This window comes from Delphinus delphis, chromosome 17 (genome assembly GCF_949987515.2).
Source record: "Delphinus delphis chromosome 17, mDelDel1.2, whole genome shotgun sequence".
NCBI classification, from domain to species: domain Eukaryota; kingdom Metazoa; phylum Chordata; class Mammalia; order Artiodactyla; family Delphinidae; genus Delphinus; species Delphinus delphis.
The window spans coordinates 40,911,847-41,056,025 of NC_082699.1; the positions used below are offsets into that span (position 1 = coordinate 40,911,847).

Sequence of the window (144,179 nt, forward strand, 5' to 3'; positions counted from 1 at the left end):
CATTTATTGGGTAATAAGTGTTCTAGATACAAACATACACGAGACATCTTGCTGTCTCCACGGAGTCTATGTTTGGGTGGAGGATGTCATCCAGGCACATAAACTCAACGCGTCCAATATATTATTACCATCCTCTATCCCCAAATCGATTCCTTCTTTTCCAGCTAAAGACACCGCCATCCCACCACCTGCTAAAACTTACAACTCCAAAGTCATACCTGTTTTCCATCTCTCTCCATATTCCTCACAGTTCCCTGGGGGGCAACAGCATAGCAATAAAATCGCAATAAACAAAATAAAGAATTTTATTACAGCCCCTTAACCTCCATCTCCAAACTTACCACCCTAATATTTTATTAAGTTATCACTCTTAGGGTCCCTTTTTAACGTAGATTATTGTCTACAGAGAGCTGTACTTTGTGCTCCATGAATATTTGCCTTATATCTTTGAAATGTCTTTTAATCAAGGTTCTCATTATTTTTAAGGTGAAATTTCTAAAACTTCAGAAAGTCTGAAAACTCTGTTGTCTAAAAGACCAAAACAAGCCAACAGATAGGCTCTGGTTTTTTTAAGGCCAGATCTGAAGTAGGGAAAGAAACATCTTTTGCTGCTTAGAAAGATGCTGATAGTGTTATTCAGAAAGGGACCCTAAGGACTCCAGCTTTAAACAAACTCTAATAACAAAACACTGTCAGCCAAAAGGGAAAGCTGATCTCCTGACATAAAAGGTGCCAGTAATACCACCTTCCTCCCCTCGGTGAGGCTGCTGACGCCAGATGACGCATCTCCCACCCGCTTTGTGGGAGAGCCAATCAGTTCCCTTTGAATGAAATCTTTATTCAACGGTTTAAACACTCCTGGGGGAAGGGAGGGAGAGGACAAGAGAAGGATTTCAGGAACAAATGGAGCCCCAATCGCCAAGTTTCTGTTCTCGTTACTGTTCAGGTTTTGGCCTGTGAAGATGGTCTCAATTCCATGTTTTTCGTTAAGCTGGCTTGTTTGGCAAAATCCAATGATAAATACAAAACTCTGAGGTCAGTCTCACCTTACTCGGAAAGCTGGAGCTGGGAAGGTCAGCTTTTTGTGGTTGGGGAAACTTTGGAAGCCACTGATCTGCTGTTGACAACGGCAGGCAAAGATATGGGCCAGATAATTTTTTCTTTACAAATGTGCGAATCTAGGACTTTTCTTTCCTTAAAAACCCAACATACAAGCAATCCTTTGTTGATAGTTTGGTACCAGCGGCTAGGCGGGGGAGGGGAAGGCAGGATGGATGTGCAGGTAGAAGGAATACGTAGAACCCATAGATAGGTCAAGATCTGTTCTTTAGTTAATAAACACCCAAACTGACCCCTGCCTCTTCTCCCTGTTTTTTTCATCCTCAGCTACTCACAGGCAGTCACACCCATAGAAGGGCAAGAACGTAAGGGTACATGGGAGCGGGCAGGGGCCTAGATATCCACAGACCAGCTGGCCAATCTGGGAGACTTGGTATCAACTTCTTGGGACCCAGATCTCCTTTCCTGGCATTGCTCCCCGGTCATGGGCCCCTGCAGCTGCTTTACTCCAGGTCAGTAAAATAAGCCCTTTTTCTCTTCCCACTATTGTCACCTCCCCTCACATAAAAACAAAAGAGTCTAAACGTGGAGAAGAATCTGTTTCCGCGCTGGAAACGGAAAGGCCAAGGTAAGTAGTTTTGTGTCAACACCTGTGAAATCATAATAGGCAGCATGTATTAAGTGCTTACTAAGTGCCAAGCACTGTCCTTCACGTTTACCTACTTCTCATACAATCTTATGAGATGAGTAATATTATCATCATCCCACTTTTTATAGATGGGGAGACAGAGGCACAGAGAGCCTTAGCAACTGCTCTCGGGTCACAAAGCTGGAACTTGAACGCAGGCAGTCTAACATCAGAGCCCATGCTCTTTCAGCACCCCACACAGGCCTGGCCTGTCTCCTGAGTAAAGGTACGTGACCAGTGGCCAAGTGTCCTGGACAACACTCCCCCAAGCACTCCCACACACACTCACTTATTCCCATGAATAAAGGGCAGCAAATCAGGTTGCCAAGTGTCCTGGACAACACTCCCCCAAGCACTCCCATACACACTCACTTATTCCCATGAATAAAGGGCAGCAAATCAGGGTTGCCTGGAAGGGCAAAGAGAAGCACACAAGGAGAGGACAGCGGCAGCCCTGATTCCTCGGACCGGACAAGAACACAGGCATCACCGTGGTGAGCCAGGTGCAGGGCCCCTGCATGCCAGGACGTCAACCAAGCACTCAGAGAGGGCTGAGAGGTGCCTCGCCACTGCACTGTTGCTGACGGATGCTCACCCTGGTGGGAGAGAAGGCAAAGCCAGCAAAGTTTGTATGTCAACCAGCGACCCACCAAAGATATGTGAACTAGAAAATAAACAGCCTGCTGCTCATAATACAACCTAAAGGTCTCTTGGCTGTGGTCTTAGTCAGCTCGGGCTGCTATAATAGTATACACAGACATAGAGAGGCTTGGACCATAAACACTTATTTCTCACAGACAGGATGTCCAAGACCAAGGTACCAGAAGGACAGCGTCTGGTGAGAAATCACTTCTTGGTTTGTACATGGCTATTTTCTTGTATCGTCACATGGCAGAGAGCTGAAAAAGAGGAAGTAAGCTCTCTAGTATCTTTTCGTATCAAGGAACTAATCCCATCAAGATGGCTCCACCCTCATGACTTAATTACCTTCCAAAGGCTTCATCTCCAGATACCATCCATATACTCATCTCCATATACCATCACATATGGAATTCGTGGGGGAATTAGTGTTTCAACGTACGGATTTTGGGGGGACACAAACCTTTGGTCCATAGCAGATGCCATCCTATAAGTCTTCATCAGCACCATTAAAAATTACACACACACACACACACACACACACACACAGAGAAAATGCACAGGCCTGAACCGAGCTCAGAGAGAGCTCGGCCTCACAGATGAGCACATGTACCCAACCCTCATGCAGCCAGAAAGTTTAATTAATTGACCCATTGTAGTCACTGTGCCACTATACTGTCTCCCCAATATTCCACTACCTAGAATCTAGAAGTAATCAGCTAGAATTGTTGAATTCAGTTACTCAGATTTTCCCAGATTGCTCCATGTAATCAAGGTCCACCTGTACCTTCTTCCCGAAACTTCCAGTGTGTCCAAACCTCACACGGTGTCTCTAGATTCTGACTCACAGCAGAGGTGGCTACAATTTGTAGTTATCGCCAGTATTTTCATTACCGAAAGGAAGTAAAGCTTCCAGAGTAAAGATAATACTGTGTCAAGATGAATTTAAAGATGTTCCAAACTATCAGAGAGAAACCTAAAAATACTATATCTCTATTTTTGTTTAACTCAGTCACAACCCCTACATTTAAAAAACAAATTTGTTTGTCTAGTGAAAGACTCTCTTCAAATATTTAAACGGTTGCCTTCATCGATCTCCCTACTCTCAAACCCCTATCTGAAATCTCTGGACCCAAGTCCATAGACCCTTTTCTCCTAGGAATGATGAAGCTATGGAATTAAGGTTATAAATTCAGTCAAGCCCCAGGACCAAGTTCCAAGTTGAAGTGTTAAGGTCTAATGTTGATATTTTGTTTTTAAAGTCAACCAAGTCATAATTTGAAACAGTTGTTCATCGGCAAATCGATTTTCTTACTTTTTCCTGATCTTCAGATAACAGTCTCAACAATTAAAAGATTAAAATGTGGGTCAGTGAGCTAAGCTATGTTTTAAGGTCTTGATACCCGAGTTAGTTAACCAACAAAATCTTATATCAAAATTTCAATGCAGGTTGGAACGAAAAGCAACTGGGGGACAAGAAAGATGAACCATTGCCCAAAAATGTCTGTTCCTTCTTTTGGCTCACCCATTTGTGCTGTAAATATATGAGTAAAATAAAGACATAAAGGGACTCTCTCTAACCCCGGAGAAAAGTTCCAGCCAATGGGTCAGCATGTTCTTCATCTTCTCAATCAATTTCCAGTAGAAAGCTCTCCCTCTGAGAAAAGGCATCTGATTGTGTCGCTTTTATGCCAAGTTCTGCTCACCAAGTTAAGTAACTGAGTCTTGCAATTTTCCAGTTAAGGGTATTAAAATTTGACCCTTGCTTTGGAGGGCAATTAGGACTTAGTCTTTCCGCTGTCGGCAAATTTCCAAGGAAGGACTACAAAACAACTTTTTCCTAGTTGGGTACTGAACATCACTGAAATGGTGGCAAAGGAGCAATGGCTTATATACTGAGAGCTCTGCCAGCAAGTACGATCCAAAATACTTTATAGATGATAACAGTGACACAAGACATATTAAAGGGTAAGAGAGTTCCAAGAGTTAAGTTAGAATAGTGCTTTCTGGTGAGATGCATGCTATTAAGAAGTAAAAGAGAGGTGAAGAAATGAAGCTAAGTACCTGAGAATCATCAAATATCTTAATTATGAAGAAATGAAGACAGAGAGGCATTACTGCTGAGGGAGGTTTGAAGTTTGCTTTTTCATATAGGAAATACATACATATTTAAAATTGATGACCCTTAAGCAGGGGTGCCCCGATGATTCTGAGGATTTTTTTTTTTCATACTGAATCAGAATCTCTGGGGTGGGGGGTAGGTGTATATTGTGGAAAAAGCACCCCAGGTGGTTCTAACACACACATCCCTGGTTAAGAAAATTTGTGCTGCATACACATTTTTCTTCCTTATTTTCTCCTAAACCACAGCTTAATTTTTCCAATGCCATTAAGTTAAAAAGAAAATGTTCAGATTATAAAAACAATTCACTGAAAATTTGAAACACTTGAAAAAGTGCACATAAAAAGACTAAAATTTTCTCTAAACCCATTAGCCAGCGATATCCCTTTTAGTCCAGGGTATCTAAATCTAGAACCCTAGGATGGATTTCAGAGGGTCCATGGCCTAAATCTCTGAAAATTTATGGACAATTACTGTGCCTCTTTTCCCCCTAAGCATATACATGGCTTTTAAAATGTTGGTAGCATATTATATATTTTGTTTTGAAATTGCCTTCTTTTAGTTAACAAGACATATTCTTAATACGCCATAGCCTTAAGAATCCTTTGAGACTATCACTTGTAAAGAAAGAATAAAATTCCAACAGCCATCCCCCACATTGTTGGACAGTGATATTACCCATACTTGCTACAATAAACAATGCTGGAATTAACAGTCATATACATAAATCTCTACATTTTTGTCTATTTCCTTTCCCCCTCAATCTGAGATGTATCTGAGATGACCCAGAATCACTGGGCCAAATGGTATGTCCTTCGAAAGACTCTTGGCATCTCTTCATTTTGGGAAAGATTTTGTCAATTTTGGGAAAGATTTTGTCAATCTCCTGGTATTTGTTAATACCAGGAGTGTATTAAAGTGTAAGTGACTCTAGTTTTTTTACTGGTATGCTTTTAGAACAGACTGTGCGTCTTTGATTTCTTTTCAAGTCTTTTATTAGTAAAGTTCTTTTGGAAAATGGCAGCCTGGGGCTTGCCGGGTGGCGCAGTGGTGAAGAATCCACCTGCCAATGCAGGGGACATGGTTTCAATCCCTGGTCTGGGAGGATCCCCTATGTCACAGAGCAACTAAGTCCCTGCACTACAACTACTGAGCCTGCATGCCACAACTACTGAAGCCCACGCGCCTAGAGCCCGTGCTCCGCAATGAGAGAAGCCACCACAGTGAGAAGCCCGCACACCTCAAGGAAGAGTAGCCCCTGCTCGTAGCAACTAGAGAAAGCCTGCGTGCAGCCCCGAAGACCAAAAATGCAGCCAAAAATAAATAAATAAAAATTTAAAAAATGGCAGCCTGATAAAGGGCCCAAGTGTCCTTAAGTGAGCTACCTGAAGAAGAAGGACAGAAGAACTCACCTGAGTTACGCTTACAACTTCCTCAGGCCTCCAGCCCAGGCCTCTCTTCCTCCAGGATGACGCCCCCAGCAGTGTTTCAGACATTACATGAAATTTCTAAAAATCTTATATGTTCTGGTATAATGTTATAAGTCATAATTCTAGTTATTACTTTAAAATGTATATCTCAGAAATAACTAAAAAAAAAAAAGGAATCTTGAGATGGGCAGATTATCCTGGATTATCTGTGGGCCCAATGTAATCACTGGGGTTCTTACAAGAGGAGGCGGGGGTCAATGATAGGAGAAGGCTGTGAGCTGGTAGCAGCAGAGATTGGACTGATGTGGCCATGAACCAGGCAATGCTGGCAGCCTTGAAAAGCTACAAGATTAAAGGAACAGATTCTCCCCCAGAACCTCCAGAAGGAACCAGCCCTGATGACACCTTGATTTTAGCTCTCTGAGACTTATGGGCTTCTGACCTCTAGAATGATAAGATGATAAATTTGGGCTGTTTTAAGCTAGGTTTGCCATGATTTGTTACAGCAGCAATAGGAAACTCATACACCTTCCATTGATTTCATGATAGTCTCCCAATACAAATGTCTGCTTAATTTAGCCACAATCCTTTCCAGTTGCTTATCACCCCCCTCCAGCCCTCAGCATGGTGTTTGGTCCACCTTCTGTGCTCCCACATCATCCCCTGCTTTCCCTGAAGAAGCCCGGCTCACCCTGAGTTGTGACTCTCTACCTGCTGGGCTACCTCCCCCTCTAGACTGCAAACTCAACAAGCACGAGGGTTGAGTGTGCTCTATCTTTGGAGCCCAGCAGCGAGCACAACCTATGAATAAACGTTAGTGAAATGAACAGATCAGAACTTTTTTGTACACAAATGTGTCAGAAAGGTGAAAACGCCTTGAGAAGTTAAAAAAAAAAAAAGAAAAGATTTGAATTGATGGAGAAACATTTTGTATTATGCTCCTTTTGTATAGACAATGGAAATTATAAAAAATGGTATACTTATCTGAAAGGGAAATTCTGTTCTGATTTATGACAGGAGTTTTAAAAACTGACTTTCATGTGAACATGAAATACTAAACATACAATATTTTAGCTAAATCACTTGGATAGGACTGAAAGCAGAGCGAATGTAATCAATTTATGATATTATTAAAACCTAAGGGAAAATGAAATGTCCGTTTCAGTAACGCTGGGCGTGTCCATGTTTCTTACACTTCAGTATCATTGTAGGACACTTCAGTGGCTGTTTGCAAAATCTTGATGGTCTGCTAAACCTGGCTTTAACCAGGCTGGTGTGGAACACACATTTGAGACACTTGGGCTTAAGAGATCTCTCTCCCTTGCATGATACGGAGTTTTAAAGGATTTTTTCCCCTCCCCACCACAGTGTTCCCTGTCTAAATTTTTTAAGCCTTTGGACTCTATCCTACAAAAATGCAAGAGCACAAGTGCACGAGGATTTTCACTGCAGCTCTATTTGTAATAGCATTCCATTGGAAGCAACCCAAATGTCAATCAACTGGAAAGTGGTTGAATAAATTATGGGATATACATAATCTGGAGGGCTATGCTTTCCTTAAAAAGAATGAGGTAGTTTTATACATAGTACTTGCTTCAAAATCATAGTTCACTGCTCTGCTCAAAACCCTTCAGGCCTTCCAGTTTCATTTACATAAAATTCAAACTTATTCCCCAGGATAAAATGCCCTCCATGGGGGGCTGTGCCTGCCTTTCTGATCTTGGAGTTTGCATTCTCCCTCCTCCATTCGGATTCAGCAGGATGGCCTTCTCCATCAGTGTCCCCTCGCTGCTCCCCACTCACGCTCACTGCCACCACAAATCCTTTGCACTTGATGTTTTCTCAGCTGGGAATGTTCTTCCCTTGACCAATGTTTTTCAGCCTTAGTCACACAGTAAAACCATCTGCATTCCAGGCCGCATCCCAAGCCAATCAATTCAGAATCTCCAGAGTGGTACCCAGGCATCAATTCAGAATCTCCAGAGTGGTACCCAGGCACCAAAGTGGTTTCGGTTTGGGTTGTTTGTTTTTAAGCTTCCCAGGTGATTCCCTGAACAGCCCAGCTTGAGAACCAGGGTGGCTTCACCTGGTGGCTCCTCTCCAACATTCAGGGTATAGTTCAAATGTCACCTCCTCAGAGAAAGGATGATTACACTACTTTTCAAACCAAAGATAGATAACTGGTAGAGTTGAAAAAGAAAAATATAAGCAAAAGATGAGTACAAAATGAAATTGAATTTGTAAACATAAAGATGGTAAGTATGAGATGGCATATGCTGAAAAGACAACAGAGCAATATAAAGGCAGATGGAATTTAAATTTCAGTTTGCTCACTTGCTAACTGTGATCTTGTAGCAGTTACCCACTCTCTCTGAGCCTATATGAAAAGCGGATAATCATACCCACCTTGAAGAGGTTTTCTTTTTTTTTTTTTTTTGTGGTACTTGGGCCTCTCACCATTGGGGCCTCTCCCATTGCGGAGCACAGGCTCCGGACGTGCAGGCTCAGCGGCCATGGCTCACGGGCCCAGCCGCTCCGTGGTATGTGGGATCCTCCCGGACCGGGGCACGAACCCGTGTCCCCTGCATCGGCAGGCGGACTCTCAACCACTGCACCACCAGGGAAGCCCTGAAGAGTTTTTTAAGGAATAACAAGACCACACATGGCACATAATGAACACTAGGTAAATAGTATTAGCTATTGTTAAGTAACAGAATGATTTTTTGAAGCAGTAATGCTTCAGAATTCCAAGAAAATAGAAAATGGCAAGTGTCTGGGGATCAGAGAGGGCTTCTCCAAGTAAGTAGAATTTAATTTTTGCCTTAAAGTAAAGCTAGAATACGGGCAAGAGGAGAGAATGGTGAGGGTTGCGAGTGGCATCCCAGGAGACAGGGAACAGGAGAGACAAAGATCAGACGTAGACTTTTGCAGAGTGCGTTTGGAGAAGAGGGAGTTAAACAAGAGGAAAGAGCTTGCCCAGAATGACAGTGCAGCAGTATGTCAGGATGGGCGAACCTTCTGTTTTCTGTCATACAGCATCTTTTCAGCACTGGCATTTCCCTGAATTAAATTGTGTCGGAGAGCAAGTCTCTGATTGGAAGCAGATCCATCAGGCGTAGAGGCAGAGAAGTGGGGGTGGTGGGAGACACTGCCTTCGACAGTTGGAGGCTGACTCTGGGCCGTGAATTAGCCAGCCTCAAAGAAGCAAGCTTGTAAGGTTTCCCAGGGACAAACCACAAACCAGTTCCGCAGCCCTTGGTGCTCCCATGGGAAACCCCCAACTACCTAGGGTTGAGGGGTGGAGCCCAGCTCTGTGTGTGTGAGTCAAGGTCCTGGGTTGCCTTCAGGTTCCTGCAACCAAGGAACATTCAACGAAAGAACTACTAACAAAGGGCAGGCAGGGTTATGGGTGTGGGAGGGAGAACGCTGCAGGAGTCCTGAGAGGGACTGCCAACCTGTAGCTGGGGTGGGCTGGGGGAATACATACCCTAGTCTCTCTGCTTGCCTGCCCTCTTCTGCAGGTGAATTCCCATTGGCCAAGCCCAAGCCGGAAGCCAGAGGGCAAGGGTGTCCGTTGATGCAATCCATACAGGTCAGCCCCTGGGGCTCAGAGTGGGATGGAGGTGTGCAGAGAGTGGATCTGGAATGCCCAGCACAGCGAACAATCTGACAGAACGACAAGCCCACAGAAGGGGCTGATCACCAGCCTGCATCCTCAAGGGAACCCCCTTAGTGGGTCCCCTCCTCACCTTCCTCTCTACTTCCCACCTCCACGCCCTACACGCCCTCAACCAGCCTTGCCAACTGGACCTCCTAGTATCTCTCAAAAATAGACTTTGCTCACGCCATATACCTAATTCCACAAGGATTAAAGATTTATGGTTTTACTTCTTAGAGCTAAAAGTACTGGATGAAAACCTCGCTGGATATTTATATAACCACGGAGTAAAGGGAGGACTTCTCAAACATGACCTCAAAGGCAAAATCACAGAGGAGAAGACTGATTGTAATACATAAAAATTGGAAACTTCCATTTGACAAAAACCACCATGAACAAAGTTGAAAAGGCGTCAAAAAATAACCAAAACAAAATTCAAACAACGAAATAAGAAAATATCATTTCAGCAAGTTTAAGTAAAAGGAGTACTGTCTAAATATATAAAGGTCTTATACAAATAGATAAGAACTGACCCAAATTGGGGGGAGAGGGAGGAACTAAGAAGAAAACTAAACAAATAAGGAAAATGCTGTGAAAATAAAAATAGACACATAGGCAAAGGACATGAACAAGATTGATTAAGGAGGAAAAACAACCTGATAACAGCATATGGAAAAATGTTTAACTACTCAGTCCAAGAAATGCAAATTTAAACAAGAAACCCTTTCTCCAACCAAACTCACAAAGATTCTTAATGAGAATACTCAGTGCAGGCAGGGGTGCATTGAAAAGAGCCCTCGTGAATTGCCTAGAGGAGTATAAATTATTAGTCTTGAAAAGCAAATTGGCAGCTCAGTATTGAGAAACTTTAAAATGAATCTCCCTTAACCCAACTTGAAAATTCTGGGAATTTTTACTTGCTAGAATCTATTCAAACACTTTCCTGCTCACAGCATCTCAATGTGGCATATACCTTCCAAGTTTCACTTCCCCACCTCCCAGCTGACATCTGCCACTCCATCAATGTGAAACGACCCATTCTTCCCCAGGCATATGCCTGCGCTTCCCTGCCTCTGAGCACTTCCTGTTGATTTCCCTCGGCTTGGCTTGGCAGGCTTTGCTTACTTTTGGAATTAGCTAAGTAGTCAGAGGGTCTTCTCTGATCACCTGCCAAGTTGAGTTAGTTTTCCCTTCTCCATGTTTCCATAACACCCGGTGTATATAGGCTTACAGATAATTTACACATTTGTTTACATATATTTACATGTTTATATACCTATTTACATATCACTCTCCACCATCTTGGTTTCTCACTCTGTATCCCCTGTACTGGTGGTTTTCAACTGGAGGCAATTCTGTCCCCCAGGGGGGACATTTAGCCAAAAATGTCTGGAGACATTTTTGACAGTCGTAACTGGGGGAAAACCAGGATGCTGCTAAACACCCTACAATGTATAGGAAAGCCGCCAAAACAAAGAACTATCCAGCCCAAATGTCAATAGCGCCAATGTTCAGAAACCCTATCCTTCACCTAGCTTCTGCCTAGCATGAAACATAAAAAGCACACACCAAAAAATATACATATAATGAACAAGCCCAGTTTCTTATTCCGTACAATGCGTGTAATTATATCTATTCCAGAAGGTTGCAGGGAGGATTAAAAGGGACCACATATGGGGCTTCCCTGGTGGCACAGTTGTTGAGAGTCCACCTGCCGATGCAGGGGACACGGGTTCGTGCCCCGGTCCGGGAAGATCCCACATGCCGCGGAGCGGCTGGGCCCGTGAGCCATGACCGCGGAGCCTGTGCTCCGCAATGGGAGAGGCCACAACAGTGAGAGGCCCGCGTACCTCAAAAAAAAAAAAAAAGGGACCACATATGAACAGTGCCTGTTACAAAGTTGATACTCCATCCTAACAATAACTGCATAAATTAAAAATACAGACCCAGGATGTTTTGGTCCTGAAATAACGACTCATTTCATAAACCACTTCATTTTATAGCTGAGGAGCCCAAGCCTTTAAAGGATGACTTGCCTAAAGTGTTGGCATCAGATCTGAGTTTCTAGTTTAGTGGCAAACCATACTTTAAATGCATGCATAAGAAAGGAATTAAAAGCTGACTCTTGTAAAACAAATAATTATCTTTTTTTTGGTTTGACTTATAAATACAATTTCATATATATGTATAAAATTTTCTTTAAAATAGTTAGAATACTAATACAACGATGATTCAATTGAATAATGTTACCAGAAGTTTCACAGGGATTTATTTTGAAATTACATTTTTGGCATTTTATGCAAAAATAGGCAAATGTATTAAAATACAAAGTTAAACAAATAATACATTCTTTCAACTGTAGGAGAGATATAGTCAGAACCCAGAATAACATTTAAAATAGTTTGCCATAATACATAAGCCACTCAAATATTAACAAGCTTTCTGGAATCTATGCTAAAAATTAACCACCTTGTAATGATTCAGTTCTTCTTCCCTGCTCAATTGTTAATACATACAATGAAATTTCTTAGCAAAATATAATTCAGAGGCACCATCCGACCTGAGATCTCAGATTCTAACATGTTATGGCTTTTAATATGAATACCAATATAACCAGAATTTAAACAAATTATGGCAAATAAGTTAAAACATATATATTTTAACATCTATAGGCTTTATTAGGTGTTCCTTATACAGTCATCTGGTATGTTTAAAGAGTGAGCAATCATATAAAAGGAAATACGGTCAAAACCGATTGAAGTAATAAAATCCTGAAACTAAATAACATCTCATAATTCATTGCACAGCATATATTAGATTTCATTACATCAGTATATAGCTTAGTAGTAAATCCTCCTGATGGCCATAAACCTCTAAGGTGTTGTCAACTTGAAAAATGAAAGGGAAGGAGTTGGTGGGGGCAGAGAATGGACAAATCTACAGAAGTGCTGGTGCAGTGCACCTCTAAGTAGGAAAGTTGTAGTGTATCACCACCTAGTGGCTGAATTTAGTACCTCATTCTAATAAAGGGACCTTTTCCTGTTGTATCGTCTCATTCACCCTTTAACTGTATTCATCTCTGTGACTGTGGTTCCTAATATTCACGTCGCTCAAATGGGTAAACCCATTTGCATTTCACCCACCAGGCTGTCAAGGATTTGGTTAAGGTTTTATGCTTACCTAACCTTTGAATTCTATTTTGGTTATTTTCAAAGTCACGCAGTGGGGATGCCTATATTAACAAGATACCATCATTTGTGAATAGAGAATTATTATGGCTATAGGAATTTGGGGCTTTGGCCCAGTTTTTATTCTTATTACTGAATCTTTTAGTAAGTCAGAATAGTGCTTACCGTGTGCCAAGAACTGTTCTAAGAGCTTGACATACAATGAAGTCAGTTAATTTTCACAACAACCCTTAAAGTAGGTTATCATTAGCCCTATTTTAGGGCTGAGGAAACTGAGCCACAGAGAGGTTAAACCATATTCCTAAAATTACCCGGTAAGTGAATGGATTCAGATCTGGGCCGTCTAACCCAGAGTTGGCTCTGACTAATTCTACTATTCTGTCTACAGGATGATGAGCCACCAGCAATGTATGGGATTCATTTGAATTTATTTGAAAAGATCTGAGAAAAGAAATTGGAGCACTGAAACACTGGGAGGTCCTTGGTTGTCTGAGAATGTATCTTAGTTACCTAGTTAGGTCTAATAGGGAAGCATCACGACAGAAGTCAATCAACAGACCCTTAACCGAACAGGCCCTTAACATGAGCATCTACCTACATCTTCCTGTTTCTCTGTGATTTGCAACACTGCTCCAAAAGTGTAATTCAGATTACAAAGTAAAATCACAAATCTTACAAAAATACTGAACATGTTAACGAACTGCTCTTATCATGATCAAAATCATGATCAAATGAGGATCTAGGCAACTTGGACAGACCCCGAAAAACTGACAAGAATGACCTCAGGACAGATGTTTCGAGTATCAAAGAGAAGATAGGTCTTAGGGAATTTAATGAGGCTTCCTAATATTTTAGCAAACTTTTAAAGACACTATGTACACGTTGAAAGTCACACGTGTTTGTCAAAATCTTATCACACTCCGTGGAAAAAATACATGCCAAATGTACACACCCGCTTTTGATTCTGTTTTAGGAATTTTAACTACAGGCATACCTCCTTTTATTGGGCTTCACAGATATCGTGTTTTTTACAAATTGAAGGTTTACGGCAGCCCTGTATCCAGCAAGTCTATTGGCGCCATTTTCCCAACAGCATTTGGAACTTCATGTCTCTCTCACATTTTGGCAGTTCTCGAAATATTTCAAACTTTATTATTATTATTGTGCTTGTTATGGTGATCAGTGATTTTTGATGTTATTACAACTTGCTGAAGGTATACATTGGTTTTTTAGACACAATGCTACTGTACACTTAATCGCACAGTTATAAACGTAACTTTTATATGCAATGGGAAACAAAAAACTTCAAGTGGCTCACTTTATTTTGGTATTTCCTTTATTGGGGTGGTCTAGAACTGAACCTGCAGTATCTCTCTATAACACAAAACTTGTTTTTCACATTCTGTTGCTTTGTTCTTCGAGGTAAGACCCCAATCAGACGTCCGCACCACACACAGCAGTGGCTTGTGGGACACCATATGGACTGCAGGTTCCACACAGCTCCTCCCCCACTCGCTGTGGTTCCATGTTCTCGCTTCCACCAAAAAAACCTTTTCAGAATTTAGGGGTGGGAATGATGACGTTATTGAATGGTTCTAATTTATATTAAAAAATTAGACTATAGCCTTAAAGCTTTTAAATATTACTATCCAACGCTTATTATAGACTTTAATAATCATTTCCAAAGTGGAAAGTCACTGGGATCTGGGAAGAAAGTATGATCTGTCTTTATATTTTTGACTATTTTTCTAATGTCTGTTTTTTATTTTCTAATACACATATTAGCACAGGAGCACATATATATAACTTATACAGACTCATATTGGGGCTGTATACATAATATTTTTTTAAAAGATAGGATGCAAAAGCAATTATATTTGGACAACAGTGGTTGAAAAAAGGCTGTTTCCCAATCATAGCAAACTAAGGGGTGAATCCTCTCTCCTTTCATTCAGTAACTTTTGAAGTCTGAGAGCCAATCTGCTTGTGCTGTTTGCTTCAGGTAAAATAAACTCACTGGTGCTTGTTTCTTGCTCTATTCCATCCTTGCAAGGGAGGCCCTGTTGGGGCTTCTAAGTATCTTGCTAACAATCCAGATGTGACCATTCTACTTAAACTGATTCAAGTGGCTTCTCTGGGCCCCAGGAGGCAGTTAACCACTAAATGAAAAAATATCTCACAAGTTTGGAAAAAACTGTAACAGATAAGTAAATACAGTAGTTATTCAGAATAAGGTTTAGAATTCCAAAACTCCAACAATTATAATAGAGATTTATTTAAAGTAATACATTTACAGCCCAGATAGTTCTACATTGGACATTTCAGGTTTAACCAACTTCATAAAAATACTTCAGGATAGCTGCATCCAGATTTAGACTACATGATTATTTCTTTGCCCATTCTTCTCTCTCTTTTCTTTCCCGAATAACCTCTTTCAGATATGGTTCAAGGTAGAATTTATCCTAAAGAATGAATAAAAGAAAAATATTATATGCTACCATTACATACTGATATACCCCCAATACTCAATAGGTCTTAAACAACAAAAGAAATCTATCAAAATTAATTTCCAACTTAAGAAAATATATTCTCAAGCAGACCAAAAATTGCCTGCTTTTCTAAAATGTAAAAACCCATAAAGATACTGTAATAAGCTACTCTGATAGGTTATTAGAGAGAAGACTGTCAGAAAAGAAAAAGGAATGAGTCTACAATGCAGTTCAGGGGTGAGGGTTTGCTTCACAGCGTCCTTCCCAGGAGCCAGAAGGCCACTCAATGGGCCGATCACATGAACACCACCATTTTTTCATCCGAGCAGAAAGCAGAGTGTAGAGGGAGAACAATGGCCTGGGAGGCAGAAGACCTGGATTCTAGTCCTGGATCTCTATGTCAGCGGCCTGCTTAATGATTCTGGAAGTCACTTCATCTCTAAGTCTCAATGTGTTTACCTCTAAAATGGAACTAACACTTGCTCTACTAACCTCACCAGACTGTCATAAGGATTTTGATTTGACACAACTTTAAGAACTCTAAAGCACTATACAAAGGAATGTGTTCTCTGTTTCTAATACTCAATCCTTCATGGCCAACATTATCAGATACAAAAGAGCTGTTCTACCTCCTCATATTTTGTCCACTGCTCTTTAGGCAAGATCTGCTGGGTCATGGTCAGGTCCAGTGCTCTCTTAATGCGAAACACCCTCTCATTATAAACGTTCTCAGGAAGCCTTTTTATGGCTTCTTTTACATCGTCATTCTCATATATTGTATCATCTCGCATTAAGCCTATGATAAAAAACAAGAGAGTAAGATTGAATATGCATCTCAAAAATAAGGAATTTCTAAAAAATGAGTAAAATTATGACTTATAACCTAAGTCATTAACTTAACTTGGGTGGTAATATGAAGAGTTAGGTATCATGGAAACTCAATTCATTTCACACACAATAATGGGTTATTTAATGGATTATTTCTTAAATGGTACTATGGAAACAATATGAGTCTTTTAAAATCTACTGCCACAAAATTCACGTTTTATCTATAGCAATTTTAAAATCATTTAAAATGTCTACTTTGTTTTTAAACACATATCAATAGACTATATCTCTACTTTCTTATACTTTAATTCTGAGATCAAGGTATTAAAGAAGCTAAAAATGATAGTGTACTAAGGAACCAGTAACATTTAATGATGCTTCCCTCACGCTTCAATTACAAAAGATGAAGTTCATGGCAAAGTATGAAGTTCTAAAAAATAGTTCAGGCATCAAATAATTGTAAAGATGTCAGACAATTTTAACATTTGAAAAATCTCTACTTTCAAAGTTCATACAACTTAAATTTTAAAATGATAAGCGGAGGAGTTGAGAGAGGGAACATATAATAAGGAAAATGTTCTGCTACCATATTTCAAGAACATAAATCATTTCCAGCTCATACATTTGAGACAATTCCATCCCTCTCTTCTCATAATAATAAAAAGGAAATGGATTTAACAATAAAATGTGACCTAATTTTAAGATTTCTAGTGCACACAGGTGCAATTAGTTAACGTATTTTTGGGATCCATAACTCTTGCAAAAGCACAACTCTCAAAAAAAAAAAAAAAAAGCACTACTCTCAGAAAAAGAAAAAAAAAAACAGAAGAAAGCACAAATACTCACCCAGTTTATTGAACCCGGCAGCATTGTAATACCATTTTCGAATACCCTCCAGCCATTTGCTTGATGCTGCAACTGATATTGTCACACTGTTAACTGCTAACAGTTCACTTATATAGTACATAAGCAACCAGGTAAAAAATGCCAACACAGGAAGGAATTTCTTTTCAAAGCATATACCCTATGTATTGTAGATAAAAATAGCGTATTTTATCTATGAGCAAAAGTATTGCAGGTAAAAAAATTGGGCAATTAAGTCATGGGGAAAAAAGGATAAACTCAAACACTTAACGTACTAAAGATCTGTAGGTACAATAAGTCCCTCGATATCCTCAGGGGATTGATTCCAGGACCCCCCCTCAGATATCAAAATCCGAGAGGCTCAAGTTCCCTATATAAAATGGTGTAGTGTTTGCATATAACCTAAGCACATCTTCCTGTATACTTTAAATAATCTCTGGATTACTTATAATACTTAATACAATGTAAATGCTATGTGAATAGTTGTAAATCCGAAATAAATGCTATGTAAATAGTTGCCTGAGAGCAACAAATTCAAGTTTTGCTTTTTTAAACTTTGTGGAACTTTTCCCCCAAATATCTTCCATCAGGAGGTTGGCTGGATCCTCGAATGTGGAACCTGTGGATACGGAGGGCCACTCCAGCTTCTCAAAGTCAAGCATCCCATTCCTTTTTGTCCCCCTGCTACCATCAGAATTGAGGGGTGGGGGATGAAAAAGAAACTGGGAACTTCTCCATCATTTGTAGTTTCAGAAATAGGTTATAGGAAATAACTGTAAACTTTTCAAGGGAGTTGGAGTTGTATGAAAAGATGAGATTTCAGCATACACCGGCAAATCTAAATGACCCCCATCCTCCAAAATTTTTATTCTACATTACCTTTATTTCACTTGGCTACTCTCTTTAAAAATATATGTATTTCTGGGAGGGTTTCGATACCATTAGTCAGTCATTTAATATTAATATGGACTAGTAAAAGAAGCACATTCTCCTACTCTCAAGCAGCTAACTTTCCACTGAGGGAATGGATATTTGAAAATGGATGAGGAAAAATAGGTAACGTTAAAACTCTCTGGGGAACAGGACTGAGCAGGATGGGTTACCCAGTAGGACCTAAGGGCAACATGATAGTGCCTGATGTTTACAGGAGACATGTGGTACAGAAGGGGAGGTATGGCAAGTTTAAATTTTCTTTTAAAGTTTTGTCTTAGGGTTAGCCCCTTACCAAAGAAGGAAACCAAACCCTCCTTTCACTTCAACCCCTCCTTAGTACATCACAGCTTTGGTAAATCTCCTTGGAAATGAAGCACCATGTATAACGTTACTTCTGGAAAGACAACTACCAAAGAGTCAACAATATACAAACATACTTATAGGAGATAAATTATTTGTAAACATAAAATTATCTGTAAACATATTTACCAGTGATGGTAATAATGATTACTATTCATTGAACACTCACTGTGTGCTAGGCACTATTCTATTTGCTTTACCACCATTAGCTAGAGCTATTTACAACACGCCTATCCTTGCAGAAGAGGAATAAGGCTTACATAAATTATCCCATCCAAGATCAAAGGCAGCTAATAATAGGGCTGAGGGCAGGTCTATCTAGTTTCCAAACACAGGGCAGAAGCAGAACGCCTACAGTATTTGTCAAGTTAATGAAATAATGAATTCTTAAATTTCTCCCCGACTCCCCAAAAGCTCAATGTCATTTAGGTTAACGAATTTTTCTGGCAATCTGATGTTTCCTAATAGCTTCACAATTGCTGGGGGCAGGGAAGAAGGAACCAACATTTTTTTAGAGCTATTCCAATTTATACCGCCAGAGGGCAGGGATTGGCAAAAAAAACCACACACACAGGGAAAACTGCACTTTTTTCACGTTCTGTTTTAAGTATTCCGGTAATTTTTGCATCCTATTCCATAATAAATACATTTGTTCCAGTGCCTGGAATAAATACAAATTTCTCCAAATCCACAGATCAAGTTGACGTTCCAGATAAGCCAAGGTTAAACTGAAGTTTAGCTGTAACCCTTGCTCAGCTGCCTCTAATTCCCAGTTTGAGAAGCGCGAGAAGTGGAACGAGATTGAGATTTCCAATCCTACTTCCTCCGGTCACTTCGCCTCAGTTATCTTACCAGCCGAAAAGGGAAACTAGCACCATCTTCCTCGCACTAGCAGGAGAGTTTATCAAGCTAATAACGCACATGACAGCGCCTGGCTCACAGTAAGCACTCAGTTCACTTGGGTTGAAAGTCAGCCACTAATTATCTCCCCTGAACTCTTCTAAGGCCGAGGGGAAGGGCTGCTGAGCTCTAGCAGGCCGGAACGCCAGGGCTGTGGGAGACACCGCGGGCACCTTCACCAACAGCGGGTCCCATCACCAAACGAGCCGGGCCTGGAGACAGCAGGGGGGTGAGGCCAAGGCCTCCTTCAGGCGGCCGGGAGCCGCCGCCTTCCCTTTTGCCGCAAACCTGGCCATTTAGAGAGAGCAGAGGAAGAAGAGCAAGTTGCTGCGAGAATAAAAGTTTGAGCACGGCGATGCCCGCCAAGCAGGACACCGCTCACTTACCGGCAGGCCTACTCGCCATTTTAACCCGAGACAGAAGCGTTGCCTGCTGGGTAAGTCCTAGAGGTCGCGCAAGGTCCAGTGCGCAGGCGTGTTACGTCAACGTCGCGAGGAGGGGCGGGGGTGGGAGAGCGAGTGGGTGCAGGCGCAGGCGCAGTTCTGGCGGCCTGGCGGCCGGCGTTGGCACCTGTCCCGCGCCCCTCTCCGCAAGAATTACAGCAATCCCATAGGCTTGGACCCGCCCCTGGTTCCAAGAGGCATTCCATATGACAAGATGGAAAAAGCACTAGGCGAGGAATTAGGACACCCGGTCTTCAGCCTGGTTCTGTTGCTGACGAGCTCTAAGAGCTTGGGCAGCATAAATTGAGCCCTTTGTGACAAGCAACACGCTAAGCGTTTTATGGCCATATTTTCATTTAATTCTAAACCTATATGATAAATACTATGATTGTACCCATTGTAGAGAAGAGGAAACTGAGGCTTAGAAAGGTTGCATAAATTGTCCAAGGGCACACAAGCTAGGAAGAATCCGGATTCATCTTCTAGAATCTGAGAATACAGATAAAACTTCGGCACTCCTTAATTCTAGGGCTACATGCTACACCACTAATCCAGGAAACACTAACCCTCTCTCACCTTGTTTCTCCAGGTGAAGTTCTACCTCAAGCCATTATAGTGGAAGGTCAGTTGAAAAAAATTTTTAATATTAAATCTGAGATGTATAGCAGAATTCAAATGCAATTTTAAGGTAAAAGTACATTTTTAAGGTCTCAGTCCCAACATGTTAAGTCTAAGCTATAAAAACCTAGGGACAGCAATATCACAAATGGTTGAGGGAGGAGAATTTTACTAAAGGATGCAGAACAAAATTATTGGTTAGTGTGTGAGGCAGGGAGAGGGGACAAGTCAGACTCCCTGTTTACACCTTTCATCAAAATAAACTCCAGGTGTATTAAAGAGATTTAAAAGTTGGGGAAAAAAACACTCTAGGGACAGAAAACAATCCAAGTTAGGATGACTGATGCTTATGCAGTTACTGATGAACTTCTGCAACCACTACTGTCTGGGTCAGCTCAGCCTATGGTAACAAAATACTGTAGACTGAATAGCTTAAAAAATTTATTTTCTCACAGTTCTGGAGGTTAGAAGCATAAGATCAAGATGCCAGCATGGTCAGTTTTAGTTGAGAACTCTTTCCCTGTGGCTTGTAGAGGTCTGCCTTCTTACTGTGTCCTCCCGTGGTAGAGAGAGAGCAAGCTCTTTTGTGTCCCTTACAAGGACACTAATACCGTCATGAAAGCCCCACCTTTATGACTTTATCTAAACCTGTATTATCTCTCAAAGGCCCCATCCAAATGCCATTACATTGAGGGTTAGAGCTTCATTACATGAATTTGGGGGTGGGGGGGTCACAATTCAGTCCAGAGCAACTACCCACCAATATCTACTTCTGTTTTCTTCCATCCTAAGCTGAGACCTGGGACAGTATAGAATGGCTAATTGTAAATCCAAAAGGTTTAATGGTCTTAGTCACATTCCAATTCTAAAATTCTGTTGCCTTCTGCCTTTTTCTTTTTCTCTGTGCCACCACAAATTCTCAATATTACTCAGCGCTATATGCAGTACTATAAAGTGGTGAATGGCTGCTCCCAGAACTACGCTAGCCAAAGTGAAGTTGGAAGATATGAAGAAGTGCAGTACATTTGTAAGTTGGCACATCACCTTACAAGAAGTACTCAGTAGGGACTTCCCTGGTGGCACAGTGGTGAAGAATCCGCCTGCCAGTGCAGGGGACATGGGTTCGAGCCCTGGTCCGGGGACATCCCACATGCCGCAGAGCAGCTAAGCCCGTGCACCACAACTACTGAGCCTGCACTCTAAAGCCTGTGAGCCACAACTTCTGAGCTCGAGTGCCACAACTACTGAAGCTCACGCGTCTAGAGCCCGTGCTCTACAACAAGCCACCACAATGAGAAGCCTGTGCAGTGCAACAAAGAGTAGCCCCCGCTCGCCGCAACTAGAGAAAGCCCGCGCGCAGCAACGAAGACCCAACGCAGCCAAAATAAATTTTTAAGAAATTATTAAATTAAATAAAAAAGAAGTACTCAGTAAACTCTTCTCTCTCCCTCCTTACCCTTCAAGTTTCAGTTTTCTGGTTACAGGGTGAAGGTGGCAAGAAAAGGAAGACCTTGTCAAGGGATTATACCCAGGACTGTCAAAATCCAGCTCCTACAGGCATTAAGCCTAGAGAGCCTGGATGTTTGCTGGTAGCCATTAGTGTTGATTCAAAAATTATTTTTGGTTTTCCTTCTGGCATATGGCAGGATTGCACTTCTCTGCCCCCTTAAAGCTAGGCATGGCCATGTGATGCTTTGGCCAAGAAAAATGTGAGACCCTTTTTTTTTTTTTTTTTTTTTTGCGGTACTCGGGCCTCTCCCGTTGCGGAGCACAGGCTCCGGATGCGCAGGCTCAGCGGCCATGGCTCACGGGCCCAGCCGCTCCGCGGCATGTGGGATCTTCCCGGACCGGGGCACGAACCCGCGTCCCCTGCATTGACAGGCGGACTCTCAACCACTGCACCACCAGGGAAGCCCCTGTGAGACGTTTTTAAGAGCAGTTTTTCACATTCCTTTCCCCTTCCATAGACTGGCTACATTTCGGACATGGTGGAAGCTCCATCAACCTCTGCCACTCGGATGACGTGGAGCAGAAATTTTTTGGCCCCAAGTTGGACATGTATGAAATAAAAACTTCTGGGGTTTTAGGGCTGTTCATTACAGCAGCACAGCTAGCCTGTTCTGAGGTTCTGAGCCATAGGAAGACTAGGCAGGATGGTTCCATGCTTCGCCTCCTGATTGAACCTTCTTCCTTGTTCCCTGTGTATTGATCTCATCCATTAGAGAACTCCGTGAAGGCACATATCCATGCCACACTCAGCACTGTATTCTAGGAACTCAAATGTCTGTTGGGCGCATGAATAAAATACACCAACAGGAAGGCCCTGACAAATTATGAATCTAGTTTCTCACAAGGTTTCAGGATATCCAGCACACAAAACCCCAATGCACACAAACTTCCCCCAAAGTTAGTGTTTAAAACACTTTGTTTCTCCAAGTTGTGAATTCGGCCGGGTAGCTCTGCTCCGTGTGGTATCTGCTGAGGCTGGAATATCCAAGACGGCCTCTTCACTCCCTTACCTGGTGCCCAGGTGGCAGAGCCGGAATAGCTGAGGTTTGGTCAGGAGTCTTGTTCCACCTCATTTCTCCAAGAGTCACCAGACCTCTTTCCATCCTGGCTCAGGGTTCCAAGAGGACAAGCACAGATGCACAAGTGTCCCATGAAGCAGAGCGCACGGGCTGAGTCAGCGTGGGAGGGGGCTACAGTGCGAGCGCAGATACCAGGTGTGGCTCCTTGGGGGCCCCCAGTGTTAACAGTCTACTCAATCTCGTGATCCTCAGGTAAGTGAAGCCAGGATGCCTCACCTTACAAATAAAGAATCAGACGCACGGGTTAAATCATTTGCCAGGATTACATGTCTAAATGGTAAATGGAAAATACAAAAAAAGTATTCATGCTTCAAATCTTTACACACTGGCAAAAAGTCAAAGGTTTGTTATGGCCTTTTACTATGTCTCATTGCTCACCTTCAAACAACTTTCCTCCCTATCCCTTTTCCTTTCCTGATTCTCAGTAGCCAGCTGTGGGCAACTTTGACTATCTTTGCTCAGAAACACAACAGTGTAGATAATCCCAAATCGAATGTGTTCTGTAGCGTAATCTAAGTGAGTAGTAGATATTAGATGGATAATATAGCCTGCCCCCGAAACTCCTAACACTTCAAAGAAAATAGAGCTGTCTTGTGATGAAACCACTATAAAAGACTTTGAAAATAAAAAGGAAAATCTTCTACTGTTCTCATCTTCACCAGAAGGACAACACACCAGCCTAGTAAACTGACTCTCTTTCTCTAAGCTTGCTATATTTTAATTCTCTCCTTCCCAAGAAGGAATTGATTGAGTCAAAGACGAATTAACTTACCAGGAACTTGTAAGAAACATCTACCAGAAGTGTTCCCAAATTTATAATGTTAAGAAATTGTTTCCGATATCAGTTGAGGTTTGAGGTATTTATTTTAAAATATATTTATTCATATGTACATTCACTTTACATTATTACATTTTAACATCTATCAAAAACTAAAGAGTTTTTAAGAATTTTTCAAAGTCCTGTACTGAGGCCTTGGCCATCTCTTCACAAAATATTTCATCAGGCACAGATACCAATTTGTCCAAAGAGATGTAGTTAGGTTTTCCTGGATCATACTGTGCTCTTCCTAAATAGGCAAGAAACAAATGTCTTTCTTTGACTTTAAACAACCTTGAATTAAATACCTAGAAAAGAAAAAAAAAGTTTTTAAAAAACACTGTGCACTGAAAGATGAACTATAAAAATGTTTATCTAAGAATTTTAATAGGCTAACAAATATAAAGAATTGAGGGGGCGGAGTCAAGATGGCGCACGAGGAGGATGTGGAATTCGCATCTCCTCACAACGAGGTCACCTAGCAGGCACCGGTGGGGGACCACGGACACCTAAGGGGACGGGAGGAAAACCCAGCGACCAGGTAGGACGTGGGGCGTGTGAAGGGGTAGGAGAAGTGGAGGCAGGACGGGACTGGTGCCCCTGAGGGGCGGCTGGGGGAGGGGAAGGGATCCCACGACGGAAGGGGGAAATTGGGGAACCACTGGGAGGGTAGAGGATCAAAAGGGAGCGTGGCCAGGTTTCCCGCGCCCACTTGGGCCCCCAGGAACCTGCTGAGATCCCGGGCCTGATCCTCTGCCCACCAAGGAGGTCCAGCCGCGCGGGTCCTGAGGGAGTGGGAGGGAGGGAAGGGGGAGCAAAAGTAAAGGCTGGACCTCCGGGACCGGCACCCCTGAGGGGTGGCTGGGGGAGGGGAGGAGTTCCTATACCCAGCGGGACCCACCCACGGTTAGGGGTCCAGCGGCGACGGGGGAGACCCTGGGGTAGATGATGGGGGAGGGGCGTGAAGGAACGTAAGGGAAGAGGCCAGTGCCTTCCTTGTCCACTTAGGCACCGGGAAGCCTGTTGGGCTCCCAGGACTAATCCTCTGCCCTCAGAGCCTCCCTCTTAAAGCGCAGAGTCCAAGGCCTGCCCCTACACCCCACACAGGGCCCCACCTCTACACTGGGAGACCCCCTCCAATGACTTGGGCCTAAACCAAACCCACACACCCTCACCCAGGGCCCTTCCTCCTAACTCCAGAAGCCCACACTCCACAGCCCTCCTTCCCACGTGCTGCCTCCCCCTTCTGCGCAGGTCCTAAGCAGAGGCCCCGTCCCACACTCAAATGTCACACTCCCACGCGCCTGGGTCCTGCCCCCCAAACCCCACCCGTGCCTAAGTTCCACTCCCCACCTAAACTCCACCCCCATAACCAAGGTTTTCTTTTTTTTTTTTTCCTTTTTTCTTTTATTTTTTCCTCTTTTAGACTGGGATTCTATTTTAACTTGTTGATTCATTGTTGTTGATTCTTTTATATTTTTATTTTCCTAATAAATCTTTTATTTTTCTAATTTCATTTTATTCTTTATGGTTTGTTAGTGATCTCTCCTTTTGGCTTGCTGCCCTCCCCCCCGCCTTTTTTTTCTTTTTCCTGCTGTGGTTTTATTTTACCTTGTTGCAGTAGTTTCAATTATAGTTTTACTTTTCCTAATATATTTTTTATCTTTCTAATTTTAGTTTGTTTTTTTGTTTTTTTGCGGTACGAGGGCCTCTCACTGCTGTGCCCTCTCCCGTTGCGGAGCACAGGCTCCGGACACGCAGGCTCAGTGGCCATGGCTCACGGGCCCAGCCGCTCCACAGCATGTGGGATCTTCCCAGACCCGGGCACAAACCCGTGTCCCATGCATTGGCAGGTGGACTCTCAACCACTGCGCCACCAGGGAAGCCCTTTATTTTGTTTTTTATTCTTTGATATTGTACTGCTCCTTTTTTTCTTTCGTTCTTCCTTTTTTTTTTCTGCACCACGAAGCTTGCGGGATCTTGGTTTCCAGGCTGGAGGTAGGGCCGGAGCTCCTGTGGTGGGAGCTCCAAGTCCAAACCGCTGGACTACCAGAGAACCTCAGACCCCAGGGAATATCCATTGGAGTGAGGTGTCCCAGAGGTCCTCATCTCAGCACCAAGACCCAGCTCTATCCAACTGCCTGCAAACGACAGTGCTGGACATCTCAAGCCAAACAACCAGAAAGAAAGGAATACAGCACCACCCATCAAAAAAATAAAAGAACAAAAAAAATATGTTACAGATGAAGGAGCAAGGTAAAAACCTACAAGACCAAATAGATGAAGAAGAAATAGGCAACCTACCTGAAAAAGAATTCAGAGTAATGATAGTAAAGATGATCCCAAACCTTGGCAACAGAAAGGAGAAAATACAAGAAACATTTAACAAGGATCTAGAAGAACTACAGATCAAACAAAGGCAGAAGAACGGATAAATGAGCAGAAAGATAAAACGGTGGAAATAACTGCCAGGGAGCAGAATAAAGAAAAAAGAATGAAAAGAATTGAGGAAAGTCTCAGAGACTCTGGGACAACATTAAACGCACCAACATTGGAATTATAGGGGTCCCAGAAGAAGAAGAGAAAAAAAAACGGTCTGAGAAAATATGTGAACACATTATAGTCAAAAACTTCTCTAACGTGGGAAAGGAAATAGTCAAGTCCAGGAAGCCCAGAGAGTACCATACCAGATAAACCCAAAGAGAAACATGCTGAAACACATAATAATCAAACTATCAAAAATTAAATAAAAGAAAAAGTATTAAAAGCAGCAAGGGAAAAACAACAAATTTCATACAAGGGAATCACCATAAAGGTAACAGCTGATTTTTCAGCAGAAACTCTGCAGGCCAGAAGGGAGTGACAGGACATATTTAAAGTGATGAAAGGGAAAAACCTACAACCAAGATTACTCTAACCAGCAAGGATCTCATGCATATTTGACAGAGAAATTAAAACCTTTACAGATAAGCAAAAGTTAAGAGAATTCAGCACCACCAAACCAATTTTACAACAAATGCTAAAGGAACTTCTCTAGGCAGGAAACACAAGAGAAGGAAAAGACCTACAAAAACAAACCCAAGACAATTAAGAAAATGGTAATAGGAACATACATACTGATAACTACCTTAAATGTAAATGGATTAAATGCTCCAACCAAAAGACACAGACTGGCTAAATGGATACAAAAACAAGACCCGTACATCTGCTGTCTAGAAGAGACCCACGTCAGACCTAGGGACACATACAGACTGAAAGTGGGGGGATGGAAAAAGATATTCCATGCAAATGGAAATCAAAAGAAAGCTGGAGGAGCAATTCTCATATCACACAAAATAGACTTTAAAATAAACACTATTACAAGAGACAAAGAAGGACACTACATAACGATCAAGGGATCAATCCAAGAAGAAGATATAACAATTGTAAATATTTATGCACCAACACAGGAGCACCTCAATACATAAGGCAAATGCTAACAGCCATAAAAGGGGAAATTGACAGTAACACAAAAATAGTAGGGGACTTTTAACACGCCACTTTCACCAATGGACAGATCATCCAAAATGAAAATAAATAAGGAAACACAAGTTTTAATGACACATTAAACAAGATGGACTTAATTGATATTTATAGGACATTCCATCCAAAAATGACAGAATACACTTTCTTCTCAAGTGCTCATGGAACATTCTCCAGGATAGATCATATCTTGGGTCACAAATCAAGCCTTGGTAAATTTAAGAAAATTGAAATTGTATCAAGTATCTTTTCCTACCACAACGCTATGAGACTAGCTATCAATTACAGGAAAAAAATCTGTAAAAAATACAAACACATGGAGGCTAAACAATACACTACTAAAAAACCAAGAGATCACTGAAGAAATCAAAGAGGAAATCAAAAAATACCTAGAAACAAATGACAATGAAAACACGATGACCCAAAACCTATGGGATGCAGCAAAAGCAGTTCTAAGAGGGCAGTTTATAGCAATACAATCCTCCCTCAAGAAACAAGAAAAATCTCAAATAAACAACCTAACCTTACACCTAAAGCAAAGAGACAAAGAAGAGCCTAAAAACCCCCAAAGTTAGCAGAAGGAAAGAAATCATAAAGATCAGATCAGAAATAAATGCAAAAGAAATGAAGGAAACGACAGCAAAGATCAATAAAACTAAAAGCTGGTTCTTTGAGAAGATAAACGAAATTGATAAACCCTTAGCCAGACTCAACCATAAAAAACAGAAGAAGACTAAAGTCAATAGAATTAGAAATGAAAAAGGAGAAGTAACAACTGACACTGCAGAAATACAAAAGATCATGAGGGATTACTACAAACAACAATATGCCAATAACATGGACAACCTGGAAGAAATGGACAAATTCTTAGAAAACCACAACCTTCCAAGACTGAACCAGGAAGTTGAAGACTACTTACTTTACAATGTTTCTATAAGCCAAATTTTCACAACTGCAGGCTTCTAACTTTTTATAATGAATACACATGCATTTGATGAAATAGAAAAATGCTCTATTAAGGGCCCATTCAGAGTGAAGTATGATACGTACATAAACACTACTATTTGTGAGGGAACTGCACCAAATGCAGTCTAGTTCTGACAGTTATATTAAAGTCATAGTTCTTTGCCCACCTTTACATCAAGAACACATTTGGCAAGTGGAGTAGAGGAATCACTTTAATGAAATTCAATCTTTCATTTATCCAATGAATACTCACTGAGTGTCTATTCACATGCCAAATAGGAAAGAAGGATGACTTTTATGAGATTCAATCAATCATGTGTTCAACAAATATCTATCCAGTGCCTACTAATTGGCCCATTATAGTTCCAGGCTCTGGGAATTCAGCAGTGTATAAATCAGACAAGATCTGCTTTCAAAAAGTTAACATTCTTGTGAACAAGCAGATATGTCATTCACCAAGTAAAGAACAGGAAAAAGTCTAATTAGCTTAGAAAATATAATTATGGCTTTGGCATGATAGCTAACTGGAAGTGTTTTATGCTTTGGTAGGAGATCATTATAACATGGCTTGTTAACTAATGGATTTAGATAGACTAAGTGGAAAAGTACATTTAGAATTGAAAGGACCTTTAAGGGAAGTGATCTATTTCAAATTTAAAGGGAGAAAAACACAAGAGAGTACGTTAGATTCCAAAGGCAGAACGAGGACTAGGTTACAAAGTACAGGGAAATAGATTCATCACTCATTTCTCCTCTGGAGATGTACATGAATGCCCTAGAAGATGTAAACTTTTCACAAGTGATCCATCTACTGCATTTGCTAGATGTGGTCTTGCTAAAAAGATGCGCAAAAAGAAACGTGACCTTAATACCACTCTCAGAACTCTACTGCATTTGGTCTGATTCCTTCACAAACAGCAAGGGGTTTTCACAAGCGGACTGTGCACATGGAGAGCAGCTCCAGATGAAGGGCGATGACAGCTCTTACAGAGCAGCGAGCTATGCGCTCCTCACCTGCGGGAACTTGACAATGATGTGGTGTGGAATGCACATCACATTGTGCACGTAGTCGAAAGTCTCGGTAATTTTCCTTTTACTTGCAGTTAACATCTTTGGGATTTTGGTGATCATATGTTGAATTTCATTATGTTTAAAACCTAGTTCAAGCCGGTAAACCTAAGAGAAAGATAGAAATAGTTATTTTGGTAATATGCCAGGGGACACATTGATTCTTTCAAAATTTAAAATAAGGACATTAAAATCTGGAGATGGGGCTTCCCTGGTGGCGCAGTGGTTGAGAGTCTGCCTGCCAATGCAGGGGACAGGGGTTCGTGCCCCGGTCCAGGAAGATCCCACATGCCGCAGAGCAGCTGGGCCCATAAGCCATGGCCACTGAGCCTGCGCGTCCGGAGCCTGTGCTCCGCAGCGGGAGAGGCCGCAACAGTGAGAGACTGCGTACCGCAAAAAAAAAAAAAAAAAAAAAAAAAAAAAAAAAAAATCTGGATGAGCTAATCACAGCCTGATGACCACAATGAAGATCACCAAAAGGAGCTAGGATAATTACGAAATAAGAGTAACGGTGCTCACAGGAGGCCTGCGCAGGTTATCTGTATGGGCCCCACACCACACAGACCAACAGTAAGACCCTCAAAGTGCTTTCTGAGCCTCTGCTCCCAAGCACACTCCTATGCATGTCATCTGGAAAAAACTACATGTCAAAATTCTAAACAGAGATGATTAAAAAAAAAAAAAACACTCCAATGTAGGTTAGGTCCTCTGTGTGCATTCACAGTATCCCATGCTCCCTGACCAATCCGTTCCTCTCATCGCTCCGCGGGAGATTCCCCCCACTGGACCATAAGCTCCACAACGGCAGGGACTATCTCCCCAGCACAGCGCATGGGCAGGCGCTCAATAAAAATGTCTTCAACGGCCGAGTATGAAACACTTTAGGCACCTCAGAAAATAGGCTTAATATAATAATTTCAAATACTCCGACAGCTTTGTATACTAACAAGTCAGCTGCCCCTGGTTCTATCCTATTCCCTTGGAGGGAGGACAGTAAGGAGTGTCTGGTATGTTCTCTGATAGATCTAGAGCTGGCAGTTGGCACAGGTTCTAGGAGAGCAATATGCTGGCTACTGCTCTCTTCAAAGAAGCCTTCTGGCTCCAGCCTCCACAGCTCGTCTCCCGCCTAGGTGACGAAGACACAGACCCTCACCCTGGGCAAAGGAAGCAGCTTCCAGGTCCCATCCAGATACCTAACCTGCTCCGCTAGGATTACGGGTATCAATGTCTGCAAGGAGACTAACTCATGTAACACCTGGTTGACATGTGAAAAAATTATAAACTAAGATAAACTGCTTGCTAGATATTTATTATATCATTTCCTCTGTCTATCTTTTTAGAAATAACTTCTTTTACAATCTAGTTTTCTTTAAGATGATGGGAGCAAATCTATCCTCTTCAGAGGACTTAACCACTTAAAGAAGCTGATTTCTCAAAAACTAACAGTCATCCTACCTTCATGTTTTCCTTCACAGGCTCCAGACTTCCAGTTAGTAGCCTTGGGAGACGAATTACCAGATCTCTAGTCTACAGTTATAAAACAATCTATTATTAATATGTATGCATATTCAACTAGGTTGGAAAAAACAAGGCATTACTAGGAATACAAAACTAAAATTTAAAATATGACCCAGTAAAAAAATGCTAAGGAACCCAAAAATACATAAACTTAATATTGTTTGAGGGAAAAAACCAGTGCTCAGAATAAAACTTGAGAAACCAACTTGATGGAATTATTACAAAATGATATAGCTATATGATTAACCTAGCGAGGTAATTCATTCTTGTACAGAAAATATCAGGCATTTATAGAATTCATACAGGCCAAGTATCTGTTAGAAACATGAGATTTAACAGTTACTAAATGTAGCTGACATGGAAACATACAAATTCTCTCCTTCTCTTTACCTTCTTCACACTAAGTTCAAGTTCTTTCTGAAAAAATCCCAATCTGTTATCCAGTCTTTCCACTGAAAAACTCAGCAAAAATGGTGCATTTCTGACCATCTGTGCAATATCCACTTTACTGAAATTTTTTGACAGTAGATAAGCCGCCCTAGAGAAACAAACAAAATACATGCACATACGACAAATATTTACTAGTGTCATATTCCCACACCAAAAAAAAGTTTAAGTAAAAACATTCTATAATAATGGCCCCAAATATGGTTAAAACAAAACGAGCATCCATCCAACTCTAGAATGGTTTCCATTTATAACCGGAAACCCGCTAACAGACAGATTCCCTTTTCAGTTAATCTGACTTACTAGTTGGTAGAAAAAAATGAAATAGCTTCTATTTAAGTTTTTTGTTTTTTTTGCTACGAATAGAAAACACACAAATTAAGAAAAGATGGGATTCAGAACTCTTTTTACAAAGAAAGACCATCAAGCAGGGCTAAGACTGAAAAGAGGAAATTTTTTTTTTGGCTGCACTGTGCGGCTTGCATGATCTTAGTTCCCAGAGCAGGGATCAAACCCAGGCCCCCAGCAGTGGAAGTGTGGAGTCCTAACCACTGGACTGCCAGGGAATTCCTGGAATTTTTTATTTTAGTACATTTACTGAGAATGTATTTTCTTTTTTTTCCCCCTTTTTTTTTTGCAGTACGCGGGCCTCTCACTTCTGTGGCCTCTCCCGTTGCGGAGCACAGGCTCCGGATGCGCAGGCTCAGCGGCCATGGCTCACGGGCCCAGCCGCTCCGCGGCATGTGGGATCCTCCGGGACCGGGGCACGAACCCGCGTCCCCTGCATCGGCAGGCAGACTCTCAACCACTATGCCACCAGGGAAGCCCCGAGAATGTATTTTCATAAATAATTTTTACTGCAGTCCTTCAATATGTATTTTGTTAACAACTGAGAAGTTTCCTGCTAAATTTCTGGGAAACAAAGTAAGGTAGCAAAATACAGGAAGTTTGACTATAAAATAACATTATTGATTTTTTAAAATCTATAAACATAGTAAAAGGCAGTTTAATTAAGTGCCTGAAATATCCCTGGACATTATCTTGTTTAATTCTCATCAGAAAAACAAAAACAAAAAAACAAAACAACCCCCTGTGGGCCAGGTAAATTTCCCACATTGCATTTGAAAAAACACACTCAGAGGAGTTAAATAACTTGTCTTAGACCACCAGCTAATTAATAACAGAGCTGAAACTTGAACTCAGGTATGCCTACTTCTAATGACTACGATACTTTTATACCATATATTGGAACTTATTATATTTTATACTCAGTGACTATTACCCCTTTAAACCAGTCCCTTAGAGGCAATGAGAGAAAAAAACTGATAAATTTAACTACATACAAAATTTAAATGCAAGGCAAAAAAGAAATCATCAACCAAGTCAGACAAGTGACAGTCTGGGAAAATATTTACAACATGTCACAGAGAAGGAACTAATTTTGTTAATATATAAAAAAACGCTTACCAAAAAAAGAAAAAGGCCCAATTAAGAATAGCAAAGGACACTTCTAATTTATAGAAAAGGAAATGTAAACAGAAGTTCAACATAGGAAAAGATCCTCAAAAAAAAGAAAAGATCCTCCAAACATCTGATGCTCCAAACATCATTTCCAAAACAATGAGGCAATGTTTTCATCTATGAAATGAACTGAAATCCTAAAGTTTGATGACACTGTATTAGTGTGGAAAACAGGGAAACTGGCACTTCTGTACACTGTGGGTGGGAGTGTAAGCTGGAAAACCTGTATGAAGGACAATTTGTCAATATCTATTAAAATTATAAACGCACATATCCTTTGACCTAGAACTTCTACGTCTAGAAATGTATCCTACAGATATACACCAATATGTGACATGATGTATACATAAGAGGAGTCACTGCAGCTTCTTTGTGATAGTAAAGCCAGAAACCACCACCATGTTTACCAAAAGGGGACTAGACACATCCACAGTATAAACTATAGAAGGGTTAAAATAGGCAGAGCCAATAAACACTATCCCCAACATAGAGTTAAGGTAAGAATGTGAGGTGCAGAATGGTATGCATAAATGCTACATACTGTATGTACATGTGTTCTTGTGTATGTGTATACATAGATACACATGCATGCTTGTATATGATAAAACATTCTTAGCTAGTTGAACAAAAAACTTGATAATAGTAGCTGCCGCCACAGATGGGTCTTGCAAGGCTGATGAGGGACAGGAATATGTAGGTTGGGAAGGAGAATTACCATTTTTTTCCTTTGTTTTGGACACGGGAAAGATCAATATCTGATAAAAATATTATTGAAACTGTTATCTACTGTGATAACTTTTCCAATAAAAAATTAAGATATAAGGCCCAGCCGAAAGAAAATTTCTAATAACTTAAATGCAGATTATTCATTAGAAAATTCTTAAAAAGAATCAACCAACTTTTTAATACATTTCAAATTCTCTTCATTGAAAAGAAAACAAGTATATGCGATCAGTGCTATTATAGAAATTCTAGAAATTAAGACTGCTGTACATACCAGAGCCAGAAGGTAAGTTCAAAAAAGATTATCATACCTTTGCCTCTTCCAGGAGAAGCTTACTTTTCACTGTATACCCTTTTGAGTACATGTGGTAAATTACCTATTAAAAACTTCCAAGTAACTTTTTAAAATGCTCCAGTTTACTTTGGCAGTCAGCCAGGTTTAGGAAACATTAGACTATACTATTACATGAGAGTATTCTTTAATTGTTAGGAGCATGTGTGATCTTGAGCAAATTAACTTAAGCTGCTTTTAAGCTTATGTTTCCTCCGTAGATTTAAACGTAGGGAGACAGTACAGTGTAGTAGCCAGGACTCTGGAGTTAGACTAAGTGGATTTGAATCCCACTGCCACTTACACTAGCTGGGTAATCTTGGGCAAATTATTTAACCTCTCTGTGCCTCTCCTGTAAAATGGGGATATTAATAATAATGGTGCAGTAGGCAGCCTCTGAAACAGTTCCCAATGATCTCCACCTCCTGGTATGTATTCTTTCTTGAACTAAATCTTGAGCAAAAGGGCAAGTTAGTTTTTAAATGGGGAGAGAATGAGCGTTCCAGACAGTCGGGAGGAGCAGAGCTAGACATGTCAGACTGAGTCTCCTAGAATATTCTTTCCCTCCCCTGTATTGTAATAGCCTGTCTATATTACACCAGACTGTAAGTCACATGAAGGGAGAGAGTGTGTCTATCTAAGTGCCTTGCATATATAATAAGGGTTCAAACTATTCAATATAAGAAATGTAGTTTTTTTTGTTCTGTTTTTTCCTAGTTCAGAGACTAGACTCTGATAGTTCAAGGAGCTGCAAAGCTCTCTGAAACCGGTGTGAGAACAGTCTAGGGGGAGAAGATTAGAGGCAGATTAGTTAGGAGACAGTTGCAGTATTCTTCACGTGAAATGATGGGGACGTGAGGTAAAGTATTCAAAGTGAAGATTAAGAGAAATGCATTGACTGATTTGAGAGCAATAAAAATAGAACCAACAGGCCTTGGTAGTTTATTAGATGTGGATGATAAAAGAAGAGCAGCCAAAGTTAACACCAGTATTTCTGATCTGGGCAGCGGGGTGAACAGTGTTCTCATTCAGGCAATCTGGGAAGACCTAATTTACGTGAGAGGTGGGGGTGATGATAAATCCAAGATGTGAACTTATGAGACACAGACTCTGTCTCACTCTCTGGTGTGCCCAATGCCCAGCAGGATTCTTACCTCACAGATCAATACTATCGCACTGTATCAATTCTCACAGATGCAATAAATTCTTTGAATGTTGAATGAAGTACAAAGATGTTTATAAAAGTGCTATTTAAAGAAGAAAAAAAGGAAAAACCAAAATAGACAGAGATGATTAAGCAAATTATACAATATTTGCCAAAACAAGGTCAAATGTCTACCATCAAAAATTGTCCAGAAAGAACAACAGAAAAGATCAGCCTTTCATAATTTTAAGTGTACTATCAGATAATTTAGCCATGGTTAATGGATTTTTAAAAAAACTTATCCCAGTTTCCAAAGGATTGGCTTAGCATTAAGTTGAAATCATAAAAGTAATGATGGGTAGTTGAACAAAAGAAATGATTTAGATACTTAATTTTGATCAAAGAAGGTCCATAACAAAAAAATAACATTCACATTCATTAATTACCTCAGTAGATCCTTGTGCTGCTGAGACTTAAAAAAATAACTTACACATATATTTCTTCGTAGCCACTTCTAGGATTATGTGAAAATCATTCTAAAAGCCCTACCTGGTCTTAAGATTTTCAAGGTCTTCAGAGAAAATAGCATAGTTTTTCGTCAGGAATGTTCCCAGTTGGTTATCCTCTATGCCCAAATCTTTAAGAAACAGGAGTATTTGCTTAATGTCTTTTTCAAAATCCAGTCGCAGAAGGAGGTTGGCTGCATCTGGATGTTTTTCTATCTTGGATAAATCCACTCCTGTAATAAATTACGAACACGATTTGAAGAGAACTGCTTGGCTGAGCCATTAAACTTTATGTACAGAAACACAAGAACTCACTGATGGAGATCAACAACCCATCCCAAGGAGACCTGAGACAGGCCAATAGAAACTTCTAAATATTTTTAAACTAATTTGGTTGCAGAAATAAAAATAAAATTTTAAAAAATGTAGTACTTATTTCAAAGCCATGTATAAAGGAAAACAGTGCATTTGGGGCTAAATTTCCACCCAAAACAAATTCACTACGTCATATTGACCTAGGATCATCATTTTTACCGATGGTTTCTTGAATATTGTTTGCAGGATGCTTATGTGCCCCTAATGATCTCCACAGTAACTGATTAACTGGTAATTTCTGCAGGGTAACAAACCCTATGAATTGTTACTTTCTTTGAAGTTTATCATTTCTTTAATTATAAGCATTATTTTAAAAATTTGTTTCCGATCCCCTCCACAGAAGGAATAAAAGTTACCCTGTGTCTTACTCATTGTATTTTCTTTATGCTTTATTAGCATAAAGACAAGTACCTTGAAGGAGCTCAAGAAATGTCTGCATGAAGCAGGTGAACATATACAGCCCTCAAGCACAAAACGAAGCAGAAAGTATACCACCTTCAACCTTCACATATCCTTAGAATCTTAGGTAATCTAAGTAAATGAGACAAGGGACAGGAGAGATTAAGAAGGGGGAGAAAGCAAGTTGTTATTTTACTTTGGTTATGGATATAATTCGATGTTCACGTTAATTAGGCAGGGAATCAAAGTAACCCTTGATTCAAAATTCTCATTAAAACTAAGCATTTTATTCTCTCGCTTTTTTCCTTTTACCTGATTTTTAAAAATTAAACATGAATAGGAAAGGCCTATTCCTTATCTTTAAAATAAACATTTGAAAATAATGTAAAACTTTAGTTTAGACTTAAATTTTATATTGCTAAAAATATTTCTTCAGGTTAAAATGTAACTCTCAAACCGATTTCTAGATGCAACTTTACAGCCTTAAAATATAAAAACAATGAAATAAAAGCACTGTTTTTTAATGGTGTCTACAACCAGAAAAATAAATTATAATTCCATGTATTATTAGATCCAAATATAATTCCAAACCCAAATTTCTTGATATTAAAACAGGTATTGATATAAGATGATCATGAACAGAAAAACAGATTACACACACACACACATACACACAGAATGAAGACACAGAACGAAGACCAAAAACAGACCCAGGATGAACTACAAATCTAGTATACAATAAGGATATTTCAAATCAATGAGGGAAAAGATGGACTATTCATTAAAATATAATGGGATCTCTAGCTATATATTTGAAAAATAATAATTCCTTCTATGTCTGATACAAAAATTAATTTCAGATAGAAATTACTACCACTCTAAAGCTACTAGAAGAAAACACAGAATTTTAAAAATAATATTAAGTATGACTACACAAGCCATTGTATGGCTTTCTGTAATACATGTATTTGCATAGAAAAAGGTGGGGTAATGTATGTATTTGGGTAGAAAATTTGTACTCAACAAATTGGTGACAGTGGTTACCTTTGGAAAGTGGAACTAGAAATGTAGAGATGGTAAGAGTTCTTTCTCCTGTAACAGTCTGCACTTTTAACAACTAGATGTAATTATTTTATAATTTAAAAATAATACTAATAGAAAAATAAATTAAATTATTCGATGGATGGATAAATAAGATAGAAACTAGTTCCAAAAATCTGTGATAAATGTGGGAAGGGATGCTTTGAAAATAACATAAAGGGTTCGGACTCCAAACTTAACTCAATATTACAGATGACATGTGCTGAAGTGCCTCACTCAGCATGAGCCGTCACACCCTGACTGTGCTGAAATCGAATTCCTGAAAAGCTGCTTCTTAACAGCAACAGGAGAGCAGAATCTCACCAGGAGAGCACACTGCTGTCAGCACAAATACTTGGGCTTACTCACGATTTCATTAACTTGAAAAAATAGTCACTGAATGCCTCTCATGGGACCAGGCACTTATGCGGATATAAAAAATGAATAATACATGATTCTAACTTCTAGGTGACCACAGCCTAAGTTGGCTTTACCCCATCAGTTCAGTAACTATAATTACCACTGTATTCAGTTATGGTTACACATACTTAGTGCATCAATCAGGGTCTGGCAGGCAACAGTAGTTGTCCTAGAAAGTTCAAATGAAAAACACTTTAATGAAGGGACTCTGTACAGTGGTGTGAGCAGAGTCAAGGGAACAAACAAGGGCATCCCTAGCGCTAAAGGGACAGGGAGGAAAGAGTGTTATGAGAACCCAGAGGGAGCCGGAAGCTATAAAGAAAGGGCTGCTCAGTAGGAGCTGTTGCCATGGAACAAGGCAGTTCCATGACCCAAGGCTGGGAGGGAAAAGGGAAAACAACTCCCACCTGCCCTCCCTCTTCTCCTACAAGTGCCCCCCACTGCTGAAGCTGCCCAGAAGCCAGCTGGCAAAGGAGGCCGAGTGCAGAGGTTAGCCTCCTGGGATAAAGAACAAGCAGAGAAAGGGAGAAAACAGATCTGAGAAGCAGAGAAGAACCAGGACACTTGAGTCCTCAAAAATACTGCTTAACAATGCAATCATGGTTCCTCTAGGGTACTGTTATTTAAGTTACTGCCAAGACGTGCTGTTGAAGTATCAGCATACAGATGAAGGAGTGGCTGAAACATATTTCAAAGCTCTAGGTATACTGTGACTTATTTAAATGTAGGGACCACAGGGGTCTCACGTTTATCTGGCATTACCTGTGGCACCTCTCACAGGGCTGGGAAAGCCCTGAGCTTTCATGCCTGCAGCAGATGTCATCTTTCTCTCTCCTTTGAACCCACAGAACACTTTATGTGTATCTCTGTGTGGAATTTATCACTTCACCTTGCATTTTTGGATTTGTTATTCTTTTTTTTTTTGTGGTACGCGGGCCTCTCACTGCCATGGCCTCTCCCGTTGCGGAGCACAGGCTCCGGACGCGCAGGCTCAGAGGCCATGGCTCACGGGCCCAGAGGCTCCGCGGCATGTGGGATCTTCCCGGACCAGGGCACGAACCCGTGTCCCCTGCATCGGCAGGCGGACTCTCAACCACTGCACCACCAGGGAAGCCCCTGTTATTCTTATGTATGTGTATTTAGATGCTCCTGAAGACCTGAAGCTTCTTGAGAACAAAGGCCATTCCCTATACATTTGAGTAACTTGCACAGGGACAGATGAGTAAACAATTATAATAGTGTTATTATTGCTAGGACTGAGGTAAGCAGGGGGTGATGCAAAGAGCCCAGAGGAGGGTCACTCTATCTGGAGGGTCAGAGAAGACATTTGGGAAGTTACTTGAACCTGAGTTAAGTTCTCCAGTTGTCAGACCTGGCCAACAAAAAGGAGGGAAGTGGCAAGCAAGTGAAGCTGAAAGGCTAAGCAAGGGCCAGACCAGGAAGAGCTTAGAAGGATTTCACGGAGGTCACTGACATAGGCAGATTCGCATTTTAGAAAGAGCACTAATGTTAGAGAGATTACCAGGGCAGCACTGCTGAAAGGAAGACTATCAAGCCAGGAAGCTCCTAACTTTTCACTGAAAACTAAGGCAGTGACTAAGCAATGAGAGAAGCAGTGGATCTGAGATAATCCCTTGCCCATCCTGTTCCTCTCAATCCCCCAAAGGAGGTTTCTTATCTGGGAAAATCAAATAAGAGAAGTTCCAGGTCCAGAGATAATGGGAAAAGCAGAAAGTAGCAATAAGGTGCTAGACTGAAAATATTGATAAGAGGACGAACCTAAGTTTGCAGGCAGATCTCTTGGCTGCCTTCAACCATCCAGATCTAGGAGCATCCTCCCAGTCAACAAGCTAAGATAGTTATGGAGCAGGCCTAGAGAGAAACCATCCACATCAGGATAGCGGGCTCCAGAAGGAAGGTCAGGGTAGTAGGGAAATGGAAGTAATATATCATCTGATAGGGTTGACTGTAGGAAAAACTGTCCTGAGAGGCCATTGAAAGTTGTAGGAAAATTGAAAGAAAACGAATCAAATGAAAAACAAAGCAATTGTTAACTCCAAGAAAATGAAAGGTTGAAAAGGAAGGAAAACAATCATAGCACACTTCCTAGACAGCAGTCGAGCAATATTTAGAATTATAATGAAATCAGTGACTAATGATTAACCTCAACATTGTTAATATAGCCTATTGGGAGAATTGAAGAGAATGAAAGGGAAAAGTATGTGTACATGTAAGAGATTAACTGATGTCTAAAACTGATGAACCAAGCAACAGCACCATAAGCAATTACATGTACATTTAGAGGTTAAATACAAACAGAAAGAGCTAGGAAAGTAGATACTCTAGGGAACGGGGTGCGAAGTCAGGAAGGATGAAGCTGGGAGTGCGGTTTATCACTAGAAGCCTTTTCACACTATTTGACTTCTATGCATGTGTATGTACTTTGATAAAGATTAAAAATGCTAATTTTAAAAGTAAGGCAATAGGGCTTCCCTGGTAGCGCAGTGGTTGAGAGTCTGCCTGCCGATGCAGGGGACACAGGTTCGTGCCCCGGTCAGGGAAGATCCCACATGCCGCGGAGCAGCTGGGCCCGTGAGCCATGGCCACTGAGCCTGCACGTCCAGAGCCTGTGCTCCGCAACGGGAGAGGCCACAACAGTGAGAGGCCCGCGTACTGCAAAAAAAAAAAAAAAAAAAAAAGTAAGGCAATAAAATAAGTGTAGGTTACTCAGACTTACCTAGAAGCACTAACTTCTTCAGAGTCTCAGAATGATCCACATAGTCTCGAAGTGTGAATGAAGAAGGGGGCAGTGTAGGGTCCGCAATAATCTGAACGGCCTCCTCCTCGGAAATTGGCTGCAATGGAGACAATGGAGGCAAATCGTCCAGTCCTTTGCAGCCAGGATATGGAAAAGGAGAAGTGAGTTAGCTCTCCAATCTGTACACTTGAAGCTCTTTCTGTAAAGACAGCCTCTTGCCTAGTTTTCTTCTTTTTGAATCTTGGCATCATTTCTGAATTAGACATCTCAAAATTCCATATATTTTCTACCTTCTAAGAGGTAAGGTTAAGACTCTTTAGAGATATCAACTACTATTCCTCCAAGATAAGAAATCTGTTGGTGAAATCCTGTACAAAATTTCTTTCCTTCACTTGTAATCAACAGGTATGAATGCTAAAGACCAACTGACCTTCAAGTACATTTTGAGAAAGAGATCGAGTTTACCACAGCTTGTTAAGTTGGCCAAAAGTACAACATACCAGCCTGAATTGTATGGGTTCAAGTCATCACATCCTGAAGTGTCTTCACTTTGATCCAACCCCTTCTCCTCCAAGTTATTCTCAAATATGTCTATAAGAGGACTTCTATGATTCTGTTTCTATCACCTACAATCCTTTGCCAAGGACCTGACCTCTCTAGTATAGCCTTGAGTCTGAGGTTTGGTTTGTCTTAAGTCAAACCCTTAAGTATAGAAGATGCTGGTAACTGTAACCTACCTTAGGCTAAGGAATCAGGGCCGTGACTTTTTATTCTATTTTTGGTCTCTAATCACTACCCTTTCTCATTTCTCATAGCCAGCCACCCCTCCCTGCCCTTACCCCCCAGCTTGCTTGCTGTTGTCTTCTACTTAACCTAATATTATCTCATTTACGGTGAAATATTCCTTGCATAGGAATGTGCCTAGAACGAGAAGCACAGGAGGGAGAAGACTGACTAAAAAAAACTACATGAGGGCGCTTTTTGGGATGTGCTATTTGTTGTTCTTTTTGTTCTATATGTTGTTTGTGGTGGCTGTTACACAACTAAAAGCATTATGTCAAAATTCATAAGACCGTATACCCAAAAAGGAGGACTGTTACTTGGGTAAAATTATACCCTAACTAGGTATATAGAAAAGGGTAAATTAAATCCTAATAAACCTAATTACCACCAGAAAAATTTTTTTTTAAAGAATCTAAATAACAAACTTAGAAAGTGTTATTCATATAGCTATAAAACATTCTTACACATATTAATCTCTAAACTTTTTCTTAGTTAGTAAAATAGAGGCATAATAGAAGCAAATGAATAGAAGCGGCATTGTTCTTTTTCTCTCCTGGCACAAAGTATGACTTGAAACGGGCAAACAAAATGTAAACAGGTAGTCGTTCAATCTACCGAAGTGGGGCAAAGGGGAATTTTCTGAAACTTGAAAATTACCTTCTAGAGACAGTTCAGAATCAAAGCTGGGTATCTTTTGTGACGGCTCATTCACAGAAGGAAGCAGAGTGTTTGGGGCGCACTTAATCTCTTGACTACTTGAGTTGGTAGACTGGGAACTATTCCACACAGAGGAAGTCCGATAAGTCTTAAACCCCGACCGGAGAAAGCAATCGTCAGAGGACAGCTGAGGCTGAGCAAAAAAGCCAGGCAACAATGTTTTTCCTGCTCTGGGAAAACATTTTCTGAGTTGCATAGCGGTAAGGAAGCTACTCAACTTAATTGAGTTGAGCCATCTGGGTATCTGTTGGGCTAGCAGGGCCATTTTTCTTAAAGTAGCCTACAAAAGAAATATATAACTATCAAAAAAGAGAAACGTATTTTACTTAAATGTTTAAAACAGTATTCAAACAACAAAAAGATAAACTGCAAATTATTTTTTTCTAATTAAAAGGAGTTTAATAAATTTAGATCCCTAAAGCAGTCAGATGTTTTTAAGCTCAGGAAAAGCCCAAAACAAGGCAGTTTCAGTTACAAACCAAAAGACAGGAACTTCTGAACTGGAAAAATAAAGATATACTTTGCAATTTAAAAACAAAAAGCAAAATCAGTGGCGTAAGAAAAACAATTAAAACAAAAATCTGTAAATGTTCAAATTACAGCTGAACCTGTTAATATTTAAAGAAAACGGGTGATGCAATTAAGTGCTCTTGAAATTTGGTTTGAAGGACATTTAAGAAGATTGCTGATCAAAATAACACTGAGGGCTTCCCTGGTGGCGCAGTGGTTGAGAGTCTGCCTGCTGATGCAGGGGACACGGGTTCTTGTACCGGTCTGGGAAGATCCCACGTGCCGCGGAGTGGCTGGGCCCGTGAGCCATGGCCGCTGAGCCTGAGCGTCCGGAGCCTGTGCTCCGCAACGGGAGAGGCCCCAACAGTGAGAGGCCCAAGTACCGCAAAAAAATAAAAATAAAACAAAATAACGCTGAATTATTCAGATGCATTTTATGTATGTACATTAATCACAAAATAAAAACAGGAAGAATTCTACTTAGTCTTAAATGAATCATAAAATATTATCATTGCTATCTAGAAGGTTGTTTCTTGCTTCATTCTCAGGGTTGAGCCCTATTATTACACAGATAAAGCTGTTCCTCAAAAGACAGTTGAACAAAACCAGTTTTGCCAAATTCTGTTTGTAGGAAAAAAGAAAAAGCCTTTTAAAAAAAAGGGGTCAAAACTAATAAGCAAAATGAACAGACAGAAATAATAAGCAACCAGCAGTGACTATACGTATATTTTGACCGAAAAAGCAGTTGTTTTTAAAAGAGACTTTTATCAGGAAAGGACTTTTATATTTAGCCAGCTTAATTAAAGGGTAAATTTGGTGCATATTATTTTATATTAAGTAAGACAATCCATATAAAATACAGCATAGAGTCCAGCATATGCAAAATGCCCAACAAATGTTAGCCATCATCAATATTATTATTGATTACACAACCAAACATAAATGAATTCTGAATTAACTGTTGCATACAACTTTTTGATTTCTCTCTATACTGAAATTCAGCTTGTTTTATGCTCTGAATTAGACCAGATAAATGCTTGAGGGTCTAACCTCCTCTTAGAGATTTGTGGTTTAGGGAAGTCTCCTGAAAGGAATTTATAAAAGTGAAATGTCTCACTGTCATTCTGAAATGATCTTAGAAAGGAAAAAAGTATTTACAATAAATAGCCTTGTGGGATAGGTGACTTTTGTTAAACTTTGGTGGGAAATGAGTCTCTAAATCTGCCGTGTTTCCCTTCAATCCTACAATATTCATTCTCTGCACAGCGATGTCATAAGGGCATTGAGCTGGAAGCCAGAAGACCTGTTATGCTGCATTAAGACTAAGTTTCTCACCGTGATCCAGCACAATGACTGGCCCATGATGGGGGGGTTCAATAACCATTCTTTAAATGACAACTTTTAAAAAGGTTACGGGTACAATAAGGTGATTCTTAAGCTCTAAAGTGTTCTGACTTCTCAGTTTGTCTAAGCAATGTCCTACTTTAAAGCAAACTCCTGAAATCCCAAACCCACTCTGAAGCCTCTAGAGTAAGGCTCAAATTAAAACTCCTCTCACATTAGAACGATTTGCTTTTGAATTCTATCCATATTCATTAAAAGATCTTTATGCAAACAACTAATGTTTATCCTTCTGCTTTTATTTACAAGTGCACTATCTTCACTACATCATCATTTCATTGTTGTGTATACCTCTTAACAGTTGATTAATTGTTCCTTCACGAGAGCAGGGCTGGGTCTCATCTCTGGATCCACCCTCCCAGTGACTATTCCCTCTAGCCCAGAGCCTTGCACTGCTCCAATGTTTTATGGATGGAAATGAATCAGTTGCAACTACGGTTAGCTCATCTGCTTACACAGTATTTAAACCCGGTAAAGCATCTGCGCATGTGTATAAAAGCCCTACCCCGTGATCAGCTCTCTAACACGACCCTTTTCATCAGGAAGGTTAAAGTTAAAGAAAAAAAACCTGTAATAATTCTGAAGTCCATTAAAATATGTCATATACTAGTTCTCAACTGCGTGCCTTAGTATTTCGTTAGGAATTGGCACTTAAATATTCTTTGGCGAGGGTTCAAGATTTCGACCTGTGTAAGGCTAATAAATGAAATCAGGAGATGAAAGGTGGGTGGGAGGATGGCTGCGTAATAAGGGGCCTCTCATCTACTGATTGACGCCCTCCCTAGGCCATTTTAGTTCCCCAACCGAACTTCCGGAGGAAGGCCGTTGACATGCTGGCCCTCCTTCCGCATCCTCCGCAAAACGCGCGAATAAACAACATGATTGCGTTTTCATTTCATCTGCCAAGAAAACAAAACGAAATTATTCACCCTTAATTGAAGACCTAAAGGCCAAGAGGTCCCCGGGCGCGGCCTACAGCAGTATAGGGCCGGACCCGAACCCCAGCAGGGCGCACGCCCCTCGCGCTCCGGCGGCTTCCGCTTTACCTGTGGCGAGGCCTATGCCTCGTGGTCTTTCTCGCAGGGACCACCAGACTGGCCGGGCCGCGCGAACAGCCCCGCAGCACAGATACCCCACTTGTCTGCCCGCTCGCCGGTTGCTCCTAGCTCCCTAGCCCACGTGGGCTGAGGCCGGAGTGGGCCAGACCATCCGCGAGGCTGCGCGGGGGAAGAGCGGGCGGCGTGCAGGGGACAGAGCCGGCCAAGGGCCACAGTTTCCCTTCTCCTGCGCGTTGCCTCCCTCCAGACTCTTCCACTTAGAATCTAAAGCCACCGCGAGTCCCTAGAGATGCCCGTCCCCCAACGCCAGCCGGGGCCGGGCGAGCGGCGTCCCCCGCCCGAGGCTGCGTTGGCGGCGCCGCGACCCCGCCCTCCCGCGCCTGTCCTTCCCTCTGCTCAGTTCCTTTGCTTCTCGCCAGACCCGGCCCCGGCGTCCAGCAGCCTTCTCGCTGCGGCTCGTCACCTCCGGGGTCCCAGCCTCCACAGGCCGGGGCCGCCGCCGCCGCCGCAGGACGGGGAGGCGGGCCATGGCGTCCTGCGTGGGGAGCCGGACCCTGAGCAAAGATGATGTGAACTACAAGATGCATTTCCGGATGATCAACGAGCAGCAAGTGGAGGACATCACCATCGACTTCTTCTACCGGCCGCACACCATCACTCTGCTCAGCTTCACCATCGTCAGCCTCATGTACTTTGCCTTCACCAGGTGAGGCGGGCCGGGCTGCGCTGGGGCGCGCCTTTGGGCGAAGGGAAGGGGCGGATGGAGGCCGTGGCGGGGAGCATGGCCGGGTGAGGAAGTGGGCTGATTGCTCCACGCACACGCTTTTCCACCGGCGGGTATGTCACCTAGCGCACCCAGCTTCCTTCCCGACAGCTCCTCTGGACTGGCGTTCGTCCCTACCCTCCAACCCAGCCCCATCCCCACTCCCATCGCCACCGCCACCCCTCTCCATACCACCTTTCCCCATACAGCGCCTCGGGCCACATCAGGAACACTCGTGGGTCACCTAGCGCGATCTCCTCCCCCGCCCTTCTCCCGCGGCTCTCAGCGTCGCTCCCCACACACATCACGACACGGGCCCCCTCCTCTCCGGCCTCCGTCCCTGCCTAGCACACCGCATGAATCATCTGGTATGCACCACTTTCAGCCCATACCTCTTCACACTGAAAACACCCCTGCCTTCCACGCACCATACACAGGCCCAGGACACAACTCAGACCCCTTCCCGCGGAACTCCTCCAGTGTTCGGCACTACCCGCGTGCACAAAATGCACACGTGCGGTGCACTCCAGTCTGTATGCATGGCACGCAAATCATCTCGCGTAACCCTTCCCCCAGCCTCAAACACCACTGTCTATACCACAACAAAAACTGCGGCGTGGACACACACATCACAGCGGACATTCCAGCACTGCCACACAGACACGAACCCACCACACATCACACAGCGCACGCTCTGTTCTGTTCATCATCTAACATACATGCTGAAATGAGACATTGTCAGGCCATTGTAGCAGTGCCTGGTGCATCATAAATGCTATGGAAAGTATTAAATAAAACGCACAAACCTCACACACTGTAGCAGAACTCTCATATCCCCCTGAAAACACACACACACACACACACACACACACACACACACACACACACTCAAAGCACTTCTAATATATACCTGTGCATAGGAGTTAACCCTGCCCAACTTTTGTCAGCCCAGAGCTTATAACTCTACCTCACTGAACATGTGGCCCTTCAACCCCAAGCCAGGGAACTGATTCATGCCTAAATGACAGGCACACCTTGGGTCCTACTTATCAGGATTTATGTTTTCTGAATGAACCTCTTTAAAGAAAGAAAAGGTGTGCCTCTACCACGCTTAAAAGACCAACCCAGAGAACTGGAGTTTGGGAGCCACACTGTTGGTCTCAAGACTATTCGCGTGACCTTGGTTAAGTTATTTAACCTTTCTCTGAGACTCAGGATCCACTTCTAAAATGGGGATAAAATATGTACTTACTGCATATGGAGTTATAAGGATTAAATGACTATGTGTGAATGCACTTAGCGGAGTACTTGGCACATGTTGAATAATTAATGTCAGTTACTTCTCTCCTAGTATATTTATCCAACAATCAATGCTTCTCAGCCCAGATCCGCAGAAACTGCTCAGGGTTATATTCAGTGGCCACAAGCATTGAGGGAACTTCTGGTATTTAGTGGGTGGGGGTTATAAATGTTTATAACGCAAGGGACAGCATCGTACGACAAAGAGTTGTCCCTTACAGGCACACATAGGCACATACACACAAGTGCCAATGGTGTCTCCCTTGAGAATCAATGCACTTTTTCAGATTTTCATAAAACTAATAATGTCCTCCTACATCACACTTGTTCCTTATCTCCACAACGCATTTGACTCTTAATTCTTATTTTGTCAGTGTTGATCTATTTGCATGACTCTATCTAAAGCCATAAAGCATATAAACAATTACTCTTAATAATTGAGGGAAACAGCTACTATTATTGTAAAATATTCTGCTAACGCTCTGTAGCGGGGTAAGACCAGATCTTTCCACAGTATCCAACCAAGAACATATTTCTAGCTTTGGAGAGAAATCAGTCTTGTCCCTATTTATGGTTGCCCTCAAATACTTATCATGTCATCTGATTTTACCAGCTAGTGGCTGTGAGGCCGCTTAGTTTTGCTAAGCCTCAGTTTCCTTATCTGTGTGTAAAGTGAAAATATCTAGTAATACCCGATCGGATTTTGTTATAAGGGCTCAATTCATTTTTTTAGATAATCTGTATTTAGCTCAATGCATGACAAATAGTAGGTGCTCAGTAAACCTTAGCTATTGTTATTATTACATCATTTCATTGTATGCTAATGCCTTCTAAATTATGTTTGTCATTGAGTGAGAGTGTGGTGTGCTCTATAATTAAGAAAAAGGATAAAGACTTTGGGAAAATGGACAGTGCTTTGCGTGGATAACATGCATCCCTGTTTCATATTAACTTCAGTTTCACTTCATCTCCTGTGGGTTGGCAAGAGATGGAATTAGTGCAGGAGTTTCTTTGGAACTTAGAAAAGTAACTATGGTATTTTATTTTAAATAACGAGAGGCAAGAATGAGCAGTTTGTTTCAAACTTTTATCTTTAATATTATTCTAGGCCCTTTCAGAACAGATCTCTCTTCCTCTTTTCTAATACAGAAAGTCACATTCTTCTGGAATTTCCCTTTTACAGCATATTCTGCCAAAGCATTCAATAAATTACAGCAGTGAAACTATAAGAAATGAATATGAATTTTAACAGCTTGTCAAACATAATAGAAAAGGCATAATCTGAACCTCAGGCTATGGCCTTTTCCAAAAATGATAATAATTTTACTTCTTCCACTAATTTCAGAGACAGAAGTCACATATTAAAGAACTACTTAATAACAAGTTTCATGTTATAGAAAATCATAAGCACCATTAGTACAATTAGTACTTACTGTGCCTTACTCATTTTTTGTCATGATTTGTGACCCTTTAAACTGAGACATTACAGTGATAGCTCTGTCTTCTTCCATAAAGACTGAAAGTAATTACTTCTTAAAGTTTGTTTTTCAAAGACTAGTAGTTGAAGAGAGTCAGCGATAGAGTACTTTTGGGGTGTCAGGTTGCCCGTATGTGTGAAACAGTACCTGGGTCATGTCACATGCTGCAGAGACACAGCAAGCATTTAGGATTGGCAAGGATTAGTTGCCTCTCACAGAAGTCTGAGACAAGTTTGGACTTATCAAGCAGTTCTTTTGTTAAATAACAACTAGGCCAACTCACTGTTAAATCATAGCGTTTAAACCGACAGTCCCCATCACTAACAATAAAGCCAGATGTTATCGAATCATTCCCCCTAAGATTGGAAAAGCTCACTTTGCCACATTTTCAGGTAAGTATTTTTAGAAGTTAAATGCTTCGGCCTATGCCTTATAAGTTTGCTCAGCCGAAGTAGGGCAAGGAGAGCCTTTCTCTTACGCTCAGAGTGCCTCCTATTTACGCTGCTTTCGTAGGTTGGTAAGCTTGGAAATGTTGAATGGCCTTACTTTCAAACACTCAGGCTTTAGATTTGAAAACACCAAAATTTACGAGATCACATTCGTTGCAGCTCACTGTCTCCTTCAGAGGCACCTGGCAGTAAAACAGTGGCGTCAGTCTCTCCAGTGACACTTGTCCAGCAAAAGTCATCACCTACCCAGAAGAGATTGCCTTCCTGCAGCTTCCGGCACCTAAGGGATCATCTGCTTACCTATGGTTTCTCCTTGATATGGGACTGAGGAAGCGGATGAGGGCAGGGAAATGGACAGACTTTGGATTGATTGATTTTTATTTGTTTGTGCTACTGCTTTTTTACTTCATTTCCTTCAGTGGCTTTGGAGCTCCAGCTCTTCATCTTATCACGGAGCCATAGTTCCACCTTCTGTGTGTCTTCCCTCCTGGATGGCTGCCAGCCTTCCTGTTCTTTCCCTCTAGACCATATCAATTCCCATTAGAAAATAACTCCTGACCCTGCTGATTCAGCTGTCTTGAGCCTGTTTCCTTTATGTACATCATGTTCTTTCTCTCCCAATAACAGAAGGCCTGGCTGTCCTTGTTCCAGGACACCAGCAATGTTAAGTGATTCTCCATTTCGGCTGTGTACTGGGGCTACACCAGCCTTTAGTGGTGAAGCAGCGCTCTGTGTTAGGTGTTGCCATCTAAAGAGGTTCCAGTTAGCAGCCATCATAACATTTGTCTTCCTCACTTCCTGTTTGAATCATATTTTTTATTGGATTTAAATAAGCGCCTTTTAGGGACTTCCCAGGCAGTCCAGTGGTTAAGACTCCACGCTTCCACCGCAGGGGGCGCGGGTTCGATCCCTGGCCGGAGAATTAAGATCCCGCATGCCCCGTGGTGCGGCCATAAATAAATAAGCCCCTTTTAATTATCCTCTCTTATCCTTATTTCTGGTGTTTTATGTCCTTAATAAGATTATACGTTTATTGAAGGAGAAAATGTGTCATATTTCTTTGGGGTCTTCTGTAGTAAATAAGCATCTGAGTGACTCAAACATTTATTTGGTTTAGATGATGCTTACCTCAGAGAATTTACATGCCTAGTATTGCTGCCCAGTGTTTAGCATTTTAGGTATAATTCTATTACCAAGTGTAATATAGTTTATCTTGTGATATAATCCCTCTAGCCCCAGATTTCTATAGGGGAGTTATCAGCGTTTTAGTCTCAATAAATCTGGAAGCCAGGGACTCGTCCAGGCAGCTAGGACTGCTTTCCTGAGGCCTAGGTCCTGGCATCACATTTAATTTAGTTCAACAGTCCGCACTCCACCCAGCCCAGGTCTCCGCCATTCTGGAGTTCATCTAGTTTATCTTCACCAGGTCCAGTTGGGCCTTAGTAGCTTTCAGAGCTGTCCTCCTCTGCCCATGCCCAGGCTTTGGCTCAGCAAACCCTCTGCTCTCTGGGATGGACACTCCCAGGCCTTGACTCCATTTGCCTCCAGTCCATCCTCCACACCGCTTTCCTCATGACCTTCTGAAATCGAGATTGTGATCTCATCCGTCCCTTGCTTACACTCTTTCCCTGGATCCCCATCACCTATAGCACGTTGCTGGACCCTAATGCCAGGATGGTACCTCTCTCTGACTGGAGAGCACCTCCTGCCTACCCGTGAGCCCATGGCATTCCTGGCAACGCACCTGGATGGTCCCCCTCCAGACACCTTTCTGGATTGTTCCAGGAAGCTCAGAGGCAGAAATGTTTATATACTTCTAAACATTTTTTTTTATTATTGTATCTCTCCTGTTTTAGTATTTGTTTCTGTATCAATTTCTTGAGGCCAGATATCTCAATCATCACAGAATACACACCCAGTAAATGCTAAATGAATCAAATATTAAAAAATCATTTATACAATATGAACTTTCAAAAACTATCACTCTTCTCTTTTAGTTGATATGTCAGCTATAATTCTTAAAAAGAATCCTAACTTTTTATAAAATGAAACGAATGTAGTCTTCAAAGATAACACCAAAGCTAGTTAACATCCATCCGCCTTGTAACCCGGGACTGAGTTTTCCATTGGGAGAGAGGATCCTTCACAGTGACTAGCCTCATAAACACGAGCCTACCGGTTGTGTCTCAGTTTCAAGGATTGCTATTAAAGAGATGGAAAGGAGAAGATAGGAGGGGGAGAGGGGACAATCACCTTTGCAGCCTTAGGAGTCAGGATAGCGTTCTTACCTTCCTGGCCCCAGGGAGACAGCCTTGTCTAAAAATTGTCTGTGAGTGAATGGAGTTTGTTTTCCCGGTCTCCTTGCCCACTGCCTGTAGCCTGTTGTTCAAGTTTAAGAATCTGAGTCCCAAACTCTTTGAGTTCAAACCTTGGTTAAAAAAACTCAGGGCTTTCCTTATACTTGTCCTGCTGTTAGGGTTCTCTCCTGGGTAGTTACCTATACTCAAACAGGGGTGACAGAAGGAGTTGAGATGTTTGAGTACCTGATTGGTCAGCACTGGGGCAGGAAGGTGCAGTGGAGCCTGTGGACCCAGGCCGTGACTCCCCCCACGTTACCTGGGTCTCGGGCCCGCTCAGCCCCGGCCTTTTGCTCTTTCTGGCACCCACCACGTTGAGAAGGTCTGCTCTGTGCCAAGCGTTGTGCTGGGCACTGGAGGTACAGTGGGTGAATGAGATGGGGCCTGAAATTACAATTTTATTCTAATCCATTCAGTATTTTCACTGAGTATGGTCAGGGCTACCCCAGCGTGCTTCTGGAGCTCCTCGTAAATTTAGCAGAACTTCGGGGAAAAGGACTCTGCCTCCCTAAGCTTGTCGTTATCATACCGGTAAGGGTAGCAGTCTTGACCTAGAGCCAGCATTCCAGAAGCCCTGGCACCTGCTTCACTCTGCCTCTATTTGTTGTAACTGTGGGCAAGACAAAGCAAGAGCTTTATTTTCTTCATCCTTCAAGTGGAGATAATACTCCCCCACAGAACTGTGGAGCAGTTCAATCAAATACCAGCTGGGAAAGGCCTTTGGAAAGTTCAGAGCCCCAGAGACCGAGGCGCTTGTTATTAGAGCCTCAGAGGACCTAGGAAAGAGGTCAGGGCACTGCCACGGCATCACAGTTGAAGTCCTTTTCTTTTTTGTTGCTGTAAAGTAAAATGTCTTATTTGAGCAAGAATCCTGAGGCCAGGAAAAGTCAAGATGGGGGACTGGCAGCCCTGACTGCAGGTTCTGAGCTCCCCTGGGAAGTGAGAACTACATTGTCCCCTCAGAGCCTGAGGAGATGGTAACAGCCCCACGAACAGGGGCCAGTCTTGTGTGAACGATCGAGGTGGTTTTCTGGGTTTGGGGGTGTCTTATCAGGTTGATCAGAGACAGTGCCAGCGAACTGAAAACTTTTCTCTCAGGCCAAAGCTATACTAAGATAATAATTTGATTTTTATGTCTTATTGTGCTTTTCATCATGATTCTCTCAAGAATCAGGACCAAGTTTGTTCATCTTTGTCCCCAACGATAGGTGTCAGCTAGCTGAGGGAATGGGTGGACAGACATTGTAAACTAATAACTGACAGGCCCTCTGTGCCAGGCACTGTTCTAAGTCCATCGCACGTGTTGAATTATTTTATCCTCACAACAACCCTGTGAGGTAGAACTGTTATTACCCTTTGATATACTGAGGAGGAAACCAAGGCACAGAGAGGTTGAGTAATCTGCCCAAGGTCACACAGGCTGTGTGAAGTCAGAATTCTGGTCCACGCCGTCTGGCCACAAGCCTGTCTTCCTTGTCACTGCACCAAACAGCCTCCTAAAGGGGGAAAAACTTAGACTTTGGAGTCAGTAAAATGCAGATTATGATCATTTCCCCCCTTTGAGGATGTTAGGAAGATTAAGAGAGCTAACATGCAAAGCAGCTAACTAGCTTTCTGAGTGCGGCACAGATCTAGTGGATGTCCAGAGATAAACCCTTCTTGTCCTCTAATTGAGGGTCTCTGGAGTCAGTAGTGTGGTCTTTGGGGCCTTTGCAGCCAAGTTGCTTTTCATGGTTAACTACGGAAAATGTCTGTGTCCCTCGGCATATGGTTAAGTCTCCGGATTACTGGGAGCTGAGAGAGAAGAGGCCACACCAGAGCTTACGGAACGGCCCTGTGTGGTCAGCTTGTCAGGAGGCCGGTGGCGTGGGCAGCCTCCTCAGTCATGCATTCCGTTCTTTCTGCGCGCCCACCTCTTGCAGGGACTGTGCTGGATGCCGAGGGTACAGCCTCTCTACTCTCAGGAAAGCCAGAGGGTGTATGTGGGGCTGCTAGTCTGATAGGACTCAAGATTTCTTCTTTAGCTCACCTGCCTAGCCTTCAATCTTTGATCACAGGAGTTTGATCTTCCTATACTGTATATTTTCAGTTTTGCCAAAGATCTTGCCATCCATCTTTGATACTTTTTGTTTTTCTAATTAGGCAAATATAAAACGGCCAACTTTTCAGACTCGCTGCTGTTTTATTCAGGTTTAATTGGCCTTTTTTTTTACTTCTGAAACTAGGCCATTCTTTTGATCCTGTCTTTCTAATAAAATGGCTCAAAATTTACAAAATTGCAGTTTCATTGTTTTATCACTGATCTCAAGTTCTTACAAATTTAATGTTGATGTATAATTGACTTATTTGAAATGTAACATACCTACATTGCTTAAAATCCAAGGTACCCCAAAGGGTATGTAGTGAAAAGTCTCGCCCCACTCTTCTTTTATCCTCTTTGGAGAAAACCAGTGTCACCATACCTTGGATGGATTTCCAGAGACATGCTATGCAGCCATGAGCAGAAGTTACAAGTTATATATACATATACACGCTCTCTTTTTTGCATAGAAAGTTGCTTACTATAGTCACTGTTCTGCAAATTGCTTTGTTTACTTCATGATCTCTTAATTTATTCTGTATCAGCTAATTAATTAAAAGCTTCATCCTTTTTACAGCTGCCTAGTATTCCATTTTGAGACGGAACCATAATTTACTTAATCAGTCCCTTTTCAGTAGACATTTAGTTGTTTCCAAGTTTTGCTAATACATATAATGCCACAGTGAACAACCTTGTACATATGTCGTTTTTGCATAAATGAAGGTATATCTGTGAGATACATTGTCATACATGGAATTGCTGGGTCACAGGGTGTATGCATTTGTAAATTAATAATGTTGCCAAATGGCGCTCCATAAAGGTGGTATGTGAGAATGCCTGTTTATCTATTTCTGCATAGCCTCACCAGCTCAGTCATTAAATTTTTACCTTTGTCCATAAGGTAGATAAAAATGGTCTCTTTGTGTTGTTTCCATTTCCCCATCTCTTACCATGAACAAGGTTGAGCATCTTTTTTTTTTCACTTGCCTGAGAGCCAGTGGATTTTTCTGCTCTGTGAACTGTCCCTTCATATCTTTTGTCCATTTTTCTATTTGCTTTTCTTTGTCCATTTGTTCTTTCTGTTAATTGATTTGGGGGGAGAGCTTTGTAATTAGGGGAATTAACCCTTTGCCTTCATATGAGTTGCAGATATTTTTTCCAAGTTTATGATTTTGTTACGGATTTCTTTGCCTTGCAGATTTGTCAGCCTTCTCCTTTATGACTTCGGAGGTTTGTATCGTACTTTCGAAAGGCCTTCCCCACTCTGAGATTGTTGTGTTTCGTTTGGGGGTTTTGGGTTTTTTTTTTTAATCCTCCCATCATTTCTTCTAGAATTTTGTTTTGGTTTTACTTTTAGTTTCTTGAATCATCCAGAACATATTTTGGTATAAGTTGTGAGTTATGGACTCCATCTTCTTTTCCTAGGCCACGTTTATTCATTTTAGCCTTGCTTTTATTTTGTAACTTACAAATTGCACGCCCTGTGAAACTCTCTTACGCCATCCCTGGGCATCTACCATGAGTCAGGTTGATTTAGGATGACAGATAAGTTTTCATGAGGCAGTTTGGCAAAGAGGAAAGATCATCATCTTCAGAGTCTAGCAGGCCTGGTTTTGAACGCTGGCTCTGTAACTTCTTACCTCCACAATCTTGGGCAAGTTACTAAACCTATCTGAGCCTTTGTTACCTCAGATGGTTGATAATAGCCCAGTGGGTTGTGACAATTAGAGATAATGTCTAGAAACTGCCTGTTCAGTGCCTGGCACACAGTAGACACTTGATAAACAGGAGCTATTATCGTTGCTGTCATTATTAGCAATATCAGGAGTGTGATTTGGTCTGAATGAGGACATTGTGTCCCTACCCTCACTGTGTGCAGCCATCCTTCAGTAAAAGTTGGTGTTCCTGGAAGTTGGATATGGGGCTTCTCTGCATAAGCCAGAGAGCATGGCAAGTGCCCTGGTAATGGTCGGGCTGGCATTTTTAGGTTGCGTTCATGACCTCTGGGCAGGTGTTTAATTATTAGTATGTCCATTAAAATAAGATTGTACTTTTTAAGGCACTTCCTCCCTGCAGAAGGAAGTCTGTCTGATTCTGTAGTTTGGTTTTGTAATCAGATCTCTGAAGTTAACAGCCAAGCATTCTTTGTCCAGCATTGTCCAGTTTAGGGTTACTTGGCCATAGGATGATCTAGGAAACGTTTAAGATCTGTATGATCTCTTATTTCAGAACCTTACGTTCAATCCTGTCATAAGTCTGGAAATCATTTCATTGGGTGCAGAAACTGAGCAGCCTAAACAGAAGTTGGCATCTAAGTTAACTTCTGCTTTTAAACCAACACCCCAGGACCCAGTCCTTAACTAGGTAATTCATTATTGTTTCATTCCATACCTTTTCATGTATGTATTCTGACGCTCTAGAACTTCTTTCTACGTGAAATCGGTTTTCTTCTAAGATTTTTTTTTGACCTGTCTCTTTTCCTTTAGTAATATTTAATCTTAATTTAATATTTGTCTTTTGAAAACTCTTTCACTACAGTCCTTCTCTAGATAAACCCAGCTTCTTTTATAATTTTAAGATTTATTGCTACCAGTCTCATCATCTCTAAACTATCTCCTTCCATTCTGTTTCATCTCATATCTTCTGTCTACTCATCCTGCGTCTTTCGAAACTGAAACACTGAACTTCCCTCTCCCAAGCTTCTCAATAGTTATCAGTACTTCAGAAAATTTTACTGTCATGTATTTCTGTTTTCCCACTTTTGTTTGCTTCTCTGAGCCCCAGATATGTTACTAGAATCTTCTTTTTTGTTGCAAACTGTCAAAACCTAAATTCTTCACCATCAATGTTAAGAAAATTTCCATTTGGGAAATTTTACTTCATTTTAAAACAGTAAATTTTCTTCCATAATCAATAATCAGTCCAGAAATATATTGAGGGCCTATTAATGAATAATTCCCTGCCATTAGGAGTTTACTTTCTACAGAGGAGATAGACAACATATAAACCAACAAATGTAATCATTTCAGTTGCTGGGGTTATACAGGAGTTAAACACAGTAATACATTAGAAATGACCAGGCAGGAGAGCGGGGAAGCTTATCTCCTATTTACAGTTCTTTTGCTTCTGCTCTGAGTTTAAATCTTGTATTTTGTTTTCTCTTAATTTTTCTTTCTTTTTTTAATTAATTTTTATTGGAGTATAGTTGCTTTACAATGTTGTGTTAGTTTCTTGCCGTACAGCAAAGTGAACCAGTCATATTCATACTCTCTTAATTTTTCTTTTAACATTTTTTACTGGTGCTTTCTGATTACGTTACGCTGCCCCATTTTTATTCATCCCTTAGATAGCCAACTGCCCATATTTGACAAGTGACTGCATAATCTCATTGCATTATACCCTTATTCCTTATAATCTTATGCTTCCTTTCTGATTCCTGAACAATTTTTCTGCCACAGTCTCTGTAGTAAAGGTCATCTTTAGTTAGTCTTAAAACCAAAAGGTATTTCTCCAAAATAAACCTCACCTTTTGACATCCTGGGTATTTTTAATTTTTTTTTTAAAGAACTGTGATTCTCAAATGCTTGTCTGAGCAGAATGTGTGTTGGGGTGTGAGGTTGCCAATTGCCTTCCTCACCAGAACTGGACTTGACTATGACACTGTGTTATTTTAGGAAATGATAGTGAATAGTAGATAGTGTGTGTAATGACTTAGCTCAGCAAAATAAAGTTAGCAATCCCCCAGTTTTTAGAACATGGAACTCTTACTCCTTCTAGGCTGGCTATTTAGATCCAAAAATGAATACTCAATGTTCCTTTTCTATTTTCAGGGATGACTCTGTCCCAGAAGACAACATCTGGAGGGGTATCCTCTCCGTAATTTTCTTCTTTCTTATCATCAGTGTACTAGCTTTCCCCAATGGTAAGTGATGTAACGCTTTATCGCATTTCTCCTGTGCATTGTGCCCTTGTTGGTATTTTTGAGATGCATGTCATCTGGAAGATGAAACTGGAGGGTAGAATAAAAAAAGACTCTTGAGTGTTGTATGGTGGTTAAGGGCACAGGCTCTGGAGACAGACTGCCCTTTCTGCCACTTCCTAGCTCTGTCCCTCTTTAAGCCATTTCTCTCTGAAATGGAGAGAAGTACAGTTGTAAGGGTTAACTGAATTAAAACAAGTAAAATACTCTGAACAGTGACTGACAAATTGTAAGCTCTCAATGAATGTCAACTATTGTTCTTGTTGCTGTGTTTGTTATTATCAGCTGAGTCATAAAATACTTAATTACTGTTCAGTTACTCCTTTTTTGCTAAGGACAGAGTCAGTGCTCTAAAGAGTATTACTTAAATAATTGTTGTCTTAACTGTAAACTTTGTTGGGATAAGAATTTTCATTATCAGGTTAAAAACAATTATTACTGTGAAATTTTCCCCCATCATGATTATAGAGTGAGGCAAAAGCCTTGGTTTAAAAACTAATTTGGTATCTTGCCATACTTGAGATTCATACCTTTCCTCTGAATTGTCCCTTACGAGTTGCTTTATTTTTTCTTATTCCCCTTTAGTACTTTCTCCCTGGAATAGTCTCTATTTATTCTCTGTGAGTGATTTCTAAACGCTCACTTTTTATATCCTGTTTCTTTTATTTTTTTAAGTTTTTTTTGTTGTTGTTGTTTGTTTTTTTGATGTAGACCATTTTATAAAGTCTTTATTGAATTTTTTACAATATCGCTTCTTTCTGTCTTATGTTTTGGTTTTTTGGCTGTGAGGCATGCTCCCCAACCAGGGATCGAACCCACACTCCCTGCATTGGAAGGCGAAGTCTTAACCACTGGACCACCAGGGAAGTCCCTCCTGTTTCTTTTACACTTAGGATATTTTGTAACTGTTTCAGTCTTTTTTTATGAGTTATGCTCCTTGGGCCCTGCTCAGGTTTTAAATATGATGATTTAAGATGTGCTTCTTCTCCATCCTCCCATCATAGAATATAATGTGTAATATTAGGAGCTCATTGTGAACGTTACTGATTGTTGTCTGAAGCTGTACTGTGGTGATAGGATTCTAATAACAATTCCGGTGTGTGTGGCGGTGGGTTGGTGTCCCTGCACCAACAAGCAAGTTGAACACCAATTTGGTGTCCTACAGTGCTACTCTATTCTGACACTGTCTACCTGGAGATAGCATCAGATTCCACAGGTTAAGTCCCACAAGGCTGCTGCTGCCCCCGCTGCAGATGCCAATCACAAGTGCAGGGTGTCACCTGTGCTTCTGACCGACCGGCTATAAATCCTCCTTGGGTTTGATTAATTTGTTAGAACAGCTCACAGGACTCAGGAAACCAGTTTGCTCACTAGATGACTGAGAATATTAATCAAAAGCCAGATGAAGAGATGCGTAGGGTAAAGTCTGTGGGAAGGGGCGAGCAGCGTCCATGCCCTCTCCGGGCGCGTCACTCTCCCCAAATCTCCACGCCCTCACCAACCCAGAAGCTTTCTAAACCCTATCCTTTTAGTTTCCTATGGAAGTTTCATTACGTTGGTATGATTGATTAAATCTTTGGCCATTGATTCAACCGCCAGCCCCCCCCCCCCACCCCGCTCCCCAGAGATCAGGGGGTGTGGGACTGAGGCTTCCTACCCTCTAATCCCATTGTTGGCTTCATTGACCCCCATCCTGAGCGGCTTCCCAAAAGTCACCTCATTAACATAACAAAAGACGCTTCTCACTGTCATCCCTTAGGAACTTCCAAGGAGTTTAGGATTCTGTTCCAGAAAGGGAACAAAGACCAAATACTTACTTCTTATAAATCACAGTATCACACACGGCAAGTCCTTTAGGCCTTCCAAAATGTTGGCAGTGGAATTTCGTTCTGTATTTTTGTGGGTTCTGCTGGTAGCATAATAATCCAACCAGTAAAACCATGATTCTGAACCCTTCAGGGAATGGATTGTTCTAGATAGCCAGGTTATTTGGCCGCTGAATTTAGCTCTCTAACCACCCAAGCTTTTAGATTAAATTTGACCTTTATTTTTGTTATTGTTATTTTTTTTTTTTTTTAGTGAAAACGTTTCAAGATATGAAAACCTCTGTCTTAGCATAGGCCTCTATAATAGAATACCGTAGACGGAGCGGCTTAAAACAGCAGAAGATTCATCCTGTGGCAGAATTCTTCCCCAGCTGTGAACCTGTGAAATCAAGCAAGTTCTGTGCTTACAGAATACAGTAGTGGGCCAGGCACAGAGTAGTCATTCCCATTCCCAAAGGAAGACACAGGAAAGGAGGAAGGGGTGACAAGCCCCAGGCAAGTCCAAAACGTAGGAAGGCAAACCCTAGGATATCTCTCAAGGCTGGAGAATAATCCTCTTCGGCTTGATGCTCTGCCTTCCAGACCCACTGGAGCAGTAGTCTGCCTCCACAGCTTTCCCAGTGGGGGTCGAATCCCCAGCGCTCCGGTCCCCTGGCCCAACAGAGCCGGGTGTTGGTCCTGCCCTTTGAAACCAAGGTGGAGGCAGTCCCCCTCCCCTCCCCCCATGTGGAATGACAGCTGTGGTGGAAATGACAGCCCAGATGACCTCGGAGCCACCTTGGAGTCCTTCTTCCTATGTCTTAAAGGATAGCAAATGTTCACAGGTAGCTCTATGGTTTGGCCCTGTAGGGTCCAGGAGGTCCAACAGTCTTCAGCTTCAGGGTTAGAATTTCAACATATGAATTTGGGGTGGGATGCAGACAGACCTTCAGTGCCCAGCACCTGCATACCTTATGCAGGTATGACCAACACAGTTTGGCCTTTCCGCAATGATGAAAGTTCTGATAATGCAGAGTGATTGGAGTATGAAGATAAAATATTCAAAATATAGACAGGTCATGGAATGAAGGGGGATTGGTCGCTATGGCATTCTCTTTCTAGGAAAAGTCCCCAGTGTTGAAAAGCTTTTCTAGCTATTTGCCAACTTTCTTTTTCCTACCACTTCCTTCACATAAACTCTCAGGATTTTAGGTTTAGGGAGAGCTTAGACCTTATGAAGCCCATCCTTTCTTTCAAGGGTGCTGTGCTATAGTGCAACTGAAGTGGCCACTTGGGGCATCAAGCCTCTTACACACACTGAAAATACCAGAGGCTGTGGGTGGTCCCCCTGAGCTCTAGAACCTGGCCTTACAAAGATGGAGTAAGAATACAGCCCAGAAAAAGGAGATGGTGAGCTGCATCTCAGATTTGATACCGACACAAGGTCTATGGCCCCCAGAGTCCCCAGGGAAGGTGAGTAGGTGACAGTTCAGGTAGTGGTCACCATCACCCCCCTCAGCCTTCTACCTTCCGTATCCTGTGAAGTTCTGCTGCTTACTTCCCGGCCATCCCTTGATGCCATGAACATTATTGTTCTGTGCCCTCTATTCCTACTTCTCATCTTGTCTGTGCCCTACCATCCTTTTATAAATTTTTAGTTTTAAATCAGTCAATCACAACATAGTACGTGTGCAGGAAGCTGAACAATGCAAAGGTATGTGTGTTCTTCAAGCCTCCAGCTTTCCTTGACTGTGTGTTAACTGCTTCCCAGTTCTTCACAGCTTCAAAGGTTTCTTTTCTGCTTTTTGAAAAATTTAAACTTGCTATTTCTGAGAGCCGTTTTGGAAGTTTGAGGATTCTCAGAGATCAGTGTCTCCATAGCCGTGATTTTTTACAGATGATCCCTTCTGCGGAGCTTTGGCAGGAGCTGGGCTTTGGGGCTTCATTCGCAGCTGTTTTCCTTAAGGTTCCAAAAGCCCTGAAGGTTGGGGGATTAAATCTGTTGGACGTGGCATTTTGCGTGATTTCTGCTGATTTGTCCTCTTCTTCCTTCGTGAAGACATCTAATCTTCAATATCCACTTACCTGGCTGAGTCTCTCATGATGGGACTGGGCTTTTGTTTTCCTCGTGGAAAGATAAAAGTTGTTTGTTTCATGCTTCTCTTATCCTGGCTGCCCGGACTTTGTGATACACACAAAGCGGGGAGGACCCACAGGGCTCATGTAGTTCAGTCTGCTCCGTTTACGGCTCGGGAAGCTGAACCCAAGGCCGTCAGTCACCGCTGAGCTGCCACCCGGCCTCTGATGCCGGCCTGATGTTACGGCTCCGGCTCCCACACATTCCTGTACTCGGCGAAGTCCTGGCCTTTTCTCATGTGAGGCCCATCGTGAGGTGTTTCGCCTCTGTCTTCTACATGTTTCTATCTCCCTGTGCTGCTTCTTCTCTCTGTCAGTCTCTGGCTTCTCTTTTTCCCAGGAGCGCAGTCTTAGGGCCTGAGTTGGCCCGTGCCTAGTGTGCTTCGGACCTCACGCCCAGCGGCAGTGGTTGTGCCTTTGCTCCTCTGGAGCCCAAATGTCAGCCCGCGGATTGAGCTGAACCTTCCGCCACCAAAACCAAGGGCTCAGATTTAGAAAAGGACAAAGTCCATTCAGCATTCTGTGCAGGAAGGATAAGGACGTTAGGGAAGCAGCGCTTGGAGGGACTGTCTTGCAGCCACGTGTACAAAGCAAACAGTGTCAGCCTTGTTCTCCAAAGAGCCATTTGCTCACACTTTACATCAGATTAGTAAAACTGTAAGTTTTCCACATTAAAGAATGCTGTTATTGAATATTTTTTAAATTAGGGGTGGCCTTGGAGGGCGCCATAGATTTGATGGGGGAGCTGGCAGGCACTGGGAAAGGGTACTCCTGGGCATGTGGCTGCCCCCCGCAACTGGCATTCAGACTACAGCCTTTTCAGGAGCCATGATGCTTCACCGAGTGGAACGGACACGACTCTTCTTGTTCCAGTCTCATCACCTTCTCTTCCTCTCTCCCCACCCTTGGCACAGATTCTCAAATTAAGTAATGGAATGAATGGGAGCAATGGAGCCCAGCATTTGCCTTGTCCTTGAAAGGCAGTTTTGGGGAAGTGCCCGCAGTGGATGGCATTCCCAGAATGGCTCTGTTTTGGCAACTTCAAACGCATTTATCCTTGACCTAGTAAAGGCTGCCCTGAATGTTTAAGTATAGGCCTAAGTTTGGTTGTGTCCATATGTCTCGTATGTCTGTGAGTTTACGTATGCTCTCTGTGTACTAGAATTGATCAATTCCTACAGGAGGGGCCCTCTGGTTCTTTTTGTACAGAGTCTAGATAGCAAAGAAGGCCCTTGACTTTCTCTATGAGGTTTATAACAGGATGCTTTTGGCCACAAGTAATAGGAAACCCCTTTCAAAATGGCTTAAAGTATAAATAAAATGTTTGCTTTCTTACATTACAAGAAGTTCTGAGATAGAGTGGTTCAGGGTTGACTACTTCAGCAGCTCAGTGACACGTGAAGACCCAGGTTCTTTACCTGTTTCTGCTCCACCATCTTCAGCAAGATGCCTGTGCTTTGCTGCCCTCGTGGTCTTGGGACAGCTGCTGCACTGCTGAAATGTAGTCACAGACAGTGTCCAACAGAAGAGGAGGTCACGTCTTCCCATGCATCTTTTTAAGAGTGAAGAGGCCTTTTCTAGAAACCCCCCAGCACACTTGCCCTCACTCCTCTTTGATTAGGCTTAGGCCACATGCCTCTGCTCCAAGCAGACCTGAGGACAGGCGTTTACAGTGGCTGGAGGACATCAGAGGCACATTATAGATCTCTAGTAGATCTTCACTGACTGAAAGAATAAAAGAGAAACAGGATAACCTCCATTGGCTTAGAATTTACCCCTGAGTTACATGGGGGAGGAGTGGAGACTCAGAATTCCATTTGACAGTCAACAGAGTGAGTGGCGGGGTGAGGTCTAGAGTTCCTTCCTTCAGTCCTACAAACAGACATGGAGAGAGACCCTGAGGGGAGACCTTGGAGGGAGAGGGTCAGTTACCTACGCCCACTTCTTTCCTGCTGTCTTCTCTCCCATTCTCTCTCTTTTGGTTCCCTTGAAAAAAATATTTTAAGTGCCACGTCCACCTCCTTATAGCAACTGACACTCAAGTGTAAGTGTAATTTTAACTATGCCACTGTGTCATTGGAGTGTAATTACAATTGCATCACTCTGTCACTGGAGTGAAATTTAGAAACCTGTTGCGTCTCCAGCTGGCTGTGAGATTTCTTTCAACAGGTGACTTCTGTGTGCTTTTCCAGCTCCTGAGGGCCTCCATGGACTCTTCCTGCCCTTCCCCCCACACACACCCCGACCCACACCACCACAGCCTTACCCTGTACCCCCAGTGCCCGGCCCAGAGTGGCCTCTCAATCAATATATGTTGAATTAAGAATGAATCTGCCAGGAAGAAAGTTCACAGATTAGCCCTCTCTTTTCCTTTCCTCATCTGCAAGAGTAGCACCATTCAGCACTTCTTCAAGGTATTTTGAAGAGAGTGAGATAACTAATATTTCTTGATTTTCCTGCGTTTATCCTTCCCTTTCTCCTTCGGCCTCTTCTGATTTCTCTGAGCTGAGATAGCGCAAATCACATCTCCTTGACACATGAAGGTGATAAAAATGAGGGGAAAAAAAGGTACTATGTCCCCCCATTCTCTGTCTCCCACTCCACTACTTTTTCTTGTAGAAAAATTCTTTCTTAGGTTTGAAATTTGCTTAGAGATAATTTTATTCACCTTTTCTAGGTTTTTCCTAGAGGAATTTAAACTTTCAAATCATACAAATCAAATATCTCCTGATTTTATTTGTCAATTATACCACATAAAGCTGAAAAAGAGATAATAAAGAGAAGAGGCAGACTGAGAGGACCCAAAGGCACAGACGTGCAGCTGCGAAGATGCAGCTTTTGACTTTGGTTAAAAGGATCCTGCCTCCCTAGGGTTGATCCCTGGAACTCCTTATTCGTGGATATGACAATAGGTTGCTGGCTAGTCAAGCTGTGATCTTATGTTTTGACTTCAGAGGAAGTGTTTTAAATGCTTGCTTTCTCAAGGCAAAGTCATTTGGTTTCTATTTTCTTTTGAAATAAAACTTGCTCTTAATATCTGATTGAAAATGATGTATTCTAGACATAGGGACTGATGAGAAAGTAAAACATGTAATTTTTCAATGTGCCTTGTAAGAAAACCACCTTTATAAATAAAACCAGCACTTGCTTCTCCATCACCACCCTGAGACACCTTCCCCATCTCTCCTGCATAACTGAACTGAAGACCCAGACTCTTTCAGGCAGCTTTTACCAAATAAGAAATAAAGTATAGCCAAGAAGCCCACCGTCAGATGGGTCACTCCTACTGATGTCCTGGCCATAACACTGGCCAGAGGAAGACCACCGAGAAAATAGTTTGCTGGGGAATAAGACCTGTGGGAAGGTACTGGGATGAGGTAAATGTTCCGGGAAGGCTATACTCACCTGGGCAGGTGGTTGCTGTAGGAGGCTATCAGGGTGACTTGACCAGAGTAATCAAGTGTGGGTGACCTGGTGAGCATAAGTATCAAGGCTTCTCATACAGGAAAACGCCAGCCTCATCCTTGATATTTTAAAAAGCAAGATAGTAGTTTCAGCAATATTGTTGTCTTTGATGGTGAAGAGGCTACTCTTTGTGAGTAAAGCTACAGGCATGTACTTCTGGAAATACTACATGAAAGCATTCAGAATTTCTTCTCAGAAAGAAGAGGACAGATTGGATGACTGAAGTAAGGCCTGGATTGGGTTTTAAAGTTAGCAACTGAAAGGTCACCTAACATTCCAGGGCCTTATCTTGCCTTTTGTAGGCAAAAGGGCCCAGTGATCTGTTCTCACCCCCTGGTTCAGGACAGAGCTCCTTGGTGCTCTGCTGTCTGTCCTGAAACCCACCGCATCAGATTTCTGAAGCCTTCCTCAGATCAAATGCAAGACAGAAAGGACTTTTTTTTAAATTGTATTTTATGCGAAACATTTATGAAGTAAACACTGATGATGTATAAATGGGATAGTAGAGAAGAGAGGAAACAATTCAGTAGCAGCAAGTCAAGATGAGCCTTTAAAAAACCAACCTGCAGTGCAGTAAGATGAAAATTCTCTTTCCAGGCCCTGGAACGTGTGTCTGTCTCTGGAATCACAGCCGGACAAAGAGGAATACCTTGGGCTGAAGTAGTTACCTGTTAGGTTAAGGAGAGCTTAAGGCCCCATAAACCCCAAATTCCCGAACCACTCTATCCTCTTATTTACTCTGGAGCACACTGCTTAGGGTTAGACATAAGAAAGGGCCGAGGGCTTCCCTGGTGGCGCAGTGGTTGAGAGTCCGCCTGCCGATGCAGGGGACACGGGTTCGTGCCCCGGTCCGGGAAGATGCCGCATGCCGCGGAGCGGCTGGGCCCGTGAGCCATGGCCGCTGAGCCTGCGCGTCCACAACGGGAGAGGCCACAGCAGTGAGAGACCCGTGTACCGCAAAAAAAAAAAAAAAAAAAAAAAAAAGGGCCAAGTTCTGTTTTCCAAAGGCCCGGAGACAAAGTGCACACGGGCTCTCAGACCTGGAGTCCTGTGAGCCGTGTGGCCCTGGGTGAGTTCCTTATGCCCCAGTGTCTTTAGCTATAGAATGGGAATGATGGTCCTCTCACCACCCCACTGCCAAGTACCGATTGGGCATGGAATTCTGTTGCAAGCCAAATAATCATAAAATTTCAGAGTTTTACCTTGTAAGAAGAAGTCATAGAGAAAGCTGGTGTCCCATGTTATGTCTGAGGGGTTAATTCAATAGTTTGGATGGTCATACAGAGTGAAGTAAGTCAGAAAGAGAAAAACAAATACCGTATGCTAACACATATATATGGAATCTAAAAAAAAAAAAAGGTTCTGAAGAACCTAGGGGCAGGACGGGAATAAAGATGCAGATGTAGAGAATGGACTTGAGGACACGGGGAGGGGGAAGGGTAAGCTGGGACGAAGTGAGAGAGTGACATGGACATAAATACACTACCAAACGTAAAATAGATAGCTAGTGGGAAGCAGCATAGCACAGGGAGATCAGCTTAGTGCTTTGTGACCACCTAGAGGGGTGGGATAGGGAGGGTGGGAGGGAGATGCAAGAGGGAGGAGATATGGGGATGTATGTATATGTATAGCTGATTCACTTTGTTATAAAGTAGAAACTATCACACCATTGCAAAGCAATTATACTCCAATAAAGATGTTTAAAAAAAGTAGTTTGGATGAAGTAATGCTTGCAAACCAAACTGCTACCATAAGACAAGTCATTCCTGGTGACAAGTCAAGCTATTAAAATTACTTAAAAGAAGACAAATGTAGCCATCAATTTTCCAATAACTTGTGAAGAAATTTAACCAGGTTATGTTACCTGGGAGGGGATTCTGGTTTCTATGCTTTACTGTGCCTTTTTTGAGAAAACAGTTGATTAAAAAGAATACAGGTGTCCCGTGCTGTCTGAGCCTTTGCTGTCAGAACTCAGAAATCGAACAGACACAGATAAACTTTCAGACAAATCCCTCACTTATCTGAGCTCTCTCAACTTGCCATCCAAAACTCAGACACCATATTATTTTGGATAATGTAGAGTCCCTCAAACTTAACTCATCTTCTGATCTCTCCTCATTTAAACTCAGAAACTGAATCGATTTGGAGGGTGGAGGTACTTGTAACTGATATTACTAAAATGAACTTGATTCAATCCAAAGAAAGCAGTTAGAATGTTTCAGTGTGGTCTTTGTTTTTTTTTTTTTTTTTTTTGCGGTACGCGGGCCTCTCACTGTTGTGGCCTCTCCCGTCGCGGAGCACAGGCTCCGGACGCGCAGGCTCAGCGGCCATGGCTCACAGACCCAGCCGCTCCACGGCATGTGGGATCTTCCCGGACCGGGGCACGAACCCGTGTCCCCTGCATCGGCAGGCGGACTCTCAACCACTGCGCCACCAGGGAAGCCCTCAGTGTGGTCTTTTTAAGAAGAGATGGGCCCTTTAGAATGAGTCCCAGAATAAAATTTACAATGTAACGTTTGCTGCAGAGAGGATTCCTGGTCATAAGCAACAGAAGCTGTGATGGACGGACTGGCTGGAGGAATCCTAGGAGGACTAGGAAACCAGGCCCCAGGCTAAGCTTCTAGGAGCTGGCGGCACATCACCCAGGCCTGGTCTAATGAGTGAGCCTTGGCTACAGTCTGTCCCACCATCACGTGTACAGAGAACTCTAAATTGAACTGCCTCTGCCCCAGTCGCCAGTGCCACCTTCATCAGTGTGAGGAGTGCCACCTCCCACTAGTGTCCCTGCTGGCCTGGGCCAAAGGGGGGGGAGAGCTCTGCACACTTACCTCCACTGTCACCCGCTCCTGATGCTGCCTGGCGTGGGTGCGACGAAAGGACCAGGACCCGCTTATAAGGAAGCTGGGCAGCCAGCTCTGACATCTCTTCTGGAGATATGGGATCACAATGCTAGAAATCCTCCAAGTGCAGGAAGGCATGGGCAGCCCCAAATAGGTCAGGTGCCCTCTAGGACAATGGTCAATATTTGCGAGCTGTAACCCTTCAGTTGGTGGTAAATCAGTTTAACAGATCAAGGCCCAGCTTACTTGCGTTCGTCTTCTATTATTTTTTTTTAATGAAATAAGATAGAAGACAGAGTATTGTATCACTTGTAGTAAGAGTAAATTTCATCCCGTGAAACTTTGGTTTCCCTCCCGTGGAATCTGCATCTGTGTATCTGAGCTAGTCAAAGGTATTTTGTTACCACAGGACATGATCAAAAGCTCCTGCATCAGCGTGTTCCACTGCTCCAAGAGTTTGCTTTCAGTGTCACTTCCCATTGCACTTGTTTTCCAGGCACGGTATTTCTCTCTTTTACTGTCACAGCCCCTCAGTGTCCGCTCTCTCTCTCTCTCTCTCTCTCTCTCTCTCTCTCTCTCTCTCTCTCTCTCTCTCTCTCTCTCACACACACACACACACACACACACACACACACACACACACACACACACACACACACACACACACACACACACACACGATCCAGTAGCTCCTGGGGGACTGTGAGGTTTCTTGTTAATGTCCAGTAAGTATTACATACAGTTAAAGGCTGGCCTGGTGACCTACTCGTTGTTATAACATTGTGTCCACGGGAAATTATGATCTGAGTTAAGCTTAAAAAAAAGCCTCTGTTGAGATTGATGCCTGTTACAATTGTGGGGAATGACTGTTACAATGTGGATAAAACATTTCACCTTAGACTTTGACCCCAGAGTATTTATGTAGAAAAAAAAATTTAACAGTGGAGAGCTTTTTTTAACCCTTTATCTCTGTGGAGATCAGCATCACTGTCTTTGTTTTAGTCTTGGTTTGAAAGCAGTCTGTCTGACCTTGTAATGTTATCTCTGCAGGTCCGTTTACTCGACCTCATCCGGCCTTGTGGCGAATGGTTTTCGGTGAGTTACCCATTAGTCGGTTTAAAAATCCATTCTACTTGAAGCAAATATTTTTCTGTATATTATAGCAGTTTTCCTCACCACTCTACTGTAAAGCTTAATAACTTTTTACTTTTTGGTGTTCCTGATATCAATTTTGTATTAAAATGCTCTGCCACAAAAAAGTGCTGGTGACAGCTGAAATTCTCATACACGTGAACTGTTTCAAGCCCCCACCCCTACCCCTGTCACCACCCCGCCCCCATGCTGTTGTCTGTTAATGCACAGGATTTGACACGAGGGAATGTGGCTTGTTCTTCCTGACGTTGCTATTCGCTGGTGCAAGCTCACGTGCATCGTATGAGCACGTTTGTCTCATCAGCATCCAGGAGGGACTGAAACCCCAGCAAACTCCCCAGTGTTGTGAATGGGAAAGAGCTTAGAAAAAGAGAAGTCTTAGCAAAGAGCCCTGATTTGAACTAAGGTTTAGTGATAAGCATCTCATATAAATGTTGGATCTCTTATGGTTACTTGATTTCTAGTCCAAAAAGTAAAACCACCTGAGTGGATTTAAAGCATATCTTCAGAACTTCAGATATTGGCTTCATCTTACCTAAATAATCGTCAAATAAGTTATACAAGGTTCAGAAAATTTAATCTTATGCAAAAGGACCGAAAAATGTACATTTGGCTCAAGTTTGTTTATTTTTCACCCTTCAGAGATTATAGGCAAATCTCTTTGAATTTAGTAATGAATCTTGGTCGTTCGCTCAGCAGGTGTTCACCAAGTCCTTCTGCGTGGGCGGCTGCTCTGGCCCGGAGGCTGCAGGTGGAGGGGCCCCCGGCAGGGAGGGCAGCTATAGCAAACACACTGTGAAACAAATCAATAATCAGAAAATAGCTGATGTCACGGAGCGCTAGGAAGTTTATTAAAACCACAAGAGGCAATAGTGACTAAGTAGCCGCTTTCACTTTCAGGTGAGGGGTGGCTTGAAGGAAGTGTGCTTAAGCAGAAACCCGCCTGTAAAGAAGGATCCAGGCAAAGATGCGGGGAGGAAGGCCAGGCTAAGGCAAGACTGTCAAAGTGGTCCCAGCTAGAAGTGTGTGTCCCCAGTCAGTGTGGCCGGAGGGTAGCAGGCCTGGGAGTAGTTAGAGAGGCAGAGTTGGGCACAGATGGGACCCCACACAGCTTGGGAAGGGCAGGAGGAAGTCATGGGAGGATTTCTTTTTTTTTTTTTTTTTTTGCAGAGAAGTGCATGATTCATTTACATTTCTTAAAAGATAGTCCTGGGTGCGTTATACTTATAGCTCATGAACTTAATATTGCTGCTTGAAGTTATGTCCTTTTTAGCTAGTTGGCTACACCTGAGTTTTTCAGATTTCAAATGGTCCATCATGAGTAATGAGCAGTTTTATTTCTTCCCTGGGATCATGGAACACTTGGATAACCTGATGAGAACTATAGACCCTTTCGCAGTACACACATGCTCTCTCTCTCTCACACACACACACACACACACACAGAGTTCTGTGTATTATATCCGGGGCTTCAGCGATGTTGAAGACCAACTGTGAACTCTAGGTTAAGAGCCTTCTGCTCCACAAACACCTTCTTTCTGTCTTAAAATAATTATTTCAAAAGGGTGTAGTGGGGGGTGTTTGAAGTGAAAATCTGTAAAAGTAGCTGGTACCTAATATATAAGAAGGTAATCATATAAGCTTGCCTAAAAACACGTGACCCCTGGGCCCCGGGATGCATGACTGAGTCAGCCGTGCTACTCTCAGGCCCCCCGAACTCCCCGAGGACCGGGAGAGGCCCGTTCTGAAGGCCTGTGCTATAGCCGCTATGGGGAGTTTCAGCCACGGACATTCTCTCCTCTGGAGCAGCTCCCTGGGAATGGTGCCAGCCCACTTTGGATGGGGTACTGTGGTCCAAGGTCATTTGTATCACAGCGTCTAGATGTCCTACATACGCATTTTCATTCTAGCAGGAAAAGAAGTGACAAAACCACTGGTGGCTGGTTCTCAAGTCTTTCTAAAATGTCTTTACAGGCTTTTGCCTTCTTTTTTTTTTTTTTTTGGCTTTTGCCTTCTTAAAGTAGATTATTAACTGTCTTTTCTAAATGATATGGGGTGATTATTAGGATACCAGTTACGACATGATGTGACAGTGATGTGATGCCCCCAGGGACTGAGCTGGGGTGTAAGATGGGGATGAGTGACCCTGGGCCACCTCTTGCCTCCACACCTGTCTGTCCCTACCCCAAACTGGCCTGTCTGCCTGGCTTCGCCCATCTCCGGTCTACTCGCCACCCAGTGACCAGAGTCCACTTCCTGAAATGTTACCTACATCATCTTATTTCCCCATTTGAAACCCGTCAGGTGCTCCTTCTTTCCTTTTTTTTTTGGCGGTACGCGGGCCTCTCACTGTTGTGGCCTCTCCCATTGAGGAACACAGGCTCCGGACGCACAGGCTCAGCAGCCATGGCTCACGGGCCCAGCCGCTCCGCAGCATGTGGGATCTTCCCGGACTGGGGCACGAACCCGTGTCCCCTGCATCGGCAGGCGGACTCTCACCCACTGCGCCACCAGGGAAGCCCAGGTGCTCCTTCTTTGACTTAAGATCAAGCCTGCAGTCTTCGCCGTGGCCCCGAGCCCTGACCGTCGCTTCATAGCCGCCTTGCTCTGTGGGCCCCTCTTTGCCAGCACCCAGCCACGTGCTGGCTCCTAGACCTCATTGCAGGGACCTGCCTGCTCGCCTCTGCCTGCCTGAAGGCCACGCCTACTCCTCCACGCTCTCGCCCATGGTCTGCCACTCCTGATGCTGATGAGAGCGTCGGCATCCTCTTCTCAGAGAGGGTTACTCACTCCTCTCGGTCTGAACTAGGACCATATGTCAGACTCTCATCAAAGGAAAGACCAGGGCTTCCCTGGTGGCGCAGTGGTTGAGAGTCCGCCTGCAGGGGACGCGGGTTCGTGCCCCGGTCCGGGAAGATCCCACATGCCACGGAGCGGCTGGGTCCGTGAGCCATGGCCGCTGAGCCTGCGCGTCGGGAGCCTGTGCTCTGCAACGGGAGAGGCCACAGCGGTGAGAGGCCCGCGTACCGCAAAAAAAAAAAGGAAAGACCAGCAGCTTGTTACAGGGGTCTCCACAGCCCATGTTACAGCACCAGTGTGCGCTTTGGGCCATGAGCAGCTTGAGCGCGGTGTGTGTTGTGCGTCTGACACCGGCTCTCTCCCCGACTTGAGGATGTTTCTGTTTCCCTCAGGGCTCAGCGTGCTCTACTTCCTGTTCCTGGTGTTCCTGCTCTTCCTGAACTTTGAGCAGGTTAAATCCCTGATGTACTGGCTAGATCCGAACCTTCGATACGCCACAAGGGAAGCAGATATCATGGTACGTACTTGTCTGCTGTGTCTTAGAGAAACTGGTTGACTCTTGGGTGTAGCAGGTAATTGACTTCACATTTTAAATTGGTTCTTCTCCATATTTCCTACGTAGGTATCTAAACACCAGGTCTCTGGGCAGGTTGGTGCCGTGCGTGGTTCCATGAATGGTACAGTCCAGGGAAATGAATCCTCTCTTGGCCCAAAGGGGGTGGTAGGAAGATGTGAATATTATCATCCGGCAGCCGTGGGTGGGAATTGAGCCTCTGACACTTGTAAGCTGTAGGACCTTGGGCTACGAACTTATAGCCTATTCCCTCTTTTGTAAAGTGAAATAATACTTATCTTGGAAGTTTATTGTGAGCTAAACAAAGGCCTAACGCGATGCCTCGCACACACCAGGTCCTCTGACGGCAGCTGCACCTGCTGTGTCAGTGTCACCCTTGACCCCTCTGCTCCCTGACCCCGGCCCTGATGCTGTGATTCTTCCCACCTGCTTGCCATGAAGGTGCCATTCGTAATGATGGAGGCCATTTCATTCTTTATTTTTATTAAATGACAATAAATACTTTTTTTCTTGGCTAAAACTACTCTGTACTTTGACTTCTAGTGAAGAGACTATTTTATAAAATTCCTTTCCTTTTTTATAGGAAACTATAAAAGTTTATAGTTTAAAGTTATAAACTTTTTTATAGGAAACTTTATAAAGTTCCTTTCCTTTTTTACTTTTTAAAGTGCCTAACATTTAGTACAGATTGAAGAAACACCTAGTGATGATCAGAAAAGGAGAACAGGCATTTGGACCGTAGATGGGTCCTTGTTTAACAAACAAAAAAGCAATACAGAGGGACTTAATAAACAGTCCAAGAAGTGATCATTCCAGCATAGTTGAGGTTGGTCAGACCCTTCTTGGAATGGTGTTTCCAGATTTTATCTTTATCTTTTATAAAGGACAAGCTAAAGACAAAAATAGGAATGCCAAAAATTATTTAAAAGTGTCAAGGAGAAAAGTCTGTCTTGGAGTTTCTTCCTCTGAGAAAGAGAACGGTACAGGGTGATGTACAGCTTCTAATGATGCTGAGGCTGACAGCAGTTGCTGATTGTGGACTGTCTGCTCTGCCAGGTAGTGTGCTGGGTGCTTTATATTACAGTCTATATGTTAATGCCTCCATTTTACCAAGGAGGAAATAGAAGCTTAATATAAGATCCCTCTGGGTCCCAAACCTACATTTCCCCTCAGGCCGGTGCCTCAAGCATATAGTTATTACAATAACAAGTGTTTGACACTCACAGGCATCTTACAATATGGCGATTGGGAGAAGGATATCCCAGATTATATTTCTCCCCGCAAGTTTCCTGGGTTTTTAAGCAAAATTGGACATATTATGAAGTAAACTAACTTCAGGTGGATTTGCTGTTGTGTCTCTCAGTCTTGTTCTCGCAGTCAGTGGGGGGAGGTTGAATCTAATAATACTTTGACATCTACCTTCCTTAGGAATTTGACATCACAGGGACATCCGATTGTCACAATCACAGCCCCCAAAGAGCTGAAACCGGCATTTAAAACTAGTTTTCAGGGATTGGCTAATTCTTTCTTGCCAAACAAAACCCGAAGCTGTTTTCAACTTCTGCAGTTCCAGGTGGTGGTAGACCAGCCTCAGTCTTCATCTCCAATCCCTTATCACTTTTTACTTCCTTAAAGGAATCTTTTACAGTTCTAGGATCTGTTCATTGATGGCTCTAGAGAAACGCATTCCCTTGTTAGAACCTGTGGTAAGGAGAGCGCCTTTATGCAAGACAGAAGCCTTTAGTTGCCTGGCTGCAGGAGCCCTCTGCCTTCCCCATTCCTTCAGCTGCCACCTATTTCTAATCCTGATACCAGGCTCTAGTCCGTGCCTGGTATCGCACATTGAAATTCAGACTCCCTTTTCCCTTAAAATTAACATTATAACTTGGAGTTGGGGAGGGCAGTCATTGAAATCCTGTTAGAGGCAGTCTTTTCTATAATTGGAAACTTTGCTATGTTCCTAAATATTTATTCTATTCAAAAATATGGGCTTCCCTGGTGGCACAGTGGTTGAGAGTCCACCTGCCGATGCAGGGGACGCGGGTTCATGCCCCGGTCCGGGAAGATCCCACATGCTGCGGAGCGGCTGGGCCTGTGAGCCATGGCCGCTGAGCCTGCGCGTCTGGAGCCTGTGCTCCGCAGCAGGAGAGGCCACGACGGTGAGAGGCCCACGTACCGCAAAAAAAAAAAAAAAAAGTGTGTTCTAAGCTTCAGACAAGCTTTGTGAGCACATCTGAATTGGAGATTGGGTGGTCTGGAGCAGCAGTCTTCCGTTTAGTAAATAATGACTGAACTTTTTCTACATGCTAGACACTGTGCTGGTGGTAGTGGGGAACAGGGTAGGCCCAATCGCTCCCTCTCCCCTTGGAGCTTAGCCTCTACAAGAAGGCAAATTAAACAAATTATCATTGGCTCTTTTTCTAAGAGAGTTGTCTAAGACAACTCCAATAATTTTTAAAAATTTTATCAACACAGGCCCAATCTTCTTTCATTCCACCCTCCCCCTGCCGCCAACACACACATATCTTGCATTGTTATCAGACATTATATCCATATCTATGGATTTTTTTAAACATAACCACAATGCTGTTTTCAGTCGCTTCAAGGTAACAGTATGCAGCGTTCACATTTCCCCAGTCACCTCGTAAAGTTTTTTTACAGTTGATTTGTACAAATTAGGATCCAGACAAGGTCCCCATATTGCCTTTGTTGCAGCTCTTAATCTGCAGTCCCTCCATACCGTTTTTCAACGTCGAGGTTTGTTTGTCAAAGAAGCCACATTGTTTACTTTATGGAGCTTCTCGAGTCTGGATTTTGTAGCTTGCATTTCCAGGGTGTCATTAACGTATCTCTCTGTCCCCCTGTATTTTCTATAAACGGAAGTTAGATGTAGAGGCTGGATGGGGTCCAGATTCCAGTCCAGTTTCCGTGGCAGGGCTGCTCATATATGGTGCTGTGTATCACACTAAGAGCCACACGGTGTCTAGGTGTCTCTCTTTTATAACGTTAAGCTTGATCGTAGGGTCAGGAGGTCAGCATCAATTGTAAGATGCACCATCAATTACAAGTATGACTTTGGGAAGGGAAAAGGGAAACCTTATATTATATGTGCACCAAACATTGTAATATGTTGAAATATCCACCCAATTCTCAAAATGCTAAATGTGAAAAAGATGTGTCCTAGAATCAAGAAAGCACAATGTGGGGGAGGGGAGGGGTTCCCACGCTCGGAAGGGCCCACTCACGGCGAGGGAATCAGCGCGGACAGGGAGAGACCTTCGGGGGGTTGGGGGATCAGAGGGGAACGCAGCCAGCGGCTCCCCCGCCTGCTTGGCCCCGGGCCTGAAACTCTGCCCTCCAGGGTCGCCTCTGGCCACAGAGGTCCTGAGCCTAAGCCCTGCCCCCCAGAGCCTCTTCTGGCCTTTTTTTTTTTTTTTCTGTTGTGGTCCTGTTTTGTTCTTGTTTCATTCTTATTTTTTCTAATATATGTTTTATCTTTGTAACTTTATTTTATTTTTTTTTCTTTGTTATTGTTCTGCTCCTTTTTGTTTGTTGCCCATTTCTTGTTTTTTTTTGTGGCACTGTGTGGCTTGCGGGGGGTCGGGCCTGAGCTCCTGTGAGAGAAGCACTGAGTCCAAACCCCTGGACTAACAGAGAACTTCAGGCCCAGAGAATATTACTCGGTGTGAGCTCTCCTGGAGGTCCTCATCGTGGCACCAAAACCCGGCTCCACCCAACTGCCTGCAAACTCCAGTGCTGGATGCCTCAGGCCAAACAACCAGCAAGACAGGATGCAGCCCCACCCATCCAAAAAAATGAGACAACAAAAATATATGTTACAGAAGAAGGAGCAAGGTAAAAACCTACAAGACCAAATAAATGAAGAGGAAATAGGCAATCTACCTGAAAAAGAATTCAGAGTAATGATAGTAAAGATGATCCCAAATCTCGGAAATAGAATGGAGGCACAGATCAAGAAAATACAAGAAATGTTTAACAAGGACCTAGAAGAACTAAAGAACAAACAAAAAATGATGAACATAACTGAAATGAAAAATACACTAGAAGGAATCAATAGCAGAATAACTAAGGCAGAAAATATAGCAAATCTGGAGCAAATAAGTGAGCCTGAAGATGGAATGGTGGAAATAACTGTGGAGGAGCAGAAGAAAGAAAAAAGAATGAAAAGAAATGAGGACAATCTCAGAGACATCTGGAACAATGTTAAACGCACCAACATTTGAATTACAGGGACCCCAGAAGAAGAAAAGAAAGAGAAGGGATTTGAGAAAATATTTGAAGAGATTATAATCGAAAACTTCCCTGACATGGGGAAGGAAATAGCCACCCAAGTCCAGGAAGCACAGAGAGTCCCATATAGGATAAACCCAAGGAGAAACATAGCTGAGACACATATTAATCAAACTAACAAAATTTAAATTCAAAGAAAAAATATTAAAAACAGCAAGGGAAATGAACACATAACATCAAGGAAATCCCCAGAAGGTTATCAGCTGACTTTTCAGCAGAAATTCTGCAGGCCAGAGGGAGTGGCAGGATATACTTAAAGTGATGAAAGGGAAAAACCTATAAGCAAGATTACTCTACCCAGCAAGGATCTCATTCAGATTCAACAGAGAAATCAAAAGCTTTACAGACAAGCAAAAGCTAAGAGAATTCAGCACCACCAAACCAGCTCTACAGCAAATGCTAAAGGAACTTCTCTAAGTGGGAAACACAAGAGAAGAAAAGGACCTACAAAAACAAACCCAAAACAATTAAGAAGATGGTCATAGGAACGTACATATCGATAATTACCTTAAACGTGAATGGATTAAATGCTGCAACCAAAAGACACAGCCTTGCTGAATGGATAGAAAAACAAGACCCATATATATGCTGTCTACAAGAGACCCACTTCAGACCTAGGGACACAAACAGACTGAAAGTGAGGGGATGGAAAAAGATATTCCATGCAAATGGAAATCAAAAGAAAGTTGGAACAGCAATACTCAGATAAAATAGACTTTAAAATAAAGAATGTTACAAGAGACAAGGAAGGACACTACATAATGATCAAAGGATCAATCCAAGAAGAAGATATAACAATTGTAAATATTTATGCACCCAACATAGGAGCACCTCAATACATAAGGCAAATGCTAACAGCCATAAAAGGGGAAATCGACAGTAACACAATAATAGTGGGGGACTTTAACACCTCACTTACACCAATGGACAGATTATCCAGACAGAAAATAAACAAGGGAATACAAGCTTTAAATTATGCAATAGACCAGATAGACTTAGTTGATATTTACAGGGCATTCCACCTGAAAGCAGCAGAATACACTTTCTTCTCAAGTGCACATGGAACATTCTCCAGGATATATCACATCTTGGATTACAAATCAAGCCTTGGTAAGTTTAAGAAAATTGAAATTGTATCAAGCATCTTTTCCAACCATGATGCTGTGAGACTAGATATCAATTACAGCAAAAAAACTGTAAAAAACGCAAACACATGGAGGCTAAACAATATGCTACTAAATAACCAAGAGATCACTGAAGAAATCAAAGAGGAAATTAAAAAAAACACCTAGAAACAAATGGCAGTGAAAACATGATGACTCAAAACCTATGGGACGCAGCAAAAGCAGTTCTAAGAGGGAAGTTTATAGCAATTTAGTCTCACCTCAAGAAACAAGAAAAACCTCAAACAATCTAACCTTACACCTGAAGCAACTAGAGAAAAAGAACAACAACAAAAAACACCCAAAGTTAGTAGAAGGAAAGAAATCATAAATATCAGATCAGAAATAAATGAAGTAGAAAACAATAGCAAAGATCAATAAAACTAAAAGTTGGTTCTTTGAGAAGATAAACAAAATTGATAAAACTTTAGCCAAACTCATCAAGAAAAGAAGAGACAGGACTTAAATCAGTAAAATTAGAAATGAAAAAGAAGAAATTACAACTGACACCACAGAAATACAAAAGATCATAAGAGACTACTACCAGCAACTATATGCCAATCAAATGGACAACCTGGAAGAAATGGACAAATTCTTAGAAAGGTACAACCTTCCAAAACTGAACCAGGAAAAAATAGAAAATACAAACAGACCAATCCCAAGGAATGAAATTGAAACTATATTTAAAAATCTTCCAACAAACAAAAGTCCAGGACCAGATGGCTTCACAGGCAAATTCTGTCAAACATTTAGAGAAGAGCTAACACCCATCCTTCTCAAACTCTTCCAAAAATTTGCAGAGGGAGAAACACTCCCAAACTCATTCTACGAGGCCACCATCACCCTGATACCAAAACCAGACAAAGATATCACAAAAAAAGAAAACTACAGGCCAATATCACTGATGAACATCGATGCAAAAATCCTCAACAAAATACTAGCAAACAGAATCCAACAACACATTAAAAGGATCATACACCAGGATCAAGTGGGGTTTATCCCAGGGATGCAAGTGATGCAGCCACTGTGGAGAACAGTATGGAGGCTCCTTAAAAAACTACAAATAGATCTACCATATGGTCCTGCGATCCCACTACTGGGCATATACCCTGAGAAAACCACAATTCAAAAGGACACATGCACCCCAGTGTTTATTGCAGCACTATCTACAATAGCCAGGACATGGAAGCAACCTAAATGTCCAATGGCAGGGGAATGGATAAAGAAGATGTGGTACCTATATATGGAATATTACTCAGCCATAGAAAGGAATGAAATTGGGTCATTTTTAGAGATCTGATTTTTAGAGTCTGTCATACAGAGTGAAGAAAGTCAGAAGGAAAAAAATAAATATCATATATTAACGCATATATGTGGAATCTAGAAAAATGGTACAGATGACCCTATTTGCAGGGCAGGAATAGAGATGCAGATGTAGAAAATAGATGTGTGGACACAGGGGGCCTGAGGCAGTAGGTGGTGGGACGAATTGGGAGATTAGGATTGACACATACACACTACCATTTGGAAAATTGATAGCTAGCGGGAACCTGCTGTGTAGCACAGGGAGCTCAGCTCGGTGCTCTGTGACCACCTGGATGGGTGGGATCGGGTTGGGAGAGTGAGGTCAAGAAGGAGGGGAGGGCTTCCCTGGTGGCGCAGTGGTTGAGAGTCCGCCTGCTGATGCAGGGGACACGGGTTCGTGCCCCGGTCCGGGAAGATCCCACATGCCACGGAGCGGCTGGGCCCGTGAGCCATGGCCGCTGGGCCTGCGCGTCCGGAGCCTGTGCTCCGCAACGGGAGAGGCCACAACAGTGAGAGGCCCGCATACCGCAAAAAAAAAAAAAAAGAAAGAAAGAGGGGATATATGTATACATATGGCTGATTTACTTCACTGTGCAGCAGAAACTAACAACATTGTAAAGCAACTACTCTCCAGTAAAAAAAATAAAACAGCTAAAAAAAATAAGAATGAAAGCATAATGATTTCAGTATACAGTGCAGTGCGATAAAGAAAAAGATATGGGTGCTATTAGAACTTATAAAAGAACCCCAATCTAGTCTGGGAGGTCAGGGAATGCCTCTGTAAGAGCTGATGTCTAAATTGACAACTAAAACATGAGTGGGAATTAGCCAAGCAAAGTGCGAGTAGGGGGCCAAGGCCATTATTCAGGAAGAAGAAACAGCCTGCATGGAAGCCCCAACTTGGGAGCTGGGATCAGTCAAGAGTGAAGGAGAGGAGGAATTAGAGGCAGAGGAGGGCAGTTCCTGAGGCTGGGGAGACATTGGTGAGGAGTTAGGATTACACTGTGAATGTGATAAAAGACCCTGAAGGTTTATAAGCAGAGGAGGTACACGATCTCCATTGGTGCTTTAACGGGTCAGTAAACATTACGCCCATCTCCAGTCCAGTGTTGAAACTGGGGAAGAAAGGTGCACAGGATCAGCTGATTTCTTCCTGGTTGAAGCTCAGTGAAGCAGATGGCTTTAGACCTGGGCCACGAGGTTGTGCTAATCCCCCGCCCCAAATTAGGCCTCTGCTCCCCTGTCCCATTGGACAACCACGGGCTTCGGACAGAGCCTGACTCAAAAATTCCTCCAAGGTTGAAAGAGCAGATGGGAACCTGTGCTGTCTGTGGGCAAATAATTTCCAAAGAGAGGACCCTAAAGAGGGTGGAGTACATGTGTTCTCAAGGTCACCACCTTCCCCAGGGAGGAAGGAGCGAGAGAGCAGGGCAGGAGGCCCAGAGATCCTTCCACACTGGGAAGGCTGTTTTCCCAGACACTCCCCCACCCCAAACACACACACACCCAAAATGGTCTGATTTGTGATCTGCAAAATCATTTTGTATGTAGAGAGTCGAGTTAAAATCTGCAGTCTTCAGCTGGAGCTGGGCAGTCAGGTGCTTATCAGAGCATCATGTGTACGTTTCATAGTTTTAGGAAGCTACTGCAGGCATCTAAGCAAGAAATAACAGTGGTGGTGAGATAGACGGAGGAAAAAACACTTGGGGAGGTAAAATGAATAGGACTTGGTGTTTGGTTAAGTGTCGGGCAAGCAAGGGAGAGGGTGGAGCCACCCAGGTGAGCGATCCACCAGTTGGGAGGTGGGCAGAATCTGTCCTTACCTACTGCTTACTTCCACCTCCCCAGACTTGGCTTCCCCACCTCTGTGTCCTCATTTCATGCCTTGTCCTCCCGCTTCCAGGGGTTCGTGCCTGCGTGTGCTGCTCCCCGTCTGCATTAGACCACGGTGCCCTGCGTCCCTCCCAGCACCAGGATCTCGGGATCTTCCAGATGTGATTATTGGCAGATTTGTTCATAATAATTATATGCCAGTAGACACACCTGGCTCTTTATGGGTTTCAAAGTGCCTTTACATTTGTTGAACACATAAATATTCTCTTAGAGGGCAGTAGAAAGGCCTCCAAAGTGGTCTTCAACCCATGATTCCCTTAAGAACAGATTTCTGAAGACAGAACTTAGCCCTTTCTTATCTAACCCTAAGCAGCCCACTCTGGAGTAAATAAGAGGATAGGGTGGGTGAGGAATTTGGGGTTGACTGAGCCTTAAGCTCTCCTTAACCTTTAAGCTGTCCTTAACCTAACATGTTACTGCTTTAGCGCAAGGGTGTTTCTCTCTGTCCGTCTGTGATTCGTGGGACAGGCACGTGCTCCAGAGCCTGGAAGGAGAACTTTCATCTCATTGCAGTGCAGTTTGGTCTTTTTAAGGCTTATCTTGACTCACCCCTATTGATTTTTTTCCTCTTTTCTCTAGATTTCCCACTTACACATCATAATACCACATCAGAATGTTTCTCAAAAAAATACAATTTTTAAAAATGTCCTTTGAGCTCTGCAAATTAAAATGGATTAGGTCTGAGAAAGGCTTCAGAAGTCTGATGCGGCAGGTTTCAGAAGAGACAGAGGAGCACCATGGTGCTCTTTTGGCTCCCTCAGAAAGTATTGCTTCTAAAATTTGAAAATATTATACTTTATAGGTATTCCGTCAGCTGGCTGAAATCTTAACTCCTTCCTATCAGATTAATTTGGGGAAAAAAGAATGTGAAATGTAGAGCTTCCTGAGAAATGTTGTCATGTGATAATTACTTCATAATAAACACAGGAGTATAAGGAAGTTGATTTAAAATTACTTTAAAATATATTAAAAATGAAAAGGTTAGAAGTGGAACCTAAATTCTTCAAAGCTTTATAATGTTTTAATATTTAAATTATGTAATATTTGCTACAGTTTTGGGTGGAAGAGTAATTCTGTTTTCTTCTAATTTCTGAAGTTGGATGTTTCAGCTTTCCTTCTTTCCTAATAAAAACATTTACGGCTTTGTATTTTCCTCTAACTTCTGCTTAACTGCATCTCATCATTTTGATGTGTAATGTTTTCATTGTCATTTAATACTGAATATATTTTAAATTCCTATTATGATTTCTTTTTTACTCCATATTTAGAGATGCGTTTTAAAATTTCTGAACCTATTGGGTTTCTAGTTATTCTTTATTTTTTGGGACTCTATTTATGTTTTTGTTCATGGCTTTAACACAGTTGCCCTATGAGCAAGTGACATGGGCTATATGATACCACTACTTTTTTAAAAATAAATTTATTTATTTATTTATCTTTTTTTTTTAAATTTTTGGCTGCGTTGGGTCTTCGTTGCTGCATACGGGCTTTCTCTAGTTGCGGCAAGTGGGGGCTACTCTTCGTTGCAGTGGCTTCTCTTGTTGCGGAGCACGGGCTCGAGGCACACGGGCTCAGTAGTTGTGGCATGCAGGCTCAGTAGTTGTGGCTCGCAGACTCAGTAGTTATGGTGCATAGGCTTAGTTGCTCCGCGGCATGTAGGATCTTCCCAGACCAGGGCTCGAACCCGTGTCCTGTGCATTGGCAGGTGGATTCTTAACCACTAAGCCACCAGGGAAGTCCCGATACCACTTCTTTAAGATGGGTTAAGCCTTTGTAAAATGGTTTTGCTTCCCACTTTAACCAAGCTTTTGCAATTCAGAGCAAAGCAATTCTGGTGTATAAACTCTAATACTTGTCCATTTTTCCTCAAGCATCTTCAGTTACCAAAACTTTTTATTGGGCAGGACATATATTAATTATCAAGATCATATCAGTTCTTTTCATTTTATTGTCCAAATCCTGGAAGCAAGTTGATTTCTAGAGTATTACTAATTCTTTCCTTATTATTTTAAACAGGAGTATGCTGTGAACTGCCATGTTATCACCTGGGAGAGGATTATCAGCCATTTTGATATATTTGCCTTTGGACATTTCTGGGGCTGGGCTATGAAGGCCTTGCTGATCCGTAGTTATGGCCTCTGCTGGACAATCAGTATTACCTGGGAGCTGACTGAGGTAAGAAGGGGGTGTGGGCTGCTATCTAGATGCTACAGTGTGGACAGTTTATATGCAGGAAGAAGATAGTCCATCAGCTAAGAGTCAAGTAATCCATTCTGCAGCTCCTGTGGTACAAAACTGTTTAAATCCCCAAGGGATATTTTATACCTTTGTCAAACAAACAGAGAAACTCCTTGTCAACTTAAGGTCTGCTCTGTCTCACAAGTCTTAAAGAGAAACAAATGGAATCAAGCTAGAGAATGAAGTTAAAATCCTAAGCAAGATAATTGAGTGGCAATGAGGACATCTGCTAAGAAGCTAATAGGTAGTTTACCCACTAACTAGTTTCCAGTTAAATAGAATTGTGGTGTTTGGGAATTATGAGGCCATCCAGGACATTGTGTCACTTAAAAATGGATTCCCAGTGTAGCTCAAATATCACGGTCATCAAAAGTTTGTCTCATTCAATGAATGAAAGAGATATATTCTTGAAAAACTATTACCGAAATGATATTTTGGGAACTAGTTCATTTATTGTTCAGTTATTATGTTATTCTTAAGCATTCCCGGGGACAGAATTTGGCCGTGTGCACAGTTATTTCTTCATGCCTGTCGTTGTCCTCACCCTAACCTTTAGCAAAGCATACCAGTTAGATATTCGCTTCTATTAGTGTTCCTCTCATGGCCCCGAGGCTAGAAGCCCGAGTTCAGGGTGTGGGCAGGGTTGGTTCCTTGAGAACCTGTCCCAAGCCTCTCTTAGGCCTCTGCTCATGGTTTGCTGGTCATCTTTGGTGTTCCTTGGCTTGTAGATCACCACAGTCTCCGCCTCCATCTTCACGTGGCCTTCTCCCTGCATGCGTTCACATGGCATTCTTTTCATAAGGACACCAGTCATGTTGGATTAGGGGCCAACCTCCTCCAGTACGACCCCTTCTCAACTATTACCTCTGCAGTGACTGCATTTGCAAATAAGCTCACATTATAAGGTCCTAGAGCTTAGGACTTCCAACGTATGGATTTTTGAGGGGGAACGATTCAACCCATAACAGTGCCCAGCACTGCCCGTACATCATCCTGAATCTTCACCATGACCCAGAAGGGCAGTATGTATTCCCAGTGTACCGATGGGAACCAGAGCTCAGAGCCAGGAGTGGATCCAGGGTAGCTTGACGGGGAACGCGGCCCGTGCTCCTGCCCTCGTACCAGGGGCTCCCTCTAACTTGCAGGCATCTTCAGGACCTCACCGCCATGAGACCTGTGCAGGGCACTTGGCCTTCCTCAGCCTCCCTTTCTTCCTCCCCTGCCCTCCCACCCCCGCCCACTGGGCCTCTTGCGCCTCCCTTTTCCTGGTGGCTCTTTTCTCAACACCTCTCCAGTTCATCCCTCTGCTGCGCTCTCCCCTCTCATCTGAATTTCCCATCTCCTCCCTGCACACTATCTTTTGCCAAAGTGAACCTTTCACCCCTCAGCCCGATCACCTCCTTCTATTGAAAACTCTTCCCTGTTGGTCCGTTGCTCTTAAGACAAAATCCAGGTGGCTTCTGAACCAGCCTCTGAGGCCTGGTGTTCGCTGGCCCAGCCCACCTCCCCAGCCTCCTTGAACCCTCTCACCTGCCCTCTGCTCCAGCCAGCTTTGCATTCTTCACTTCAAAGATGCTGTGTCCTTTCCTCCCACGGAGCCTGCCTCTGAGTTCCTCCCTCTCTGCCCTGCTCCCTGCACTGGCTGGGCTCATGTTTGTACACCTGGAAATAGAGCACCTGGCTCCTCTCCTCTGAAACACTCAGCATAGGTTAAATACTTGATAGATGTTTTCTTTTCTGCTAAACGTTATGCCTCAAGAGGACAGGGCCCGTGTCTGCCCAGTCCCAGGCCCCAGCACTCTGCCTCACACATACAGGCACACGCTCCCGAATCTCCAGGGAGTGAACAAATGTGGCTCCTTCCAGGTCTCCGACTCCGCTCTGCCTGGGCTGTCTCACCCCCGAATCCGGTACTTTCCAGAAAGGCTCCTCGGGCGGACGTACGTCCTCCACATCCCCTAACCAGTATTATTTCAGCACGTCTGTCGTTGGCTTCTGCAGAAGTTTCTCTCTGCCCCGTGTGAGTTAATGCTCCATGTCACGGCTTGGACCTGGGAATGCAGTCCCGGGTGGTACGTGGACCGCTGGGGGCCAGCACACAGCCCCTCGCTGTCACATGCGGCAGCTGTTCAGTATCTCCTCGGAAGCAGGCACATCAGGAAGGCAAACTCCTCGTACAATATTTGTATCCTTTTACAATCTATGTGACGCTTTCATGAATAGTTTTAACTTGTAGCATTTATTATATTACTTCAGAGGTTTATAATCATGGGGTTGCCCCTTTCCAGAGAACTGTCAGGCGTTGTCTTTGTAATTTCAGACCTCCTTAAAGCGGGCCTTCCCACAGCACCCCATGCTGCTTGATACAGCCGACGGGTCCTTTGTTTTGGACAAAACTATTTCCGTAAAAGACTTCTGTTCCACCCTTGATCTCACTGCGCCCTTTTTCTGGAATGTCCTCACCTTCATCTCCATCTCTTGAAATCACTCATTCCTGTCCTTAATGATCCCACTCCACCCTGTCTTCCTTCCAGAAGTCTACCGCCATTGCCGTCTATCCAAATGAATCTCTCAGTGTCCCAATTTATGTCACCATGGTAACACTTGCCACAGCGTACCTGATTTTGTGTTCTGAATAAGCGTCTGGCCTCTGCCCTTAAGATCAAGAACCTTGATCCATTTTATCTCACCACCTTGTACATCGTAGGCACTTAATAAAAGATTATCGCTGCAAATCAATTAGTGTGGGATTTCCTATTAAGCTAATTTACCACTTACTGTTTTTCCGAGATATCTATAGACCGTTTCTAAAATACACAGCTTAAATTCTCAAGCTGCTAATTTTGAGGATTCTGCCAGTGCTCTGTAGACAGTTAGGAACACTTTGCTCTCTTCCCTCTTCTGGGTCCGTGTCATGTTGTCATTAGCCAAGGTAATTTACTGGTAGTATTGTTCAAGATGGGTTATCATTTCTTTAAAGCCCTGTGTCCAAAAAAAGAGGAGCTGTTTGGATTAGCAGTATTTGCGAACCATCCACAAAATAAACAAGAATCTGATTACAGACCTTGGTTGTTTTTTTTTTTTAATACATCAGGAAAACCTAAAACGTCAACAAGTTTTGCTAAGAGAATGTACTATTAAAAGGAAAGTTACCTTTCTGCGTGGTACCCCAGGTTTGTTTTTTTCACGTTTGTTTTTTCATCATCGCTTGTGTTTCTCAGCTTTTCTTCATGCATCTTCTGCCCAATTTTGCCGAGTGCTGGTGGGACCAAGTCATCCTGGACATCCTGCTGTGCAACGGTGGTGGAATCTGGCTGGGCATGGTCGTCTGCAGGTTTTTAGAGATGAGGACTTACCACTGGGCAAGCTTCAAGTGAGTCATCTTCCTCCGGGCCCTGAGTCACGGTTTCTCACAATGTAGATATAACTGCCTCAGTAGCACGCACCATGAGTACGTTCTCTGATGATAAGGACTAAATTATGCATTAGTAACTGGAACTCAAAAATGATTATAAGCCCAGTTTCAGGCATTGATCCAGAAAATGCTAAATCATTTTCGAGTTTCTCAAATCCATCCCCTCCTTTTTATCCATATGCCTCAGCCTGAATTCACACTCCCATGGCTGGATTGATTAGTCCCTTGTCCCCAGGTTAACCCCTCTAAGCCTTCTGCCACCATTGCTTGAATGATCTTAGGAACATCACATCCATCATGTCATTTCCCTGTGGTGGCTTCTCATGGGCCTTAGGACAAAGTCCATAGGCTTGGCAATTATAAGTCACTTATTTATTCTGTCTCAAATTTATTTTGTTATGTGGTGTAAGGGGGAGATTTCACAGCGTTATTGTGTTTGATGAACCGGTTTTCCCCGTCCCTTTCATGAATAATCCTTTCTTTGGCCACTGACTTGAAAGGACACTTTTTAATATATTTCATACAGTATATACTGTAACAAAATCTGTCGCAGTGCTGGGTGTTGCTCCAAGCAAACTTCATACGCAGTATCTCATTTGAGCCTTACATCAATGCTAGGGATAGACGCTGCCATTCTCTTCACTTTAGGGTTGAAGGTACTGAGGCTTCAGTGTAGTAATTTGCCTGAGGATACCCAGCAAGCAAGCAGTAGAGTCTGAAATTACATCAGGCCGTCTGGGTCCTTAAACACTCCATAATGCTTCCCTATTTTCATACATTTATGCTTCAAATTCAACTTGAGAATCATCCTGTCAAGTTCCAAGATGTAAGCGCAACTAATGAACAAAAAAGTCCTGTTGGTCTTAAGTTACATTAAACATATGAATGTATATAGATCAGGTTGGATTAACCTTTTCACTACATTAAGTATTCCAGTTCTCCATCACGCTGTATCTCTGTTTATTCCCATCTTCCTCTACCTCTTTCCGTGAAGTTTCACCATTTTTTTTTTTTTTTTTTTTTTGTGGTACGCGGGCCTCCCACTGCTGTGGCGTCTCCCGTTGCGGAGCACAGGCTCCGGACGCGCAGGCTCAGCAGCCATGGCTCACGGGCCCAGCCGCTCCGCGGCATGTGGGATCCTCCCGGACCGGGGCACGAACCCGCGTCCCCTGCATCGGCAGGCAGACTCTCAACCACTGCGCTACCAGGGAAGCCCTCACCATTTTTTATATACAGGTTCTTCATCATTCTTGTTTATTTTTGGATAGTCTCTGTTTCTTTGTTGCCCTTTTGCCTCAAATCTTCTTGCTGGGAGATTTTCTCACTGCATGCTTGTTGATGGGCGGGTGAGTGAGTGAAGGAACAAACCTGGTTTCCTTCTACTCCCCCTTCCCAACCCCCTCCTCCCTCCCCAAGAACAAAAGGCCTGGCCTGTTTATCCTTATGCCGTCAGCACTTTAAAACGGTGTCTACGACCTAAAGGTCCTCGCTATACATCTCTGTTGAATTTAAAAAATCTTTACCATTTATTAAATCGTATGACCTTGGATTTTGGCTCTCCTGGTCTAGCACAAGAGGACCAGAATCTACCCCCAACTCTGAGGTTTACAGAGAGCCGGAGTCAGCCATTCCCTTTCTCGGAGCCCCAATGTTGTCATTTGTGAAACGTGGGACTATTTGTTTCTATCACAGGAATATGAAATTGAGTGATTTCTAGGATTGAAACCAAGAAAGGTTAAAAATCACTGTCACTCCAAACTGTTCACTTAATTGAGGAAGCTATAGGGTGAGGAAATGCTGTGGGTCCCCTCACACGTGGAGCTTGTTCTCTGTTTTATCAGGGCGCCCTGGGGGCGGGGGCATGGGTGGGAGTGGTGTCCTTCCTGGCCTAGTTCCAGGTGGCTGTCTGTAGTGTACCTCAGCTTCTTTTGTCACCAGTTCACAAACTGTGGCCTGTGCTGGCGTGGCCAGTCCACTGGTGCTCCCCACCTGGCGTGCTGCTCTCAGCGCATCACCTGTGAATAGAGGCCGCTGTTGGAGAGATGTTCAAATAGAAAGGAATCTTTGGTTGTAAAATAGTCAATGCATTTTTCACAGTTTTTTGGTTTTTTGTTTCTTCCCCCTCCTATCTCTCTGGATTTTCACCGGAGCTGTTTTCTTCTCACAGGGACATCCACACCACCACCGGGAAAATCAAAAGAGCCGTGCTCCAGTTCACTCCTGCTAGCTGGACCTATGTTCGGTGGTTTGACCCCAAATCTTCATTTCAGAGAGTGGCTGGAATATACCTTTTCATGATCATCTGGCAGGTATCTCTTCAAATGCTCAAAAGTAGGGGAAAACAAAATAAAAACCATCCAGGAATTTAGGGTTCATGCTAGTTGACATTACTTATCAGCTCGTTGCTTTAGAAGATGTAATATTCTGCAGCTGACATATAGAATTAAAGTGATGCTGTCACGCCTAAGGTCTTGCTTCATCGTGAAGACGTTTTAAAATACGGCTCTTTGAATTACAAATTGGAAACAGATTAAAATTCCCTGTAAAAACCTTGTGCTCAGCATCTATCACCCAGTGAGTTAGGCGTTGGATGACCTGCTCGAATGATCGTTTTCAGGACCACAGCAACAAACGTAAGGCTTTTTCTTACAGTCCAAATTCAGTATTTGAGTTTTAAAATTGTGCCTCAGCTGTTAACCACTTTGGGTAATTTGTAGAACGCTAAATACAGAAGCCCTCTGCTACCTGTGGGGACTGGAGCCCTTTGGGGACCTGGGCCCTCCAGAGTGGTGTCGGCGGTGGAGAGAGGCTCTCACTCCAAGCGGACTGAAGCGATTCAGACAGCCAGGGGTCTTGGAAAGGGATTACCCAACGACGCTGTTTTCCAGAGGCAGCCTTTTTTTATTGTCCCTCCTGTCCCAGGTTAATTGTTTCACAACTTTGGGAGACTAGCTGAGGGAAACCAGCTTTCACCGGAAGGGTCTTTCAGAATCATCAGACATGTTTTGAACACATATGCACAAAATACTCCCAACATAAGGAGAAAATGGGCATGTGTCACTTTAAAGATAGACTGTCCTTGTCCACAGAGGGAGGGAGAAGAATAATGCCCATGTCAAGAAATGGAGTTTATGGCTACAGAAGTGTTCGTGAATAGTTGTATAGTCACCATGGTTTGGGGAAGCCAGTGTGTAGGTAAATGGGGTGTGATTGAGTTTTACCTTATGGGGCAATGCCAGGGAAGGCAGAGGTTTTCTTTTATTACGAGGACCTAGGAGGAATTTGGATTTGCCCAGGAGAGAGAGCGGGATGTGCTCCTAGAACGGCAGAATTCCACTGGGCCCACTTTCCCCCTGATGATGAGCGCGGTGCAGTGATCAGCTTTCCTTATGTGGTGATGAGTGAACCGTTTTTATTTTATATCCTTAAACTCAGCACTGTGGGGAAAGGCGCACATTTTATGTCACTGAAATGAACCTGCTGGTCCACGTGATGTGCTCTTAAAGCAGTGACCTTTCCTAATCTCTGCCCCTTGCTTAATCTGGAGGGGAAATGCAGTGGCCTCTGGGCGTTGAGCACAGATTTCCCGGTGGGCATCTCTTTTGTGCTGCCAGGACTGGTCATGGGATGAGCGGTACTGGGCGCTACCCTCAGGGAGCAGTCCCACTGCCAGGTGAAGCCTGGACCAACCCCACACCCACTTTTAAGAGCTGCCTTCGGTTGAGGATCTGCTCGGTCCCTGGCACGAGCTGACCGAGTCCACAGTCATCTCTCAGTCACGCACACGCGCCTCAAGCTTCTTTTGGTTATTGAAGAGCCTACTTTCCTGCTGTCAGACTTCTCAACCTGGCCTAATTTCTGCCGGGCTGCGGAGGTGTTCCACGGTACAGATTCGTTGTCATCCTTTCGCTCTTAAAGCATCTCTCTCCCGACTGTCCCAGCAGCTCACACACGTGAGCCAGGTGACAGTCACGTGAATCTGGAAACACAACAGATGGCTGATGCCCCCTGTGCCCCTCTCAACACCCAGCACCTCCCCTGGACCCCTGCTTGGTTGGTGCCTGTGTTGTACTGGTTGTTACCGGGCTTAAGCAGCAACCCTTAGAGACCCGGTATGTCTTCTGGAAATGCTTTGAACATACCAGTTATTTTTAGCTGTAGAACGTCCATTGAAGGAATAGATGTTCATGACTTAGCATGAAGCACCAGGTTGACTCTCGCCTCCTTCTTTTGCAGCTGACTGAGTTGAATACCTTCTTCCTGAAACATATCTTTGTGTTCCAAGCCAGTCATCCGTTAAGTTGGTGTAGAATTCTCTTTATTGGCGGCATCACGGCTCCCACAGTGAGGTAATTCTGTGTTAGCATGACCGTCAATTGAGCATGATTACCTGCTTTGTATTCTCCTATGTAGCATAAAGGAAGTCACATAAGCTAGCAGATTTTCCGTGAAAATGTCATTCTGAAGAATTATACATCCAGGGGGAAAAAAAAAGACTTATACATCCAGAATATGAAGAAAACGTTTTGCTTCTCAGACCTCAGTAACATGAAGACCAGCACTGCACCATTATTTTCAAACCCCTTTAACGATCTTCACTGCTGTCCTTTTCTCCCCCGTAGCATCCTACTTAAAACAAAACGAGTAACAGAAATGCTAAGGTTTTCTTCCTGAGATTATTGAAAACTAACAAACGTTTTTATGGTGGATTGAAGTAATAAATTATGTTATTTTTAGAATGAGACTTTATTAGTTCTTTTAGAGCCAATTAAGTTAATTTCCTTTTAAAAATGTCCTTCCTGGGCTTCCCTGGTGGCGCAGTGGTTGAGAGTCTGCCTGCCGATGCAGGGGACAGGGGTTTGTGCCCCGGTCCAGGAAGATCCCACATGCCACGGAGCGGCTGGGCCCGTGAGCCATGGCCGCTGAGCCTGCGCGTCCGGAGCCTGTGCTCCGCAACGGGAGAGGCCCCAGCAGTGAGAGGCCCGCGTACCGCAAAAAAAAAAAAAATGTCCTTCCTGTGGTCCTCCAGGACAACAGGGACAAGGATGGGTGTCCATGCCCTCCTTCCCCTGGATTCATGACTCATGTAGGGCCTTAGAGATGAGGCGGTGTTCAGAGACTGTCCCCGACGTGGACCGATTCCAGTGGACTTCAAAGCAAAACACTTTCATTTGTTTCATTGTTCCTATTTGGAAATGGCATTAGGGTTTTGTTTTGTTTTGTTGGGTTTTTGGGGTTTTTTTTTTTGTTTTTTTATGGTACGCGGGCCTCTCACCGTTGTGGCCTCTCCCGCTGCGGAGCACAGGCTCCGGACGCGCAGGCTCAGCAGCCATGGCTCTCGTGCCCAGGCTCTCCACGGCACGTGGGATCTTCCCAGACCGGGACACGAACCCATGTCCCCTGCATCGGCAGGCGGACTCTCAACCACTGCGCCACCAGGGAAGCCCGGCATTGGGGTTTTATATCTAGTGTGGAGGACCGGCATTGATCAGTAGAAACACCCAAGATCTCTGCACAGCTGATATAAATACAAACCAAGCAGATAAAAGAGTTTGCTCTTCAGAAGCTGTAGTATAACTTAATTCATTATTTGTAATGTACTTGTGAACTACACAAGTAGAAGGTCTCACTTGCCAGGGAGAGTGGGTGTTTTCCTTGGTCAGACATAGCCCTCACCCCCAGCTAGCACCTTTTCTTGTCCTCATTCGTTATTACAAATATATTTATTATATATATATATATATATATATATAAAAACAGGAAAGTAACAGCTGGTAAACCGCAGGCTTTTGCCACTTTATAGACCAGTGGTCCGTCGAAGTAGTTATCTCATGCATGCAATTTTCCTTTGGTGGGTTGGAGCCTCCCTACTGTATTTAAAATTTGATTTAATTTGAGACTGCCAGTTATTTTCAGGAAAGATTAGCAGCAGTTTCTTCATAAAATTACGAGCAATCAACAAAGTCAATAAGTGGGGAAAGAAATGTCTTATAAAACAGAACAGCAAATCACATGCGATTCATCATGAAAATTTCAATATTGTTAAACATTTCACAACAAAAACTAGAGATTTAGACCAGAGACTAAAAATCCAGTGTTCAGACTTTTCGAGAGCTCCTTAAAATTTTTGCCAAACCCTACGGGTTTCCACACAATTCTTTTTTGTTTAAAACTTAGCCACTTTCTGTGTTCCTACACCACTTGAGGCTATTCATATGTAAGGAGATGGTTTGACAAGCTTCTTGGAAAGACGGAAATACTCTGATGGGTTTTAGGTCCCAATTAGCAAATGCCAGGCCCTAAAAGGGAGAGAAAGCTCATAGGCGTCAGTATAAATCATACATACATACCAGATCTCCTTTTTAGACTTTCACATGACTCTGCTTTGAGAAGATATTTGAGTGAACATTCTTTTAATCTAATAATATAATGTGCAGTGTAGGACATGGACACCATGAGTAAAGCAGCTGAACTAGCAAAAGCAAATTAGGTAATGAAAATGTGAAGTCAGAGGAAAACCTGAATTCTTTATAGTTACAATCCTTCACTTTGGGGTACAGAGGCGATAGTTTGTGGATGAGCTTTAGGCATCCGTGAACCCCCCAAAGTTTAATGCAAAATTCTGTGTGCATGTTTTATGTGCCTTTATCATAGCTTTCATCAAACCCTCAAAGGAGTCTGTGACCCACCTCCACCAGAAGATGATGAGTTAAGTTTCAGGGGCAGTAATGAGACTCTAAGCCTCCACTGTCCCACAGGCAGCCTCTCCCACGTGTGGCTACTGGGCACTGGGAGTGCGGCCAGTCACCCTGAAATGTGCTGTATGTGTAGAGTACACACTGGACCTTGAAGGGTTAGTGCAAACACAATATAAAATGCTTCTTTATAATGTTTTCAATACATTGGATTATATATAAATTAATTATTAAAATGAATTTCATCTGTTCCTTTTTACTTTTTTAACACGGTTATTAGAAAACTCTAAATTGCATTTGAGGCTCATACTGTATTTCTATTGCATGGTTGCTGCACTGAGCCTCTCACCTCCATGTCATCACCTCTTTTCTGATCATGTCAGTAACATTCAGTTATTGGCCTCAGTGACAGTGAGGTGCAGCTACAGTCCCATTCCAGTTTCTGAGAGCCACAAATGTATATATTTATTGCCTGGTTATGATCAGCAACCTTTATCCTGGAAAGAGCCAGAGGAGACAGTGACCATGCAGGAGACCTTCTGGCATCACCTCCGTGGAGGGAGACTGAGGCATCCACCACCTGGGGTGGCTTTGGCTCAGGGCTGTGGGAGTCTGTGTCTGAATCAAGACTGCCTTTGCCAATAATCTGGCTCCAATAACCATCCCCCTCCAACCCGATCCAAATTCTTAGCCTCTTACAGGAAGGTTTCAACAGGCACTGGCTTCCTATTCCCTTAAATAGAACTAGACCAGGCAGCCCAAGTATGTGGAACAAGGCAGACATTTTTTATACTCACGCTGTCAAAGTGATTTAATTCTGTATTGACTTGCTGGTCTTCCAGAAGCTCTCAGTGAATTCCACCTTTGTTCTTTCAGACAGTACTATGCTTACCTCACCGACACACAGTGCAAGCGTGTGGGAACACAGTGCTGGGTGTTTGGGTGAGTAATCTTTTATCGTGGACATATAAAACCACTTTAGCCTCTGAATTTCTTGGGTTATTTCTTAACCCTACATTAAGTGCCTTTCAGTGCAGTTTTGTTTTTGTGTGTCTTTCATTTTTAACATTCCTTTTCTGATTTAAATTTAGAGGAGTTAATTGGCAAGTTACACAAAGAGGGTGTAGAAACTGTTTTTTAAAAAAATATTAGGAAATCAAAAGATAATTCCCATGTAGAACTTGAAGACCTTGTTTCTTGAAATAAATCAGAAAATGAGTTATATGAATTCCCTGTGAAATTGATGGTGAGTTTGGGACAACATATCGTGATGGGCTTAACCACATTTTACGTTACTTTCACACCAGAAAGACCCCACAAAGCGACTGACTGCTTGCTGTCTACCAGGGTCTAATTTTATTATCCCAAAGAAAACTAACACATGGTGACAATTTATTGTCTCATTACAGATACAAATGCTGTATCTGAATTTACAACTATTTAAATGATTTGAAAGAAAGCAAGGGTTACCCAGTTTAACCCCCAATATTAAATGGGAGATACTCTTCAGTGTCTCAAATAAGTGCTTCTTCTGCTTCAATACCATCAACATCTCACCATGCCATTTAGCAACTGAAGTTCCAGAGACATCCAGCACACCTGTAGGTGAAGTTCAGTCCCTCAGGGAGCTTACATTCAGGACCTAACCTAGGTTCTAAATGGAGTGTGACAGCATAAAGAAAATCTGATGAAAACCCTAACAGATTTTTAAACAGAGTCACTTTTTTTCCCTGTATTACATGCGTATTGAAACATCATCCAAAGACATCAACTATTTAGAGATACTTGCTGCTTACGTTGCATTGTCATTCGTTCCAAGTGTGTGTGTGTGTGTGTGTGTCTGGAGCTCTCACTCCAGATTCTGGGGAGTTAGTGAAGTTTGATCTAGGCAAGTTTCCCACCGCCTTCTTTCCAAAAGACAAAGGGCCGTTGTCACTGTTTCTCATAAATTCTGTGATGTAAGCTGATTTTCCTACCCAAAGTAGCTTAAAGGGTGATAGGATGGACTCAATTTCCATCCTATGGATAGGATGGATTTCCACTGATTACTGATCTGGCGGGAGAGAGAATTCACACATCTACCAGGTTTCTAATATACTTCTGTCACAGGAAGGAGGAAGGTGGGCTGCCTTCCCACTGTCTTGTCCGAGGACTGGGGCTCTTTCCTGCACTTCCTTCTTTCACCACATGCCTCTTCTTTCCACGGGCATTTTTCTCTTCACGTTTACAAGTCCTTGCCAGCGTCTTACTCTACAGAGCGTGGGTATATTTTCCACAGAACTCTCTGCTTACCTGTTGAGGAAAAGGAGACGGCAGATCAGAGGGAGAGGCAGTGTTACAACAAAGTTTTTTTTCTGATCAGGCGGTCTGAAACTATAATCACCGTGGAGGGAGAAATGGCCGAGAGGATCAAGGGCAGAGAATGGTGGCAAACGCCACTCCAGAAAACTGCGCCTTGCTGAAAAGTGGTAAAAGAAAGTAAAACGCAAATGATCTGAGATGCAGAGGTCAGTTGGCTAATTTAGGATGCTTTATTATAGAGACTCGAGTCCTCCCAGAATGGTGACATCAAGGTTAGTGAACCTTGAGAACTAGTGGGCCATGCTGAAAACGAGCAAGTCCCTCTTCATAAATCAAGCAGGGCAGACCTGCCTGGCGCGTGAACTGGGGCAGGAGCTGCCTCTGGGCGGTCAGCACGGTCAGCCCGTGACGGTGAAACAGGAGGCGCGGCCTCCAGTCTCTTCTCTTCTTCGTTACGAAGTCAACTGAGTGGGTCCTGAACAGCATTTTCTGAAAATCAAATAGAGTCGGAAGATGTCAGAGCAAGGGGCCGGTAGTTTTGTGTGACTTTTGTTTCAGTCGTGTGTGTGTGCGTGTGTGTGTCTGTGTGTGTGTGCGTGTGTCTGTGTACTGGGCCACAGTGAAAAATAGGCTTCCTGCCGTGGGTCTCAGATCACAGAAGTTGGAGAAACAGGTCTAGTCTGCTGGTCACCAAGCTCTTGAAAGCTGCCTCAGTCAGCTTGAATACCCAGAAACCTCTCACAGTAAGCTCTGGGTGTTCTGTCTGGTTAAGGGCAGGTAGGCACACTTCTTCTTAACATTTTCTGATGCAGTCCTGCATCCCAGCAAGACGTCCCAGCAAGAGGTCGCACATGCTCTGTGTGTCCGCCGGCAGGCGCCCTTGCCCTCGCTGCTTCCCTGACAGCCTCGACTTCAGTGTGACAGTCGACCTCAGCCCTGCTCTCCAACGTGCCAGCCTTTGTTGTGGCGGGGAGCTGGGGAGGAAGAGGGGGTGCTCTGTAAAGATTCAGGCGACCACTCCTAACCTTGTTTCACTGGGGCTGTGGGCCAAGACAGCTCCAGATTCTTTAGAGGCGTGTCCAGGAGACTTTCTGCTTTGCACAGGTGCCTCTGACTCTGGGCATTCCGTTGTTTAGAGCCGTCCATCCATTTGACCGTGGCAGTGACCTCTGTCTGCCAGTAGGGAGGGGACCGGGGGCCTTCTGGGCCTCTTCCTGCCTTTTTAGAGATTATCTGTGCAGCAAGACCAGTCCCTCCAGATTCCGTCGTGATCGAGGCACACCTAAGGTGGCCTTATCTGAAATCGCTGTTCCTGGGCAGTCTTTGGGATCACGTGACCGGCTATGTTACCCTCACCTCATCCGTTCTTACCTTCAAGCTCTGAACCTTAATAAAGGTCTGATTTTAATATTCATAGATGAAGTTGTATTATACAAGGTTAGCTTTTTTCTCTAATGTTTTAATTAAAGAGGAAAACATGGAAGTTATTTTTTCCATCGTTTTTGGATTTAGCAAAATTGCTTACAGATGCAGAGGATAAAGGGTTTTTATCATCAGCAGAACTGGAGCATATTAAATCTGGAAATTCTAAGATGGCTGGGAGGGAATGTGATTGCTGCCTTCAAGTTACTGAAAGACTCTCCTGGAAGGCTCACACTCCCCTGTATGACTGCAGAGGGCAGAATTAGGACCAGGGGTGGAGGGAGGCAGGTACCAGCCTGAGACAAAGAACGACTTCCCAACAGCTAAAGAAACTGAGCAGCAGAGGGAGCTGCCCACAGAGGTAGTAGGTTCCCTGGCCCTGCAAGGGCTCCAGCCAAGGGGGTGACTGTCCACCCATTGTGATAAGCTCCGACTTAGATGATACCAGGCAGCCTCCAGCTATGAAGACGTACGAGTTGAGATTGTAGTCTGTGAGGAAGGAAGATGTAAAGAATATTTGACTATTTCTGGGGAGGGATAGAGGGATGAAGAGGCAGAGCACAGAGGGTTTTCAGGGCAGTGAAACCATTCGGTATGACCCTCTAATGGTGGACACATGTCATTATACATCTGTCCAAACCCATAGAAGGTACATCACCAAGCGTGAACTCTGACATAACCTATGAACTTTGGGTGATGTGTCAATGCAGGTTCATCACTTGTGACACATGTTGACAGTGGGGGCAGCTGTGCATGTGTCGGGGCAGATGGTATAGGGACTCTGTACCTTCCTCTCAAGTTCGCTATGAACCTAAAACTGCTCTGAAAAAAACAGTCTGCAGAAAAGAAGAGAGGAGTAACAGTACAATAAACTTTTAATTAAATCTAAATATGTATGTATATATAATAATATATATTATTCCTGAAGAAAGCACAGTGTCATTTTGTAGGGGACCTGCTTCCAGTGTTTGGGGCAGAAATCTTATGACCACTTGAACTTTTTGATGGAATTATGCATATTTCTGGTAATGCATAAGCTCTGATAAGATGAATTCGTATTTAACCTCTTGTTCTGTCTAACAGGGTCATTGGTTTCCTGGAAGCTATTGTCTGCATAAAATTTGGACAAGATCTCTTCTCTAAGACCCAAATCCTCTATGTTGTGCTTTGGCTTCTTTGTGTGGTAAGTCATTACTTTTTTACCCAAAAGTGTTAGTTAAAGTCCCCATGGTGTCTTCTAAAACAAAACAAAACAAAACACTCTTGTGTACCAAGGTTCCTTAGAAATTTATAGACGGGACATTCTACTGTAGTAATGCAAGATTGGCCACTAGTCTGAAGTTCAAGAATAAATACATAGGACCACATGGCACCTACAATTGGTCACCTTTGCAGGTTCTGGTCAAATGCCCTCAGCAGGTGCATCATACTCTCATTTATTTCGCTTATGAGAATTCATCTACACTTGCTGAAAATGTCAGGCCTGCCATGAGGTGACAAGGATAGTTACAGTGCCCCGTAACATATGTATTACTGTCCAAGGGTTTATGTACAAAATGACAGACTGTTGTTTATAGGCCAAGTGAGGTGTCTTTGGAGGTAATCAGACCATACAGTTTCTTCCCCGCCGGCCGACTTTATAAGCCTGTGAAGGATGTGTTTTCCTCTCAGAAGGGAAGAGCCCTGGGGGCCCCCAGCTCCGTTGTCCTGGGACATCTCCCTCCTCTTTCAAATGAAGCAGGATCTTGCCTAGCTTAAAATTCTGTCGTTGCGCTTCTTAATTTGTTTTGTTACTTTGGGGAAAAGTCTTATTTTACATTTAAGATTCTTCCCTTTTACTTACTTGGTCCAGAAAATTAACTCGGATTTTTTTTTTTTTTAATGATCGTAGAAAATTTCAAACATATGTGGAAGTAGATAGGGGGTCGCTCACCCCTCATGCACCCATCATCCAGTTTCAACAGTTGTCAACCCATGGGCAGTCTTATGTCCTTATATTCCATACTCACTATGCCCAACCCTGGGTTACTTTGAAGCAGACCCACTTTACTATTTCAGGACGTATCTCTAAAGAAGATAAGAATGCTTTTTGGTTGGTGCAACCACCATACCATTATCACGCCTGAAAAAGAATTAATTCCTTCATACTGTCAAATAGCTAATCAACGTTCACATTTCTAATGTTTCCTTACATTTTGTATTTTTTAGCAGTTTATTTGAATCAACATCCACTGATTGCAGTTGGTTGGCATGCCTTTTAATAAAAGGTCTCTTTGGGGGCTTCCCTGGTGGCGCAGTGGTTGAGAGTCCGCCTGCTGATGCAGGGGACACGGGTTCGTGCCCCGGTCCGGGAAGATCCCACATGCCACGGAGCGGCTGGGCCCGTGAGCCGTGGCCGCTGAGCCTGCGCGTCCGGAGCCTGTGCTCCGCAACGGGAGAGGCCACAACAGTGAGAGGCCCGCATACCGCAAAAAAAAAAAAGGTCTCTTTGAATCTACAGTTTTCCCTCTGTCTCTAGCTCTCTCCTTTACATTGAAGAAACAAGCTCTTTTGTCTTCTAGATTTTCCCTCAGTCTGGTTTTACTGACTCCATCCTTACTGTAACTGAACAGATTTCTTTGTCCTCTATACTTTCTGTAAATCGGTAGCTGGATGCAGAGGCTTAATCAGATTCAGGTCTAATTGGTGGGGGCGGGGAGCAAAACTAAACTCTGTATTTCTTTTTTTGTGTGTGTGGTACGCGGGCCTCTCACTGTTGTGGCCTCTCCCATTGCGGAGCACAGGCTCCGGACGCGCAGGCCCAGCGGCCATGGCTCACGGGCCCAGCCGCTCCGCGGCATGTGGGATCTTCCCAGACCGGGGCACGAACCCGCGTCCCCTGCATCAGCAGGTGGACTCCCAACCACTGTACCACCAGGGAAGCCCCTAAACTCTGTATTTTTTTAAAAGTGTTTCTTATTGCCTTTTGTGGTGTCTATTTTTAGGGTTACTTGCTAGAAATCCTAACTGTGCCAGGGCACCTTGAGCCTGTTCTATCCTGTTTTATCTTGAACAATGAAAGGGAATAATGATCTCCTTTGTACTCAGGCTCCGGAATTAACGCTCAGAAGTACTTTTTCTGTTGCAGTGTGACTAGATATAAGGATTGGTTGGGGCAGTGTGTCAGATGGGCCAGGAGATCTCACCATGCGCTCCTCACATTTCTGCCTGGCGTGGGCACCCCAGCTCTGTGAATTGTAGCGTGACCCATGGCGGTGGGCAGGTGTGGGTGCAGCCCTCACCTGGCGCCGCTGGGACCACAGGGAGGTTGAGGCAGGCGGGACTCCTGGGATGTGGGCCAAAGGCCCTCCTCACAACGGCCCACTGTGGGCCTCCCCCTGGGGCATCAGCAGCCAGAAAGGTCTCCCCAAGGGCGTGTCCAAGGAGCGATCTCTGGTCACCCAGCCGGTGGGGCTCCTCCAGTCTCTCTCTAAGTTGTAGAGACTTTCGCTCTGTTTTACTGATTAAACACTTAGCATTATACCTCCTTACTTTGGTGAGTTTTGATCTGCCTTGGTGTCTGTGTGACAGTAACTTATTTTGAGGACATGACCCGTTTCTCAGTCTCTGTATCGCTTAGCATAGTCCCTTATAAGTCTGTCATGTTGCCACGTTCTTGTTAGAGCTGCCCTGGTGCCGGAGCCACACAGGTAGGTGATAGTGAAGATTTATTCATGCTTACTAGGTGCCAGACACTGTTTGAAGCACTTTTCATGAATTGCATATTTGATCTTTACACTTTGAGGGGAGGTACTTTATTATCCCTCTTTTATAGATAAAGGCGCAGAGAGGTTCACTCACTTACCTAAGGTCACACAGGTAGCATGTGGCAGAGCCAGGACTCAAACCCAGATAGTCTGGCTGGAGATTTCCTGCTCCCCCTCCACAGGTGTCCCCCTTCGGAGGATCTCCAAGTCCACGTGGGAATTACACAAGCAAACTACTTATATTGCAAACATCATAAAAGATGTTTGGGTTGTAGTGAGGTAGATGGACCTAGAATCTGTCATATAGAGTGAGGTAAGTCAGAAAGAGAAAAACAAACACCATATGCTAACACGTATATGTGGAATTTAAAAAAGCGGTACTGATGAACCTAGTGACAGGGAATAAAGAGGCAGACGTAGAGAACAGACTTGAGGACACAGGGAGGGGAAAGCGTACGCTGGGACGAAGTGAGAGAGTGGCATGGACATATATACGCTACCAAATGTGAAATGGATAGCTAGTGGGAAGCAGCCGCATCGCACAGGGAGATCAGCTCGGTGCCTTGTGACCACCTAGAGGGGTGGGATAGGGAGGGTGGGAGGGAGATGCAAGAGGGACGAGATATGTGGATATATGTGTATGTATAGCTGATTCACTTTGTTATATTCACTTTTTTATAAAGCAGAAACTAGCACACCATTGTAAAGCAATTATACACCAATAAAGGTGTGCAAAAAACAAAAAGAAAGATGTGTGTGCACGGAGCTAGAGGAGCCCTAGAGAGAGCAGCAGACAAGCTGGGGTGAAGCTCCTGGAGGTGATGTGTGCTCAGGATCACAAAGGATCACCGTGAACGGCTCCCCCATCCCTCAGGCGCCCCAGCCTAAGACCCAGGCGGCTGCTTCCTCTCCTCTGTCAGCCCCCATGTCAGCCCTCCGGCTCTATTCATTCACCCGGGTGGCCCAGCTCCAGCCCCTCCTCTCTGTTCCCACTGCCTCTGCCCTCTAGACACCCATTTTCTCCATCCTGCCCTTCACCTCCATTCCCTACACTGCTGCCGGAGTGATCTTCCATAATTCCGATCGGAACCCCTTTGCCCTGCGTAGAATCATTTCCCCTATCGTTGGGGCCTAGAGGGCCTAACAGTACAGCATCTCCCCCCACCAGGTTCAGAGCAATTAGAGATAGTCAGGATGGACGAAGGCTATGGAGGCAGAACGGCAGCTTTACTACTGAGAGTCCACATTTTTCGGTATCAGCTTCAGGTGCGTGCCAACAAGGGGCTTCGGATTAGTGAACCCCAGAAGCAGACACGCTTCCTCTGCAGCCCCAGGAAGCAGGGCGCCCACATTGCGCTGGTGGCCTCGCACCCAGAGGGAAAGAAGGGAGACGCCCAGCTTCCTTGTCTGTTATTCCCTAGTCCGTTAAGATACTCGCACCTCCCTGGGGAAGGGGCGAGGGGTGAGGGAAAGCAGGAGTGTTATACCAGGGAAGCCCCCTCCGTGTAGACAGAAACAGCAAGAAGGAACAGCATCCCCACCACAGACCTACCAGCTGAGACAGGAAGTCGTGCTTGTGTGTTTAGGGCCGTCATTCTGGATCGTTCACCACACCCACCGCCTGTACCCCGTGCTCGGGCTCCGCCAAACTATTCCTAGATACCTCAACCCACCATCCTTCCAGAGTCGTCTTGCCTTCACCCAGGAGGCTTCCTCTGCCCGATCTGCGTGCTTTTCCCTGCGTTCTCTACCTGGTGAATCTTAATGCCAAGACCAAACTTAAATCCGTGTCCTGCATGCAATACGCTCTCACCTGCGAGGCAGACTAGACGACCCCTCCTCGGGGGACCAGCCGCATTTCGTACGTGTTTCTTTTAGTTCTAGCGCCAGTGTGATGTAACTTGGGGTATTTATATCGGTCTCCTCCACATGGTACTTCCTGCTCACAGAGAATAAGTTTCCATTGTCCTTTTGTCCCCACGGACGCTAGCACAGGAAACACTCGGCACACGCAGGGAGGAGAAAGGACTGAGGTCAAGGGACAAAGACCGGGACACACAGAGGCAGGTTGAGAGACAAGCATGTCCAAAGACTCAAAGCCATGCCCGTGCCAGCGTCACAAGAGGACAGCGACCTGTTTGGGGAGCAAGAAGGAGAGCGAGTTGGAGGCAGAGGGGGTCGTCTGCGTAGGATGGGCTCTGTGTGTCTTGGATGGAGATTCGAAGGTTTTTCAGAGGAAAGACTGTCTCACGGGGCAGCTGGAGGGTGGGAGAGTATGGGGGGGGGCAGATTGGAGAAGGGCTGAGCCTGAGGGTGTTGGAGGGACCTCAGTGAGAACCTATCCAAGGCAGCGGCATTGAAGATGCAGAGAAAGGGCTGGATCTGAGAGCTACAGAGCCCAACTCGATAGACGATGTCCCCTTCTGAGAGCTGGGAAGGGCAACCCCAGGCTTTCCTGTTTGTGCCACTGGTGGCTTTTGGTGCTAGTAACAGGTTGGAGGATATCAGAGAAGCCCCTCGAAAGGAGATGAGTTAGGTGTGAGGGACTCTTAGATTTTACAGGTGAAGGTGTCTTGTGTCATTGGAAATTCTGGTCTGTCCAGTAGCACTGGAAAGACTCGGTCGGCGCTGGAGGTGAAAGAGGTGGGAGGCACCTGTGTGTAGGGTACGGTTGGAGCCGTTGGGTCGGTAAGAGTCGGGGGACATAGTGTGGGAAGGAGAAGCTGGCTGAGAATGGCGTCTGGGGAGCAGCCACATTTTAGAGGCCAGGCCAAGGGCAAGAAACGGCCACAGGAAAGAGGACTTTGAAGATAAGCAGAATCCCCCAGTTGGTGTTAGCAGTGATGAACGCCATGGAGGGGGACCTGGCCTGAAAAGAGGCCTTTGGCTGGGATGATTAGGGGTCCCCACTGCCTTGCACATTTACCAGTTAGAGAAAAAGAGTGGAAATAAGGTCCTGGCACATTTTTATAATCATGGCCTTTATTAGAGATCAAGATTGGTCTCAATCTTAGGAGTGAGGCAAACATTATTGAGTAAGAGAGCGTTGAGTTACGCCAGGCCTCCACACTAAGAGAAACAAAGCCCCCAATTATTCGCCTTGCCTGGTAGGAGAACGTACACAGAATCTGAGATCAGTGTGGAAGTAAAGCTCCCAGATGCTGGTTAATAAGCTGCCCCCGCACCAGTTGTCTGATCAGTCGGGGTGAATTTGAGCACACCTTACCATAGCGTGGAAGCCACACCGGGGGGGCGGGGGGGGGTGTGCTGCCTTGGCTCTCAGCCCTCACGTTTCTCTTTCTTTCTTCCTTTTATTTAAACAGAATCCATACAACTGTCATTTTAAATCCAGGCCTTGACATTTTAAGTGGGTGCTTGCCTAGATTTCCACAGGTGTGATTGCAAACCCATAAATTACACGCTTTTGTCTCCTGGGACAAGTGTATAAAAGGGGCCTCTTGTACCCAGGTGAAGTGGTAAACTTGGCAGCTGCGGCAGGCCCTTTGCCTGGCGATCGTGATGATAAGCATCTGTCTCCCAGCACCTGCCAGTGTTTGCCTGCCCCGCTGCAAAGCCAGCTCTGCTCAGCTGTCTGCTGCTGGAGCAGCCCCAGCTGCCCGCCTGCCCTCCCAGGGGAAGGGAGGAAGCTGGGGGACGAAGAGGAAGAGCCCCACACGCCTGCCCTCTGGTGGGCGGGTTGCACAGTGACAGCCAGCCCAGCCCTGACTGCTCCCATGGTCTAGCGGCGCGGCGCTGCCCCCACCCCCCACCCCCGCCACCGCACAGCCACCGACTGGTCCACGGAGGTGGAACCTGTCCTCCCTGCCCTCCCTGTGAAACCTAGGCCGACCTGTTCTGCTCTTTGTCAAGGAGCTGACATATACATAGGTTTACACACTGCGGATGCTCTAGTCTTCCCACTCTTGCCATGCCGTGAAAATCGTACATTTAATCGTGGTTGTATATTAGAAATCTGAACAAGTACTGGAATATGTTAAAGATTAGAAATAGTTTTCATTCTATAATTTGAATATATTCATTCATTGCCTAATTTTTTGATGGGGGGGATATGAGCTTTTTTAAAAAAATTCCTAATTTACACCAGTTTGTATATGGATTTAATATAAAATGAACTAGTGGGTCTTCTTATATTTCATGTTACCTCTCCACCATGCCGCTAGTCACACTTCACTGATGTAGAAGGAGAATGGCCAGCTGGAGCGCTTGGACTCCTTTCTTTCTTGAGACTTAAGGTGACTCTGTGCGCCCAGCAGACACTCAGTGAACGTCACTGACCTGAGGAACTGGGCCAGGGCTGGACCACAAGCTGCGGTGATGAGAACGCACAGCCCAGCCTTCCCTGCAGTCCTGGCTCTACCCTCCAGGCTGTGGGCTGTGCAGAGGGATGGGATGGGACTGGCTTTTCCCATGATGCTTTGCTTCCTCCAGGAATGGATGAGTGGACAGATCAATAGAGATATAAAGATGTGTAGGCATAAAATCAGTATTTATCTCGATGGCCATCCCTGAAATGTGATCCAGGGATATAAAGAGACCTGTGTTCTGGCTTCAGTCTTGCCACACTCTAGCTGTGTGTCTTTGAGAAGGCAGTCGCCTCTGAGCCTTCATTCCCCTGCTGTGAAATGAGGGGAATTGAAATTAACGATCTCTGAGGCAATGCCTCTAGATCTAAAGTTATGATTCTGAGAAAGAATTAAAATTATTCAAGAAGGGAAGAGTCCATCATGATTTCACAACTGTTCCCATGACTGGGTCAAGGTGACAGGTCCCCAAGAGGAAATGCAGTGGAAGAGATGGAGGTTAGGAATCCTTGAAGAGGATTCACTGTCAATGGGTTCCTAAATCAAGGAATTCTGAAGAAATGTCATGGCAGGACGGGCAGTTTGGTTTGGTTGAGTTTTGGTGATTAACTTACAGTCGCGAGGGGAAGGGGAGGCCTGGCTGGAGGACCTGGCCCAACACACTGCTTAGTCCAGACAGCCAGGAAGTTTTCCCCAACTTGTAGTTTTTTGACATATTTTTAAACTTTGGATTCTTAGGTGCTATTTTTTTCCTTAGAGTATAATTTAGGGTGCAGGGGGGCCAGTGGGGCACACATGGGGGGAAGCGGAGGTGATCCTGGCCTCTGGGTACCCATGGACCACGCCCTTCTCTTTTCACACCAGGGCTCACAAGACATTTTTATTTTCGCTTTAGTTTCCTATCTACTTAACTGAGAAAAACAAAAGCAACCAGAACTGGGGTCAGAGTCGGGCCACTGAGACTAAAAAGCAGCGCCAAGCCCAGGGCAGCGGTGTCCTGCTGGGGTCTGCCACCTACACGTGGGTGTGTGTCCTCAATGCCCTCCGGCACCACTGTGACCCCAGACTGAATGAAACTGCTTTTTCATTCAGAAATCCTCTTCCCCTCAGAAGCTGACAAGCTAAGTCCTTTTTTTTTTTTTTTTTTTTTTTTTTGTGGTACGCGGGCCTCTCACTGTTGTGGCCTCTCCCGCTGCGGAGCACAGGCTCCAGACGCGCAGGCTCAGCGGCCACGGCTCACGGGCCCAGCTGCTCCGCAACATGTGGGATCCTCCCGGACCGGGGCACGAATCCGTGTCCCCTGCATCGGCAGGCGGACTCTCAAACACTGTGCCACCAGGGAAGCCCAAGCTAAGTCCTTTTAACTCTTTCCAGTGATGGGCGGCAGGGTGCAGAGGATAGGCTGTGAAAATCAGGCCAAAAAGAAAAAAAAGAAATACAATGTAGAGTCCTATCCGTCCTCTTAGGCAGAACCTGCAAAGCTGTTCAGAAAATGCATCCCACCTGATCCCACATCTAGAAATGATCTTCACTCTGACAGTGGAGTCACAGTGGTAACTGTGGCCTCATCGGAGCTCTTCTTGCCGAAAGCTTTAGGGGTGCTGCCCCCCGGGGTTCACCTCTGTCGCATCCAGCCATTCTGTAACCGGCATCCCGGGAGAGAAGGCAGAAATGCGTCGAGCCATCGTGTATGAATTCCCATTGAAACCCTGAAGTTCCGGGAAGTGGAATTCTTTGGTGCACCCTCACTTATAAAATGGTTTTGTGCTTGTTTTTCTCTTCCAGGCGTTCACTACCTTCCTGTGTCTGTACGGCATGGTTTGGTATGCAGAGCACTATGGTCACCGAGAAAAGGTATAGAATGGAAGGTGGAGATGGCCTTTTATTTAAACTAACCACGTCCTGCTTAGCGCTTTAGCCCAGAGCACATGCACGTGAGGATGTGGCATGTACGAGAGTGAGAGTGAGAGCCGGGTGTCAGCCTCCCTGCTTTAGAAACGTAGCCAGTGCAGAATTCACTTCCTATCAGTTGCCATCCTTACGTGTGACTGCCCTATTCAATAGGTCAGGACTTTTATCCTCATTTCTTAAGGGGGTTAAAGCTTAATTATTTGTTTATATATATATATATTTTTTTTAAATTGCATGTCAAGCCCCAGAGCAGTTTTTGAAAAGCTAGGTCTTTCACTCTGTCCAGGCCTCTACCTGTATCCCAGCCTCGGGCTCCCATCCGGAAACTCCTGCCCTGCCCACTTCATAGTAGATGAAGATTAAGGTAGAGGATAGATGTGAGTGGGCTTAAAATGCTGTAGCAGTCTTGCCAACTGTAATTATTTTTTTAAGTAAAAATAACAGCTTTCATCCTTTATTCATACGTTTAGTCTAAGGAGCTAAAGGCGCTTCCTAGAAGATGTAATCTGCATCCCCTGGGATATAGCCTTGATCTTATAGCTGAGAGCATAAGCGTGAGGTGATCCTGCACTTGCTGGCGGGGATCCCCAGCCCGGGAGAGGCCAGGGTTGAGCAGCCTCGCTTGTTTGCTGGTCCCCCTCCTCCCGGGAGCACTTGAAATTCCACCACTAAGCCTGCCTCTCTCCCTAGACCTACTCAGAGTGTGAAGATGGTACCTACAGCCCTGACATCTCCTGGCCTCACGGGAAAGGTACAAAAGGTATCTCTCTCTTGCTCTTTGTTAAAAACGCTCCTGGGTCCTCTCCCTCCCAAAGCCCAGTAAAGGGATTTAGCATCAGTATTTATCTTCCGAATGTTGACAAATATATGCCCTGAAGGGTCTCAAACCTACTCATCGCGCGTCTCCTGTTACTTATTAAGAAACATGCAAAGTGCTCACAGGTTCTGCCCAAGAAACTTGCTTCATAGGAAGAGGTGCCACGTGGTTCTGCCTTTTCTGAGACAGGAAAACGTAACAAGATCCCACTGTCTCAAGCATCCTGATGGGGATGTTCCTCCTCTTGGCTTTCACCGTGAGTGAAAAGCGTTAGGAAGAGCTGTGTGCCAGGAGGAGAAAGCTTTCCGAAGAGGTGGATCGACTTAATCGTGTTCATTCAAGAGATAGGCCAGCACGAGGGGGATCTCAACAGTGTAGTCAGGGATCTCCCACTGGCCTCTCTCCGAGGAGCATTTTGGAAAGATTTGGGGCCACCTGGTTATCTTAAAGAATTTGACTCGTAGAACAATGACCCACTGGATAGTAATTCCATGTCAGTTATGAGCTGATTTTGGGCTTGACTGAAGGAAGAGAACTGAATGTCAGGGACCGTGAATTTTAACCCACAGAATTGCTCGGAGAAGCGGGGACAAGGGAGGGGAAAACACTGCTGAGGCAGTTGCTCTCCTGAGTTCTTTTGGGGTGAAGCTCATCACAGCTGTCCCCAGCACTACCGAGTGCTGGTCACCCTGAGATGATTTCTCCTGAATCAGCAGCCTGTTATGGAATGCTGATGGAGGTAGGCACAGGGGTTCCCCTGGGCTCCCTTATTCAGAACCATCCTAGAGATCAGTCCATGGCAATTCCGGGTTCTCCACTGAAAAGACTAAAAGAAACAAGCAATGGTAGAGATATAGTTAAATGAAAGGCAGACAGCTTAAAAAAAAAAAATCTGGGCCCTGGAGCAGAGAACCTTTTGGCTTAGCTGCTAAGCCAGAGATTTGCCATGTTCTCAGCCCGAGGGCAGAGCCAGCCTAATGCCAGAAAGTTCCGATGACCTTCCAGGCCTTACACACCCCTACCCGGAATGCCCACCCTCACCCCACCACTGCCCTGGCTCCACCCTCCACCTGGCTGATGCCTGATGATTGCCCAGCACTCAGCCACTGTAGACGTCTTTCTCTAAGCTCCCACACAAATGATAGAGCGTGACAGACGACACCGCCCCTGCAGACCGTGAGCTGCTTGAGGGCATGTGGCATCTTCAGTCTATGGCTCCGGGGCTGCCTGTCATGAGCAGCAGATTTGTAAAGGTGGCTTCCAGATCCAACCATTGAGGGCATGTAATATCTTTGATCTTTGCCAAGTCAAGAATCCATTCCCATTTAGGGATTTAGAAACAATGGTGTGTAGCAGGTCAAGGTGTGGACACCTAGCTGATGCGTCCTTTGATTGCTAAGGTAGACTCGACACCCATGTGGTTTGTTTTCATTGTCCCTCCTTTGTGCTTCGATGTTATTTGTGCTCTCGCTTCTGGTCCCCATCACCATGACCACGATCCGCCCTACGGTGTGAACGTAAACGTCCTCAGGACGCTCCCGTCTTTGTGGAGCCATGGCTTGCACACCCTGGCCCCAGCTGTGCTAGCTCAGTGCCGGGGCTTCTGTGCCTTGATTCATTAACGAGGCCACTAGATGGCGCACAAGGACCAGTGGAGGAGCGGTGGGGCGGCCCGGACAGGGAGAACCAGAATCAGAGGCTTCAGAAGCCCCGAGCCGGGAGCCCACAGCGTACGGTGACGGTGTGTCCCGATTCCTTTGGCCAGGTTCTGAAGATGGCCCACCCAAGCATCCAGGCAACAGCGAGAGCCATTCTTCCAGAAGAAGGAATCGACATTCCAAGTCAAAAGTCACCAACGGAGTTGGAAAGAAATGAAGGACCCTGGTTAATCAAAGATGTTCCAGGGAGTGCCTCAAACCAGGAGGGGACGGAATCGGCTGGACCTCCCTGCGGGGAGGTCAAAACGCATAGCGTGAACGGGAAGGAGTGGGGGCTGGGAGGGGTCATTATTTGAGAGCATAAGTCTTGTTGCCCACAGACCCGGCCACACGGGGCAGACCACTGCTGGGGGCCCTTCGCCATTGGGTGTCTCTTGTAACTTCAGCACTTGGCACGTGGTCACCGGTAGCAGGACCGTGCTCAAAGGAGAGGGTAGCTATTTACTCAGTTGCCAGAAGCAGTTCTGTGCTTGCGTGCGTGTGTTGTGGATGCAGTTTAAACATCTTCACTCAGGCAGGGCGCCAACCAGACGGCTGACGGACTGGTCACCAGGTTTTATTTTTCTGAATCTGCCTTTCCGTTTGACTGACTGGTTTAAGTCCAGGCCACTTACCTGTCTTTTATTTTGTTGTTTCTTATTTTTTATGTCAGGATGCTTACAAGCCTTCAGAAGCCACCTCTGAGGTTGAACTGGGGGAGGTTTCTCTATTTTTTCCTAGAGAAAAAAAGGGGGGGAGAGTTTGTGTTACACTTCAGCAGCCTTCTCCTCTTTTTAGGACCTGAAACTACACAGCGGTGGGTGGAAACCAGGCTGAGGAAAGGTTAGCTACCCACGTAGGATCCTGGGCTTCAGATCGGAACCTTTTTGTTCCCTTTCCAATGTCGCTTGTCCAGACTTATCCACAGTGCACAGGCGTGGACCTGCCGAGAGGCAGTGCTCACCGCAGCCCCTCCCCCCCAGGTGCCTTTTCCATTTTGTTTGTTTTCCTTCCGTGGTGTGTTGCTGACATTGTCTTTCAGTCCCGTGTGAGGTGCTGGTGAGTATTCCCTTTCATCCATCCGTGCCATGCTCTAGAACATCGACCCTGATATTCACCACCTCTGATGGATCCCTGTTTTAAATAAAACGGTTCACGTTAAAGCCCATCAAATTCTGTCTCTGTAAAGTGCTCGTTTCTTTGCCTCTTATTGGTATTTTCCACTATTTGTAAGCAATCACCGTATTTTTCAAGTGACTTTAGGGTAATAAGAATGTGTATGTGTTTCACGTAGTGAGAAGAAAAGAGAAGAAAATGTGTACTTAGAGGGCTTACAGACACATATGTCCCTTTTCCTAACCTTCCCAAGTGATCAAGAGGAAATGAACAAGATAGTCATTGTTTTCTTACTAGGGTAATGGTTACATCAACCAAGCTGGATTTTTTTTCTCTAGCAAGTGGCCGGTACCCAGTTGATTTTCCTACAGATATAAACTTGCTGCAAGCAACCCTTTTGTTCCCTCATTTCACAGAGCACAAAGGTTTCGATGTCTTTTCCCCCCTTTAAGGAAGTCTTTACCCATAGAAGTGTCATGTTTTTCTTTTCCTGCAAAAGAATCCCAGGGTGAAGGAGTTAAGTGAGTCACGCAAAGCGAGGATCACCTGCTGTGCTCATTGCCAGCAGAGAAGTGTCGCCAGTCACCGGGCTGGTGCGCCGGGTTGTTCCGGCCCTGCGGTCCCAACAGCGGCCCCATGCTTCCCGTGATAGTCCTGAAGAGAGGCAGAGGTGCTTGTCCCATAGACCCCCGCACTCTTTTATCACCCATCAGAGAGGCCTTTCTTAAACAGGGGTACAATGTAAAATTTGTTTGACTTTGAAAGTAGGTGAGTTTGTTTCGTTTTGCTTCTCCGAGCACGTCTGTGCATCACGGACATCGTGTACGTCGTCGGCCTCAACTCCACTTCCTCGTGCTGGGCCACCTCCCTGAGTGTCTCCAAGTTCGTTTTCTGGCGCTTTAACCCTCCTCTGATCAATAGCCGGGTGCAGCTGAAGAAGACGTTTCCTTCTCCAAGGCCGGCCTAGGAGAGGCCCCCGCCCACCTGCGATGACTTGGATTTCCTTGGGTCACGTGAGAGCAGAGTGCACGTGAGACAGTCTCTCCTCAGTGGCTTTGTACGGAACGGCCGGGAAAGTCCTCAGCTGCTTTCCGTGTCCTTTCTTTGAGTTTAATCTTTTCTTTTTCCCTTTCAGTAAGAGCTCTTGACTACAGCGTTTCCAAAACTAGTGCTTTCCTTGACCAGCCAGATTCACGGCTGCCATTTCCTCCTGGAAACTGTGCTGCTGGGTTTGGTCTACTTTTTCCACTCATTTCTATGCAAATGGGCTTCACGTTGATGAAATGTAAAATTTTCCTTGTCACCTATGTTTACTAAAGATCGCCTTTAATCCCTTTAATCAGAGTTGTCATTTAGTATCAGAAACGATTTGAATGCAAGTGATCTCACATTTGCCATTTACAAACTGCCCTCTTAAAAGGCACCATTGTTTAGGACGTAATACGCGAAGAATTCTTTACCTATATTTCTCTGTATGTAGCATGGCATGGAGTGTTGAGTACTTTTTCTTTTTTGTCATTCTTGGTCTTTCCGTGGCCTTTCCCTGCCTTGCTTGTGTCTGTTTTCACCATTTGTAAAAGCCTTGGCCAAACTGCTCCCATAGCAATGCTAGGACACTTCATTGACCTGTTTTAAGCATTTTGATGATAAAAGACATCCTATAAATGCCAGTCTTATTTTCACCATGACTGCTTCTGTAGTGAGCTCATGAGTAAAGTACTCACCTAGGAGAAATAAAATTCTTTACCAAATACATCAGGTTCAGCCCTATTGGTCTCCCCTCTGAAGCCGCTCTGCATCATCTCTAAGTGATACCTCTTTTTGTCTGGGGTCTCCTTGTGGAATTGGACCCTTGGGTTGCCTTATTTGTTGATAATAGTGCAGTTACTCAGGCCCTTACGGGGGGAGCTAAATGCAGGGTGGAAAAGAAAAAATTTAACCATTGGAAACCAGAGGAAGTGAGCACTTTAAACGGGGGATTAATTTGTGTGCTCTGTGCTCTTTTAATTATGCGTAGGATTACCCGCGTGTTCACCAGGTGGGCTTCACTTACAGTGTTCTTATTGCTATGAAAACCAGGTATCCCCCAGGTAGGTAATTGCAAATCCTCAATGTATTTCCCACTTTTATGATTGAAATCAAGATGTGAGGAGAACCAAGACTTCTGTTCATCAGTGTTTCATTACAGGTGCATCTCTTGCCTTCATCGTGCATGTACATTGCAAGGGTTATATTTGAGATTTGGTTCTTTGTGAGTTTCAGCATTAGTAATGGCTATGACCGATGGGCTTCAGAGTCTGGTTGCTAGCCCATAATAGATTTTTACAACATTTCACTTTATAACATTTTATTCTAAACCTGATGCTAGGACTATCACAGGTGAAGGTTACAAATTTTTTTAATTTAACTCTGGTATTACCTTTGATGCAATAACTACCTACAGCTTTTTTATTTTGCTGTCTTCTGTGAATTTAGAGGAATTATTTATTAATGTCTACCAAAGAAGGGGGAAAGTAGTTGGATGTGTATATTTTTGGTTTTTGTTTTTTTAGTGTGTGGGAATGCTGAAATGTAAAATTTTCCTTGTCACCTATGTTTACTAAAGATCGCCTTTAATCCCTTTGAGAAATTCATCTGCAATTTTGTCTACCTTGACGTTACCTTTCTTCCATCCTCTTCGCGTAAACCCAGTGAGGACAGAAACATCATTCAGAAAATAGAATTTGCCTGAGAGTTTTGCTTTCCCAGCTGATGGCAACCAACTACCCAACCTACTTAGCCATTCTGGGCTCATGCTTGAACCTCCTGTGCCCCAGGTGTTCATTTTGTTTGCTTGTTTTGTTACTGGAATGCTCTGAAAACGTTCTCCAAGGGCCTGCAAGTTGTGGGCGCCTATATGCCCCAAATGGCAGGAAGGTTTGCTCCGATGTGCCTGGCCTCCACACGGTCTCCCCAGGGCCTCAGATACCAGTGTTCCCGTGTACCCCTTTTCTGGACACTGAGTAAAGGGGACTCGTGTGGCTCTACAACACAGGAAATAAGGTTTGTTTGCCTTTAAAAGAAAAGCAGATAAACCTGAGACCAAAGACCTAAAATATTGCATTCTCATGTCTGAAGTATACATATTATAGCCTTGATTACAGTGTCAAATTGCGGACAGGATTTATGTTCCAATCCATACTGGAAAATCTGGACTGTTAACCTTCTTGTTCCCACTTGCCTGACTCGGTCTCATAAATCCAACTACATATTCACGGGCTGATTAGGTATTTTATGGATGCAACCTGGGAGAAGCTTATGACGATCCCCAGGTTTCAAAATGTTGAGAATCCTCTACCTTCTCTTAGACTGTGTGAAATCCAGGCCAAGAGCAAGGGGATGCGTTCACTAGGGCCACCGCTAACAAATCTTCCAAAGGCATTTGAAGGACTGGGATCCTTCGCGAGACCTCTGGATGGGGCTCTTGGAAACCCCTCCTTCCCTCGAGTCTCCCTAGTGGCCACCGCAGCACTCAGCTGGCTTTGCTGGAGAGCCGTGTGCCAGAGCAGCACTTCTAATTCCAGGGGAAGGGGGTCCCTGTGACACCCCCCCACACACACACCCCTGTGACGTATGTGTGTTCTTCAGTCCTGTGAGTTTGCTGTCAATCCCTGTTCTCCTGGGTCATGAGGCTAGAGTACTTGACGCAAGAGTACACAGCCACTAGGGGGCGTCAGATCAACCCAGAGGCTTACGCTCTTTCTCCGACTCCAGGCTCCTTGTCTTAATTCTTGGGCACATGTCTTCAGCCACATTCCCGGACCCGAGCCTCCATCTGTCCCGCTGCCCTGCTCCCAGACAGCCTCGACAAATGGCTTATGAAGAGCCCCTGGGGGCGCCCACGGCTTTGCCTCCCCTACCCCGGTGCTCGCTTTATAGCGATGGCCAAACCTCCAGGCCACCGCAGATGTTGATCCTTGGTGTGATTTCAGCTGGTTGCACGCTCGGTGGAAGGAATAACCGGTGTCTCACGCTCCTTGAAGCAGGGTCCCATCTCTCTCCATTTGGGTTCTTTTCCTGATGTTTTCGTGCGTTCTGCAAACTGTCAGAGGGCAATTCCTCCTGCCCGTAGCAGCTCCCTCTACCCTCAGGAATCTGATTTACGATCCGGCGAGGCCATAAACCTCTGCTCTTCACTTCTGAAAAACAGCAAAGTATGGGAAAGAATGTAAATTATAAATACTGAATTCCTATGGTCAGCAATAATGTAACGGCCTGGGTTGTTGTGTTTTGTGTTTTTTTCTTTAAATATGGTATCCATATGGCTTTAATTTCTAAGGGGCCTGCGTTCCCCCCTGCCACCATCACCATATTTATAAGGAGAACAGATAACAGTGAAATATCCCACTGGGTTAGAGTGTTTTTTTCCAAAATGAGAAATAGCATTTTCTGATGGCTCATTGGCCCAGGATTGAAATGCCTCTCTTCACAGAGAGGGATAGATGACAGTGACACCTCCACAGTCATCAGCCTGCCGATCTGGTCGCTCTGCTATAAACCAACCCCTGGTGGTGTCACTTAGCAAACCCCACCCCCAATTTTGACTTTCCAGGCGGAGGTTTTTTCTGTAAGATGTTTTGAAATTCTCTTCCTGTCCCTCTTAGCAGTCAAGGTCTGCTCACTCACTGGGAACAGACTTCTTACTTCTACTTGCACCGCTGCTGCAAACCGTGAAAACAGCTGCAAACTCGTCCCGAAGACCGAACGGCGGCCGGGTTTGAATTTTCACTCCTGGGGTGGGTCAGCGCCAGGCTTAGACTTCACACGCAGGGCAGAAGCAGCTGCTTGCTCCTCTGACGCTTGAAGGAGCCGCTGGTCACCAGGTGAATTCCTGCTGCCCTTCTCTGACCACAGAATCCAGTACCTGAGATCATTCTGCCAGTCTTCAGCATTGTTGCCCTTAAACCCAACCTCGTCCCAGTTCAGAATGATGGCTGAAAGCTGCAAAAACACCCAGGGTCCCAAGCTACTGTGAGAACGGCCCAAGTCTGCCAGAGCATCTATTAAAATTGATGGGTTTGTGTTTTTCTTCGTGTGGTCAGGAAGTGTGCTGACAGCAAAGGAGGGTGCGTGAGAACATGATGCTTGAGATCACAGGCGTGTCCACCCATAGAAACATATAGGCTGACAAGCACCTATTCACTCCCACGCTCGCCTCCATGTCTTCCTGTCATTTTCTTTGGACCACATTTGATTCACAAAATGCCAGGCTCGGCTTCAGCATGGGACCAGCCAGACCACACGGAGGGCGTGGAGGAGAGGGCCAAGGTTCTCAGAAATCTCTCAGTGCATGTTGTGTACGTTTTGACTGTCAGGATAACCTCAGCTGCAGGTCCCTTCCTCAAAATCGTGTCTCTGCCAGAAGGTTCTGTGTATGTACATCTAAGGAATTTCAAGAGAAGGTGAAGATAAGCCCGGCGGTGATGGCCATAGAATATGTACACAACTGATGGGTAATTTTATGTGTCAACTTGACTGGACTAAGGGATGTCCAAACAGCTAGTAAAGCATTATTTCCGGATGTGTCAGTGAGGGTGTCTCCGAAGGAGATCGGCATTTGAGTCAGTAGACAGAGTAAAGCAGATTGCCCTCCCCAGTGTGGGCAGGCCTCATCCAATCTATTGAGGGCCTGAATAGAACAAAAATGCAGAGGAAGGGTGAATCTGTTCTCTCTCTGCTTGATCTGAGACATCCCTCTTCTCCTCTTGGACGTTGTTGCCCCTGGTTCTCAGCTTTCAAAACTCGGACTAGGACTTAAACTCCCCCTTTGCCCCACTACACACACACAGTTAAGCCTTTGGACTTGGACTGAATCACAGCGCCCGCTCTCTTGGTTCTCTAGCTTGCAGACAGCAGGTTGTGGGACTTCTAGGCCTCCATAGCTGTGAAAGACTATTCCTATAATAGCTCTCCTCATATGTATAGATGTGTGTGTGTGTGTGTGTGTGTGTGTGTGTGTGTGTGTGTGTATCTCTCCTGTTGGTTCTGTTTCTCTGGAGAACCCTGACTAATACAGCCAGGCTTATATTTAGACTAAGGTTTGTAAATTAAAATTATAAAGGGAAATGAGAATTGGAGTCCTTGAGTAATGAATGGTCCGAAATGTGATTGCTGGCCTGTAAATCAACTTGTATTGCCACTGGTTTTTCAGATAACATTGCCATGAACAGCAGAATTGCCATTTTAGTTTAGAACAAGGGCATACATATGCCTTCTGGTACGCTGCTACAGAGATGGCCAGTGCCATGAAATCTACCCCAGATGGGTATAATAGAGTGGCCCAAGGACAAAAACAGAAGGCCACATCATACACTGGACTCATTGCCCCAACCTTTCCCACCTGTCCTATTCTGACCCTTGGTTTTTAAAAAATCATTGCACCACAGCCATACCACCCTGAATGCACCCGATCTCGTCTAAAAAATCATTGCAAACAGTTGTATCTTGTTTAAAAAAAAATCCTTTAATGAGCAGCTGCTCAGACTGAGAGAAGGGGAAAGAATGTTTAGTTTTTCCAAATAAATTTCTTGATATTTAGTGTGTTGGCATCACCCAACTGCTCTTCTGTTGAGACTCTAATGTGACTCACAGGTAGTGTTTTTGCCCTACGTGGCAAAATAATCAATAGTAAAAACTAACGCTAACTACGTGCTGGACACCGTGCGTGGTGCTCTCCCTGGATCATCTGATCCGTCCCTCGTGAGATCCTATTGGAGGACAGACTGGAGAGGCCTTACAGAGAGAAGCAGCGGGGCTGGTACCTGATGAGCAAGGAGTTGCGGGCTTGAACCCACACTCCTTGGCATCTCACGGATCAGCAAGGTCCGACTCAGCCACGTGTCCAGCATCAGCTCCTGCTCACCCCCTGCACCCCCTCGTGCCCTCCACCCCGCACTGATAGCACTATGGGACCCCCGCCCACCATCTCCATGGCCCACCAAGTACACCACATTTTCAGGCTCCACAGCATCTGTGACACGCCTGGAACGTCTGCCCCTGGCATTCTGCCTGGTAAGTTTCATCGTCCTGAAAAATCTCAGCTCGGACACTGTGCTCTGTGAAAGTCCCCTGATCCCTGATGTGCATGGACGTGCTCCTTCCCTGTGTGCTGTGTCCACCTCTGAGCGGCAGTTCTGTCTCAGGTCTCCTGGACTCAGCCCAGGTTCCTAGCAGTGTTCATCCCCAACACCCAGGCCAGAGCAGGTGCTCAGTAAATGCTCTGAATGAGCACGTGAATGAGTGGGGCTGTGGGACAGAGGCCAAGGACCACCCCTTCCAGGATGGACACGAGGTGTGGGCGGCTGTTCCACTTCCCTCTGGTTCCACGGGAATCCTGCATGGGGTCCTTCGGCCCAGCTGCATGTTGGCCTGCAGTTGGGTCTGCAGTTAAGTCCTGCTGCCTCCACTCTTTTTTATTTTTTTAAATGATACCGTTGTCCATCTCATGACATTTATCTATTTGCTTGTTTATTTATTTAGCCAGGCTGTGCAGCATGTGGGATCTTAGTTCCCCGACCAGGGATCAAACCCATGTCCCCTGCAGTCCTGCAGTGGAAGCGTGGAGTCTTAACCACTGGACCACAGGGAATTCCCCCTCTTTATCTTTAAAGAGTTTTTTCTTTTAAGAGGAGTTTTTGGTTCACTGAAACATTGAGCAGAATATACAGAGAGTTCTCTCATACCCCCTGCCCCTACTCATGCAGAGCCTCCCCCGTTATCAGATCCGCCACCAGAGTGGGACGTTTGTTACAGTTGATGACCTGCACTGATGCACCGTTATCACCCAGAGTCCACAGTTTACCTTACAGTTCACGCTTGGTATTGTACACGGCATGGGTTTAGACAGATGTATAATTGACAAATATCTACCATTTTAGTATCATACAGAGTATTTTCACTGTCCTAAAGGTCCTTTGTGTTCTGCCTATTCATCCCTGCCCCCCCCACCCCAGAATTTCAGGCAACAACTGAACTTTCTACCGTCTCCATAGTTTTGCCTTTTCCAGAATGTCGTATCGTTGGAATCATTCAGTATGTATCCTTCTCAGATTGGCTCCTCTCACTTGGTAATATGCATTTAAGATCCCTTCATGCTTATTTATTTCTAGTGCTGAATAATATTCCGTTGTCTCGATGGACCAGTTGGTTTATCCACTCACTCACCAGAGGACATCTTGGTTGCTTCCAAGTTTTGGTGGTTATGAATAAAGCTGCTATAAACATTTGTGTGCAGGTTTTTGTGTAGGCATACATTTTCAACGCCTTTGGGTAAATACCAAGCAGTGCGTTGCTAGGTCATATGGTAAGAGTGTATTCAGTTTTGTAGGAAGCCACCAAACTGGCTCCCAAAGTGGCTGTACCATTTTGCATTCCCACCAACAAAGGATGAGAGTTCCTGTTGCTCCACCTCCTTGCCAGCATTTGGTGGTGTCGGTGTTCTGGATTTTGGCCATTCTAATAGGTGTTTAGTGGTATCTCGTTGTTGTTTAAATTTGCATTTCCCTGAAGGTGTGATAGACCTGCCTCTACTTCTTCAGCCTGTGCTTTTTACCTGTGTGCATTGGGCCCACACCCCGGCATTTCAGAGGGCTGTCTTGCTTACTTCTTTTTTGCTCTTAAACTTCCACCAGCAGTGGAAATTGGCAGAGCCCCTTTGGAGTGTTAATCAGAAAATACCTTGTTTTCAAGTTTCTTAGGACAGCTTTCCTTTGAAGGCGATGACTAGGGACCACTTCTTGATTCTCAGCACAAGGGCTGGGACAGGTACCAAAGGCATCCACTCTCTCGCCCAGCACCCATTTTGATATTGCAAGGTTCTCAAAAATGCTCGGATTTTCTTCCTTGGTTCTTGATTCATCCAAGTTTTGTGGGGCCCTCCATTTGGGGTTCAAACTTGTAGAGGTCCTTTTGGAGAAAAAAGAATATAAAAAGCTCTTACTATTGAAATTTGATTTTTATAAAAGCAAATGCCACATGGCCCCAGTGCTAGGCTACCTGCCAGAGGCTTGGAAGAGGCCAAGTGAAAGGGGACTCAAAAGCGTTAAGTGTCACTAACTTTGCAGTGAATCTGCCTCCACTGGAACCTGAACGAATTGCCATTCACCTGCTGCAGGTTCAAAAAACCACATCTTGGATTCTTCCCATTCATTGCTCAAACTGCAAGATGCCATTATCAGCAGGAAGCGTAGCCTTTCCCCCCGAGGCTTTTTTCCACCCCATCCAAACTCTCCAAGAACATTACGGATTTGTTCCATGAACTGAGTCCAAGAACTGGGCAGTCCTATCAACCCTGGAGCACTCTGACTCAGGTGCTCTGCCTCGCACGGTGGTGAACAATTGTCCACTCGGCCATGACGCTTTGTCAGTCCCCACCCCATAGTAGCAGTGTCCCTGCTTGGGCAGCCAGGTGGCACCATGCCTGAAAGTCGCTCTCAGAGCAGGAGACTATGCCAGGGACAGGGAGTCTAGTAGACATTTAGGTCTCAAATACAGCCTGCCCCAGACCCAACTCTTGTCCCCCTGGAGCCCAGTTCACCAGCCAGGCTCCTCTTTCCCTCGTGATGAGTCTTCCTTTGGGACCTCAGCATCTATCACCGCCAGGGCCAACTTAGTCCATCCAGGAGATTCCCGTGAGCATTGCCCCAAAAGGAAAGAGTGGATCTCTCGGCCCTTCTCCTGCCCTCTCTGCAGCTCTGTCCCCTCCTGCTGGGAACAGCTTGCAAATAGAGCATATTGCAAGTGGGTGCCTTGCCAGGTTGCAGAAGCAGGCCCCCATCCCAGCTCTGTGCTTCTCTCCCCATAAGGAGCTGCCTGGATCTGCCTAGTCAGATCTGCCAATATACAGAGGAGTTCCTGCTCCCATATATGTTGCTTCCTTCCTGACAGCCCCTCTGATTCTCAGATGGTGACAGTGGTGTTCACGGGGGTTCTTTCCGGAGCCACAGGGTCTGGACTGCCAGGAGCTGCATCTGCTGTGGGTCTAGGAAAGATGTCCTTCCTTCTGTATCTTGCAAGGCCTGGTGACTGCTTTAATGAAGAAAGAGCCCCAGAGAACATGCACTTCCATTGGTGGTTCTCCCCAAATTGAAATAATTATCTTTCAACCAGCTAACTTTATCCCGCTGGGACCAGTTTAGTTTGGGGAATTATTTTTGCTTTTGAACACAAATGTTCTTCCCTCTGGCATCTGCTCACCACAAGCTTTCCAAACAGGCAATGACAGACCATTGAGTAAAGTGTTTTATCCCCTGAATAAAGCACTTATGTGTTTTTTGAAACTATGTTTCCTCAAGAAAGCCACCCCCATGTGGAGAATCCACCTTCTCTGAGCAAGTGTCTACGTGAATCTGACTTCTCTCTGGGGTTAACTGAGCCAAAAATGAATCACTCACCCAGCTGCAGGAAGAGGGCAACCTTCATTCTGCAAAACTACAATCCCATGATCAGCCAGCAGAGCCCTTCTGCTAATGGAAACCAAAAGACTGGGCTGTATTAAAAGATGGCTGAGGAAATGACCCAGAATAGCACATTTTCACCTCCTCTCCAATCTAAAGAGATTTGCTCTCAGATGTTGTTTCTTCAGTCCAGCTTCTGACTCGCAAACTGTTCAAGAAGGAGGCTGTGGGCTGGATGACACAGAGCCCGCATGACATAACTTTCATGTTGTAACACACACACACAGATAGAGGAAACAGACATTTGGAGAAGGGGCTCAGGGGCAGCCTATGGTTGTACCCCTACAGTTCACAGGTCAAGGTACCAAGGTCCCCCTCACACCCATCAGGATGGCTGCTATCCCCAAAATAAAAACAGAACAGAAACTAACAAGTGTTGCTGGGAAGTGAAGAAATTGCAACCCTCGTGCACTGTTGGTGGGAATGTAAAATGGTGCAGCTACTGGAAAACAGTACGGAGGATCCTCAAGACAGTGAAAATAGAATGACCACACGATCCAGGAATTACACTTCTGGGTATACATCCAAAGGAACGGAAAGCAGACTCGAAGAGATATTTGCACATCCATGTTCACAGCAGCACTATTCACAATAGCTAAAACACGGAAGCAACACAAGCGTCCGCTGACAGATGAACGGATTAGCAAAATCTTGGTATGCGTACAATGGAATATTATTCAGCCTTAAAACAAAGGAGTCCTGCAATATGCTACAACATGGATGAATCTTTTTTTTTAATTTTATTTATTTTTTTATACAGCAGGTTCTTATTAGTTATCTATTTTATACATATTAGTGTATGCATGTCAGTCCCAATCTCCCAGTTCATCCCACCACCACCACCTCCGCCCGCCGCTTTCCCCCCTTGGTGTCCATATGTTCAACATGGATGAATCTTGAGGACATTATGCTGAATGAAATAAGCCTGTCACAAAAGGACAAATACTGTATGATTCCACTTACATGAGATACTTAGAGTAGACAAGAAGTCACAGAGACAGAGAGTGGAACAGTGGTTGCCAGGGGCTGAGGGAAAGGGGAAAATGGAGAGTTTAATGGATGCAGAAATTCAGTCTTACAAGATGGAAAGAGTTATGGAGGTGAACGAATGGTGGTGAAAGTAACACAACATTTTGAGTGTACTTTATCCATTATGGCCGCACCACGCAGCAGGCGGGATCTTAGTTCCCTGACCAGAGGTAGAACCCAAGCCCCCTGCACTGGAAGCACGGAGTCTTAACCGCTGGACCACCAGGGAAATCCCAATGAATGTATTTTAAACCACTGAACTGTACGCTTAGATAATGATCCAGATGGTAAATTTTATGTGTATTTTACCACAATTTAGAAAAAAACATAGAGAAAAAAGAAAGACACCGAGGCCCAGAGTAGTGAAGTAACTTGGCTAGGGTCACACAGCTGGCCGTACCACAGCCAGGGATCAGGCTGTCTCTAGATCCCTGCTGCGACGTTCCTGCCCCAGTACACAAGTACCAAGGAAGAAGACGAACCAGTGTGGCTTGTGCAGCTGCCCAGGCTTCATGCATTTAGGGGATTTGTCCTTTCTACCAAACTTTTTTTTCCCTGCCCCGCCACTGCACGTTTCTCACCTTCAGAATCCAGCTTCACTCTCTGATGCCTTCTATCACTGACTAACAGGTTCAGAATTTTAAAGGGCATATACAAAAATAGAGTGCTCGTAGCCAAGGATGCTTCTAAAAGGGTGACAACACCCCATAAAAGTAGAGTATCCGGAGTGGCCAAAGCCTGGGGTGATCTGAGGTGTTTAGAATGTTCTGAGAGCAATTTTTCAAATGAAGGCGGGGAGCGCTTTTGAAAGCCACCCATAGGACAAGAAGGGAAAGCAAAAGAATGGCGTCCACTGTTTGCAAAAAGTTCAATCTGATGATTCTTCCTGCTGCAGGTCCTTCTGTGATTTCTCTTTACTCTTTATTTTGGCTCATAAGTCAAGTTCAGGCCCTCCTGTGCACTGCCGGCCCCCCACCCCCGGCACCAATCTCTTTACTTCAGCCATTCTGACCTATTTTCATTACTTGCATATACATCAAGGGTTTTCCCCATCACATCCCATCCCCGACTATTCCTCTAGTAAATTCATCCATGTCCTTTCATTCTCAATTAGAACATCACTTCGATACGAGGACCTTCGTTAACACCCAGCCTAGATTATCCCCTCCGTAGCACCATCCATCTCCGTTTGTAACTGTTAGTTCCTGCTCAACAGCTGTCTTCCCCGCCAAGTTATTAACTTCCAGACCGTTTTTGGTTTGTCCACTCTCAGATATCTAACACCTAGCACAACAGGTACTGGGCAAATGTTTTTTGGATGAATGAATTTTTTTTTTAAGATTTTTTGATGTGGACCATTTTTTAAAGTCGTTATTGAATTTGTTACAATATTGCTTCTGTTTTATGTTTTGGTCTTTTGGCCCTGAGGCATGTGGGATCTTAGCTCCCCCACCAGGGATCGAACCCAAACCCCCTGCATTGGAAGGCAAAGTCTTAACCACTGGACCGCCAGGGAAGTCCCCGGATGCATGAATTCTTTAATGAAGAGATGATAGAGAAAACAGGACAAGTCAATACATGCATGACAAAGAAATAAAGGGAGGGAGAGATGTGGTTAGTCAGGAAAGGCTTGAATGAAGTGATAGATGGTCCAGCTAGGTTTAGAAGGAAATGATATGAATTAGCTGAGATCCAGGAAGTCAATGGGAAGCATAAAAGTCTGAGGTAGGGTCAGTTAAGAATCTGCCTTGACCATGAGGCTGAGTGATTTATATTTCATTTATATAGTCTCCATCAACAGAATGATATTCAACTTGGAAAAGGCAGAATATGTATTGGTGGGAGGGAATTGAAGCCCAAGATGCCACCTGTGTTAAAAATGTCATCTCTAGGTAAATGTCATGTAAATATCATGGTGCTGAATTTCACAGCCTCTTAAGCCCAGAGAAACAAGAAAGTATCATTAAAACAGGAGGATAGAGGTAGATTTTTGAAAACTGCAGATCAACAAGCTTGGTATTAATGCACGGTAAAGTTCCGGAACAGGTTATTAAAGGTGGTCTGTGTCCATACTTACAGAAGAAAGCATTAATCACTGGGTATTAGCAGAGGTTCACTAAACAAGCCATGCAAGGCTAATGTGTCCTTTTTTCACAGGATTACCAGATTGGGAGATCCAGGGAATATCACAAATGAGCAAATTTCAGAGCATAAACCCCACCTAAGCTAAAAAATAATCAAAAATTTTAAAAATACCCACCTCAGCTTTTTGAAACCCAGTTATGCTATTATAGTTCTTTTCTGAGAGTTACAGTGAACGTTAACTCATTAAAGGCTCTGAGAAGTCCTGCACTGAAGAACATATTTAACATTATCACAATGAGCAAGTGATCCACAAAACACACTTGGAAAAGAAGGTTTTAGACAAATTTCAGCAAGGTAATTTGCTAAGTTTTTTATCATATCAACTGTGAAGGAGGTAGAGAAATGTGGGTTTAAAAAATAGGTTGTTGGAATCAGAGCTAGGTAGACAACTGTACCTAAAGAGCATTTAATTAACTGATTAATAGTCACCTATGGGGGGGGTCTCTAATGTAATGTCTCAAGGCTCTGCCCTGTCTCCTGGAATGTTCAACATTTTATCACAACATGGAAGACCTACTTTTAAGTTTTTCAGATACCCTAAAGGGAGAGAGGCAGTTAATATGCTATATAACACACTGAAATATTGTCTTAAAACCAAGAAAGGAATCCAACAGAATCTTACTGAGACTTGTTAGAATCATTAGTATAAATAAAGGATAGATGAACTCTGACTTGAAACTGGCTCATATGATAAAGACCTGGGGTTGCAGCTACATTAAGACCAGCCCAGGCCAAATGTGTGATAGGGCTACCATGCTTCCAAAGTCACCCTGGGCATGTACGATGGCCTGGAAGGCAAACAAGTCAGCCAAGGTGGTTTGGCCACACTGGAAATTGTATTCTGGTCTTATGTTCCATTTTGAGAGGTACATTGACAGATTGGAGATTGTTCAAGGAATGACGAACATCAGGAGAATTCTGGAGAACATGTGCCCAGAGGAGGAAATTCTGCAGAAACCAGGGCTATTTAGATGGTCTGTAGAAGAGAAGATAAGGGACATGTTGATAACTGACTTCAGGAGACCGTGTAGTATAAAAGTATAAAAGAGTATAAGTATATATATATATAAGTATATATAAGTATATAAGTAAAAGTATATAAGAGTATAAAAGAGATAAGTCTGTGCTCAAATCTCTGCTCTAGTACTTCTGGGCTGTGTGACCTTGGACAAGTTTCTCAACACCTTAGCTTCAGAGCCCTTAGATAAGAAATCATCTTCTCCGTTTAGTGGGGTTTTTGTGGTGGTCCTGGAGCAGAGTAGGTGGTCAATTCATGCTTCTCTTCTCTTTCTCCATGTGAAGAAGGGCAATCATAGCATTTAGAAAGGTGACATTTGATATAGATCCAACGGAAAAACTGAACCAATGGGAGAATTCCCCAAAGGGAGGTATTGGCTGAAGAAAAGTAGGAACTTCATAATAATCAAAAGCTAGAAAACAAAGATATTAGCTTGGCTACCTTTAGGTTGGCCATGGAACTACCATAGATTCTATAGAAGAGATGTCTGCTTTGGGTGTGAGATGAGATTGGATGACTCCCAGATGCCTTCCAGCTCTGCGGTTCCATGATTCAAATTCTCAGCTAGTCTGTTTATTGTTCTCTTCCATAGGTAGACAACTCATATATATTCAACTCCCATTCATATATATTGAATAGATACTATGTGTACTATTAAAAAAATTTTCTTTGACCATTCCCTATGTATGGGTTCTTTCTCTCTTATTTTGTGGCCTCATTACAGCCTAGCTCAGGGATTTTTCCTTATTGGGAACTTAATAAATGTTGATGAACTAGTAAGAGAGGTCTATGATGGTCTGATGACCACACACTCACACTTTGGACTCACACAGGCATGTGTTCAAATCTTGGCTGTACTTCTTGGCCATGTGACCTTGGGCAAGTTACTCTCTTGTAATAATAGCTTTATGAGAGCGAATGAATAGAATATTCTAATTCTTTAGAAAAACAGTTAAGTGTATAATAAATAGATATTATTTTTGTAGTTGCTGTCAGAGTGAACATAAACCTACTTAATACTTAAATAGACGTTTTCTGACTACACAGTAAGAGTCTTAGGGATGAATTGGTTCTTCCTGTACATACTTATTTAAAAATATTTTCTCCTAAACAGTGTTCTTGGTTATCATGCTCCAAAGCCTACTTGAGTCTATTACCCTAGTTTTTGCCATATTCATGATGGGGAGGAAAGAGGAATCAACTGGAAATAAGCAAAAGTGAAGACACGGAAGTGGAGGCAATTTAACCTTGGCCAAAAAATCTATGACAAAGTCAGAGCTGGTCTGAGACAGCCTCATGGGGAACCCCTGGCGTGCAGTCAGCCTACACTGGAGACCCAATGAGCCTCCAGCTGTGGCCACTTGGGAAATGGCCCTGCCTCTTGTTGTTGTGCTCTGCAAACAGGAAGTGTCCGTCAGGCACGCCCTGAGCCCCCGAGAGCATCCCCGACAGGGCTTGCACTTTGGTTAGTGTCTCGCCCATCATGGGCCGTGGCCTAGACTTGGAGATACTCGACCACGAAGGGAGGGAGAAAAAGAAGGAAGGGAAGGAGTATGAAGTAAAGATACTTTGTAATTTTTTTTTAAATTGTGGTTAAAAATATATAGCATTAAATTTACCATCTTAACCATTTTTAAGAGTGCAGTTTTGAGGACTTCCCTGGTGGTCCAGTGGTTAAGAATCCCCCTTCCTGTGCCGGGGACACGGGTTCAATCCCTGGCGGGGAACTAATATCCCACATGCCACGGGGCAACTAAGCCCATGCGCTGCAACTACTGAGCCTGCGCACTCTGGAGCCCGCACGCCGCAATGAAGAGCCCGCGCACCACTACGAAAGATCCCGCATGCTGCAGCTAAGACCCGACGCAGTCAAATAAATTCTTTAAAAATTTTTTAAAGAGTACGGTTTTGTAATGTTAAGTATACTCACAGTTTTGTGCAACAGATATTTTTCATCCTGCAAAACTAAAACTCTCATTGAACAAGTCCCCATTTCCCCCTCCCTCTAGCTCCTGGCAACCACCGTTCTACTTTCTGTTTCTATGAATTTTACTACTTTAGATGCTTCATATAAATGGAACCATATGTGACTGGCTTAATTCAACTAGCATAATGTGCTCAGGATTCATCCATGTTGCAGCATGAGACAGGATTTCCTTCTTTTTTTTTTTTGGCTGTGCCACATACCATGTAGGATCTTAATTCCCCAACCAGGGATCGAACCTGTGCCCTTGGCAGTGAAAGCACAGAGTCCTAACCACTGGACCTGCTGGGAATTCTCAGGATTCCCTTCCTTTTTAAGGATGAATAATATTCCTCTGTGTGTGTGTGTGTGTGTGTGTGAGACAGTCACATTTTGTTAATCTATTCATCTATCAATGGACACTTGGGTTGCTTCCACTTCTGGGCCACTGTGAATAATGCCGCTCTGAACATGGGTATACAAATACAGAAATGCTTTCAAAGGGACGCAGAATCTAAGAGTTTGGAAAAGTTTGCTGGGGAGATTTGGGGAAATAAATGTGTGGAACAAAGAAGCAAGTCATGCCTAACAATGACAGAAAAAGTCATTACTCATGGATTGTTGAGATGTTAGGAACAGAAGTCACTCAAACTAGATCAAAAAAAGAGGAACTTATTATGAGAACACAGGGGTGTCTCATGGTACCCGAGATGGGGCCTCAGGAAATACTGGATGCAGAAACTGGAGTTAATCAAAGTTCTTCTCTTTATCTCTACAGAACCCACATTTATTCTTTCAACAGCAGGCACCACTGTTCCAGGCCTTAATGATACAACTGTAAATAAAATAGGCTTTACACTGGGGAAGAGGAGTAATAAACAAATAAACAAGAAATTCCAAAGTTTATAAATTGTATGAAGGAAAAAGCAAGTGCTGTAGGAAAAAATATAATGGAGGGGGTGGTGGGGGGGTGCCCAACTTCGCCATTGTTGATCATTGATCGCTTCTCTGAGGAAATGACACTGAAGCCACAGCTTGAAGGATAAGGAAGTATCAGCCACATGAAATTCCAGGCAGAGGGAAGGGTGTGCTAAGGAAGGAAGAGAAGGCTATGAGCCTGGAGGAGGGTGATCAAGGTGGAAATAACAGCTGGAAAAGAGAGGTGTGTCATGGTGGGCATGACCACATGGAAACTTGTTGACCATGGAATGGGGTTTGGATTTCTTTTCTAACACAATGGGAATCCATTGAGGAGTTTTAGGCTAGGGAGTGACATCAGCTGATTTATATTTCTAGAAGATCCTTCCGGAGGTCAGGTGGAGAGTGGATTGGAGAGGGAGAAGGGAGTGGTGGTGGTGAGACTGGGTGGGATTCCTGCAGATGATGGTTTAGACCAAGGTGGAGACAGGAGAGGTGGAGAGAAGGCAGGGTCAAGACATACTTGGGGCACAGGAATGTTCATAGGAGCACTCTTCATAATAGCCAAAAGGTGGAAATGGCCCAAAAGCCTAGCAACTGATGGATGGATAAACAAATACGGTATATCCCTATGGTAGAATATTAGTCAGCCATAAAAAGGATTGAAGTCCTGATATGATGTGGATAAACGTTAAAAAACATTATGCTGAACGTAAGAAGCCAGTCACAAAAGGCCACATATTATATGACTCCATTCATATGAGAGTCCAGAATAGGAAGATTTATAGAGACAGAAAGTGGATCAGGGGTTGCCTAGGGCTGGGGGAGAGGATGACAGGAAGAGAGGAAACAACTGTGGGGATTCTTTTGGGGATGATGAAAATATTCTAAAATTGACTGTGATGATGGTTGCACATATCTGGGAATACACCAAAAGCCATTGGATTGTACACTTTAAATGTGTGAATTATATGGTATGTGAATTATATCGCAATAAAGCTGTTTGAAAAAAAAGACCCATATTGGGAGGCAAGCCGACAGGACCTGAACTCTGGTTTGGAAAAGGAGGAGAAGCCTCTCATCTCTATTCGTTCTGTGCCTTTGTTTCATTTCCCTTCCTCTCTGTGCACAAGGAAAAAAGGGGCTGTTCTAGGGCTTACGCTCCATTCCATCCAGCCCAGCTCCCAGACAATAGAAATCTCTGTAACCCCATTTCAGATCCCCTGGATGGAGACTCATTTGTCCAGGGTGGGTCAGTGGCAGGGAAGCAGAGCTGCCTAGTCCATACAGCCAGGCCCACCCCTTAGCGGGGCTGCGTGGGATGAGCAGGTCCCATCGTCAGAGGTCATAGGAGAATATTTCAGATTTCTCAGACAGAACGAGCATATAATGCACACCTTCGATGTGCCACATCCGGTGTCAACTGCTTTCACATCCCTAATGCCACTTAATCTCTTATCTACACTGTGTGAAAGTTTGTGCTGACTAAAAGGAAGCATTTTCCATCGGGCTCAACTCGTCGTATATGCACAATGTTGAATCAAGGCCACCACTGGTAAAATCATCTACCCAAGGCTAGGAAGAGGCATCCTTGAAATGGGATTGCTGGCCACAGATGTTGGTTTCCAGAGGGCGGTGTCTTCAGGTCACCAAAACACAGGGCTCAGAGTCCCTCCTGGTGAGTGAGCTGCACTGGCCAACAGAGAGATATTTCTGAAAAACGCTTTTAGAACCCATCTGATGGGAAGAGAATCTGTTACAAAAACTCTTTGGTTCTTATATAGTCATCTGTGAATTGCCTGTTTAAAAATCCTTCCTGGTCTTTATGAAAGCTGATTGCAAACTTTAGAAAGAATGATGGCTAATGCCTGAGGCTGAAGGTGAGGAGCTAGACACAGGGAAAATCCATATTCTGCAACTTCATCAGTGTGGAGTAGGCAGAATCAAAATCCAAACCACATTTTCCAAAAATATTTTTCCTCTTAATTCTGAAATCCATGTGTATTATATGAGAAATCTAATCCGTATGTTTCTTACTCATTTACACTTAACTCATCAAAGTGTTTCCTCTGAAGAATTATTTGACGTCCAAGAACACTTCAGAGATTTTTTTCTTTTCAACAAGGTTTTGTTCTTAGAAATAAAGAAGGCTGCTGAATTTGTATATGCGAAGAATCAATGAACTCGAACCCCAGAAATGTTCAACTTCGTTTCAAGCAGGTTCTATATTCAGGAGAAACAACTTTAGGAATGAGCTCTTTCTCTTTTAAATTTTTTAAGGCGTGTGGGGCGGGGTGGGGGTGGGGCTCTAAATGGATGCTTGGATTTTCATGCCCAAACGACTTCCTCTTCAGCCCTTGATAAGCACCATTAGATAGATGAAGTCCATCTTCTTAAGGTACTCTGAAGTGGTCTTCGGCTTTTTAGTTAGAAGAGGCTGCACCTAACTTTGATCCTTCCCTCATAGCATGTGGCAAAATCTGCCCAGAGGAGGATGTATCCTTCTGAGATCCCCAGCATGTGTGTTAGAAAGTACAAAGCTCTTGATGAATGAGGTGTCATGGAATCACCGGGCTTGACCACCACCTAAGCCATCCATCAGGACGGCCTGATAACCTCTCTCATGCCCTGCATGCCGAAGTTTCTTCCTTAGTTTGCCAAGATTTATCTTTATCTTTCATTCATATCACACTTATTGTATATCTCTTAGCATAGCTGTGTCCTGGGACTGGGAGGAAGGAGAAGGCACTGCTTCTGCTTATGAGACGGTCATCATTTCACTGGGAGACAAAACACAAGTGAGAAGTTTATCAGAAGTGTGCTTGGTGGGTATTGCAAGAAAGGAAGGATGCTCATGGACGGACTGAGCAGGAAAAGCGTCCCAGAGCAGGTGGGCCTTTCAGTCCAGGAACAGGAGCCTGAGTATGGACGTGGCCATACCTAGATGAAGAAACAAGGCCCCCTGGGCTGGCATCAGTTGGGCGGTCCTTCAAATTGACGAGCTAAAAATATTTGCTTGATGTGTATCTGGAAGAGAGACTGAGGACTCACTGCAGAGGGTGTCCAGGACCAAGAGGGGCAGGGATCATGGTCTCTATCGCCTCTTCAATTCCACTCCACCCAAATTCACCCACCCCACCCAGCAAGCCCAAAGCCGTGCAGTCAGTTACCTGGTCACCCGCTCAGTGACCTTCAGTCGTAACTTCTCATGTGCCCTGGGAGTCTTACCACCCATCCAAAGTGCTCTTTCTGTGTTCTAGTAAATATAAATTTCTTCATCTCCTTCCATTTCTAATGAGGTTTTAGCCCCCTGCGGTCTTTTCTGGGACAACTGCCTGGCTGGGATGATGTGAGAAATAGGCAAGTACTTGGCTCGGTGCCTAGAGAAAACGAACAGGCTAAAGAAGAGAAAATGGGGTCTAGGGACGCCGCATTTGTCTATTTCCTCCTATGCTCCAGGCCAGTGCTTGGGGTCTTACAGGCACACACTCAGCTATTCTCTGTAACAGCACTGCAAGGCAGGTGTTGTGATTCCATTTAATAGATGAAGGAGCCGCATAGAGGCTAACACACTTGCCCATAGGCAGCTAATAAGGAGTGGAGCTTGGATAGAGATGCAATACAGGGTTAGGATGGATTGCGGGGGAGTGAAGCTTAGAGTCAGGGAGAGCAATGAGGAACCACGAGAAAGCTGGCTACAGGGGAGGGGCAGTGAGCTGGAAACGGGGCATAAGAGAGAGAACCACAGGCAAAGAAAGAACAGGCTTTCGTGACTCTGCCACCTGCGAGGGTCAGGAGTAATGTTGGAGGGAGAGGAAAAGAAGTTTCTGGTCCTGAGAAAGCATTTGGTGACACTGAAACCTGGATGTCAAGTAGGGGCACGGGTTTAGAAGGGAAAGATGCTGAGTCTGTTGTGTCTGAGGTTCTGGAAGGACTGCAGTCTAGGCTCCTGGTCCTTGCTCAAGAGTGGTCGGTGCTGGGTCAGAGGACTAGCCTTGCGTTGAGGTACTGAAGATCATAGATGGGACCTCCAGGCAAGGAAGCAGACCAGTCTGCTGGACACTGGACCTTTGGGACCACCATCCTGTGTCTCTCACGATACAGTACCACTGCGGTGGGGCCTCTGCTGCCTCTGAGGCAGAGCATGGGCGAACTGAAGGGATGTTTTCGGTTGTTCCAGTGACTGGACGAGGCCACCCGTCTTCAATAGGCATACAGGGTATACGGGGATACAAGATGTCCTACCCTGCACGAGACAGTTCTGCACAACTTATATGGACTTGTACATAGATTTTTCACCTAAATGAATATCCAGTGCAATATTTAGAAATCAAGAGGAATCCAGAGTAATTTTTTGGTCTCTGAGCTTAGAATCTAACCACGGTTTCCATATATACATATACCTTTTGTGCCATTTAAATGTATACTTAGTTTCACAAGAATGGAAATAAAAAAATTGTACTTTGTTTTACTGGCATTTGACTGAGTTGTTCCATGTCAGAAAATCACATCTCTGACGGCCACATGGTTGCTAGAATTTGAGTTAGTTCTCTGCATTAATAGTGGTCCCATTAAAGGCGATCCTGCATAGGTATTCAAGCATCTGATTATTTTGTCTTCAAGTACTCATGTCTAGCCATAAGTTGAAATACATTTTTTCCCTGTAGATTCTTTTCTTTTATCCTTCACATTATAGTTAGGTCATTAGATTGATTTCTTTTTTTTTACATTATGCATATAGATGAGTTATTTTATCTGTAACTTTCATTTCAGGAGAGTGAAGGAGGTGTTACAAATTAGTTGTTATAAGGCAGGGTTGGGACTAATGGAGTTAAGAACTACTGGTTCTAAACTAGCACCATCCTATAGACATATAATACAAGGCACAAATTAAATTCTAAGTTTTCTAGCAGCTATCTTAAAAACACTAAAAGTATGGAATATTATGCAGCCTTCAAAAGGAAAGAAATCACGTCATATCCTACAACATGGGTGAACCTTGAGGACACTATGCTAAGTGAAATAAGCCAGTTACAAAAAGACAAATACCATATGATTCCACTTATATGAGGTATCTAAAGTAGTCAGAGTCTTAGAAACAGAAAGTAGAATGGTGGTTGTCAAGGATTAGGGGAGAGAAGGAAAAGGGGAGTTGCTATCTAATGGACATGGAGTTACGGATTTGCCAGATGAAAAAGTTCTGGAGAGTTGTATTTGTGAATATAATTAACACACTGAACTGTATACTTAAAAACAGTTAAGATGATAAACGTGTGTTAATGTGTTTTTTTACCAAAATTTTAAAAAAATAAAAGGAGAAAGTAAAATTAATTTTTATAGGATGTATTTATTTAACCCAGTATATTCCAAAATGCTATTATTTCAACATACAATTGAAATATCAACTTCAATTAATCAACAGAACAACTATCAATGAGATATTTTATATTCCTTTTCTCATACAAAGTCTTTGAAATCTGTGTGTACTTTGTACCGACAGCACCCATCAAGCCAGACTAGCCACATTTCTAGCACTTGATAGCCACATGTGGTTAGTGGTTACCATACTGGATGGCAAAGTCCTAGATCATAGCTAACACTTGTTGAGCAGACCTTAAGTGCCAGGTACTGCTGTTAATGCTTCCCGTGGAATGACTCATTTAATCATCATAACGGCCCTATGCGGCAGACACAATTATTGTCCCCGTTACACGTGAGGAAACTGAAGCTCAGAAAGTTTGAGTCACTGGCCTGAGGTCACACACCACTGTGACCCCGAGTAGAAAGCTGAACTCGGGCATTCTGGTTCCAGAGCCCTGACTTTATTTTTATTTTTTTGGCTGCGTTGGGTCTTTGTTGCTGCGTGTGGGCTTTCTCTAGTTGCGGCGAGCAGGGGCTACTCTTTGATGAGGTGGCTTCTCTTGTTGCAAAGCACGGGTTCTAGGCACGTGGGCTTCAGTAGTTGTGGAGCGTGTGCTCAGTAGTTGTGGCTCGCGGGCTCTAGAGCGCAGGTTCAGTAGTTGTGGCACACGGGCTTAGTTGCTCCGCAGCATGTGGGATCTTCCCGGACCAGGGCTCGAACCCGTGTCCCCTGCATTGGCCAGGTGGATTCTTAACCACTGAGCCACCAGGGAAGCCCCAGAGCCCTGCCTTAACCACTGTGCTACGGGTGCCTTTGTAAGACTTTTCCCTCAGACTCCTTTTCCAGCCACTGGGAGTCTGCACAGCCCTGGCAAGGCTTCAGGTAGCAGGAACCTGGCTGGCCCACCAGGTAGGCTCATTTTCCCACCCGTTCCTGAGGAGCATGGCCGAGGCACTGGCCAGCCCTTCTGAGAAGCAGAAAGAAACCTGTGCTTGCTTCACGACCCCTGCAACCTTCTCTATTCTTCTCTGTATTTCCATTAGGAGAAGTGGTGCGTCTGGCAGAGAAAGACAAATATCATATGATATTACTTACATGTGGAATCTAAAATATGATACAAATGAACTTATTTACAAAACAGAAACAGACTCACAGACATAGAAAACAAACTTACCGTTACCATAGGGAAAAAGTGGGTAGGGATAAATTAGGAGTTTGGGATTAACAGACACAGACTACTATATATAAAATAGAAAACAACAACAACAAAGGTCCTACTGTATAGGAACTATAGCCAGGGAACTATAGCCAATATCTTGTAATAAATTAATATGGAAAAGAATATGAAAAAGAACTTATATATATGAGAAACTAAATCACTTTGCTGTACACCAGAAACTAACACAACATTGTAAATCAACTATACTTCAACTAAAAAAAAAAAAAAAAGAAGAAGTAGTGGGTCTGGGCAAAGACAAAACACAGCTGGGGCAGAAAGACTGTCCCAACTCATGCATCTAATAAAAACCTGCTACCAGCACCTTGCTGGTGAATTATCTGCATTCCAATAACTTTTTCTCCTGGGTTTTCCTTAATAAGATAGATTTCTTCATTTCCTGGGACTCCCTCAAGATTATACTGACAACCTCCCCATTAATTACCAAACTATGCCCCATCACAAAATGATTACATTTGCTTCCTACCTAAACGCCTCCCCTCATTGATGAAAAGTCTCACTTAAACTAATATGCTTTTAACTTGCTTCATTTCAGCACCTCCATAGTGGCTACTAATGAGCTGACTCCTTGCCCAGCTGGTCCCTCCGCCCTTCCTTGTGTTCTGTTCCAAGACCAATTTAGATCTGTCGGAACAGGAAAGGGGAGGGCTCGCCCTTTGAATCATAGGCTTGGCTGGAGCCTTCTTGAGGGATGAGGACACACGACCTTGAGCCTGAGGCCCCCCACAAAAGTGAGACTCCACTTGCAGCTTCCAGAAACACGAAAATTGCCTAAGAGTGGGGCCACTGAAGTAAAACGGCCTCCCAGTTTCGACCGAGCAGCTTAATGAGTCAGGTAATTATACCCAGATTCCCTTTACAGGGGCCTCTTAATTATTATTTAATAAAGAGATAATTCCAGGCTGTAACCCGCGAGGCTGGCGGCATCATAAGCACCTCACTGGAGAAGCGCCTCCCCTCAGACGTTGTCCTCCTCTGGCAGGGAGACGGGGTGCTTTGAAAGGACCCCTCATCCTTGCTTCTGAGAATATTGTGTGCCAAGCAACTCCTCTTCCTGGCACTGTCTTCTCTGGGGTGTCAGCTGGGTCCCTTCACTGCAGTGCTGTGAATCAGGTCAGTCTGTTCCTCTGAGTAACCCTGATCTCATTCTGCTGGCAGCAGGCAGTGGCCTGAGGCCCTGCTGCCTTCCGAAGGCTGTCCACTCCTGTGGGCAGGAAGAGCTCCCCTAGTTCCCACTGTGAGCCAGGTTCCGTTCTAGGTGCTCTCGATGCCTGTCTCCTTAAATGTTCACATGGGCCTCTTGATATATGTGTCCCTCCCCATTTTACAGATAAGGAAACTGAGATTCCCTGGATTGCCCAAGGTCATACAACTAATGGAACTGGGAGAGCTGGGATTTGAACCTACGTCTATATTATTCCAGAGCATCAGGGCTTAACTCCTGTACCATACTGCTAGGGGTTAGCCAGCCAGGAAGAAAATTATTTGGACCATGTTTTCTTTGGTAGATTATCAGAGAACTTTGGTAGATTATCTAAGGACATCCATTTTCATCAATATTGATGGTACATCATGCTCTTGGTCCCTAACCAGGGACACGTACAGTAATTATGGTTTCCCCTTCCCCGTCCCAGCAGTATTCATTAGACCAGGGATGGACCCATCATCCTGGCCAGACCAGTAGGAGTTCTTCCCTGGAAATTTTCAAATTGGAATTGAAGAAAAGAGGGGCCTTACCCACTCTAGTGGTACCAGCAACTAGGTACATATGAGCTCCAAGGGGCCAGGGGTCATGGTCCAGGCTTGTGGAAAAAGGCAAAGACAATGTTGACAATACACAGAGAAAGAGAAAAAATTCCAAAGGTATTCAAGCCCCCGATTCAAATATCTGGGACACAACAGGTCTAGTTCCCACAATTCAGCTATGTAAATCAATACATTTCCCCCTTTCGTCCCAAATAGTCCTACTGAAGTTTCTATCACTTGTAATAAAAGTGCTCTAATACGCCATGCTCTGGAATTTGGTCTGCTAAGGACAATGGGGCGCCTCCTAAGGGTTTTAATATGTGGGGCAGAGAGGCAGCTGTGCCATGGTAGAGAGGAAGGGGATGCTGTGAGCAGGAAGACGGCGAGGAACCTCTTGCAGTGTGGGCAGCAACGGTCCCACGGAGAGATGTTGAGAGCCAGAACCAAGGCGACTGGGGATGGGGTCAAGAGATACTTAGTTGATGGAAGTTTTTAGATGTGATGATTGATTAAAATTGTGAAGATGATATTGGAGATGCCCAAGATGATCCTTAAGTGGATGGTGATGCCATTAGCTGAATGGGAAACACAGGACACACGTTGTACTCAGGGGAGGTGCGTGGTGAAGCAATAGGTAATAAGCTTGACTATGGAGGGTTGACTGGTGTCCAGCTGCATGTGGCTCCTTTAAGAGGCATGATGTGTTCTGGCACCATGACAAACGTGTGCTCTGGCAATCACCTGCTGGTCACAGCCTCAGTCCTGACTTGATCATGCTAACCTGTGCCTCACACCCCTTTCCATCCTGCTCTCAGCTCCCAGTCACCAAGTGGTGTTATTTTTGTCCTTGCATCACCTTCCAGATTTGTCAGAACTGGTATTGTCTTCCTGATAGAACTTTGGCTCCTTTCCATGGGATTCTGTCCTTCCTGCCGCTCAGTTGAATTGAGCTGCCTTGGATAACTCCCCCACTGGAGTGGTGGAGAAGGACGGCTAGCGCTGTTAAAAACAAACAAAGGAATCATGCTGCAGGAAGGTGACTCCAGCCAATTTGGCTCCTTATAATTATTAGGCTTTTTGTGCAGGGTATCTATAGCCTACCATTGTTAAAGGGAGCTGAGGATTATAGATCTCCTCTACCACGACTGCCCAACTAAGGGGTTGGTTGCATTGGGTAGGTTGCATTGAAAGCAAGACCCAGACCAAATTCTGCTATACATACAAAGATTTACTAATAAGCAGGCACTACAAACATGCACAATCTTTTTTTCCCTAAGTTTGCTCTCTGTCTGACACACACCTTGTATAAAGAGACAATGTTCTAGTGGCAGAATTCATCTGGGCTACGAGTCACAATCAGGCAACAGCCTCATCTGTTAAGTGAGGCACAGTGATTAGGTGGAATCTTAGGCATGGCGAGCCATTATGAAGGGTGTAAGCCCTTGAGCTTGCAAAATTCTTACACTCTGTTCATGTAACCATGGAGAGCCCATATTGTATTTCTAGCTATCCACCATATCTTTTTCACCATTCATTTAAACAATGAAAATTATTTCTAAACCCATTATACAAATGAACAAACTCTCTAGTGAGGATGGAAGATAAAGATTGCTGAAACTCTACCCAGAAATAAACCCACGCATATATGGCCAACTAGTTTTTGGCAAGGAGGCTAAGAAGACTCAGTGGGGAAAGGATAGTCTCTCCAATAAATGGTGATGGGAAAACTGGATCATCACAGGCAGAAGAATGAAATTGGATCCCTATCTTACACCACTCACAAAAACTAACTTAAAGAGGATTAAAGACTTAAATGCAAGACCCGAAACTATGAAATTGCTAGAGGAAAATATAGAGAGAAAGCCCCTGACATTGGTCTGGGCAAAGATTTTTTTTTTTTTTTTTTTTTTTTTGGATATGACATTAAAAGCACTAGCAGGGGGCTTCCCTGGTGGCGCAGTGGTTGAGAGTCCGCCTGCCAATGCAGGGGACACAGGTTCGTGCCCCGGTCTGGGAAGATCCCACATGCAGCAGAGCGGCTGGTCCCGTGAGTCATGGCCGCTGAGCCTGCACGTCCGGAGCCTGTGCTCTGCAACGGGAGAGGCCACAACAGTGAAAGGCCCGCGTACCGCCAAAAAAAAAAAAAGCACTAGCAACAAAAGCAAAAACAACCAAGTGAGACTATATCAAACTAAAAAGGTTTTGCACGAAAAAGGGAAAAATCATCAAAATACAAAGGTGAACAGGAGAATATATTTGCAAACCAAATATGGAACAGAAGAAAATATTTGCAAACTGTCTGATAAGGCGTTAATATCAAAATTATAGAAAGAACTCATACAACTCAATAGCAAAAAACCAAACAATCCAATTTAAGAATGGGCAAAGGACTTGAATAGACATTTTTCCAAAGAAGACACACAAATTAAAAATAGAGGGCTTCCCTGGTGGCGCAGTGGTTGAGAGTCTGCCTGACGATGCAGGGGACGCGGGTTCATGCCCTGGTCTGGGAGGATCCCACATGCCACGGAGCAGCTGGGCCTGTGAGCCATGGCCGCTGAGCCTGCGCGTCCGGAGCCTGTGCTCCACAACGGGAAAGGCCACAACAGTGAGAGGCACACGTACTGCAAAAAAAAAAAAAAAAAAAAAATAGAACTACCATATGATCCAAGAGCCTTCCTTCTGGGTATATATCCAAAGAAAATGAAAACTCCAACTCAAAGAGATATTTGTGCCCCCATGTTCATCACAACATCATTTACAATAGCCAAGACATGGAAACAACCTAAGTTTCCATATAAAGTGACTATATAAAGAAGATGTGTATATATATCATATATATGATATATATATGATATACAAATATATATATGATATATATGATATACAAACATATATATATATCATATATATATACAAACATTATTTACCCATAAAAAAGAAGGAAATCCTGCCTTTGCAACAGCATGGATGGACCTTGAGGACATTATGCTAAGTGAAATAAGTCAGATACAGAAAGACTTTTTTTTTTTTTTTTTTGCAGTTCGCGGGCCTCTCACTGTTGTGGCCTCTCCCGTTGCGGAGCACAGGCTCCGGATGCACAGGCTCAGCGGCCATGGCTCACAGGCCCAGCCGCTCCACGGCATGTGGGATCTTCCGGGACAGGGCCACGAACCTGTGTCCCCTGCATCAGCAGGCGGACTCTCAACCACCGCGCAACCAGGGAAGCCCCAGAAAGACATATTTTATGTTCTCACTTATATGAGGAATCTAAAAAAGTCAAACTCATACAAATAGAGAATAGAACAATGATTGCCAAGGGCAGGGGGTGGGGAAGGTAAGAGGTGTTGGTCAAAGGTACAAATTCCCAGCAATAAGATGAATAAATTCGGGGGATCCAATGTACAGCATGGTGACTATAATTAACCATATCATATTATATATTTGAAAGTTGTTAATCGAGCAGATTTTAAATTTTATCACCCCAAAAAACAATGGTAATTATGTGAGTGGGCTAAGGTGTTAACTAACTTTATTGTAGTAATCATTTTGTAATATATACATGTATCAAATCATCACATTGTACACCTTATACTTACGTATATTATAAGTCAGTAATATCTCAATAAAGCTGGAAAGGAAAAAAAGATGGTCGAAGCTCTTGTAGAAGGTGCTTCTGGAGTGTGACATCCAGTTAGCATCTATCAAAGCTTACAAACACTCTGGAATGTGTATTCCTGAGCAGGGCACTTCAGATGTTAACAAATTGCTCCTAGGAGGTAAATTAAAAGTAACAGATCAAAAAAAAGTAACAGATACATCTCTCTGTCTAGGCTGAAGTATTTGAAACTAAATTGTATGTAATATAATTCATGCCATGTACTCACCTCAGAACCTTTGGAGAAGTATTCTCTGCATACAATGTCTTCACCCCCTTCTCACCCATTTGCCTGGGTAACGTCTTATTAGAATGGCTGTCACCTCCTCCAGGAAGTCTTCCCTGATCCTCCACCACCCCCACCAAGGCAAAGCTGAGTGACTCTCACATCTCCTGTAGCATCTGTGCTAACTTTTCATCATTGGGAATCAACTGGTCTTTTCCCTATCACTTGACTGTAATCCCCAGTCCTTTTATCCCTAGTACCAAGCAGAATACCTGGCCATTAGCACAAACTCAATTTGTTTGTAAAATTGAATTTAACTCAAACAAGAAAACAATTTTGTTTTTCTGTCTCATTGCTTCCCAGCCATGTATTGGAAAAGGAATCACCAGTGATCATTTGTTGGCCAAAGATAGGTAACTGATGAAAAGGAAATGAAGGAGACGTGGCCCTGGATAGACTGTAAGAATGAGAATAATTTGGAAGTGACCAAACGTAGAACCATTTTTAGTTTTTTCCTTTAAACGCTCCAAGTCTTTACTGAGTTTGCACTCAGGGTGGGCTCTGGAGCTGCAGTAGCGGCAAGTATCTTCTGTACTGGCTGATCTCTGATATTTACCCTGAAGAGACGAAAGCAACCAGGAACCTTAATCACTTGATGCTTCCCTAGGAGTCCCTCAATTCCTAGTGGAGAGGAGGCTGGTAAGGTGCCGTCTGCCAGACAGAAAGCCCATCAGGAGGCTGCTGACCTCATTTTGTCCAAATACACAGACTTGGACTTGACATTTGCCAAAGTGCAGCTAAACAAATGGTGGTAAAATGATGCCCCACCTATTCAGCCCACATCAAAGTGGCTACATGTGGTTTTCAACGGTAGAAAAGAGACTCAGCAGGAATACTGAGATACGGCCCATTTATTCCTTATAGGGACTCTATTCCTTCGCAGCTGTAGACCTGTGATCTTCAATAAGACCAAGTCTGTATCTCATTGGATATTTTGTCTATTGGATGTTTTGTAAAGAAGGAGAAAGGATGGTGTGGAATTCATGCATTCAAAATAGGTAAAGTTTACGCTTTGGGATTATATGGAAAATACTGTGAGCAAACGACTGCTATCCCCAGAGGCCCCAGGAAAGGAACTGGAGGCTGGGGAGGGTCACGATTCCTGTCTCTCTTCTGCACCCACAGCCTCGACTTTCTCTCCACCTCAACCCCCTTATCCCGAAACAACACAAAGTCACACCAGGATCAGCATTCTGGGCGGGAAAACAATGCAGGACAATTCTATAACACAGAGTGGAAAACCATGGTGCTGGGAAGTAGACTGGGCAGCAGCCACCTAGGGTACCCGGCCTGCTTTCAGGTAGAGCTGGATGGGTACGCATGGCCTGGGGCTGGTTATTTTTCCTTGTGGGGAACAAGGGATCCTCTGAAGAGCTCTTGGATAAAAGCTCTTTACATGAAAGTCATTCCGTGAATGAAATCTGGTGTGTCTGTGTTCTTTGCTCTGGTAAGTAGCAAAAATTGTCAGAGATAATAATTAAAGGCCCCCAAGCCCTCATCTGAAATTCAGGATTTCTCGGATTTTAGAAAGGTAACTCAGTAGCTGACACCTCAGGAAATGATCACACGAACATTTCTGCAGCAAGTGTATGACTATTCATTCCTTTGTGAAGCTGCAAAGCCGACAGGGAGCTCAGGTCAATCTGGGTCAAGTCAGAATGATGAAAAACTTTTGGTATTCAGAGCTGTCTGAATCAAAATGTTTGAATAAGAGATCATGGACCTGTAATAACATTTTCCTGAAGGGCTTATCTGTCTCGAGAAGAGAGACTCTGATTTCCGCTACCCCATTTAGGGAGCCACGTAGCAGCACACAGCTTCAGGCCCAGAAGCCTGACATCCTTCAGGTGAACCAGTGGCAACTCCCTCCCCCCTGCATTTCCTTCCCAGGGATTTTAAGACTCCGCGTGTGTCTTTTCATTTGTTCTTTCTTTCTGCATTGTGCTTAAGGCAGTGCTGGCTTCACTGCTCCCGTGGATACCCACAAAGTGAGGCAAGCCAGGATAATGGTTAAGGGCTAAGACTTTATAGTCAGAAGGAGCTTGGTTTAAATCCTACCTCTGACACTTTTTAGCTGTTTGTTGGATCCTAGGAGGCTGCTTGACCTCTCTGAACCTCAGCTTATTCAGCTATAAACCCTCATGCGGGGCTGTTATAAGAATTAAATGAGGCTTTAAGGTTGCTGACAATTATGGAATGCTTGCTCTGTACCAAGCACATATTAAGAGTTCTACATGACGGGTTATTCTATAAAACAGATACCATCCTTATTTTATAGATGAGGAAACTGAGCCTTGGAAAGCTGGGCTCACTGGAGCCATATTGCTATCAAATGGAGAAGCTGGCATTCAACACTGAGTCGTCTAATCCCTGGTACTCTCAACCACTCTGCTATAATGGCTCATTAGATGGTCGGCGAAATGTTTTGCATGGTTTCTGAAACAGAGTGAACTCTCAGTGTATGATAACTACGATATCATAGTAATGATGATGATGTTAAAGGAGAGCTGAGTTTAAGCTAAATCTAGAGGCAGACCATTGAGTGACTTGGTTTTCATTGTCAACAATTACCCATGTGGTGCTCCTGACTTGCCAGCCTAGGGATAACCGCCCCCAGAGCTCTGTCAACATCCTTTTTAAGTAGAGTCTCCCATATACCTGGCTCAGGGATTTTTAAAATGTTATCAATCTGTCTTCCATGCCCTCTAGTATAGCACTACTGTCTTAGGTCAGGTTCCTTGGGAAACAGACTCACAGGCAGAAAATTGATTGGCAAGTGCTCTAGGGATCAATGACTATGGGGAATGAAGGCTGAAGGACTGAGCAGAGAGAACTGCACTGCAATGCAGTCCCAACAAAGACCTCAGTCTATCCCACCCAGAGCACTGGGGCTAAGATGGTCTGTGGTGGGCAGAAATCTAAGATAGTCCCAAGATTCCTGCCCTCTGGTGTACATGCCTTGTGCAATTCCTTTACCTTGAGTGCAGGCAGAAGCTGTGAATATGATGGGCTATCACGCCCATGGTTAAGCTACTCATCAATTGACTTGGAGTTAATAAAAGGGGAGATTATCTGGGTGGGCCTGACCTAATCAGATGAGGCCATAAGTGGATCTGAGCCCTTCCAAGCATGAGAGGGAATATGGGAAGGGCCGCATAGCAGGAAATAGCAGGAAGGCCCTAGGAAACTGAGAATGGTCCCTGGTTGACAGTCAGCCAGGAAATGGGAGAGCAGTCCTAGAGGCACAAGGAACTGAGTTCTGCCAACTCTTGATTGAACATGGAAGAAGACCCCCAAGCCTCAGGTGAGACCCCCAAGCTCTGGCTGGCACCTTGGGTTCAGCCTGGTGAGACGTGAGCAGGAGATCCAGTTGTGCTATGCTTGGACTTCTGACCTGTGAGATGATAAAGGGGTGTGGTTTTTGCTTTATTTTTTTAATTAAACTTTTTATTTTGAGATAATTGTACATTCATGTGCAGTTGTAAGAAACAGTACAGAGAGATCCTTTGTATCCTTTACCCAGTTTCTCCCAAGGGTAACATCTTGCAGAGCTGTAGTACGAGATCACAACCAGAATATTGACATTGAGACAGTCAAGACATAGAGCAATACCATCACTACACCCTGTAGTCCTTTTATAGCCAGGCCCCCTTGCCTCCTGCATCTCCTTCCCCCACTTATCTTCGACTCTCAGCAATCACTAATCCATTCTGCATTTCTGTAATTTTGTCATTTCAAGAATGTTATGTAAATGTAGTAATATAATATGTAACATTTTGGAATTGGCTTTTTTCACTCAGCATGACTCCTTGGAGATTCATCCAACTTGTGTGTATCAATGGTTCATTCATTTTTACTGCTGTGAAGTATTCCATGATATGAATGTACCACAGTGTGTTTAGCCGTTCACCTGTTGAAGGACATC

General features: G+C 43.9%; 3 protein-coding genes and 2 long non-coding RNA genes across 9 annotated transcripts; 2 read left to right on the forward strand and 3 right to left on the reverse strand.

The window, feature by feature from the left end:
- Positions 1-15,035: 15,035 nt before the first annotated feature.
- On the reverse strand, positions 15,036-19,630 carry UQCRB (ubiquinol-cytochrome c reductase binding protein). Its single transcript, XM_059994932.1, has 4 exons — positions 19,545-19,630; positions 16,948-17,019; positions 15,903-16,069; positions 15,036-15,246 (listed from the first exon to the last, which is right to left on the reverse strand). Exons 1-4 carry the CDS (start codon positions 19,561-19,563, stop codon positions 15,169-15,171), a joined length of 336 nt encoding a protein of 111 aa, XP_059850915.1. The 5' UTR covers positions 19,564-19,630; the 3' UTR covers positions 15,036-15,168.
- LOC132413152 (uncharacterized) lies at positions 17,028-21,976 on the forward strand. The gene is made up of 3 exons (XR_009516618.1): positions 17,028-19,594; positions 20,191-20,223; positions 21,153-21,976. It is a non-coding gene; the product is annotated as an uncharacterized lncRNA (long non-coding RNA).
- A 1,682-nt stretch (positions 21,977-23,658) lies between these two features.
- Positions 23,659-45,009, reverse strand: MTERF3 (mitochondrial transcription termination factor 3). 4 transcript variants are annotated; one of them, XM_059994934.1, is made up of 9 exons: positions 44,860-44,978; positions 44,105-44,712; positions 41,843-42,182; positions 40,382-40,534; positions 35,414-35,603; positions 31,089-31,236; positions 30,636-30,707; positions 29,127-29,288; positions 23,659-23,932 (listed from the first exon to the last, which is right to left on the reverse strand). In XM_059994934.1, the coding sequence occupies exons 3-9, from the start codon at positions 42,165-42,167 to the stop codon at positions 23,738-23,740; spliced, it is 1,245 nt and encodes a 414-aa protein (XP_059850917.1). In that variant the 5' UTR covers positions 42,168-42,182; positions 44,105-44,712; positions 44,860-44,978; the 3' UTR covers positions 23,659-23,737. The 4 variants fall into 4 exon arrangements, with proteins under 4 accessions (XP_059850917.1, XP_059850916.1, XP_059850918.1 ...); XM_059994933.1 differs by lacking the exon at positions 44,105-44,712 and having other exon boundaries at positions 44,860-45,009; XM_059994935.1 differs by lacking the exon at positions 44,105-44,712 and having other exon boundaries at positions 44,743-44,861.
- A 288-nt stretch (positions 45,010-45,297) lies between these two features.
- On the forward strand, positions 45,298-109,788 carry PTDSS1 (phosphatidylserine synthase 1). Of its 2 annotated transcripts, none has more exons than XM_059994937.1 (13): positions 45,298-45,577; positions 57,128-57,219; positions 68,573-68,617; positions 71,866-71,990; positions 82,736-82,894; positions 86,179-86,330; positions 88,540-88,681; positions 90,609-90,721; positions 93,944-94,009; positions 97,874-97,973; positions 106,644-106,712; positions 107,460-107,529; positions 109,352-109,788. In XM_059994937.1, the coding sequence occupies exons 1-13, from the start codon at positions 45,399-45,401 to the stop codon at positions 109,459-109,461; spliced, it is 1,422 nt and encodes a 473-aa protein (XP_059850920.1). In that variant the 5' UTR covers positions 45,298-45,398; the 3' UTR covers positions 109,462-109,788. The 2 variants fall into 2 exon arrangements, with proteins under 2 accessions (XP_059850920.1, XP_059850921.1); XM_059994938.1 differs by having other exon boundaries at positions 107,460-107,520.
- A 23,542-nt stretch (positions 109,789-133,330) lies between these two features.
- On the reverse strand, positions 133,331-137,332 carry LOC132413157 (uncharacterized). Its single transcript, XR_009516620.1, has 3 exons — positions 137,167-137,332; positions 136,302-136,366; positions 133,331-134,384 (listed from the first exon to the last, which is right to left on the reverse strand). It is a non-coding gene; the product is annotated as an uncharacterized lncRNA (long non-coding RNA).
- Between the last annotated feature and the right edge of the window lie 6,847 nt (positions 137,333-144,179).

Bases quoted from the DNA above. Each gene is read 5' to 3' on its own strand.
- UQCRB (XM_059994932.1), bottom strand. The intron at 16,070-16,947 runs GTGAGTATTTGT...TTTTTATCATAG, and splicing joins TGCCGGGTTCAATAAACTGG to GCTTAATGCGAGATGATACA. The intron at 15,247-15,902 runs GTAGAACAGCTC...TTCATTCTTTAG, and splicing joins AGTGGACAAAATATGAGGAG to GATAAATTCTACCTTGAACC.
- MTERF3 (XM_059994933.1), bottom strand. From the start codon at position 42,167: ATGGCCCTGCTAGCCCAACAGATACCCAGATGGCTCAACTCAATTAAG. The intron at 40,535-41,842 runs GTAATTTTCAAG...CTGGCTGCAAAG, and splicing joins TTCTGAACTGTCTCTAGAAG to GACTGGACGATTTGCCTCCA. The intron at 23,933-29,126 runs GTGAGGAGCGCA...TTTCTTTTCTAG, and splicing joins TCATTGTCAAGTTCCCGCAG to GTATTTAATTCAAGGTTGTT.
- PTDSS1 (XM_059994937.1), top strand. From the start codon at position 45,399: ATGGCGTCCTGCGTGGGGAGCCGGACCCTGAGCAAAGATGATGTGAAC. The intron at 45,578-57,127 runs GTGAGGCGGGCC...TTCTATTTTCAG, and splicing joins ATGTACTTTGCCTTCACCAG to GGATGACTCTGTCCCAGAAG. The intron at 68,618-71,865 runs GTGAGTTACCCA...TGTTTCCCTCAG, and splicing joins CTTGTGGCGAATGGTTTTCG to GGCTCAGCGTGCTCTACTTC.